Here is a 144,179-nt window from a genome sequence, read left to right on the forward strand (position 1 = left end):
GAGAGTGGGATTTGACCTCACATTCTAGGTGGCTCCAGTTTCTTCACTCCTTGTCCCATTCACATCTTTTTATCTTCTCATCTCTTTCCCCTCCTCCCTTGTTTGGACTCACCCGTAAATGTGGTAGACAACGATATACACCATCGAGATCCCTCTTCGAGGATTTGTTGACCAGTAGTGGGAAGTGCAATCAGCAGACAGCCTCCAGCTATCAGTTACTTCGGTGTCTGTCTCATCTATGGAGTCACTTTGCCTGAGGTCAGATCCATCCCGGGGTAGTCTGCATCTGGTGTCTGAACAAGGGCTGGCCATTTATTTTAGGGATATAAAGTCCCACACATTTGTTTTGAGTCAACTCCGAAGGGCAATATTCACCCTAGAGCTCCCCACTGGGTTGGCCTATGTCACAGTTTGACTTCTCCCTCTGCCCAATTCTGCTTCATCCCTCTTCCTATTACAGGTGTGGATTTCTAATAAATATCTTGCACCCCAAACTCGTTTTGGGATCTGCTTCTGGAGAATCCACCCTGCAACAATCAGCTTAAAATATTATATGCCCAGCATGTGTCAAATATATATGATAAATTGGAAAAGTTAGGCCATTCAAGAATGTACAGCTTGTCTTCTCCATCCCGCCCCTGGCCCCCACTAGCCTCAAGGGACCTAGTCCTGAGTTTATTCCAAGGTCAGTGGTGTCAGTGACAGCAGTAAATTTCTGATTCATGTTGGTAACACCACTGGGAAGCTATCTGGGGCCAGAGAAACCCTGGACAGAAAACACTGGAATTTCTGCTACTAAGTGCACAAAGCATTGTCTTTGGGGCATTACCATTCATGTGACCTCATTTATATCCAAAGATTGGATATAGCCAAAAGCCAGGACATACAGATATATTTATGTTCAGTATTTGGTGGTTGTAGAATTCCTGAGCCCTTGTATTTCCTCTCTAGGTTACTTACACTTACCTGGCTTCCATATTTATTAGGCCAGGTGGGAGGCAGAGAGCCCCATATCCCTCTTTTCTGCCCCCTCTCTGCTCTTCCAGAGTGGCCCCATTTAGAATTACAGTGGCTTAGGGAGTAGTGGTGGGGAGCTTTTGTGGCAGAGGTTGAGGCAACAGGGAATGATAGAATATTTTCCCTGATGGTCCCTAACTCTGTTTGCTCACAACGTTGGACACTGTGAGAGGGCATCATAGAGGGCATACCTTGTGCAGCATTGCAGGCTACCTCCTTCCATGAATGAAACTCACAGAGAACATGTAGGGCGTGCTTATGTGCTCTTGCACCCATACACTCCTGCATGCCCTCCTTAGGAAGTTCATCCTGCCTTCCATCAAATTGTACCTGGAACCTCTTTGCCAGCTTTCTCTCCCAATAAAAATAATATATCCTTCTTTAAAGAGAAATGGAAAAGGTGATTGAGAATTGAGCATCTGTTGGAACCATCTTCTCTCAGTTTCCGTGTTACTTGATCCAGACATAGTGTAAATGATGCAGAGACACTGAAAGAAAGCTCCCTATTTGCTCCATATTGTAGCTCAGGCCTGATGTGGTGTGTGGAGTGTCCTTCTGTTGGAAATTCCTTCTATGTCCTGCTTTAACTGCTGATTCATTTTGTGGAGTTGGAAATTGTTGGGAGATCACTGATTTAACTCAGTGAATTGACAAGAAACTAGGCCAAAGAGACCCAAAGGAATTCAAAGTACAGGCACAGACAAGGAGGTGCTCATGGCAGAAACAGTTGGGGCTCACCAATTGTCCACGTACTTCTCTACACTTCCCAGTCTCCCTCGCAATTAAGTTGGGTCATGTGACTAGTTCTGCCCAACAGACTATGAGGAGAAGTCATGTATGGCACTTCCGGGTTGCAGCAGTTAAGAGCTGGTGGGCCTCCACCATAATCTCTGTTCTCTATTCCAATGAACTTGAAGACCACAGCTTCAAAGTGGTGAAGTAAAAAATGAATAAAGACCACTCGAGTCACAATAGACCTCTTTTCTCTTCCCGTATTCCTTGATTCCTAGATATACGTTCCATGATTCCTTGGTCTTTCTCTTCTCCTTATTCTCCTGCCCCTATTCCTCACATTACATCTTTCCTTGGTAAAAAGGCTAGGAGTAGCACTTGACAGATATGTGAGTAATATGAGACTCAGGGATATACCCACCAATGTGGAATTTGTCCATGAGACAATAGTCTCACGGTCTCCTATGTTGTCTGTGTCTCTGTGAGGCCTATGATGTCACAGAGGAACCCCATCATGCATTTTTATTGTTACTTCCACAACTTATCCCTTAACTAGGAATCACCTAATTTTAATTTTTCTGCAGGATAATGCCCCTCTGGTCATATTTCATACAGTATCAGTCTTTGTTCTCCATTATCTACAATTAATGATAGAAAATATTTACATTTCAACAATTTTAAGAACAATTTATTTACTCTCATTTCTTTCAAGCTAATGAAATTTTATTTCCCTTTTGTGATGTTTATTACAATTGAAAAAATCCTTAGTCCTTTCTAAATCAAGATCAAAATAAACATATAATAAGGTACTACATTATATAGGTCTCTTCAAGAGAGTTATTGTTTAATACACTGATTGTGAAAAATTAGCTTTCTACACTCTTTTTACCTATATCCCAGACCGAGATTCTGCCATAGCCCAGCAGAAGTGGAGACCTTTTCATATGACATTTGAACAAATAGAAGCCTCTGGACCCAGTCACAAATTTTCAGTTTTGTATAAAATATGGATCTAAGTCCTAGCTCTGTTGACTTCACAGCAAGAACATCTAGCCTTTGACTTCACAACAGGAACATCAGGACTCCAAGAACACTGTGTCTCCTGGATTCGTCGAGGGACCCTGCCCTGGCCTGGCTTCCTGATGGCATCCCTATCAGTTATTGTCCTCTCCTCTCATTCCACCCCACCCCCCTTTTCCAGCTTTTCATGGATTAATACTTGCCAGATCCTTGCTATTATTACTCTTTGGGGCCCTTTCAGAATAAGGAGTGGGCAAGTTTACAATTTAAACCTTATGGGTTTGATTTTCAAGTTGTGAACTTAAACCTTTTGGTGATTACTCTTGTCCAAATGCAGCTTCCTGCCTTCATGAAAAAAATCGTCTCCAAAGACATTTGGACATCTAGTAGCTATTGCAAAAGAACATATCAGTGATTTAAGTGTAAAAGAACCAGAAACATATGGATTACATTTTCTTTTAAATGATCATGGTCTTCAAAATGAAGGGAGTGAATGAATTATTTGGCAATATCCAGTTTAGAGGTGGTCAATATTAAAGTATTTGAAAGGTAAAGCAGAGCACCAGGCCTGCTTTCAGGATTCTCCATTGCTGAGTGGCAGGGAGCTGCTATACTTGGTTCTGTTGAGGCCACTCCCCAGCTGTCAGACCTGTCGTGCAATGCAAATACTGGCATGGGTTGGGAGACTACCACGGTCCAAAGGCATTATTGAGTGATGGCTCATCACTCAAATGCATTGAACACTCATTATTAAGTGGTTCATAAATACAGGACATAACAGTAATGGGGTATTAAATGCTTGAAGCCATTGTAATATATCAGTTACCAGCCCAGTCTTTGTAAACAGAAAGATCTGGTTTCAAATCCTAGCTAAGTGACCTTGGGCAAATCCCTTTGCTTTTCTGGGCCTGTTTCCTTATCTGTGTGAGCATTAAATGAGACAATGTACATAAAGTGCCAGGTTTAGACCCTGAATCATTCATTACTGTGCAGATTTATTTGATTCCTCAATAGAGGGAAAAGTGAGTTTTTGTCGCTATAGCAGGACGAATGATTATAGACTTTCTTGTATCAGACCCAATCTGACACAGGTGTGTGTTTCCAAGTTTTACACAGTGTGTAGAGATTGCATTGTGTAAACTGTGTTACATTTTGTAAATCGTGTAAATTACATTGTGTGACACAATGGTCAACGATCTGATTTAACAAACATCTTCAGATCATCAGGTTGGGCTTACCACCTTTCTCTTTAGGTATCATCAGTTATTGGTTTTCCTTGGATATTTGTCACAAAAGAAGGCAAACCAGAAACAAGGAGGCCAGAAATGCCACAAACACTGAAGATGAAGTCATCTAAAACATGTGATGTTGTTCCACAAACACAAATGTCTTAGAATCAACAAGGACAATCTTATAGAGGATGCAGAATCACGAAAAGACAACTGAAATGTCTACGCAGAGTTATGGGGGTACACAGAGGGAGCTGAGTGGATATGGGCTGATGGTATGGACTGTCTTTGTATTTAAAATGTTTAGTAGATTGGTGAAACTGGAAATCTAAATTTGAAATTACTATAGGAATTATTGAGCAGGCCTTAATTGCAGAACAGCAAGCTAGCTGGGGTGCAGAACGCAGATATGGAGACGAGCCAGCCAGGACCTGCAATCAACAGACAGAATTCAAGAAAGTACTGTAATAACAGCAAAATCATATTATGAATAATCAGCCATCTAGCCCTGTGGGGAAAATGAAAATCTTCCTTCTACTTCTAAACTTGTATGGAATTGGCAGCCTTTTTGAAATCTAGTCCCGATGCATTCCTCTGTCATTCTAAAACAAGCCCAGGTCCCCAGGAAGAGGGACCTTAGCTGGCTCAAGAGCATTCTCACATCCTTTGTTTCTTGGTTACTTTAATAACCTACATGGCTCTTAAAGTTTAGTCATTTGAGGAACTGCCAGACTGTTTTCCAAAGAAGCTGCACCATTTTTGATTCCCACCAGCAGTGTACAAGGGTTCCATTTTCTCCACATCCTCTCCAACACTTGTTGTTGTCTGACATTTTGATTCTAGCTATCCTGTTGACGTTTGAACAATTCTTTTTCTCTGAAAAAAGGCAACACCTCCCTTACCTAGACCTTTTGGTCTTGTCCCAATGTCACCACTCTAGTCTAGCACTTCATTACCTCATGCTGAATTCTGGAGTCTAAATTCCTTTTTATTTCTCCCCTTTCCAAATCACACTGCTCAGCCTTGCTGAACTCTGTATGTGAAATGTGTACTCATCTCCATTTAATCTTGCTAAGATCCCTTCAGTGGCTTCTAAGTTCATATCACACCAACTCTGAACTCCTCTTGTTGGCTTTCCAGGTACCCCTGGAAAATCTGGCCCTCCCCATCCACCTCACCACAATCCTCTTTCTCCATGACCAGTTTCAGGCAGCTCTCACCCTCCTCCCAGTAGTTACGCTGCTGCTCAGTTTTGCCTCCTCAGCTTTAGGCTTCTCACTGTGAACGCCCCTTTTTCTCTTCCCCTTGACCAAAAAACACCACAGCTTCCAAGAAGATTTCTCTGACTCTTTACCCTTTCCTTCTCCTGTCTAAGAGGTGGGTGTGGCCAAACATGTGTCCAAGATGTACACAATCTTGTACTATCCCCCTGGGATGTAAATCTGAGCCAAGTGATATTAGGATTGAAAATTGGTGACAGGGGTCTCCTTAAAAGACTCTTCATTCATTCCTATTACAGAAATCCCTGATTCTGTTCCCTTCCATGACCTGATTCTTTAACTCTTTTCTTGAGTCTATAAGCTATCCCTTAAACTACCAATACATTGCTTTTTATTTGTTTATTTGCTTACATAGCTAAAGTCAGCCTTTATTGATTAAACCTGGTAATCCTAACAGATACATCAAGCACAATAACACTAGAATGAATGTTTCTTCAGCGCTTGCTACGGACCAGGCACTGTCCAAAACTCTTCACCTAGATTATTTCAGTTAATCTTCATGATCACCCTCAGAAGTAAGTAGCATTTTGTCTCCCTTTTATACATGAGGAAATTGTATCTTTGAGAAGGCAAGAAACCTGTTCCAGGTAACACAGATGATTAATGGAGGAGCCAGGTTCATGCTCAGTTCCTGAGTATGTGCCCTTAGCTAGTATGCAGTTAGGCCCCCTGGGGCATCTGTCTGGCAGCCAGTGAGGGCTCTTCTCCACTGAGGGCCTTGTCCATTCTCCGGTACTGAGGATAGTTCACATTTCTCTGAAGGCACTTAATCACATTCTACCTTGTATTATAATTATTTGTGTATATGTCTTAACTTCCTTAGCCCAGAATCTAGTATATATATATAAGAGGTAATCAATAAATATTTCTGAATGGATAAATAAACATATAGTTGCATCTAAAGAAGACCAAATGAAATTTCCAATTCTAATCAAAGAAGTAAACTGCTTTAGGAGAGCAAGTAGAGGGACCTCACCCTGGCAAAGATGGTGGCAGCTACCCTTTTCCCATGAACATATTTATAATTTCTTCTTTAAAAAGTTTGTCATATTATTACAAAATACTTATCTCCTTTCCAGTATTTTACACAGAAACCTTTAATAGTGGATTGTGGTTTCAGTGACCAACGCTATTTTAATTAAATTCAGTAGTTAGCAAAGACTTGCGGCAAAAGTTCTACCCAGTTATATCTTTGGCCAGTGAGGCAAACTGCTTTTTACCAGTGTCTCTCTGCTGGGATGTTTTCTTCTTCTTTTTTTTAACATTTTATTTTCCTTCTTTTCATCTTGCTTGTCCTAGACTCTCATTATGGCCAAGCTGAACTAGCTGCCTCTCTCCTTGTAATCTTAACGTTACATCCTGGAAGGAACTGGAGGAGAAACAATTTCCCAAATGGTGACTATTGTGTAAGGGTAAGAATGGAGGGGGGGGGAGCAGCCCTGTTGGGACAGGCTGATGCCAGACTGGCTGGCTGATCCTGGGTAGAATTATGCAAGGTGGCACAGGCCAGCACAAACGATGTCAGTAATAATGTTATAATGTTCCCACAAACTGTATGAGTTGTCTAATTGAGGCAATTTTTTTAAACTTCCACGGAAAAGATGCAAAATCAAACTTTTCCTTTTAAATATCCCCAGCTGCTACCCTTTACTCTCCAGGCTTCGGTGATTTAGGATTTCTGTCCCCCTTACAAGGACCATGGAACACAACATTTGTATGTTTTGTGTCCCCTATAGAACGCTTTAAGCTGCCTCTAGCAGATTAGCTATGTGATAGAAAACAAACTAGAACTCTGCAGCTATGGACAGCAGAGCTGATACTGTAACTGGAGGCAGAGGAGAAAGGCTTTGGCCAACCACAGAATCAGGTAACTTCAAGGAAAGATGATACCAATTAACGAAGAGCAATAAGGAGAATGAAAGAAGTGAAGACAGTAAGACGTTTCCTTCATTTCAAAAAGTGAATATATTCTACACACTTGAAAAGTTTCTTTTTGTTTCATTTAAATGTTCTTTCCCAACATTAATAAGTAAGCAGAATGGTTTTTAAGAGAGGCATGCTGAATAATGAAAATATCATGGACTTCTGGGCACACAGACCTGGATCTAAGAACCAGCTCTGCCACTTCTCAGCTCTGTGTTCTGGAGAAAATTGCTGAAGCTCACTGAGTCTCAGTCTCCACGTTTATACCATGGAGATAAAAACAACTGAGACTCACTTGCTACAGTGAGCTGCATGTAGTAAGTTGCTTGACATATGATAGCAATATACGTGCTCTTCTACCAATGTGCAGACCTGATCACCAGCCTCTTTCCTCATAATCAATGAAGTGAACAGATTCACTATGTCCGATGCAAAGAGAGATGGTAAAGCAAGTTAAAAGATTAGGTAGAAAGGCTTCTATGACAAAGAACGTTTTTTTAAAAAGACAACATATTTCTCTAATGTGAAGTGTTCATGGCACTGCAAAAGTATCTGAACATCTCTTTTGTAAGATATGATGCAACTGTAGCTTGCAAACAGAAGTGCAGACAAAGTCTGTCAAGGACAGTGGAGGCTGCTCTGTTTGTAGGTACACTATGACCTCAATACAATTCTAAAAATTTTGATTTTTGCTAACTCAAGCCTGTCTGAACACTCAGAAAAGCTAACCTGAGGGGCCAGGCCGGTGGCGTAGTGGTTAAGTTCACACGCTCCACTTCTGTGGCCTGGGGTTCACAGGCTTGGATCCCAGGTGTGGACCTACACACTGCTTATCAAGCCATGCTGTGGTGGCATCCCACATATAAAGTAGAGGAGGATGGGCATGGATGTTAGCCTGGGACCAATCTTCCTCAGCAAAAAGAAGAGGATTGGCAACAGATGTTAGCTCAGGGCTAATCTTCCTCACAAAAAAAAAAAAAAGCTAACCTGAGTTCCAGAAATTAAAAAAAATGTTTGAAGAAGTGATGAGTTTATATTATGCTGAAAATAAAAGGGACAGTGTAAATGAACCTTACTATCAAAACCAAAGAGCTTTAATAACCTGTATTATAAGTCAACAATCAGCCTTATAATATGAGTTATAAAGCCACTAGATAATAGTTGAAAAACTGGTTACATAGTCATAGCCAAAAAGCACAGGAAGTCATAGAACTTTGATTTTATCTTGAAAGACAGATTTGATTTGGATATGAGCATTTAAATTATATGCTATAATTTCATCTTCCCCAGCCCCCTAGTTTTTGGAAATGATTCTTGGCCTTAGTAATAACATTCTTGAAGCTGATTCTATGCTAGTGGATGTAACTTCCATGGAAATAAATAGATGGAACATACAGGAAAAAGCAGAACTGTTTAAAATTGTTCATTGAATTTGCAACATTTTTCTTTAAACACTAACTTGTATTTTATCAGGTATTGCCAGAGAATGAGCAGCTCTACTTAAATTTTGTAGGCAAGAACCAAAAAAGTTTTTTTTAATCTTAACTAGTTTTGTGAGGAAATCTGTTACATTTTCAGCTTCCTTAAGCAGAGTAAACAGACTATAACAAAACCTTTGTTGACTTTGACTTGTATGACTCGGGGTAATCATGCTGAATATCTAGATGGCAGAGAAATGACACATTAAAAAAAGCACAAGATCAGGAGATCTAGTCATAACTAATTAACTCTGTAAACTTGGACAAATCACTTCATCTGGATCTCAACTTTCTCATGTTTAAAATTAGGTGTTGATTTTCAAGGTTCTTCAAGAATTGAAATCCTTTATTTCTGAGGTCAATTACGGGATTATGCTCCGAAGCTATATGCTGTAGCTAAATCCATGTCCTCATCTTAACCCTTCAGCAGCATTTAACACAATTGATCACTCTCTCCCCCTCAAACACTTCCTTCACTTGGGTTCCAAGACTCTACAATCATCTGGATTTCCTCTTACTTCACTAGCCTCTTCTTTTCTGTGTCTTTTGTTGAATCCTCTTCATCTTCCCAAAGTCTAAATATTGGAGTGCACCATCTCCTCTCTATGACATCTTCCTATATTATTTCACCCAGTTCTTTGGCTAAAGCCACAAAAATATCCCAACTGTTGATAACTCCCAGATTTCTTTGTGTAGTCCTAACATCTCCCCTGAATTCCAGACAACTTACTCAACATTTTCATTTGAAGATCCAATAGGCATATCAAAATCCACAATCTAAACAGAACTCTTGATTTTTCTCTACATGCCTTGCCAAAAATTTTGGATGTCAATACATGGCACTTCCATTTATCCTGTTTTCTTAGGTCAAAGCTTTGCAGTCAGTCTTGGCTCTTCTTTTTCACTCACATTCCACGTCTTCCATTAGCAGATCCTCTTGACTGTACTTTCAAAATATATCCAAAATCCAACCACTTCTCAACACCTTCACCTGGTGGCCTCCTAACTGGTCTGCATCAGCAGCAGAATGATCCTTTCAAAACAAAACCTAATTATATCCTTCCCCTGACCACAAACTTCCAGTGGCTTCCTGTCACGAAAAGAAGAAAATCCAAAGTCCTTACCTTGCCCTGGATGATCTCTCTCCCCTCTCACCCACTCTAGCCATGCTTGCTTCCTTGCTGTTTCTCAAACTCAGTAAACACAGTCTTGCCTCAGGGGCCTTGCTGTTCCTTCTGCCTGAATGCTTTCCCCTACTTCCATCATTCTCTCCCTTTAGTGACTTCATATTTCTTTAAACCATTTATTTCTACCCAGTATTATTGATTTGTTTGCTTGTTTATTGTCTGTTTCCCCTGACTAGAATGTCATCTTCTTGAGGGCAGGGACTTTGGCTGTTTTGTTCACTGCTACATCCCCAGAAACCACAACAGTGCCTGGCATTTAGTACGAGCTCAGTAAATATTTGTCAGATGAATTATGAAGGTATTGGACTGTTTGCATCTAACTTAATTTGTCCCAGAATGTTTGCAAGCATAACGCTTGATGGCTCTGTAATCTCCTTACTCTCAGTATGCTAGCTTCTACTCCCACTCCCACCTTATACTCTGCTGCTCTTCGTGAACTATAGTTATAAACCTACAAAGAGTTCCAGGGTCTCCAGGGGAAGCTAGATAAGTAAACTTGTTAGGACACTGAGATAATTTTATGTGTAATGCTGCATTAATAGGTTCTGTGTGTGGCAATGTGGAAAAAAGAGACCTGAATGGGAGCCAGAAGCTTGGAGTTCTAGTTATTACTCTTCTGCCATCCAGCTGCGTGACGAGGGCGGGTCACATGGCTTCCCATCCCCTCTTCTGTCCTGCAGTCCTGTAGATATCTTCACATGGTTGCTGAAAAGCAGAGTATGTAAATTTGTGACATCTATTTCTATCAATTCTGGCAAGATATTTTTCTTGCTTTTGGATTTTGGGCTGAGTGATAGATGTATTTGCTTGAGGTTATAGAATAGTTGATTGCAATTCAGGAATTTTATATTCCTTCATTACTTTAATAAAAGATTTATTAGGCAATATACTGTGCCAAGCAGTGTAATAGGAACTGTAAATAAAGTGGTAAGACAGTTCTTATCTCTGCCTTCACGGATAAACAGTCCAGGATAAGATAGGCCTCAAATGAGCAATCACATGCCGGAGACCAGTTAAGAGGCCTTTGCAATGCTCCAGGTCAGAGACGCTGTTAGCCTGGCCTGGGAGGGTATAGAGACATGGAGGAGAGAAAATATTAGAGAGATATCCTAGAGGCAAAACTGATAAAACTTGGCAATTGATTGGATGTGAGGAGTGCAGAAGAACGGAAAACATGAGTAACTCCCCAAATTTGGTGACTGATTGCATGTGAGAAGCGAGGAAGAGGGAGGAAACATGGCTGACTCTCAACTTTCTGGTTTCAGCAAGTGAGAGTGGGAGTGGGGATGCCATTTCCCAAGACAGGAAACCTTGGAAGAGGAGCAGACGTGGAGTTGAGAGGTCAGGAGAAAGAACAAGTCCAGTTCAGGCCGAGGAGCCTGTGAGACAGTCAGCAAAGATGCCAAGGAGCAGGTGGGTACATAGGGTCAAGACACAAATGTAGGATTTGTCAGCATAGGTGATATTTGGACCTGTGGGACAGGGTGACATTACTTGGGGAGACAGAGCACAGTTAGAAGAGAATAGGGCCCCAGACCAGACCCTGAGGAACTCCTGTATTTAATATTCAGGCAGAAGAGAAGGTTGAGCAAAGGTGTCTGAAAAGATGGGCCAGAGAGGAAGGAACCAAGGAGAGCTGGGTCCCAGAGGTCACGCAGAAGGGACTGGTCAGCTGTAATGAATGCTGCAGAGAGGCCAAGTAAGGTCAGCACTTTAGATTCAGCAACACGGACACAATAGTGCAGTTTCAGGAGATGAGAGGGTTGGAATTTCAATTAGAGTAATTGGAAGAGTGAGTGACAGGTAAGAAAAGAGAGACAGTAAAAGCACATAACTTTTAAAAGAAGTTTTACTATAAAGTAGAGGAGATGGAATAATAAATGGAGGGGCACAGGAAGTTAAGGGGAAAAAGAAGTCAAGGCTTTTTTTTTTTTTTTTTTTGGTGAGGAAGAGTGGCCCTGAGCTAACATCTGTTGCCAATCTTCCTTTTTTTTGTATATGGGACGCCACCACAGCACAGCTTGATGAGTGGTATGCATGTCTGTGCCCCAGATCGGAACCCACGAACCCCTGACTGCCGAAGCAGAGCTTGCAAACTTAATCACTATGCCACCGGCTGGCCCCAAGTCTTTCTTTTTTAAAAGTGCAGACTTGAGCATGTTTAAATGGGAAGAAAAAGGACACAGTAGAGAGAGAGAGGAAAGAGAGTGGGAGCAAGAGTGAGAAAGAGTGAGACTAATAGCACAATATTTCCAAGAAAATACAGTAGAATAATATTCAGCGCATAAGTGGATGAACTGACTTTAGATCAGAAGCAAATGTTATTTGTTATGTCCAGAGGGAAGAAGAAAAAATGAATGTGGATGCAGATAAGTCTGGCTGGAATGGAAAGTTGAAGTGGCTCCCGGCTGATGACTTCTATTTTCTCTGTAAAGTAGGAGTTACAGGGGAGGAGGAGGGTTATAAGTAAGGAGAGTGGAGAATGTGTGGAGATAGTTTGGTAGATAGTGAGAAAGCAAGTCAGAGAAAATGGTAGGACTGAGGACTCAGCAGAGGCTGGTCACCATGAACTGACAGTGTTACCAACATGCCCAGTCATGTTACCTTCTCCTGGAGTCCTGGGGCAGGTGTAGACACAGGGAGTATTTGGACTCATGAGGCTTTGTGGACTTGCCAAGTGGTACAAGGAATATACACTGGGAGCTCAGGGGTATAGAGAGGGTGGTGGGCAGTTGAAGAAATACCCCAAAATATTATGGCTGATTTGTATTTGCTTTTTCATACTTTTCTCTGTTACTTTTACAATACAACAAAACAAAACAAAGCAAAAGCTTGTGACAGATATTTGTTGTTTGCATACCAGCATCCATCTCCCCTTGCTCAATGTTGGTTCTCCCCCACCTACTCTCAGTAGGTGTGGTCTGGATGGGGCTTGAGGACACAGAGCAGAGGACCACATGACCCATCCTGGCCTATCAAAGTACCACATCTCCCTGGCCACTGTAACAGGTTCTGGTATTGGCTGATCTCCAAAGCTAGCCCGATCAGAGTGAATATTAGGCTGTATGAGGAGGCCCTGGGAAAGAGGCCCTTCTGGGAAGAGGTCAGGCTGAAACTGCTGCAGTCATCTCGCAACCATGAGGAAGAGCCAACTGAGAACTGACTAAAAGAGCAAATTTGCTGCGGATGGAGAGAGAGAAATTGGATCTTGAAGACATTGAGCCCTGGACCTAGCAATGCCTGAAGTGACACCCTGGGCTTTCCAGTTCTGTGAGCCAGTAAGTTTCCCCCTTTCACCTGAACTAGTTTAGATTGAGTTTTCAAAACGGTTTTTACCTGATGCAAGATTTTAATTTTTAAAAAGGATCCGCCTTCTCCCTCAGTCATCTCTTTTTGGAGATGTCTTTGCTGTCCATGTGAGTAGTCAGAATCAACAGGGATGCAGATCAGAGGAATATTATGCAGCTACTAAAAAGGTTTCCAAAACTGCTTTGGAGTGATGTAAAGTGAAAAAAAAAAGCAGGATTTAAGTTGTATATAAAATATAGTTACAATGCTGTTTTTATAAAAGATGAAGTAAATTCAACAGAATCTTACAGTGATTGTTTTGGGTTATGAAACTATGGTTGATTTCCCAACCTCTCCCCCTTTTTCTGTTATATTCTGCATTTTTTCTTAATAAGCATGCATCACTCATATGCATTTATGTACTTACTTTTGAAATTTATATTTTTACCAAAGTAATGTGAACGTATATTTTTTCTTTTAAATCAAACAATATTGAAAATCTTATAATAAAAAACAGCAATCTCCTACCACATCCCTCTCCACCCACCCCTAAACCTGCTTTAACTGTTTCTTCTGGCTGTACATCCATATTTCTAAATACTATGCATAGACGGCTATTTTTGATTGTCAGTTTTAGAAAGTATCTTTGGACATCGAATTAGGAATTTAGCTCTTCTACAGTATCTTCTTTTAATCCCTTTCTTCCTATCCTCCTCATATGGTTATGCCACTGTTTAAGTTAAATAGGTAATCATTGATGTGCATGTTATGCACTACTAAAGCAATAGTGTAGCCATGAATGTATTTTTGTTCTTAGATAATTTTTTCCTTCTTCCTGGAGTTAATAATTGCCTTGTTTTTTCATTTGCTTGTATCTGTTTATTTTCATGTATACATTGCAATTTTCTTAAAAGGCTCCAATAGATCAGTCAAATTTTTGGTAATAATGTTTGTCGAAAGATAAAACACGTCAGATAATCCCACCATCACTCCCATGCCTCACCTCGGCCTGGAGATAACGCAGCCCTTTCCCCTCCTGCACTGGTTTCTCTCTCGGTCTGCTGCACAGCCCTCCCCACTGGGGATGTTGGATCCATTGCTTCCTGAGTCCCATGTCTTCATCTTTCTTCTTTTTTTTTTTTTTTAATAATTTTATTTATTTTTTTTCCCCCAAAGCCCCAGTAGATAGCTGTATGTCATAGTTGCACATCCTTCTAGTTGCTGTATGTGGGACGCAGCCTCAGCATGGCCAGAGAAGCGGTGCGTTGGTGCGCGCCTGGGATCCGAACCCGGGCCACCAGCAGCGGAGCGCGCGCACTTAACCGCTAAGCCACGGGGCCGGCCCTTCATCTTTCTTCAATGTGTGGGGAAGCACATCTTTCACTGGCTTCCTAAGAAAGTGCATGAAAGGTAAGTCTTTTTAGTCCTCGCATACGTGAAAATTTTAGAAATTTCGTCTACTCTCCTAATTGATAGATACTTTGGCTGGATATAGAATTCTAGGTTGAAAATAACTTTCACTAAGAATTTTGAAGGAACCACCGCATCTTATTCTAGCTTCTAGCAATGTTGTGGGAAGTCTGATGTCATTCTGATTCCTGTTCATTTGTTTTTTTCTCTCTGGAGCCTTTTTAAGACTGTCCCTTTTAGATGCTCTGAAATTCACAATGAAATGCCTTGGTGGGGGTCTTGAGTTTTTGTTTTTGTTATTATTTTCCAATTAATTATGCTGGTCACACAGTGTGCCCTTTCAATCTGGATTTATATTAATTCACCAATAATTTTCTTGTTTTCTCAATTCTTTCTTTCTATTCCTCTAATTTGTTTACCTTTTTTCTCCAGTTTTCCATCTCCTAGGCCATTTTGTTCCTGTTTTAGAAGATTCCGTTGATGTTAATGTCTAAATCTTTACACTGAGTATCTTATTTCAGCTACTATATGTTCAATTTCCAAGAGCTTAATCTTGGCTTTCTATTGTTTCTGTTTTCATTCTTGTTTTATGGTCACAGTATCTTCTTTTATCTCACTAACAATATTAATTGCAGAGTTAAAAAAATAACTTCTGCTTCTTGCATTTTCTGTCTCCTCATAGTTTCTTTTTGATGTTCAATTTTTTTCTTGAAAAAAAAATTTTTTTTTTTTTTAATCTTGGAGGTTTTCCTCAAGTGAGCACTGATCATTAGCTATCCGTTCATATTCAAGCATGAGGCTCTACATTGCCAATTAGAAGTCTTGTGTGTGGTGGAGGGAGGATGTTTTGGAGTGACTGGTTGACTAGTGTCCTTCACTGAAGGATCATCAAGACATGAACTGCCCTTTCTCTCCAATGTCTCCTGCCAGAAGTCTTTTCTGCAGGGCTGTTTAGTTTCTCAAGAGACAACTCCTCATCTCGTGTCTGGGATATTTGCCAGGCTGCTATAATTCTGGGAGCAAGACAGGGTAAGGAGGGGCAGCTCTTCCTTTTAGTGTGTAAAATTTCATTAAGCCACTCATTATTTCATTTAGCAAATATCTGTTGAATACTATTATGTGACAGGCACTATTTTAGGCACTTGGGACTCATCAGTAAACAAAACAGAGAAGGATTCTTGCCTTCATGGAGCTTGCAGTCTAGCAGCCTGGAGATAGACAAAAAACATAGATATGAGAAAAAGGAAATTAAATAGTATCTTGGTAGGTGATAAGTGCTGTAGAAAAAGAAAAATAATAGAGCAGGATAAGGGAGATTAGGAATACTATATGGTTGCCATTTTAAAAAGGTGCAATTTTAAAAAGGCCTTTTTGAGAAGTTGGTTTTTGAACAAAAAAACTTGATGGAAGTGAGGGAGTTAGGCATGTGGGTATCTGGTCTATTTTTACCTACAATACTTCTGATACCAAACGTGTGGGTTTTTTCCCTCACAACTAGTACTTCAACTCTCTCAACACCAACTGGGTGTCCTACAATTTAATTCAATTCTGACACTAACTACTCAGTTAGTGCAGACCCCACAAGTTTAGGGCTTGGTCCCGCTAGACTCCCCTTATTTCAGATGCCAGTGGAAAGTACTGGGCCTTCTGTACTTCTAACCAACCAGCTATAAATCAGGGGTTCCCAGGACCCCCTCCTAAGGTTGGATAATTTGTTAGAACGGCTCACAGAACTCAAGGAAAGCAGTTTACTTACTATTACTGGCTTATTATAATGGATATTATAAAGGATACAAATGAACAGCCACAGGAAGAGGTACTTAGGGCGAAGTCTGGAAGCACAGGAGCTTCTGTCCTTGTAGAGGTGGGATACACCACCTTACTGACATGTAGATGTGGTCACCAACCCGGAAGCTCGCCGAACTCCGTCATTTAGGGGTTTTTGTGGAGGTTCCATTACATAGGCATGATTGATTAAGTCATTGGCCATTGATGATTAACTCAATCTCTAGCTCCTCTACCCTCCCTAGAGGTAGAGGGGAGGGATCAAAACTCCAGCCCTCTAATCACATAGTTGGTGTCCCCGGCAACCAGCCCCTATGCTGAAGCAGTTTGGGGCCCCCAGACGCCAGTCATTGCGTTAGCATATAAAAGATACTTATCACTCGGGAGATTCTGAGAGTTTTAGGAGCTGTGTGCCAGGAACTAGGGACAAAGACCAAATATATATTTATCACAGGATATCTGGGGCGAGGCTGAGTCATGTTAGTTGGAAGCAACAACCAGTGCAAAGGCCCTGAGGTAGAAGCAGGTCTTTCATGTTAGAGGAATAGCAAGGAGGTCAGTATAGCAGCAGGAGAGTGATTGAGGGGGAAATAGGAGGAGAGGAGGTCACAGAGGTAAAAGGAGGGCCTTGCGTGTGATGGAAAGCTTTTGCTGAGTATAGAGGGGTGCCATTATAAGGTTTAAAGCAGAAGAGTGATGGGATTTGACTTCAGATGTCAAAGAATCACTCTGGCGCTTGTGTTGAGAAAAGACTGTAAGGAGCAATATTAGAAGTGAGAAGACGGGTTTGGAAGCTATTCCAGTAATCCAGGAGAGAAATAAGGAGATGATGGCTTGCACTAGGGTGGCTGTAATAAAGATGGTGAAAAGTAGTTGGACTCTGGATTTATTTTAAAAGTAGAGTCAATAGGATTTCCTGATAAAACAGGTGTAAGAGAAAGAGAGGTGTCAAGGAGGAATCCCAGGTTTGCAGATTGTGCAACTGGAAGGAAGAAATCGCCATGTGCTAGAATGGGAGGAATGTCTGGAGTTCAGTCTGGTTGTGTTGTCTTCCTGTGGCTTACCCTGGCCTTCTGCTGGGTGCGGCGTCTCAAGGTCAGAGCCACCTCAGTTTAATTCTTCCAAAGAATAAACCTCCAGTTCCTTACATGTATGTGTGGAGGTGGAGTGGGGACGGAAATGTGAAGTCTTTGGGCCGTAAAAAGTGAGTGAAAGGACATGTGGGGTTTTGAATTGTTCCACATGTGTTCAACCAATCCCCCTGTTTTTATTCTCACATCATATCTCCACCTTCGATGGAAACAGATGCTTCCAAATCCTCAGCCTTCCTGGGGTTCTGTGGAGATGGGTTTCCTTGCTTCTCATTACTATTCCCCTTTGCAGGCACTTAGGTTTTAACTTCCTCAGCTTTTTGAAGTGTTCCAAAAATTTGTTGAAATTTCTTATCCACTCTTACCGTTTCTCATCCTCGTGTGTGTGTGTGTGTTTGTGCATGTGTGTTTGTGTGTGTGTGTGTGTGTGTAGAACAAGAGGGTCTAATGTGTGTGATCAATCTGTGATATTGAAGTGGAAACGTGCAAAAGGGAAAAAAATCCTTTGTTAAAGCCTACATGATTTTGATATCATCTCAGATTCTAGCCTCCAGAACTGTGAGAAACAAATTTCTGTTGTTTAGGCTACCCAGTCTATGGTATTTTGTTGTAGCAGTCTGAGCTGACTAAGACACTAGCCCAATGTCACTTAGCCAGAAAGCCGTAGTTTGACGGTTGAAACTCCTGTCCATCTAACTTCAGAGCCTGCTCTCTTTACTTTGCAATACAGCCTCTCTGATGTATAAATAAAACATGAGGACTCCAATAAATAAATGTGCAAAGGAATGGAATGAAGAGCTAAGTTCTAAAAGAATCCAATGGGTATGAGAAAAAAAAATCTTCAACCTTATTAATAAGGCTGAAGGTTAAACATTAAAATAGGAGTGACAAAAAAAAAGTGAAGGCTCTCTTTCCTTTTCAGTTACAGAAATTTTTAAATATATATAAATAGTAATAATACTGTTAAGGGTACAATTTGGTGGCCCTGTAAATTAGCACAAGCAGGCTAATACAGGATTGGTGTGCCCCAAGTCTCCTTTATAGGTTATTGACGGCAGAAGTCTGTTCTGATTGGCTTGTGTCCATACTAGGTGGTAAATATTTTGAATCCACCCCTAGCTGGAGGACAATTTAGTGACATTTATTTAAAAACATAAAAATGGTCACATTGTAGTACCCTGTAATTCTAAGTATCATTCCAAAGGAAGTAATATAATTTTGGAACTAGAAATATATCTCATTTAACACTTCTTAGCTTTGCTTGTAATAGCAAATATTTAGAAATAATCTAAATGTACAACAGTAGGAGAATGGTGAAGTAAACAAAAAAATCTATTATATAGATATTAAAAATAAAAGAATCGTGAAAATAGTAACACGAGGAAATGCTCATGATATGATTTGAATTAAATAAAAAAGGACTCTATTTTGTGTGTACTATGATTGTGTTCACAGCTGGTTTGTTTTTTAATAGGTAGATAGGAACACAGTTGGAAAGAAGTCGCCCAAAATGTTCATAGTCATCTATGTTAGCATGATAGACATTTCTTTTCCTGTTCTGTTTTCTAATTGTCCACGATGTGGGTATACTTCATTTAACACAGAAAAAATTATGAAAGAAAAATAAGCTATCCTCAAATCAGTTCTTCCCATGCCTCTTCATAGAGATGCAAAATGGCAAGTAAAACATCATTCCCAGGAAACTGCACACTTATTAGAAAATATTTCATTTTATTCTTTTTAAAATATATAATGGAGGTACAAAAGAAGTGTATTACTCTTTACATACATGAGGGGAAGAACGCATGAGTGCTCTCTTCTGTGTCTCCTGTGTCCAGGCACGATCAGTGGGAAATAACACCCCCTTGTGAGGCGCAGTCCAGAACATTGGTTTTCTCCCAGTTAGTTGGTTTGTGATGATCACAGTCTCAGCGAATAACTCTAGTGGTGGTTTATAAGCTGACTTTGGAATCTGTGATGTGATGTTATGCCAGTCTAATGATGTTGAGTTGTGTGTGGCACGGTGTGGCCCCACAACCGTAGACTCCTGGTTCTGAAGAGCAATGACTCATTTTGACATCACCATGGCCTTCAACATGGGCTCCAGGGAAAATTACCTTTCTGCTTCTGGCTCCTCCGTCCTTGGCATGAAGGACACAAAATAGGGAGGAGTAGTAAAGTAGAGCTTCCAGAAGGGACCAGACTCCTGGCCTGCTTACAGCTGGATTTTGTTAATTTTGTTTTAGTTTTTCTTTTTCTATTCTGCTTTATTTTCTTCTTGTATTAAGGACTTATCTGTTGTGTGTCTCAATATCTTAGAACATAGTTCATAATATTAGAGGAATGGATATTCTATCAAGGCACCTGACTATGGATTCAATTTGTGATTTAGTTTCCTCTTCCTCAGAGAGAGAAGTGCCAGAACATCAACCAAGTCACAAAGGTAGCTCTTCTGGAAGGAAGGGGGTGGCATTTTGGAACCAAGCGGGGTGGCCTCCTGTAGAAGACTTGAGGGCTAGCTCCCTGGAGTCACTGATTGTTACTTGACACGGTGTTTCTGGGGCCTGCTTGGTGCATTTAGAGGTACCTTGTGTGGGAACTAAAATTGCTGAACCCTAAGAGTTGCCGTCTTGGCGTCCCCAAGGTGGGATGTGGCTGAGTGAAGGATCTCTGAGAGTGAAGGATCACTCTCAGAGAGCCAGAGTGGCCTGTGCAAGGATCTGGGTAAATAACACAGCATGGGAGAATGGACGGTATATGTATGAGGACCAATTTTTAACAACAATCCCAAGTGACAACAAAAACCCAAAAAGAAAATCAAACAAAAAACCCAAAAAAACAAAAACAAAAACTCTACAGTGGTAGAGTTAATTAGACCTTTGTTCTCTCTCCACTTAAAGTGTGGCCTCCCCAGCCACCTTCCATCATTGTGAATTTTCAGAAAAAGCTGGTTGGAGATATGGTCATTTGAAACAGTTTTTAAAATAAAGTTACCCTTTGATTGGGTAAATGCCAGAAGAATTCCATCATCCTTTGGGAGTGGGGGATGGTTTGGGAGGTGCCAGGTAGGAGCACCTCTATTCCTATTTTAGTTTAGTATCTATCTCTTTAATCTTTGTCTTCCTGCTTCTGCCTTGTTTTCTTTTATTTTTCTATATTTATTATTTATTTCTACTCTTAAAATATTTATAAATTTTTTAATTCTTGTATTCTTAAATCTATTTTCATTTCTGTCTTGCTAATGATTATTTTAAATGTTTATTTCATGATTTTCATTCTTTATTTTATAAAATCCTTTTATTTTTCTAAATTTTTGTCATTAGAAATTTTATCATTTATGTATATATAATTTCTATTATTTTATATTATTCTTAATTTAAACTGGCAGGATTCTTTTCTTTGCTTAAAACTTTATCTTATCTCCTTTTTCTTTTAAATTTCTTTTTATTCTGAATTTTTAGTCAATCACTTCTTAAATGTTTGGCATCTATTAACTTTAGATATTTTTTCTTGTTCCTTATCCTTTAAATTTTGTTTGACTTCATGATTTGTTTTTCTGGAACTTGGATCAAAGCTTGACCACCCAGGAGCTGCATGGACCTTGGAGCTGCCTCTATAACAACCCTTCTGAGTTCCATTTGCCCCTTCATCCCTTCTAAGGAGAGTGCTCCTAAAAACCTTACTCCTGATGACTCCAGATGAGTCTCCCTAGGGCTATACTTACTTTCTATTTGTAGATGAGGGGGCTTGACCCACCAGGAGTTGTGAAGGTAGTTATTTGAGCATAGTGTCTCTAGGATCAAAATATACTGGCAACCAATAAGGTTGTTCCTTGACATCTATTAAAATGAAAAAACAAAAAAACCCCAAAAACAGAAAGCGAGAATGGAAGAGCAGATGCTGAGGGTGGTCATCCCGATAAAAAGTCATGATCCCTTGTTCTGTTCCCATGCTTGAGCCAGTCTTCAGATCTGGAACCCATTGACTGAAGAAGTTACTGGTCTCTAGGAGGAAGGACCTTGCAACACCATGGCTAGTGTTTACTGAGATGATGCCTCCAGTCCTTCCACAAAGAGACCTATAGCCATTTACGTGGGTGACTTTACACTGGGGAAAGGGGAGTAACAAATTTTGAGGAGTATTGGACACAGGATCTGAGCTGATACCGTGAGACCCAAAGCATGCTACCCAGAGACCCAAAGTGTCATCATGGACCCTTATGAGACTGAGGGTTAACAAGGGCCAGGTAATAAATGGAGTCCTGGCTAAAGTCTGGCTGACAGTTCCTGAGCGCACAATTGGAATCGATCTTCTTGGTAGTTGGAGTAACTCCAATATTGAATCCCTTGTCTGTAGAGTAAGAGCATCATAGTGGGGAATACTAAATGGGAACCTTGGAATCCATCCCTCCCTCCCCGGTTAGATAGTAAACCAAAGACATATTGTACTCCAGGGAGGATGGCAGAGACCAATGCCACCATTAAAGACCTAAAAGACGCAGGGCTGGTGGTTCCTATCATATTTCCATTTAATTCCAGACTGACTCCTGCAGAAACCAGATGAATTCTAGAGAATGACTGTAGACTATTACGGATTTGACGAAGTAGCACCAATTGCAATTGTGAATGACTAGTTATTTTGAGAGGGTCAGCGTCCATTCTCACAGGATAGATAACCTATTTGAGGTACAGGTTTGCCTTTGCTGTCCATGAGCCTCAGCAAGCATCATTATCTGGGGGCTTTTGAAATGCTTGATCCATAGACATGGAATCCCACACAGCATAGCATCTGACTTGGGAACCCACTTTGCAGTGAAAAAGTTGTGGGAGAAGGCCTCTGACTATGGGATTCACTGGTTGTAGCACATGCTACACCATCTAGAGGCAGCTGACCTTACACAATGATGGAAAAGCCTTCTAAAGGTGCAACTCAATTGCAGGCTTGAAGGAAATGTTCTGAAAAGATGGGGTGTTGTCCTTCATAATGCAGTGGATTTATTAAATCAGAGACTAATATGCTGTTTCCCCATTTGCAAGGGTACAAGTCTGGAAAACAATGAGTAAAGACAGGAATGGCCCCATCCACTATTCCTTCTAAAGACTCCCTAGGAAATTTTGTATTTCTCATCTCTGCAGTTCTGGGCTCTGTATGGTTGGAAGTTCTGGTACCCTAAGGGAATGCGCTCTTCCTAGGGAACACAGCAAGGGTATCATTGAACTATAAGTTATGGCTGCCATAGGGCACTTTGGACTCCTTGTGCTCAGGGACCAGCAGGAAAATAGAGGAGTTGCCATCCTGACAGGGGTAATTGACCCTGATCAGCAGGAAGAGGTAGGACTGTTTTTACACAATGGGGACAGCAACGTGATCCACTTGGGCACCTTCAGGTACTTCCTTTGCCCTGTTGTAACTGAGTGGACATGTGCACCACCCGTAGACTGAGAAAGGTATGATTATCAGCTGATCAGACCCCTTAGGAATGCAAGTTTGGTTCATACCATCAGATAAGCCAATAGACCTGCTGAGGATAAAGGGAATCTAGAAGATGATGGAAGAGGGAGGGGACGGGTACCAGTTGTGGCCTTGAGATCAACTGTTATGTCAGAGACTGTAGTACATCCCACTAACCTCCTTTTACTGATTTTCCACTCATAAAGAGAGGCCCATAAGAAACAACAGAGGAGCTGCTTCCTGAACCTGTCTGGAAAAATAGATCTGCACGGTGGTCGGTGGAAGCCATGAGAATGTACCGAGCTGACCTCCAGGGCACGTAATTGAAGGAGGGCCCAAGCTACTGGGCTTGAAATCCATGCCTGAAGGAGGCCATGCCTCCTATGGGCTGCTCCTCACTGAGTGAGGTGAGACGTGGGAGACTCTCTGATGGCAGCCTTTGGGCTCAGGGACTCCCCAGCAGCTGTATCAACCCTTCCATTGACTGCAAGGCAGTCTAGAACACTTCCACCCAACCTTCTCTCCTTCTCTCTTTCACTTGAGGTCAGATTTACATTGAGGTCTTGTGACTCTCCCATTCCGCCCTGGCTCCTTGCCTATTTCTTTTCTCACAAGCATTTTCCCTGAAAAAAATCCTTGCACATTTAATCTCATCTTGGCATTTGGTATCTGCTTCTGGGAGGATCCAGACTCCCACAGGGCTGTGACTTTGTTCTGGCAGTAAGCAACTTACTTGTCAATCAGGTTCATGCTTCTGAGGCTTGATTTTAGGCTTTGGTGGGCCAGATCTAAAATAGTCTTTTCTTCTAGGATTAGTTTAGCCCTAAAACTAAGGAGTTTTCTTTCTGGAGTTTCTGATTAAATGCCCTGAAGTTCAACAAGGCCTCTCCACTCTGGCTGGCTGGAACATGAATATCTCCCAGCATTTTGTGAGCTCTAGAATCGTTCAGCTTACAGCTTTCTGGTTATTTTTTTGCCTGGCTTTATGGCATTTTATCCTGCGCACATGCAGCTAAGGATGCAGTAGTTGACTCAACAGACTCCTGTGCAAATTTCTCTGCATAACTCCCTCCTCTCTGGTATTCTGCTCTATTAATACAAGGCATCTCAGTCTCCCCAAACTCCAGTCTAGAAAGCCAGGATAATCATAAATGTTACTTCATTTGTGACCCTTCTCTTAGAGAGGAATCACGATCCTGTACTGATTGTTGTTTAATATCTGAAAACAGTTGCTTCATAAATTTTATCTCGTTTTCTGGCTGGCTACCATAGGAAGGCAGTTATCACAGGAGGGCACATCTGGCTCCAGTTACTTTATCATGGCTGGAAGTGGAACCCCAGCACCAGCACCTCCCTTAGACCTGGGTGAGTGGAGCTCCCGCTCTGGTTGTGCCTCAGAGGGTACTGTGCTTTGGATGACCTTTTTTGAAGTTTTCAAGTCCCCTCTGCCCCTGCTGCCCAAGACCAGCTGGGGCCACCAGCACCATCCTGTTGGGGTGTCCTGAGTCCAGACTGGGACCCACATGGACTCTGATCCCCATTTCTCCCCTTCTGGGTGCTCTCTAACCCAAAGCAGGAGTGTGGCTTGACTAGTGCGTTGCTTCCTGTGCTTGATGTGGTATTTCTTTTGCAAGATTATGTGAGATTGGGCTTCAGAAAGGTGCTGATATCCTGATTTTGGACGACTCCCACTCTCGTGGGACACAGTGCAAGTTCAATTCTCTGGTCTACCACTAGTCTACCACTGACACTTGGGCTTTATTCATGTGTGTGGGCCCATGCATCAGTTCTCACATTCATATTCCAGCTGGTCTACAACACCAAAGAGGGTAAGGGGGGAATGGCACATGTCCTTTATCCTTTGTGTCCCCGTCATGGGCACCCAGGGCAGTCCCCTCACCCCCTCCTCAAGCTCTGTACCATGTGTCAGGTGGTCTTCCGTTGGTGGCTGCACCTATTTCCTCTGAGAGCTTTTGAGAGCATTGCTCTGCAGTGCCAAGGGGTATGTTTAGGAAGTGAAAGAGCAGGTCACACATAATAGATCCATTCCAATATTTCCATAAGCAGGGGCTTTTTGATTCCTTCCACTACAGTGGTTCTCAACATTAGAATAATGTTGGAGAACTTTAAAAATACCAATACTTGGGCCACACCCAAGACTAATTGCAACAAAATTTCTGGGCATGGGGCTTCAGCATCGTTATTTTGAAAACTGAGGTGATTCTAATTTAATTCTGGCATATCAGGCTCATTGACTGTAGGCTACTGCTGAGTTTAGGTTTCAATTAATACTAATCCAGATCTTCAAGCTAACGTATTAAATATGGAGGCTTACATGAGAGCATCCTTATCATAAATTTGTCCTGACTCAATCTTATATTTGGTCTAACACCCTTAGAATCCTTTCCCATATACGTTTCCCAGACTTCTGCTGATACAAAATTGAAGGATTCTAAGAGTGTAGGCTTTCTTCCTGGAGAAGACTTTGCACCTCTTTTTCTAAAATGATATATTAGAACCTCATTTTGAGCCTGGAGGCAATGAGAAGTGCGTGGGTGAGGCCTGAGAATAAGTATTCCTTTTCAAGGCAACTGCTCCAGATGAGGCAGAAAGGTTTTTCTGCAAGGAGAGGTTGTTTCCTCAGACAGAATAGAGAGCTGCTTCCACCAGTAAAGAGGGTTCAGAGCGAACTGATGGTTTGAAATTCTCAGCTTTGTCTATGTCTGTCCAAATATCCCCACCTGAAGTCTCAGCATCCCACTCCTTCCTAAATAGTGCCCTTACCTTAACACTAGAGACCTGGTGAGTTTGCACGTTCAACTGACATTGCAGCTCTGGGCCTAACCCAAACTATGTTGGTCTTGCAGCTAGGTGAGGTAAGGGACTACTTTAAGTAACCATAGAGATTTTCTGACTGTCCGTTTATACCTTGAGATGGGAGTTGAAGCCTTAAATTTATCTTTTTCTTTTTGGCTTTCTCCAGGGCAATCAGAAGAAGCCATAATAATCCACAATCCTCATAATCACCATTGTCATCATAACAGCTAAGCCCTACAGTCATTCAATTCCCAATGCCTTGCTTTCTACCTGTAATCTATCCTATGCCACACTGGTGAGAATTTGAGTAAGCACTGTCCCAGCAAGGAGGATATTCATGTGGTCTTCAAATATGTGAGCTGTCCAATCCCATAATCACGTTTTGAGAGCCTATTTCCTGGGACAATTCCTGATAAAATTATCGTGTCAGGTCCCAACAGAAAATAGATTGCACAATCCATGGGTTTAACTGGAGAGAATTTAACAGAGGGGCTCTTTCTAGAAGTGTGGGCAGGATTAAGGGAAGCAATAAGGAATCTTTACACACCCAGGAACTACCAACAATGAGAAATCATTACCACACTTAAACCCCCAAGGGACAAGAGGAAATGGTTCTACCAGAGCCTGGAGAAAGCTGGACTGTGGAAGAGAGCCACTCAACAGCAGCTGTGGCCATAGATGAACTCAGCCCTTGCCAGAATCATAGTGCTGTGGTACAGAAGGAGCTAAGGAGAAGAAATACCTCAACCTCTCTTTCTTTCTGCCTTTTGATCTCTTGATGATGCCTCCCATTGGTCAAATCCAACTGGACTCAGAGGTCAAGAGAGGCTGGCTAGGGCCGGCCCCGTGGCTTAGCAGTTAAGTGCTCGCGCTCTGCTACTGGCGGCCCGGGTTCAGATCCCAGGCGCGCCCCAACGCACCGCTTCTCTGGCCATGCTGAGGCCGCGTCCCACATACAGCAACTAGTAGGATGTGCAACTATGACATACAACTATCTACTGGGGCTTTGGGGAAAAAAAAAAAAGGAGGAGGATTGGCAATAGATGTTAGCTCAGAGCCGGTCTTCTTCAGCAAAAAGAGGAGGATTAGCATGGGTGTTAGCTCAGGGCTGATCTTCCTCACAAGAAAAAAAACAGAGGCTGGCTAATGCAGTTAGTAGAGATCAGCCTCCCAGAGCAGAGAACAGAGCAAAGATTGGATTGGATGATGGGGAACTGATAATAATTAGCCCAAGATAACCAATTTCTTTACAAAAAGCTGCTACAGGAACAAAACAGACGTTTATGAAATCTCTATTGATCTTAGCCTTTGCTATCTATGAATTTATCTTTGGCCACTGATGGGATGCTCCAAGGATATAGGAATTTAAAAAAAGGTTTTATTATTCTTGATCTTATTTTAATACTATCTAGTCCATGGGAAAGCTTCTTAGTGAGGTGGTAATAGAACCAGGAAGGGAAATAAATTATCCAACTCTTAACTTGCTGTTCAGTTCTCTACCTGAACTCCAGAACTTTCTCTGTTTTGTTTTTGTTTAGTGATCCTGATTTACACAAATGCTGAAGCTTCACTTGATGCTGACTAATGGTCTTTCTGGCCTGTGAGCAGGCTGAGAGAGATGCCGGTTATAGGGCAGTGCTCGGTAAAACTCTTGCCTCCTCACGGCATAGGAAATGGGGTGGAGTGGTAATTTTAGAGAGAACACTGGAGAACTGAAGGTGCAGTTGGCAGGTCTGAGCTTCATTTTTGGGTGAGCTTCATTTCCTATGGCTCATAAACTGTGTGACAAATGATAGCCACATGGAAAGTATTTTCTGTACATCCTTAGATTAAAATAATGTTTGGCACCACACAACATTTCCCTGAGGTTTTGCTTTGTGATAGCTTCCTCTTTGTAAGTATTTTATTTAAATCCTGAGGTAAGAATGACTGTACCAAACTGTTTTCTTGAAGTATGGCAAGACTGCTAATTATCTTCCAATGTCCCTTTGTTCTTTGCTCCTTTTAGTAATACAGATCCCTCCATAGAATTTTAGAGACACATCTAGTTTTCCTTAGAGCTAGACATGGCCATGTGATTTCCTTACCATTGGAATATGAACCAAAAAGACATGTGCAACACACCTGCATTGCTTTCCTAAAAGGCATCACATGCCCTCCGTGTTCTCTCTTTTCTCTTCACGGAGCCAGGCTGCAGATGTGACACTAGTGAGCCAGTGTTGAGCTGGGGGATGGATGATGTCGTGGAAGAGAGCCACCGGCCCATCTTGGATCCTCTCCTTACCTCTGGACTATTACGTGAAAAAAATAAACTGTCTTGCTTGAGCCACTGCTTTTTTGGATGCCTTCGTTACAGCAGCTTAGCCTAAACCTTAGCTAATATATCAGGGCTCATTTGGAAGTAACATATGACAACTGTTTTGTGCAAATTTGAGAAGTTCTCCTGTAATCTCTAACTTCCCATCTAAATAAACAGATGACCAGACAAAATATTTTATTGAAAATCAAGGGGTTTTTCTTTTTGAGGAAGATTGGCCCTGCACTAACATCTGTTGCCAATCTTCCTCTTTTTTTTTTCTCTCCAAAACCCCAGTACATAGTTGCATATCATAGTTGTAGAGTTGTAGCTCTTCTATGTGGGAAGCTCTTCCACGTGGGACGCCGCCTCAGCATGGCTTGAGGAGTGATGAATAGGTCCGGGCCCAGGATCTGAACCCATGAACCCTCAGCCACTGAAGCACAACGCACGAATTTAACCACTATGCCACCAAGCTGGCCCCGAAAATCAAGTTTTTTATTTGATTTTATGTAATTAGATGGATAGCTGGAAAAGAAATGAGCACATATTTTAATATATGTTTTTTAGTGTTATTATCTAGGATAGTTTTAGCCTTCATGTGTTTTTCTTCCTCCTCTTTTTTTAAATGACTGTTTTCCATACTTATGGTTCCCCCAGATTGTGTACAAGATACTACAGAGAAGAAAACACTCACAACTTTATCCTCCTCTTCTTTACAGTTTGTTCTCAATTATTATATGTGAACTGCCAATGTCAGGCAGTGTGTTTTCTAATTTAGGAAAGAGAAATGGTTTACACACAGTTGATCTTCATTTTAAACACGTTAACTTAATGAAAGTGACTCAAGTATTATGTGCAATATGACAGAGTAGGAGAAAAAAAATCCTTGGGAACTAATCATTTGAACCCGTTATTCATTCCACAAACATTTATTGAACATATTATGCTGTAAGGGTGCTGTGCTTGGTGCTTCATTGACACTCAAGCCATGGTTTCTGTGACAAATGCCTTTAATGTATAGAAGGGAAGAGAGCTATTTGCACATGTCTTGTATAAGACTGTAAGTGATGGGATAGAAGCTTCTGTTAAACAGCATCTCGTGAGGTTGTCACTAAAATACCTAATCAGCTTAGAAAATGATAAAATAGCACCACCAAAAATTAGGAGTAACAACTATTGATAGAATTTGAAGGAGTTTCTAGTTACTGCTAGTTTCACGCAGTCAGAAACAAGGCAAATCTGCCAGCCTGAAAGTACATAAGATGCTCCCTACCCTGCCCCTACCTCCAACTGTCCACTCCCTAGATCAGAAACAGAAGCATTGTTCTGACTAGAAACTGATAGGTGTCACCTGCTCTACAAGTGTGGTTTCTGGATGCAGCCAGAGTGTTACTGCTTCCCAATTCTCTTCTTCCCTTCCCCTCTTTTACTACATCCAATAAATAATACAACTCCTAGGAAGTTGAGGAAGGTATTCAGAGAGTGACATTTTGCATCCAAGGTGGTATTATCCCTGCAAAGGAAGCATTTTATGTGGAGACAGAGACAAGAGGTAGCAAAGCCTTTTGGACATTAGAGTTTCCTTATATTCCATCTATTCAGTGTCAGAGAACTGGACAGTGGTAGTGGTGGTCGTGGGGGCAGAGAGTAGAAACTTCATTTCAGCCTCATGGAGCCCTGTATTAGACCCACTTTCCCCATTCACAGGTGTGTAGGACTCTTGATTTCACTCTCTATCTACTTGGTCAAATATCTTTCTCAGTACTAGGCCTGGATACTGTCCTGGCCCAAGTCCCAGTACTGATTAGATTTTTCCTTTTGTGTAACTATATTGTGGGGGGAAACGTGATTAATTCTCCAAGAACTACAGAGAAAAATGACTTAAGATAAAAATAAAGAGAAAGAGCATAATAGACAAAGAAGACAAATGACAGAGATTCTACCCGAGAAGAAACAGAAGAAGCAATAATTGAAAACATAAGTCTAAAAAATTTTCTTAAAAACATTACAAATCTCAAAAAAACTCATGGTGTTCTAATTTTAAAAAATCAATGAAAGAGGCTTGCTCTTGAATACCTCCTAGCAATAATTTTTGAATTATGAGGATAAAGAAAAAAATTTCATATGTATCCTGACACAAGTGTAACAGAATTTTAAACAGGACTTTTTCTATAGTGTGCTAGTTTGAGTCTTCCAAGAAGCAGACTCCAAGATGGGATTAGATATGGAAAGGATTTATTGGGGAAAATGACTGTGAGAGGAAAAGGACAGGGAGCCAGAGGAGGTAGGAGAGCCTTCAGACTGTGATGCTGGTCAGACTTCCATGTAGGAGGGAGGGAAGAGAGGAGGGTTGGATAAGAAGAGTCTCAGACTGCAGTGGAGTGTTAAGAAAGTTTCTGGCAGGCCAATGGGAAGTCTTCCAGCCGGAGTTGCTTGTCAGCTGAGTCCCTCAGAGGACCTTCATTAACATGCCTGCCATGCTCAGTCATTCATTGGCTGGGAGCGGCCCACGGGATGCGGGATGTGTGGCCTCAGTGTGAACACAGTGGTGGACTCAGAGCAGGAGCTGGGGCTGTCAATCAGTTGCACTCACTGCAGCAGAAGATCTGAACCACACATTTTCATGGCCGCTTCATGCAATCAGCCCAAACCCTGAGGATCATGGATGATAAGTATTGACACACACTAAAAGTTTATAGACGCATGTAAGCAGGACTCAGTAAAGGACAGCAGAAGTAGTCTAGAGACTGCCGCTCCAGCCAGGCTCTAGAAGAGAAGGCTACAGTTTGGAATTTCAAAAGAATATATTTGAAAGGAAACTCCTCTCTTCCTGGAAGGCAACTCTTCTCTCTTCAGCTGTCTCTATCCTGCTTTAATATCAGAAAAGGTATTTGCAACATAAATATCCAACAAAGGACTCATATCTAGAAAATATACAAGTCAATAAGAAAAAGACAACCAGTAGAAAAATGTGCAAAACCGTTGAATAAGCACTTCACAAATGAGGAAATCCAAAGACCTAATGATTATGTGAAAAGTCCTTAGACTTATTATAAATTAAGGAAGTGAAAATTAAAACCACACACATACCAAAATGGCTAAAATTTAAAAGTTTTTAAATTTTAATTTAAAAAATTTAAAATTGGCAAAGTTATGGAGCAGTGGGAACTCTTATACACAGCTGGTAGGAGTGTAAATTAGTACTGCTGATAGCTTTGCATCATCTACCTAAGTTGAAGGTACACACATATTCTATGGTTTAATAATTTCATCCCTAGGTATATAGTCAACAAAAATGTAGACCAGAAGACATACATACAAGAGTACCTACAGCAGCACGTTTCATAATAGCCACACATTAAAAACAACTCAAATATCCATTGACAGTAAAATAGATAAATCGTAGAATATGCATACAATGGAATACTATATATTGGCAAGGATAAATCAAAAGTTAAATGCAACATCGTGTGTGAATCTTACAAACATAATGAGCTAAAAAGCCAGATATCATAGAGTACATATTAAGGTTCCTTTTTACACAAACTTCAAAACTAGAAAAAACTAATATATAAGGATTAGGGACACACATATAGGTGGTAAGATAACAAAGAAAATGAAGAAATGAATATCATAAAACTAGAGGACAGGAGTTTTTTGGGGAGGGGAGTTTATTAGACGGGGATGGTAGAGGGGTTTCTGGGGGTGCTGGTAATGATTTCTTTCTTTTTTCTTATTTCTTCTAGTCTTTTACTCCAAGACAATGTTCATTTTTCAAAAGGATTCATATTTTTCCCTTAACAGTTCAATTGTTAAATTTCCAAAGCAACAGGTACAATTATAAACAAACATTCATTGACTAAACATCCAGAGTGACAATAACTTTTAAGCTAATGTTGTTTGCATATTCCAGGGTTTTAATAAGTAACAGCACTTGATCACTATTAATAATAAAACCTTACTATTTGCTTAGGTTTACGGTATGTTGTTCTTATTGTGATGAGATACACATAACATAATCTTTATCATTTTAACCATTTGTAAGTGTTTATTCAGTGGCATTAAACACATTCAGAGTGTTGTGTGACCATCACCACTATCTATACCTAAAACTTGTTTATCCCCAACAAAAACGTTGTACCCATTAAACAATAACTCTCCCTTTCCCCTCACCCCAGCTCCTGGTAACCTCTAATCTACTTTCTGTCTCTGTGTATTTGCCTCTTCTAGGTACCTCATATAACCTCATATCATCATGCAATATTTATCTTTCTGTGTCTGGCTTATTTCACTACGTATAATGTTTTCAAGGTCCATCCATGTTGTTGTAGGATCAAAATTTCAATCCTTTTTATGGCTGAATATTCCATTGTATGTATATACCACATTTTGTTTATACTTTCATCTGTTGATGGACATTTGGGTTGTTTCCACCTTTTGGCTATTGTGAATAATGTTGCTATGAACATTGGTATACAAATATCTTTTTGATTCTCTGTTTTCAATTTTTATAGATATATACATAGGAGTGGAATTTGCTTGGTCATATGGTAGTTCTATTCAATCTTTTGAGAAACTGCCAAACTATTATTCATAGAGGCTGCACCATTTTACATTCCCACCAGCAGTGCATGAGGGTTCCAATTTTTCCACATCCTCTCCAATACTTATTTTCCATTTTTGTTTTTGTTTTTTTTATTATAGCCATCCTAGTAGGTATGAAGTGATATCTCATTGTGGTTTTGATTTGCATTTCCCTGATGACTAATGATGCTAGGTATCTTTTTATGTGCTTATGGCCATCTGTCTGTCTTCTTTGAAGAAATGTCTATTTAAGTCATTTGCCCATTTTTGAATTTGGTTGTTTGGGGTTTTTTTTGTTGTCATAGGAGTTCTTTATATATTCTGGATATTAATTCCTTATCAGATATATAATTAACAAATATTTTCATTTTCTAAGTTGTCTTTTTGATTTCTTGATAGTGTCTTTTTTTTGTGAGGAAGATCAGCCCTATGCTAACATCTGCCAATCCTCCTCTTTTTTTTTTTGCTGAGGAAGAGGTGCCTTGGGCTAACATCCGTGCCCATCTTCCTCCACTTTATATGGGACAAGGGGTGTGTCAGTGCGTGCCCGGGATCCGAACCGGCGAACCCCGGGCCGCCTCAGCGCAGCACGCGCATTTAACCACTTGCGCCACCGGGCTGGCCCCTCTTGGTAGTGTCTTTTGATGCACAAATTACTTAATTTTGATGAAGCCCAATTTATTTTTCTTTTGTTTCCTGTGCTTTTGATGTCATATTCATGAAATCATTGCCAAATCCAATGTCATAAAGTCTTTCTCCCAATCTTCTTTTCTATGAGTTTTTTATTTTTACCTCTTGTGTTTAGATCTTTGATCCATTTTGAGTTTATTTTTGTATATGGTATAAGATAAGGTTTCCATTTCATTCTTTTGCACATGAATATCCAGTTTTGCCAGCACTGTTTGTTGAAAAGACTGTCCTTTCTCCATTGAATAGTCTTGGCACTTTTGTTGAAACTCAATTGACAATATATGGGGGTTTATTTCTGGGATATCTATTCTAGTCTATTGGTCTATATGTCTGTCCTTATGCCAGTACCACACTGTTTTAATTACTTTAGCTTTGCAGTAAGTTTCAAAGTCAAGAAGTGTGAGTCCACCAACTTTCTTTTTCAAGATTATTTTGGCTATTTGGGGCCATTTGCAGTTTCATATGAATCTGAGAGCTGGCTTTTCCATTTCTGTGAAATAGGCTCTTGGAATTTTTATAGGGATTGTGTTGAATCTGTTTATCACTTTGAGCAGCATTGACATCTTAACAATGTTAAGTCTTCCTATTCATGAACGTGGGATGTCTTTCCATTTATTTAGGTCTTTAATTTCTTTCAGCAATGTTTTTAGTTTTCAGCATACAAGTCTTTCACCTCCTTGGTTAGATTTATTCTTAAGAATTTAACTCTTTTACATACGATTGTAAATGGAATTGCTTTCCTAATTTCATTTTCAGATTATTCATTGCTGGTGTATAGAAACACAACTAATTTTTGTGTGTTGGTCTTGTATCCTGCAACTTTGCTAAATTCATTTTTTAGCTGTAGCAGCTTTCTTGTGAATTATTTGGGATTTTCTATATAAAGGATCATGTTTTCTGCAAATATAGATAGTTTTATCTCTTCCTTTTGCATTTGGATTACTTTCATTTTTCTTTTCTTATCTAATAGCTCTAGCTAGAACTTTCAGTACAATGGTGAATAGCAGTGATGAAAGCAAGCATCCTTGGCTTGTTCCTGATTTCAGGGGGGAAAGCTTTCAGTCTTTCATCATTGAATATAATGTTAGCTGTGGGTTTTTCATAAATACTCTTTATCATGTTGAGGAACTTTTCCCTTTATTCTTAGTTTTTTGAGAGTTTTTATCAATAAAAAGTTGGTGGATTCTGTCAGATGCCTTTTCTGCATCAAGATGATCATGCCATTTTTTTCTCTTTTTCTATGAATGCATTGTATTACATAAATGAATTTTCATATGTTGAACCACACTTTCATTCTTGGGATAAATCCCACTTGGTCATGAGGAATAATCCTTTTAATACTCTATTGGATTTTATTTGCTACTATTTTGTTGAGGATTTTACATCTATACTCATAAAGATAGTGGTCTGTAATTTTTTCTTGTGATGTGTTTATCTGGCTTGGTATCAAAGGATTGCTATTATAAAATGTTTCCTCCCCTTCAAGTTTTTGGAAGAGTTAAGAAGGATTAGTTTTAATTACTCTTTAAATGTGTGGTAGAATTCACTGGTGAAGCCATCTGGTCCAGGACTTTTGTTTTGAAGGAGGTTTTTGATTACTTATTCGATTCGATCTCTATTTTCTATTTCCCCTTGAGTCAGTTTAAGTACTTCGTGTGTTTCAGAGAATTTGTCTTTTGGGTTAACTAATTTGTTGGCATGTAATTGTTTACACTATTCTGTTATAATGTTTTTTATCTCTGTAAAGTTGATAGTAATGTCTCCACTTTTATTTCTGATTTTAGTTATTTGCGTCTTCTCTCTCTCTCTTTTCTTTTGTCACTCTAGCTAAAGGGTTGTCAATTTTGTTGATCTTTGCCAAGAACCAACTTTTGGTTTCATTGATTTTCTCTATTGTTTTTCTATTCTCTATTTTGTTCCTCTCCACTCTAATCTTTATTATTTCCTATCTTTGACTTTAGTTTGCTCTTTTTCTAATTCCTTAAGGCGTAAATTTAGGTTATTGATTTTAGATCTTTCTTCTTTTTTAATGTAGGCATTTATAGCTATAAATTTCCCTCTGAGCATTGCTTTCACTGTATCCTGTAAGCTTTGGTATGTTGTGTTTTTGTTTTCATTTGACTCTAAGTGTTCTCTAATTTCTCTTGTGATTTATTTTTTGACCCATTAGTTGTTTGATAGTATGTTGCTAATTTCCGCATATTTGTGCATTTTTCAGTATTCTTTCGGTTATTGATTTCTAACTTCATCCCACTGTGTTCAGAACAGATGCTTTGTATAATATCCATCTTTTAAACCAACTGAGACTTGTTTTCTGGCCTAACATATGGTGTATCTGTGGAGTAGTCTCAGGTGTGCTTGAGAAGAATGTGTATTCTGCTGTCATTTGGATGGAGTGTTGTGTATATGTTTGTTAGGCCTAGTTGGTTTATTGTGTTGTTCAAGTCTTCTGTTTCCTTACTTATCATCTGTCTGGTTGATCTATCCATTATTGAAAGTAGGCTACTGAAGTCTGCAACTATTATTGTAGAACTTTCTAGTTCTCCCTTCAATTCTGTCAATTTTTGCTTCACGTATTTCAAGGTTATGTTATAGATGTGTAAATGGTTATAATTATTATATCTTCTTCCTGTATTGAAACTTTTATTAATATATAATATCCATCTTTGCCTCTTGTAACCTTTTTTGATTTAAAGTTTATTTTATTTGATATTAGTATAGCCACCTCAGCTCTCTTTTGGTCACTATTTGCATGGAATATCTTTTTCCCTCCTTTCACTTTCAACCTGTGTCTTTGGATGTAAAGTGAGTCTCTTGTAGAGAGCAAATAGTTAAATCATGTTTAAAAAAAATCCATTCTGCCAATTTCTGTCTTTTGGATGGAGAGTTTAATTCATTTACATTTAAAGTAAGTACTTATAAAGAGGGATTTACTTCTGACATTTTGCTATTTTGTTTTCTATATGCTTTATTATTTTTTTATTTCCCACATTACTGCCTTTTTTTGTATTTAGTTGATTTTTGTATGGAACGTTTTGAAGCCTTTCTCATTTCTTTATGTGCATTATCTATAGATATATTCTTTGTGGTTTCCATGGGGATTACATTTAACATTCTAAAGTTATAACAATCTAATTTGAATTTATACCAGCTTAACTTCAATAACATATGACTCTGTTCCTGTACAGCTTGATACCCCCTTTCCTGTTTTTGATATCACAGATTACATCTTTATATATTGTGTGCCTAGTACCATAAACTAATAGTTGTTTTTTATGCATTTGTCTTTAAATCACATAGAAAATAAAAAGTGGAGTTACAAACCAAAATTACAATAATACTAGCTTTTATAATTGCCCATGTTTTATTCATTACCAGAGATCTTTATTTCTTTATATGGCCTTGAGTTACTGCTTACTATGCTTGCATTTTAACCTGGACTCCCATTATCATTTCTTGCAGGGCAGATCTAGTGGTAACAAACTCCCTCACCTTTTGTTTATCTGGGAATGTCTTTTTTTTCCCTTATTTTTGAAGGACAGTGTTGCTGGATATAGAATTATAAGCTGACAGTTTTTTTCTTTCAGCATTTTGACTATATCAATCTACTGCCTTCTAGTCTCCACGGTTTCTGATGAGAAGTCAGCTGATAGTCTTATTGGGAATCCCTTGTATGTGACAAATCATTTCTCTCTTGCTGTTTGCAAGATTCTGTCTTTGTCCTTGGCTGTTTATGGTTTGATTATAATGTGTCTTGGTGTGGATTTCTTCGAGTTTATCCTACTTGGAATTTGTGGAGCTTGTCAGATTTATAGATTTCTATCTTGCAAAAAATTTGGGAAAATTTCAGACATTATTTATTCAAATAATGTCTCTACCTCTTTCTCTCTCTTGTCTTTCTGGGACTCCCACAGTCTGTATATTGGTTTGCTTGATGGTGTCCCACAGGTCTCATAGGCCCTGTTTATTTTTCTTCATCCTTGTTTTTCTTTCTGCTACTCAGACTGGATAATCTCATTTGACCTATCTTCAATTTCACTGACTCTTTCTTCTTCCTAATTAAAAATTGCTGTTGAGCCCCTTTAGTGATTTTTTTTATTTCCGTTATTGTACTTTCAACTCCAGAATTTCTATTTGGTTCTTCTTTTAGAATTTCTCTTTATTAATATTCTCTATTTTATGAAATATCATTCCCATACTTTCTTTTAGTTCTTTAGACATGACTACATTTGTTTCTTTTTTTTTTAACTATTTAAAATAGCTAATTTTAAGTCTTTGTCTAGTAAGCCCAATATCTGAAAGTCCTCAGGGACATTTTCTATTGACTACTTTTTTCCCTGTGTATGGGCATACTTTCTTATTTCTTTGCATGTCTCATAATTTTGGGGGGCAAACATGATATTTTAAATTATGTGACAACTCTGAAAAAAAGATTCTCTTTCCTCTTTAGGGTTTGTTGTTGCTGACTGTTGTCATTTGTCTGCTTAGATACTTTTCTAAACTAATTCAGTAAAGTTTGTATTCTTTGTTGTGGTGGTCACTGATATCTCTGCTCAGTTAGCTTAGTGGTCACCTAATGGTTAGACAGGGATTTCCTTCAATACCTAGAACCAATAAGTCTCCTAGTTTTTGCCAAGGGGCCCTGCATGTGTGTTGAAGCATCCTTTCAACACTTGGCTAGGCTGTTGACAACTCTGCCTTAGCCTTCACATCTGGCTTGAGCAATTCCTCAAGATTAGCTAGATGTGAGTGCTCAGGGCCTTCTCAGGTCTTTTCTGAGCATATGTACAGCCTTAGTCATGTGTATAGCCCTATGCATGCATGTGGCCTTACAGATTTTCAGGACCATATTGGAGCTTTTCAAAGCCCCCTGTAGATATCTAATTCCTGAACTTTTACTTTTAAGATTCTAATGATATCTAATTCCTAATTAATCCTAATTAGGAATTATCTAATTCCTAATATCTAATTCCTGATTAGATATCTAATGATATCTAATCAAGATATCTAATTCCTGAGCTTTTACTTAGAGAATGGTCTAAGCGTTTGCCTCAATACTGCCCACCTCAGTCAGTGGTTGCCTGTGGTTGTTTTCAACCAATGACCCTGGTGAAAGGCTGTTTACACTGGATGAACTCTGAATCAGGTCAAATAAAGATAGCCTTGAGAGTAAAGTCTTCCAGAGAATCACCAGATAGATCAAATAATGACAAGTCTCTGAGAATGAGGCTTTGATGGGACTTTTAACACTTTTATGCTCCTTCCAGTAGCTGCTAGGCTGCTGGTTTTCACCATGATAACAGGCTGTTGATTTTTAAGGCTACCGCAGAGCCAAGTAGAAGGAAATGAGAATAAAGCAAATGAAAATGCCATAAAGCTCATTGTTTTTTCTGAGATTGGGCTGTTTTTCTTGAACAAACACTCCCTGTATTGCTGCAAGCTTTTGGTTACTTTCCAGAGTTCTGATTAGTCAATTCTGACAGTTTTTCCAGTGTTCATATTGCTTTCATAGAGGAGAGGATTTTCAGTTGTCCTTACTCTTCCTTACTTCTGGATATCTGGTTTTTGACTCTTGATCAATTTATGATGTGCAATTAAGGTCTGAAATTCTCCCTGGAGGCCACTAGGGTTAGTTTCTTTACTGATGGTTTGCAACTGGATTTATGGGTCTGACAAACCTGGCTTGATTATTTAAAGGGCCTCTCTAAGAGCTTCTCCTTTGAGCTTTTTGTAAACAAGATTCCTGTCACAGACCTTGGTGGTTCAAGATGGTGACACAACATGGTCCATTTATGCAAATAAGGGCCCTTGGGGAGCTTGTATATGGGCTGCCTCTCTGACTTCCAGTGCTTGCCTGTATCCTCTTTCTCTTGCTGCACCATATCCTTTGCTTTTAAATAAAAGCCTATGTGAAGATATTCTGTGGAGTCTGGTGAATCCTTTCAAATAACCAAACTGGGAAAATCTTTGCAAAGGTATATCCATGCCATATAATACTATTCAGCTATAGAAAAGAATGTGAAAGATACTTGTGGACTAATATGGAAAGACATCTGGGATATACTGTTAAATGAAAATGCAAGATGCAGAATTGCATATTTGGTATACTATTTTTTATGTAAGAAAGGGGAGAAATACAAGGGTGCATAATTGTATCTGTTTGATTTGCGTAAGGAAACACTGAAAGGATACACAAAAAAGCTATTAAAAATTATTAACTATGGAAGTGATGGAAGCAAGATATCTCAACAAATAAATTTTCATATTGTTTTGATTTTTGAATCTTACAAATATATTACCCATTCAAAAAATTTAAATTATCAAAGTAGATGAAGAAAAAAAGAAAAGAAAAATTAGGTCATGTGGCCAAAGGGGATAATAAAGTATTATAGAGGTTCATAATAAGTACCAAGAAATAAAGATGGAAAAATAATAGACATGCCAAAGTATAAACATAAACAACAAAAGTAAATAGCGACACAAGATACACAGGTGAAGTTTCACCTGGGTAGCATATAAAAGGCTTGGATTATTTTTTCAGCTTAGGCTATCTGAGCAGCATACATTTTTGGTGGGATATTTCTTTTTGTAAGGTGCTGTCCTGTGCATTGTAGGATGTTTAGCAGGATCCCTGGCCTGTACTCACTAGATACCAGTAACACCACCTCCTGCCCCCAAAGTTGTGACAACCAAAAATGTCTCCAAACCTTGCCAAATGTCCAGGGGAGAGGGGCACCAAAAGCATGCCCAACTGAGAATGACTGCTTCAGCTGATTTGAATAGTAACTAGTTTTTCTGAACAGCTCATTTAAAAAAAAATTTCCTTCTAATTTTCCAGTGAATGTTTTCCTGATAGCTGATCTATGTCCCAGAACTACTCTTTCATTGAGATGTCAAATATTTCATATAATAGTATTTTCCAGTTCTTTTTTTATTATTAACGTAAGCATGGCTCAGCCAATATATTATTTTGCAACTTCTTTTGCTTGACACTAATGATTTATCAGAAATATTTTCCCTTTTAATAAGATATTTAAATTGATGAATCATTTGGTGTGATTTTGTTACTTTGAAACTTTTTGTGTGGTAGCCAATCTCTAATTCTTTAAGGATGTTAGAGAAATGGAATTAAATACTCATGTCCACGTATACACTTTTCAGTAGAGTTTCTTATATAAAATCGAGAAGAGGGCTACCTCTAATACGAATTTGAAGTACTTGTTACTGACTCACTTTTTTTTTTTTTTTATCTTTCCTTGGGAGTCTGGAATCCTTCAAAATCCTTCAAAACATTGTGCAGCGGGTGGTAAGGCCAATGATTAATTAGCTCCATATCTGTGACAATCCCCATCTAACAGTGACGTAAACGCAGAGGCTCTGGCTAGCTCAGCAGCTCACAATTCTGGCAGCCCGACTTGTGGTGGGTTATGTAGAGAGAAACAGAAGGAGCTGCTCCTCCCTCAGCTCTACTCAGGATCTTCTGAGAGTGATGCATGTGGTCATAATTATATTTAAATATGACTGTTCTGTTACTGAAGAAAGCAAATCAAACCTGTAATCCGGAACCTGGGCCACAGACTACAGCACAACCATCTGCGTGAGCTTGGAGACGAGTCTCCTTCCTCTTTGTCTCTTGTTCCGGAGGTTTTTCATGTTGATGTGATTAATTTCAGGTCAAGGAGCGGGGAAGATCACATTTTCCAGGAGAATCATCTTGGTTTACCCCGTCTCTGAACTCAGGTGGAAGGGTTTCTTCAACTGGAAGGGAGATAACAGTTCAAAGCAGGAAAGCGAAGACTGTTTTATGACTGCGACAGAAAATCTCTCTTCGTTCTGAAAAATCTGAAGGAGTCTAAAGACGGGATGCGCTCAAATAAATCTTCAGCCAGCAGCAGGATCTTTAACCAACCTGTCCTCCCTCTTCCCCAGCGCCTCCTAAGTGCTTGCAACCCGGTTCCCAGTCCACTCCAGCGCGTGCGTGCAGACTCGCTCACAGGCGGGGGACGTCTCCCAGGGGCGCCCGCTAAATGGCAAACAGATGCCCGACGTGCCAAAGACCTCGCGGAGGAGGGCACCGCCTGGGAGAGGCGTTCCAGCCCGGTGGTTTCCTAGTGGAAAGTCCGTACTGTCGTATTCTCTTTGCTTGAAAGGGGAGAGTTTTGAAAGCAGGGCGTCCCATTTCCCCAGGCAGGGATGCGGAGAGCCAGACCCGGCTCCAGGACTGGAAACCACTTCCCAGCAGCTGAGGAGCTAAGTGGCGGCTTGCCGCCCGGCCCTTTCCTCTCCTTCACCCGGGGCACGCAGACGCCACGCTCCCTGGCTTTGCCTCGCTGCCTCCTCGAGCCCCAGTTCCCAAGCCCTGAATAGGCCGCGGGACTCCCGACCTTGTTTCCGTCCTCCCACTCGCTGCCTGGGCCCCGTGAGTCCGAGCTTATTCGCGAATTAAAGGCCAAAGATTTGGCTCCGGAAGTTAGCTTTGACAGCACGGCTGTCCCTCTTAGGGTCATTTCAGAGCGCGCCCCCAAAAATCCCGGTACTTGAGCCCTCCCCACCCCCTAACCCATGAATCCCCGAGTGGTGCCCAGCAGGTGTGCTGCCGGCAGCTCCACTGCAGTCAAGGAGCTGCGGGGGCTCTGTACCTGTCTCTTTTCCCACAACACCTGAAACCGCACCGGGGCACACCCAACAAACCCCGTGAATCCAAATATCCCGACAGAGGTGTCCAAATTCGAGTTTGGTCCGACCGTTCCCCTCCCGCGGCCACTCTGAAAGCCTCTTCTGCGAGGTCTTTTCCTTCGGACTCGAAGAGGCGCGCGCTTCGGTGCGCTGGGTCCACCTCTGCCCTAGGCTCTGGCGGGGGCGGGGGTGGGTAGGCAGGGACCTGGATCTGATTAGCTAGGAGGGAGAGAGCCGTGGGCCTGACTGCTCTCTCCTGTCTCTCGGGCTCCTCGAGGAGGAGGAGGGACGGTACAAAAGAGGAGGGGCGGGGGTCCCATCTCTGAGCACCCGAGCCTGTGGTTTGAGCCGCCGCAGCCGGGACCCGGCTCTCACCTCGCCCCCGCCCCGGGCCCCAGCCATGGGGCCCCCTTCCAGCTCTGGCTTCTACATGAGCCGCGCCGTAGCCCTGCTGCTGGCGGGGCTGGCCGCCGCGCTCCTGCTGGCGCTGGCCGTGCTGGCAGCTCTGTACGGCCACTGCGCGCGTGTCCCGCCGTCGGAGATTCAGCACCGCGCGGTCCCGGACGCCGCGCCCGTCCCGCCCCGCAAGCAGAAGGAGCCGCCGCCAACGCCGAAGTCCGGCCCCGCTCGTGAGCCGGAGGTGGCGGCCACTCCGAGCGACTGGCGACCCCCAGGGCCCTGGGACCAACTGCGCCTGCCTCCCTGGCTCGTGCCGCTGCACTATGAGCTAGAGCTGTGGCCCCGGCTGCGGCCAGACGAGCACTCGGGGCCAGCATTGCGCTTCACTGGCCGCGTGAACATCACGGTGCGCTGCACAGTGTCCACCGCGCGGCTGCTGCTGCACAGCCTCTTCCTGGACTGTGCCAGCGCCGAGGTGCGGGGCCCTCTGTCCCCGGGCACCGGAGACGCCACCGTCGGCCGCGTGCCCGTGAACGACGTGTGGTTCGCGTTGGACATGGAGTACATGGTGCTGGAGCTCGCCGAGGCCCTGCAGCCCGGGAGCAGCTACGAGCTGCAGCTCAGCTTCTCGGGCCCAGTGTACCAGGACACCTGGGAGGGACTCTTCCTCAACCTCTACACGGACCAGGGTGAGCGCAGGTAAGGGCAGGCCGACCCGGGCCTCCTCGGCCCCCGCGCGGGCTGCGGGTCCACCTGCTTACATGCGTCCAGGTGCGCATCTCCCGCCCTTCCCAGAAGCCCCCAGGCCGTCCCTTGCGACGTTTTCTTCTTGAACCACAGGGCGAGCGCCTCTTTCCTCCCCTTCCCTCCAGATAGTCTGCTCGGAATAAAGGCTTCGAGACCGTGGTCCTTCCTCTGGCCAGTTTTCGGCCCCATCCCTGCCTATCCAGTTTGTTTCTATCGTTGCCCCTTTTAAGGTCACTCTACCCTGGAAGTTTATCGTCCTTTTCAGAAAGCCCCTTTCTTCTCTACCCCGGAATTTCTTCACCGCAGTGAACAAATCCCTTGCTACTCCAAGTTTGGTCCACGGGCCAGCAATAGCTGTAATATCTGGAGCTTGTTAGAAAATGCAGACTCTTAGGCCCCACTCTCGACCAAGGGGATCGTAATATGCCTTTTAACGACATCCTCGGGTGATTCACGGGCGTTCAAGTTGGAGAAGAGCCGGGCGGTAGCACCCTTGCCCGCTCCGCCGTTCCCTCCTGGAGCGCCGCTCGGCGCGCAGGTCCCTGCTCTGCCTCTTTTCCTCAGAACTCTGTAACCGCCGCTCTTGCAACAAACAGACCCTCTTTGGTGCCGTTTGTTCTCGTGTTTTTTCTTTTTGCTAAAGTTTTCCAAAACTTCGGAATCCCCTTTAATTCGTCCCCTCCCACCCCTCGCCTGCGGCCCGCGTCTCTTGCCTGCGGTGAGCATCCTCTACCCCGCCCGACTCTGAACGGCTCTGCCGCGCGTCGAGGGCGGCGCTTTCGGGATTCCTCCGCTGGAAAAAAAAAAAAAAAAAAAAAAAAAAAGAAGCGACAAGAGACCTCCCCTCCGAGCTGGCAAGCTCGCTTAGTGTACATGTGTTCTCTTTACATTCGTTTGAGATAATGTCTCCCACACGGAATGCTTCCAGCTCAAAAATTGCCTCTTTCCACGCTCTGTGACCACATTACTGACCTCCGGCGAGCTGGCCAAATGGTTTATGTGGACGATACCAAAAGGGTCTTTTTTCAAACTGGCGATCTCCTCCTTCACTCACGCACTGGTGGAGCATTTGCGGTTTACACAACTGTATGTACTTTGCCCTTTAATATTAAAGAAAATGTTCTCAGATGTTCTATGAGGGGAAAACCCCCCCACTAAATTACCCCCTAAATCATCTCCTGCACTATTTTCAAACCTTCAGGGATTTTAAAATAAGTTTAATGAACTGCCTTAGTAGATGTGTAATCTGTAACTTTTGTTTTTAAGGACAGTATGTCTGGTTTTTCTCTTTCAAAAATGTATTAATGCTTGAAAAATAGTTTTGAAAAGTTTCTCATTAGGATGATGTGTTACCGGATTTATGGGCACTGTGTGTGGAAATCTTTTGAAATAACTCTATGTGGTTCAGGGTGCAGGATTTTTCGGAGGAAAAAAATGGACTTTCCACACATATCGAGCAGTGTTTTCTGCTGTCAGTCAGTAAATCTGCAACTGTTCACCCATCTCTTCCTTCTTCCTGTCTTAATGCAGCTATGGCCCAGACAAACTGCTCTAGCAAACATGGGAAAGCAAAGTTTCTTTCCATTTTTCTGTTGAGCCGCCAACTCTAGTGGTGACTAGAAACCATGTTTTGAGAACATTAAAATTCAAACAAGCAGAAATCTTAATAAGTCCTACAGATGTTCGTAGACCCAAGTAGAGCTCCAGAACTGTGGCATCTTAGAGGAGTGGTTGCCTCTAAGTTGTTTTCTGGGTCTCTGCTTGTGAAACCACAAGACAAAGAAGCCTGTCACTGAGCTTGAAGCCAAGGTCACACAGAACCTGGACAAAATGATGACTTGTGAGGCAGATTTTGGAAGCCCCACAGGCCTGAGTTTGAACCTGAGCTGTGTGACTTGAGCCAGTGTCTTCATCATGTCTCAGTTTGTTGTCTCATTCATGAAATAGACATAATAAGTGCCAACTTTCAGAGCATTGTGAGAATTAAATGAGAAAGAGGGGACAGTGACTGGTACACAACCTGTGCAGTGAAAGCTACTATCATTAGCTCAGGGTATAATTGTTAGGAGCAGCCTCCTGTTATCTAAACATGGAACCTTCTACGTTCCTGGTAGATAACGAGTCTAAGACTATTCCCAGATGGGAAGCAAGTGCCTATTGATTTCACATTTTTCTTGGGATGTCTAATTCCAGCTGCAAGGGTTGGAACATGTTTACCTCTCTTCTTGGTGACCCCTCTCCCAGTGGGGACAGGCTAATGTTTTAAAATAATTTTACTCAACATTAAGGGAAAAGAAAAAGAAAATCATTCCAGAAAATACAAAGAGCATCACTATCTGACACTTCTAAGGTTTGGGTTATGATTTTCTAGCTTTAGAAGTTGTTGTGGATGCTACCCACCTATGTTTGCCCTTTCTCTGCTTGGCAGGTGCCATCGCATTTCTGCCGTATAGGAGCCATCTACTGGATGCCTTGAACATGTGCTTCTGTATATCAGAGTTTGGTTCCCTCCTTTCATGTATAGAAAGTCAAGAGCAAGATCCAAATGTTAATGTCCCTCAGAGCAGTATTTTCTTCATTCCTTGGCATATCACCATTTAAGGTTTTACAGTATTCACCTATCTCCAGCTATGTTATTTGCTAAAAAAAGTTACTTGACTCAAAAATATTAAGTAGATTTATTGAAAAGCACCTCTATACCATTGTCATGGATGGAAAACCACTTGCAGTTTATACAAAGTAATGGCACTGACTAGTTCACTAAAACAAAACAATGTTAATAAGTTCTGCCCATTATTACTGCCTGCTGAAGGATCGGAAGGCTCTGAATCTGAAGGCTGCTCTCTCTTTGTTAAAAAAAGAGAAATTAAAACTAGATGTTCAAAATAAATAACACCAAACTAAGACTTTCTATTGACCTAATCAGAATGATTCATAAAATTGGAAAAGGACTGGCTTTCTCATGTGTGAGTCAGATCTATATAACAGTGTGTCTGGGGGCTACCAAAAATCTTTCTCCATCTATACTTTGGGAAATCCCAAATTAGAGTAGTGGTTCACAAACTTTAATGTGCATCAGAATCACCAGAGGAGCATATCAAACATGCAGATTCCTGGGGCACACCCTCAAAAATTCCAGACAAGTACACCCATGTTCATAGCAACATTATTCACAACAAGGTGGAAGCAACCCAAGTGTCCACTGATGGATGAATGGATAAACAAATGTGGTATCTACATACATGAGAATATTATTCAGCCCTAAAGAGGAAAGAAACTCTGACATATGCTACTACATGGATAAATCTTGAGGACTTTATATAAGGTGTCTAGAGTAGTCAAATTCATAGAGACAGAGAGTAGAATGGTGATTGCTAGGGGCTGGGGGAGTGGGGAGTTGTTGTTTAATGAATATTGAGTTTTAGTTTTACAATATGAAATGAGTTCTGGAGATTGGTTGCACAACAATGTGAATGTACTTAACACTACTCAACTGTACATTTTAAAATGGTTAAGATGGTAAATTTTATGTTACGTGTATTTTACTACAATTTAAAATTTAAAAAGAGAAAAAAAGTTCTAGATCATTGAGTTTTGAGTGGGGTTTGGAAATTTATATATTTCAATTGCTTCAGATAATTCTGATGCCCACAATCAGTGCCCCATACTTTTTTCTAACTGTTGTTTTGAAATCATTATAGATTTATGTAAAGTTGCAAAGATAGTACAGAGAGGTCTCATGTACCCTTCATCCAGTTTCCCCAAATGGTTATATGTTACATAATTATAGTACAATATCAAAAGCAGGAATTTGATACTGGTACTATGTATGTATATTATTTTATGTCATTTATCACATGGGTAGATTTGTGAAACCACTACTACAATCAAACCACTACTACAATCAAGATACAGAACTGTTCCATCACCTCAGAGATCATGCTCATACTTTCCCTTTATACTTACACCACCTCTTCCCCCACCATCCCTAACCCCTGGCAGCCACTAACCTGTTCTCCATCTCTATAATTTTGTCATTTTGAGAATATTATATAAATGGAATCATATAGTATGTGACCTTTAGAGACTGGCTATTCTCACTCAGCATAATGGCCTTGGGATCCACCCAAGTTGCGTGTGTCCATAGTTTGATCTTTTTAATTGCTGATTAGTATTCCATGGTACGGATGTAAAGTTTGTTTAACTCGTCACCTATTGAGGGACATTTTGGTTGTTTCCAGTTTTTGGCTATTACAAATAAAGTTTCTGTGAGCATTTGTGTATAGATTTTTGTGTGAATGTGAGTTTTTATTTTTCTAAGACAAACGCCCAGGAGTACAATCTCTGGGTGGTATGGTAGTTGCATGTTTAGTTTTTAAGAAACTGCCAAACTGTGTCCCAAAGTGTCTGCACCATTTTACATTCCCACCAGCAATGTATGAGTGAGACAGTTTCTCTGCATCCTGGCCACCATTTGGTGTTGTCACTGTTTTTCATGCTAACTGTCCTGATAGGTGTATAGTGATATCTCATTGTGGTTTTAATTTGCATTTCTCTAGTGGCTAATGATGTTGAACATGTTTGCATGCTTATTTGCCATCTGTATATCACTTCAATGAAATGTCTCTTCAAGTCTTTTTCCCATTTTCTAATTGAATTGTTTGATTTTTACTGTTGAGTTCTGGGAGTTCTTTATATATTCTAGATCTGAATTTGTTATGAGATACATGGCTTACAAATATGTTCTCCCAGTCTGTAGCTTGTCTTTTCATCTTCTTAATAAGGTCTTTCAGAGAGCAAAAGTTTTTAATTTTAATGAAGTCCAATTTATCAATTTTTTTTATAGGTCATGCTTTTGTTGTCATTTCTAAGAATGATTTTTTTAAGGATTTATTTTTTTAAGAGCAATTTGGAGTCTACAACAAAATTGAGAGGGAGATACAGAGATTTCTCATATATCCGCATCCCTACACGTGCATAGCCTCCCCCATTATAAACATCACTCATCAGAATGGTACATTTTTTTTTTAACAAGGATGAACCTATATTGACATATCGTAATCCCCCAAAGTCCATAGTTTACTTTAGGATTCACTGTTGATGTTGTATATTCTATAAGTTTGGACAAATGTATAATGACGTATATCCATCATTATAATAAAATACGGAATATTTTCACTGCCCTAAAAATCCTGTTATCTGCCTATTCATCTCCCTTCTCCCTCCAACCATTGATCTTTTTATTGCCTCTGTAGTTTTGCCTTTTCTATAATGTCACATAGTCTGAATCATATAGTATGTGGCCTTTTCAGATTGGCTTCTTTCACTTAGTAAAATGCATTTAAGATTCATCTATGGTTTTTCATGGCTTGATAACTCATATTTCTTAGTGCTGAATAGTATTCCATTGTCTGTATGTACCGCAGTTTATTTATCCATTCACTTACTGAAGGACATCTTGGTTGCTTCCAAATTTGGGGAATTATGGTAAAAGCTGCTATAAACTCTATGTTCAGGTTGAAATAAATTTTCAACTTCTTTAGATAAATATCAAGGAGCATAATTGCTGGATTGTATGGTAAATGTGTGTTTAGTTTTATAAGAAACCACCAAACTGTCTTCCAAAGTGGCTGTACCATTTTGCATTCCCACCAGCAATGAATGAGAGTTCCTGTGGTTCCATATCCTTGCCAGCATTTGGTGTTGTCAGTTTTCTAGATTCTGGCTATTCTGGTGTGTGTTTAGTGATATCTCATTGTTGTTTTAATTTGCATTTCCCTGATGACATATGATGTGGAGCATCTTTTCATATGCTTATTTGCCATCTGTATAATTTCTTTGGTGTGGTGTTTGTTGAAGTCTTTGCACATTTTTTTTTTTTTGTGAGGAAGATCAGCTCTGCCAATTCTCCTCTTTTTGCTGAGGGAGACTGGCCCTGGGCTAACATCTGTGCCCATCTTCCTCCACTTGATATGGGATGCTGCCACAGCACAGCCCGACAAGCAGTGTGTCGGTGCATGCCCAGGATCTGAACCCAGGCTGCCACAGTGGAGCGAGTGCACTCAACCGCCATGCCATGGGGCCGGTTCCCTTTTGCCCATTTTTTAAATCAAGTTGTTTGTTTTCTTATTGTTGAGTTTTAAGAGTTCTTTATATATTTTGGATAACAGTCCTTTATCAGATATGTCTTTTGCAAATATTTTCTCCCAGTCTGTGGCTTCTCTTCTCATTCTATTTATATTTTCTTTTACAGAGCAGAAGTTTTTAATTTTAATGAAGTCCAGTTTATCAGTTATTTCTTTCATGGATCCTGTCTTTGCTGTAGTATCTAAAAAGACGTCACCATACCCAAAGTCATTTAGGTTTTATCCTATGTTATCTTCTGGGAGTTTTATAGTTTGTCATTTTACATTTAGTGGTCTATGATTCATTATGAGTTAATTTTTTGTGAAGGTTGTAAGGTCTGGGTCTATATTCATTTTTTTGCATGTGGATGTCCAGTAGTTCCAGCAACATTTGTTGAAGAGACTATCTTTGTTCCATTGTATTGCCTTTGCTCCTTTGTCGAAGATCAGATGACTGTACTTATGTAGGTCTATTTCTGGGCTCTCTATTCTATTCCATTGATCTATTTATCTATTCTTTTCCCAATACCACACTGTCTTGATTACTGTAGCGTTATAGTGAGTCTTGAAGTCAGGTAGTATTAATTTTCCAACTTTGTTCTTCTCCTTCAATATTGTGTTGGCTATTCTGGGTCTTTTGCCTATCACTATGAACCTTAGAAGCAGTTTGTCAATATCCACAAACTTAACTTGCTGGGATTTTAAAATTGGGATAGCTTTGAATCTATAGATCAAGTTGGGGAGAACTGACATCTTGATAATATTGAGTCTTCCTATCCATGAACATGGGATATCTCTCCATTTATTTAATTCTTCTTTGATTTCATTCATCAGAGTTTTCTATTTTTTCTCACATAGATCTTACATATATTTTGTTAGATTTATATCTAAGTATTTCATTTTGGGCATTGCTAATGTAAATGGTATTGTGTTTTTGATTCCAAATTCCACTTAGTCATTATTGGTATAGGAAATCAATTGACTTTTGTATATTAACCTTGTATCCTGCAACCTTGCTATAGTCACTTATTAGTTCCAGGAGTTTTTTTTGTCAATTCTTTTGGATTTTCTACATAGACAATCAGGTTGTCTGTGAGTAAAGAGTGTTTTATTTCTTCCTTCCTAATCTATACACCTTGTATTTCCTTTTCTTTACTTATTGCCTTAGGAAGAACTTCCAGTACAATGTGGAAAAAGAGTGGTGAGAAGGGACGTCCTTGCCTTGTACCTGATCTTAGTGGGAAGGATTCAAGTTCTTACCATTGGGTATGATGTTAGCTATAGATTTTTTGTAGATGGTCTTTATCAAGATGAAGAAGTTCCCCTCTATTCCTAGTTTACTGAGAGTTTTTATCATGAATGGGTGTTAGATTATGTAAAATGCTTTTTCTGCATCTATTAACAGATGATCATGTGATTTTTCTTATCTAGTCTGTTCATGTGATGGATTACATTAATTGATTTTCGAATGTTGAACCAGGCTTGCATACCTGGGATAAATCCAACTTGGTTATGGTGTATAATTCTTTTTATACATTGTTGGATTTGATTTGCTACTGTATATATTATTTTTGGTGAGGAAGATTAGCCCTGAGCTAACATCTGTTGCCAATTCTCCTCTTTTTGCTGAGGAAGATTGGGCCCTGAGCTAACATCTGTGCCCATCTTCTTCTACTTTATATGTGGGATGCCTGCCACAGCATGGGTTGATAAGTGGTGCATAGGTCCACGCCCGGAATCCAAACCTGTGAACCCTGTACCACCAAAGCAGCAGAGCGTGCGAACTTAACCACTTCCCTGCTGGGCTGGCCCCTGACTTGCTAATATTTTGTTGAGAGTGTTTTCATCTCTGTTCATGAGAGATATTGGTCTGTACTTTTCTTTTCCTGTAATGTTTTGGTCTGATTTTGATATTAGGTTAATGCTGTCTGCATTGAATGAGTTAGGATGTATTCCTTCTGTTTCTATCCTCTGAAAGAGATTACAGAGAATTGATATAATTTCCTCCTTAAAAGTTTGGTAGAATTCACCAGTGAACCCATCTGTGCCTGGTGATTTCTGTTTTGGAAGGTTATTAATTATTGAATCAATTTCTTTAATAGATATAGGCTTATTCAGATTGTCTATTTCTTCTTATGTGAGTTTTGGCAGATTGTGTCTTTCAAGGAATTGGTCCATTTTCTCTAGATTATCAAATTTGTGGGCATAGAGTAGTTCATAATATTTCTTATTATCCTTTTAATGTCCATGGGATCTGTAGTGATGTCCCCTCTTTCATTTCTGATATTGGTACTGATATAGTTGGATTAATTTGTTGTTGTTGTTGTTGTTAGTGCTGTCACTAGATTTCGACTTCTAGCAACCCTGTGTACAGCAGAACAGAACTCTGCCTGGTCTTTTCACACCATCCTATCACTTCCAGTGCTGTATCAGACAATGCTCCACTGCTATTCATAGGGTTTTCATGGCCAATTTTTCAATTTTTCCAAAGTCAGTGGCCAGAACCTTCTTCCTAGTCTGTCTTAATCTGGAAGCTCTGCTTAAACCTGTCCACCATGGGTGACCCTGCTGATATTTGAAATACTTGGTGGCATAGCTTTCAGCATCACGGCAACATGCAGCCACCACAGTATGACAACCAATAGACTAGTGGTGTGGTTCGCTGACTGGGAAATGAATCTAGGCTATGGAGATGAGAGCAATGAATCCTAACCACTAGACTGCCAGGGCTGGCTAGTTGGATTATTATTTACCATATTTGTTACTGTTTTCTATTTGTTGCCCTTGTTCTTTTTTCCTATCTTTGTCTTCCACTTTTCTTCTGCCTTTCTTTACTATGTTGTATCTTCCAGTCCATGAATACAGAATGTCTGTTCATTTATTTAGATCTTTGCTTTATTTCATCAGCATTTTATCATTTTCAGCATATAAGTCCCATACCCGTTTTGTTAGCTTTGCACCTAAATATTTAATTTTACTTGAGCAATTGTAAATGGTACTGTATTTTTAATTTTTGTGTGTTTGTTGCTATTATGTAGACATACTGAGTTTTGTATGTCTATCTTGTATTTTGGGACTTGCTGATCTCACTTACTAGATCTAGGAGGGTTTTTTTTTTGTAGATTCCTTGGGATTTTCTATGTAGATAATCATGTCCTCTGCAAACAGAGACATTTGACTTCTTCCATTCCAATCCATATGCAATTTCTTTTCTTTTCTTGCCTTATTTTGCTGGCTAAAACTTCTAGTACTGTGTTGAATAAGAGTGATAAAAGTAGACATTCTTTTTTTTTTTTAATTTATCTATTTATTTATTTTTTTCCCCCAAAGCCCCAGTAGATAGTTGTATGTCATAGGTGCACATCCTTCTAGTTGCTATATGTGGGACGCGGCCTCAGCATGGCCGGGAAGCGGTGTGTCGGTGCGCGCCCAGGATCCAAACCTGGGCCGCCAGCAGTGGAGCGTGAGCACTTAACCGCTAAGCCACAGGGCCGGCCCAAAAGTAGACATTCTTGACTTCTTGATCTTAGGGAAAAGTTTTTAGCCTTTTACCATTAAGTATGATGTTATGTGTAGGTTTTTTTTGTATATATTTTCTATCAAGTTGAGGAAGTTCCCCTCTATTCATGTTATTTGTGAGAGTTTTTTTTTTTCTTATCATGAATGGATGTTGGATTTTGTCAAACACTTTTTCTGCATCAGTTGATATGATCATGTGATTTTTCTTCTTTAGACTGTTAATATGGTGTATTATATTGATGGATTTTTGAATATTGAACCAGCCTTAGTGTCCCCTGACTTTGATAAGAGCAGCTGCTGTATAGTAAGGGAGAGTAGTGGAAAGCCCTTCCAATGTGGAGAGGAAGGCTGGGAAGAGAGAGAGAAGCACAAGTGGAGATAATAAGTGTTTTTTCTTTTCACCCTCCTCCTTCTGACAGGGTATGACACTGAGACGAATTTTCCTGTGAAAGTAATTTCTTAGGAAGTGTTCCCAAGAAAAACCAACTGGAGAACGAGGAAGTGTGACTGGGAAGGGAAGCAGGCCAAGCCAGGGTATGAGATCAATCGAAGTCCCATGGAGGAGAGTTCTGGAGAGAGTGTGAGCCATACCTCAAAATTGTCCCCATCGGGAGCAAGGGAGCAGGAGCATTTGTACCCCCGATATCTGTAAGTCGTTGGTTACAGACTGGCCCTTGGGCCAAGTTAATTCTCAGGCAGTCTCCTCCTTAGTGGTGCAGGCAGTGCAGTTCCACAAGGAGACACAGGTGCTGACTGTTGGATGAGAGAGCAAAAATGATATCGAGATCCGAGAAGATATCACAGAGTGCTGACATTACCTGTAGCAGGGTAGAACATAATGAAGGGTGGAGGATGCAGCAAAAATACCCAAAGAGTACCTAAGGAAGATCTCAGAGCAGGAGCCTTGTTCTTTCTTTTGTGGTCAGCATGGCTCTGCAGCCAGTGTGGCTTCTAATTCGTAGAATAGAAATGGCTTAGGCCATTGGGTCTAGATAGTTCAAGAGGTTCCCGTGATTTATCTGAGGCCTCATGGGGTGTAGAATTTCACACATGGCCTGAGGATATTGACGAGGGAGCTATAGATGGGCCACCATGCTAGGGATCAAAGTAACTGTGTTGCAGTGAATGCTGTTGAGTGCTTGCCCAAGGTGTGGTTCTGAAGGGAGTTGCAGCCAGGACTGGCCATGTGAGCTAGAGCCCAGGTAAGGGCCATGTCATCAATGGGGACCACTGAGCCTTGACCGTTATGAAGGAATGGTTCACAAGTCATACTAGTCAAGAGTATGCAGTCACACTAGTCTAGTGAATCCAAGAATTTCTCTCCGTTCAAAAGGTCTCCATCTTCTCTCCTCTTCCCCAATCTGGCATCTGGTATAAAGGAAGCCTCTTAGTTCTCATGTCCTAAGGAAATAAAGGAGCCCTGAAAGGGAATTTGGACTTTGAATTGACTATCCCCCCAAATAAGACTGTTTTAAACTCAGTAACAATAAATAACCTTTAATTGGTAAGCTTTCGTTTTTTTCCCTCTACCATCAGTGAGAACATGAGTTCCAGAGTATAAAGAGTTAATTATAAGACAGTTTGCTTTACACATCTGACTTTCAGTAAGTAACTTTTAACAAATAATCCCCTACATGTAAAATAAATGTCTCATCCAACACGAATGACTGGAGTTTATAACATTCTAATTCATCCAAGGTTTCCAAACAATTATTATCAAGGACTCCACGAAACATTGTACTACAAAAGCATATTTTGTGTCAGTTGCTTCTGACCTTTGGACGCTACTGCAGAGGATGCTTATGCTAACTGCCAGTTACTCAGCTTGTTGAGGGTTGCTCAGTTATCTGATAACAGATGCACTGGGAAAGTAAAAAAAAAAAAAAAAAAAAAGTTGTGTTTTTTCTTGTAAGTACAAGTCACTCAAATGGCCCTGGACAACAGAATGGCTAACAAGTTGTCTTTGGCCATTTTAAAAGCATTAGGAGGCTTTTTCTGAAATATCTTCCCAGGGATAAAATTAGTTACACCAGTACTGAGAATGTTAGAGGACCATGTTTCACTTGTACCCCTTGAAGATAAGCTTGATCTTCCATGAGATCCTTGTTCATAACACTAATCTCAATTAATAAATAGCCCTTGGAATCTCTTTCATTAGGGTGATACTGTACCATTACGAGTTATGAGAATTTTTTTTTTTATTTTCACCTCTTCATTAACTGTGTGCAAGACTCACATAAGGTATGGATAGATGTGGGAAGCATGGGATCTAACTCCATGAAAAACAATACAAAAACAATACAAAGTACTAGGGCCATCTCCTTTTCTTATTGACATAAGTAGATTGAGAAGGTTTAGAATGAGATCTTTTTAAGTTTACTGTGAAGAAAATGCCTTCCTTTTGTTTGAAAAATCTGAAGTTCAGATGGACATTAGAAATGCCAAGCCCTGCCTAACCTGCACACAACACTTTTGAAAGAATATGCCCTATGCAAGGACCATGCTCTACACAAGCGATCTTTTCCCCACCTTCCTGTTCCAGCTTTCTTATGATTACTATTTATATGATATATCTTTTTTTATTCTTTTATTTTTAACCTATATGTGTCTTGATTTTAAAAGTGAATTTCTTACCAAAAACATAGTGTTAGGTCTTACAGTCTGACAATCTATGCCCTTTAATTGGGATGTTTAGATTATTTACGTTTGATCTAATTATTGATTTGGTTGGGCTTAAATCTACTGTCTTGCTGTTTGCTATTGTCCCATGTGTTCTTTGTTCTATTTTTCTCTTTCTTTGCCTTTTTTGGATTGAGTAGTTTTTAATATTCCATTTAATTTTAACTCAGCTAATTAGCTATATCTTTTTGTGTGTGGTGGGGGGAGTAGAGCAGGAGGATTGCTCTAAGATTTACAATATGCATCTCTAACTTACCATAGACTACAGTTAAATGATATTATACCACTTCACATATTATATATGAATCTTAGAACCATATCCTTCCATTTTCCCTCTCCTTTGTGCTGTGGTTGCTACACACTTTACTTCTACATTGGTTATAAACCCTATAATATATTGTTGTTTTTGCTTTAAACATTCTAAATAAATTTTTACAAGATAAAAATTGTTTTTATTTACCTATGTAAATACCATCTCCAGTATTCTTCATTCCTTTGTGTACATCTAAGTTTCAATGTTGTATTATTTTGCTTCTGCCTGAAAGACTTTAGTATTTCTTCAAGTTCACGTCTACTGGTGATAAATTCTGTCAGCTTTTTTTTGTCTGAAAAAATTTCACTTTTCCTTCATTTTGGAAAGATATTTTGTTGGGTATAGAATTTGGTTCTAGGTAGATTTCCCATAAGCATCTTTGCCATAAACATGTTTGCTGCAAGAATTTTTGCCACAAACATTTTCACCATACAATTAGCCATAAGGCAATTTTGCTGTAAAAGATGAAATAACTGGTTGACACTTTTTGGTTTCATTTCTCCATTGACAAATCAATCAACTGCCTTTGGCAGACTTAATGTATTTAAGCTAATTGTCAGTTTGGTTTTATTTGCTTTCCATTGACCAAGTTCTTACAGTACTCCCATTTTTATATTTCCTACATTTCCTGAAGAACTTTGGAACGTCTGTCAATGGACATGTGACACTATTGCATTTCACAATGCAATACAAAGCTCAGTTACAAATATGCATCCTAGTATTTGAAAACTGATACCTCTCTTAATGAAGGAAGAAGTTTTAGTGAAAAAGAAAAGTGTGATGGATGCCAAATGAGGAGAACAAATCATGGTGTAGATTCATGGCAGTACTGCACACGTAACTGTTTTTATTTTGTGGATTGTACCTAAGCACTTGTCTTCCAAGTCTTTCATTCATAATATTATACAATTTTTTTGTCTCCTTGTTGATTTTTATCCTTGTAAGATATATATGTATACATTTATTTATTTATTTATTTATTTATTTATGGCAAAGATATATGTGTATCTTTTACAGCAAAATTGCTATAAAATTCAATAAATTTGATGTTACAAAAATTACCAAAAGATGGAAATGAAAACATACTGTCAACCATTTATTTTATCTTTTATAGTAAAATTGCATTATGGTCAATTAGTTAGGCTGTGAAAATGTTTTCAGCAAAAATGCTTGTGGCAAACGTGTTTGTGGTGAAGATGCTTAGGGTGAAAATACCAGACAATCAAATTCTAGATTGGCAGGTTTGTTTCTGTTGTTGTTTTTAAGGTCAGCAGTTCAAAGATGTTATTTTATTGTCTTCTGGCTTGCATAGTTTCTGAAAAGAAGTCTATGGATTTTAATTTTTGTTCCTCTATATGTAATTTGCCTTTTTTCTCTGTTTTTGAGTTTCTCTTTATTACTTGTTTTCAGTGATTTGATTATGATTTACTTACCTCAGTATGGTTATCATCAGTTTATCCTGTTTGAGGTTTAAGGAGCTTCTTGTATCTGTGGATTTATAGTGTTCATCAAATTTGAAAAAACTTTCAGCCATTATTTCTTAAATTATTTTTTCTGTCCCCTACATCTTCTCCTTTTATTCTGGGACTCTAATTACCTATTAGGCTACCTGACATTATCTAACAGATCACTGAAGTTCTTTTCATAATTTTTCAATATTTTTTCATTGTGTATTTTATTTCAGGTAGTTTCTATTGTTTTGTCTTCAATTCCATCTTTTTTTCTTCTGCAGTGTCTAGTCTGCTTTTAATCCCATCCAGTAAAATTTTTAAGATATTACATTTTTTATCTCTAAAATTTCTACGTTTTTGTATCTTTCATTTTATGCCTCATTATGTTCATGTTTTCCTTTATGTCCTAGAGCATATTAAGCATATTTATAACTGTTTTAACATCCTTGTCTGCTAATTTCATCATCTCTGTCAATTTTCATTTTGTTTCTAACTTCTTTTTCTCCAGGTTATAGTGCACATTTTCTTGCTTCTTTGTATTTATAGTAATTTTTAAACAGCTTTTTGGAAGTATAATTGACATACAATATACTGTACAAATTTAAAGTGTAAAACTCAATAAGTTTTGGCTTATGTATACATATGTTGTGGTGAAACCATCACCACAATCAAGATAATAAACATATCCATCAACTCCAAAATTTCTTGTGCCTGTTTATAGTCCTTCCTTTCTACACCACCATGACACCCTCATCCCCAGGAAACCATGGATCTGCTTTCTATAACTATAGATTAATTTGCATTTCATAATGTTTTATATAAATGGAATAATACAGTATGTACTTGTTCATGTCTGACTCTTTCCACTCAGGAGAATTAATCTGAGGTTCATCCTTGTGTTCAAGGATGTTCATCAATTCCTTTTTATTGCTAGTAGCATTCCATTGTATGGCTATACCACAATTTGTTGATCCATGCACCTGTTAATGGACATTTGGTTGTTTCCAGGTTTGGGCTATTATAAACAAAGCTTCTAGAAATATTCATGTACAAGACTTTGTATGAATTCATTTCTCTTGAGTAAACAATTAGGAGTGGAATGGCTGGATCATATGGTAGGTGAATGTTTAATTTTTTTAAGAAACTGAAAAACCGTTTTCCAAAGAGTTGGACAATTTCACATTTTTGTCAACAGTATAAGAGAATTCTAATTGCTTCACATCCTCACCAACACTTGGTATTGCCAGGCTTTTTCATTTTAGCCATTCTAATAGGCGGTTTTCATTGCAGTTTTTTGTGTTTTTTTTTTCTTTTTTCTTTTTTTTTGTAGAGGAAGATTAGCCCTGAGCTAACATTTGTTGCCAATCCTCCTCTTTTTGCTGAGGAAGATTGGCCCTGGGCTAACATCTGTGTCCATTTTCCTCTATTTTATATGTGGGATGCCTGCCACAGCATGGCTTGATAAATGGTGCGTAGGTCCGTGCCTGGGATCTGAACCTGCAAACCCCAGGCCACCAAAGTGGAGCATGTGAACTTAACCACTATGCCACTGGGCTCGCCCCTTATTGCAGTTTTAATTTTTATTTTCCTAATTACTAATAATGTTGTGTATCATTTCCTATATTTATTTGCCATGTATCTTCATAAATTGTCTGTTAAAACCTTTTGCCCATTATTTCATGTTTGTTTTCTTATTGTTGAATTTTGAGAGGGTCTTTTTTCAAATATGTAATTTGCAAATATTTTCTCAGTCTGTGGCTTGTCTTTTTATCCTCTTAACGGTGTCTTTCAAAGAGCATAAGTTTTTCATTTTGATGAAATCCAGTTCATCAATTTTTCCTTTTATGTATCAGCCGTATAGTGTTGTTATCTAAGAAAACATTGCCTATGCCAAACTCACAAAAAATTTCTCCTATCTCTTTTTCTAGAAGTTTTATAATTTTAGGTTTTGTAATTAGATTTATGATCCATTTTGAGTTAATTTTTGTATATGGTGTGAGGTAGGGATTGAAGTTCAATTTTTTTTGCATATGGAAATTGAACTGTTCTGACACCATTTGTTGAAAAGTCTATTCTTTCTCCATTGAATTGTCTTTGTACCTTTGTAAAAAATCAGGTGTTCATATATGAGGGTACATTTTTGCATTGCCTATTCTCTTCCATCGATCTATTTGCGTATCTTTATGCCAATTCCACGCTGTCTTGATTACTATAGTTTCATAACTAGTCTTGAAATCAGGGAGTATTCATCCACTGACTTTGTTTTCTTTTTCAAAGTTTTTTAGGCTATTCTAGGTCCTTTGCATTTTCATATGAATTTTTAGAATTAGCTTGTAAATTTCTACCCAAAAACCAAGTCTGCTGAGATTTTGATTGGGATTGTGTTGAATCTGTAGAACAATTGGGAGAGAATTCAAGTTTTAAAAATATTGAATTTTCCAACCTATGGATGTGGTATATCTCTCTATTTATTTATGTCTTCTTTAATTTCTCTCAGTGAGGTTTTATAGTTTTAACTGTGCATATTTTGCCTGTTGTGTCAGATTTATCCCTATTTCATTTTTAAAATCTGTTATAAATGGTATTTTTTTAAATTCCAATTTCCAATTGTTTGTTGCTGGTTAATTTTTGTATGTTGCTCTTGTATGCTATAACTTTACTAAATTCACTTCTGTCTTTTAGTAGCTTTTTTGTTGATACTTGTTGTGACTTTGTTAAATTGACATTTGTTAAGGAGACCACCCAGGTGTTAGATGGTGAGCCATGGTTCAACAAAAGACCACAAGGGAATTGAAATAGAGAAGTTTATTATTCACAGGTCCTGGAAGAAGTACATGGCACGACTTGAGGGGTCACATGGGGAGGTCAAAACAGGGTACAGGCTGAGATCAATAGGACCTGGGGCACATGCCTTTATTAGGGCCCATGGTTGGAGTGCTTTGGGTTTCCTGGGCTAAGGCCAGATTGGGCAATTGGAAGTATTCCTTTTGCTTTAATTTTCTGGAAGGATTTGTGTAGAATTGGCATTATTTCTTCCTTAAATGCTTGGTTGAATTTTACCGATGAAGTAAATGCTTGGGCCTGGAACTCCTTTGTGGGATGTTTTTTAACTACAAATTATGTTTCTTTAATAGATATAGGGCTATCTATTAGCTTATCTATTTCTTCATGAGTGGGCTTTGGTAGTTTGAGTCTTCCAAGGGACTTGTTTATTTAATCAGAGTTATCAAATTTATAAGTATAAGGTTGTTTAAAATATTCTTTTATTATTATTTTAATATCTGTAGAATCTGTAGTGATGTCACCTCTCTCAACCCTGACATTGGTCATTTGTATCTTCTCTCTTTGGGGAGCTGGAGCCCTGGTTCTGGTACCACCCCTGCCACTTACTAGTTGTTTAACTAGTTGCATAAACTCCCAGGGCCTCAGATTTTACATCTGTAAATTAAGAGGCTGGGGCTCTCCAAGGTCTCTTCCACTTCTAATAGCCAATAAGTTTGATCAGTCTGCCTAGAGATTTATCTACTTTATTAATCTTTTTATAGAACTAATTATTTGTTTCATTGACTTTTTCTATTGTTTTTGTTTTTTATTTCAATGATTTATGCATTATTCTTTATTATTTCCTTTCTTCTTCTTACTTTGGGTGTTCATTTCTTTTTCTTTTTCTATTTTCTTAAGGCGGGTGCAAGGTCACTGATTCAAGATCTTTCTTCTCTAATACAGGCGTTTAGTGCTACTGCTTTAGTGGCATTCCACAAATGATGTTATGTTGTTTTTTTATTTTCATTCAGTTCAAAATACTTTCTAATTTCCCTTTTGATTTCTTCTTTGATTCATGGGTTATTTAGAACTGTGCAATTTAGTTTCCAAGTATTTGGGCATTTTCTCATTTTTTATTGAGTGCCTGACCTTTTGTATTTTATGTTGCAGGTGCTGTATTTTGTTCTATTGCTTTAATGAATGCTGGCTTTTTTTGGATAGGCATGTAAGTTACTTGGTGATCCTCTTGATCCTTATATGATCTCTTGAGGCTTGTGTTTAAGCCCTTTGAGAGTGGATCTAAAATTGCCTTTAATCTAGGGCTACTTTAGCTTGCTACTCAGGCTTTGCCCTTCTGTTCTCTGTTGAAAAAGCCATATATTCTGGATATTTCTGTACTCTGGCTTGTGGAAATTTGAACAATTCCTAGCGCTATGTGAGCTCTGGGGATTGTTCAGCTTTGCCCGCCCTGGTAGCTATTCTTTCCCCAACAACTTTTCTTTGCTTGACCTCATGAAGTGCGGCTTAATATTTGACCAAAGCCTCAAAGGAGATTCTATGCAGATTTCCGAGTGTCTTCCTCTGCATAACTATACTCCTCTCTTATACTCTGCCCTGCAAATTCTAGCTATCCTGGTCTCCCTGAGCTCCTGTCACTGTCACCTTAACTCAGTGAGGCCACTGAACTCTTTGTCAGTTCCCTTTCCCTGTGCTGCGGTTCAGAAATTGCTTCCAAGTAGAAAAACAGGGTGATCATAATGTTCACCTTGTTTGTTTCCCTTCTCTTGGGAATCATAGGCCTATGCTTCCTGTTATCTAATGTCTGAAAACAGTTTGGTTTATATATTTTGTCAGGTTTTTTAGTTGTTTTCAGCAGAATGCTAATTCTAGCCCATGGTAGAAAACAGAAGTCTCATAATTTCTAGATTTGGTAATGCTAATAATTATAAAGTTAATTCTCAGTCATCTCTATGATATCTAAGTTTTCTTTTAGTATTTGTTATATTATGTACTTCAAAGTAGGCAGTGCACTGGAAAGGACCCCAGATTAGGGAGCTGGAACCCTGCATCCCTGCCACTTACTAGTTATCTAGTCAGTTGCATAATCTCCCAGGGTATCAGCTTTTACATCTGTAAATTAAGATGGTGGGAGTCTCCAAGGTCTCTTCCACTTTTGAAATTCAATGAAAGAGAGAATATATAATCCCATTCTTGTTCAAAGTGGCCTTTAGGAATACTTCTTGCATTTCTGATCATACCATTTTCTTTATAAAAGGTAAGATAGAATATGGAGGTATTTAGAGAAATGAAAATAGAAAAATCAAGAGAAGGGAGTGGCTTGCTAGTGTGAAATGGCTGGAGAAAATTAGGACCTTTACTTGGGTCAAATTAAGGTGAGAGCAGCACGATCAAAATCAATCAGTTTGTGCAGGTGTAGAAAGAGTGAACAGAGAATTGAAAAAGACTTCCTTCCAGTCGCTGTTTATGCTGGGAAATCTGGCACAGTCCTGGCGGTGTGACACACAAGAGAGAAATTTGAGTAATATTAGGAAAGAATTTAGAAGTCTCAAAACAAGGTCAGTGAACTCAAGTGCCAGGCACATGATGTTGTTGGTGTCACAGAGAAAAGAGGTCATTTCATTATCCTAAAGAGGTGGCGAACCCACATATTTCATGTGGCTGAGCAGTTTTCTCTGAGTCATGGTTTTGCTTGTCAAAGATTTAAATTTTGTATCTTTTAAAAACAAGTGTAACTAGTATATTGAAAAAGCATACCTCATAGTTCAGTGAAAAAGCAACCATGTTTCTCCCACTGTCCTTTCACAATTTAGTCTCTGGGGTCATCTTTCCTGCTCCAGCACGAATACTCTAGCAGCCTACAATTTCCTGCTCATTCTTAGGTGAGAGATGATCTGTGGTCACTAAGTCACAAACACTGTCCAAATGCAAAAATTAGAAAATTCAGTCCTGTGTGATACTCAAAACTTTAAACTTAATTTACTGTCAAATCTCCCTTGCTCTTCCTCCACCCTCACTTCCCCACGCTTGGGCTGGCTTCAGGAGAGAAGCCTGCAGTAAGAGAAAGGGTAGTGGTCCTTTCCTTTCTCCACCTCATGTTTCTAGTCCTCCACTTCCATTTGAGAGCTGCTGTTTCAGCCCCACCAGGTCCAGTGGGACTGGAGGAGACAGGGAGAGGTGACACATAGAGCAGTTCTTACTTGAACCGGTATTCTCATCATTTGGTCTCACTCCGGTCTAGCAGATGTCTTTTTACCTTGAGATGTCATTTTTCTGGACTCCTCAGAGTTTTCTCACTATTTCTCTTTCTCCTACAATCCCCTTAACACTGCAGGATGCTTCTCCTGTTTTTCTGTTCTGATGGTCAGTTGTGACGCTTTCCTCAGCCCCTAGACATCGAGTAGTGCATCTCCAAACTCCTCTAGCCTCCTCCAGGTGGCTCTATTGGACAGAACCCAAGATAGTCCTCATACTGGCTCATTCTGTGTCTCAGGGCCCACAGCTCTTCCAAGGAACACTCATATATCCCTGGCCTGGGACTGACGTGGGTCCCAAGGCAGCAGCACTCTTCTTGTGCTGTCTCCAAAGCACTCAGTTCTCTTGCCTTTCACTTCCCACTTGGCAGGAGTTAGACTCCGGCCAATGTCAGTGTCAGCTTTCTCAAGAGTGAATTGAGCACCAGCCTCTGTCTCTCATCTTCCGGAAACACTTCTACTGCTCTCCAGGGATCTTCTCCCTCTAGCTCAGGGTTAGAAGCTTGTAGCTCCTCCCAACTCCCTGAGAGCTTGAGGGCTCGGCAAAACAATGCTCCTCTCCCACCAAGAAATCTCTTCTCTGATCTCTTTTCTCTCTGTTCCTTGACCCTTCTTCTATGACCTTGATGTAGCTGAGAAGCCCAAGAGGGGCCCATGGGTTCTCAAGGCCATTTACTTTGAAAATCTTCATGACATGGTCTGGCACCTTTCTTTGGAAGTTTACTTCTGCTATGTTTTGTTGCCTGGTGGAAACGTCAGCTTTAAGATCCTATTACACAAGTCATAAACAAACATGATTCATGGGCCAATCCTTAAACCACAGTTGAGTGGTGTAACATCTGTCATTACTATAAACATTTTGATTTCTGAGCGTGTTATTGTATAAAAAAAAATTGGGGGGACAACTCTCCAAAGAGTCTTATTTAATTCTTGACCAGCTATGTTATTCAGCACTTGCTAACTAGAACTATAGGCATACGGAGTTCATAAAATAATTTGGAAAGAAATACCTTACTGAGTGGATATCTTTATACGGTAGTAGATGGACTCCCAAGGACATCATGTGGTCTTGACTGCTAAAACCTCTTCCAGCACAAGAAAGTAGTGAGTCCATGATTCTCTGGCTGTTCAAGAGGGCAGGAAAGGTGGCTTTTCAATACGGAGCCACTAGGAGACAAAGTCTCCCAAAATAACTCCCTCCGCAGCTGACCCCTCTAAACCCAGACTTCATAGGCACCATAATAGCGTGTTTCAGTGAGGTTTGAAGGGAGGAGAGGGCATGGATGGTTCTATTTTCTGAAGTCAGGATATTTTTACAGGGCTGCTTGAGTCCAAAGCAGAGAGAGAAGGGAAATAAATACCAGCCTTTGGTCTCCAGATGTGGCACAACCAGATCGTGTGTGCTGCTGGCTGGCCCAGACCTTTGCAGTTAAGATTGAGTCCAGAAAGGCTGTGTCTTGTAGAGATTTTTCCCTTTTTATTTGTTTGTATAAAACCAGGGAGGGAAATAGTTGAGTAAAATCCAAGAGAGTTTCTTTTGTTTTTCTCTGGAGACCTGAGTCATGGTATTGGAAGCACTTGCTTGAAATTTGATTTGGTAGAGTGGTGACTCTCTAAGCTGGTGTCTCCTAGACTTTTTGAACCTGTAGTCCCTTTTGATGAGCGTAAAAGTTTCCCCCTTCCATGCAGAGTCTGATTTTCCCCCTCCTCCCCACCTTGCAAAGTCCTTGAGATTCATATGCTTTGTGCAGTCATAGCAGTGGAGAAGATATTATCAAGCTTTACTTTCTACAGTTTCTGTTACAAAAACAATAGCATTTGTTGGCTTTCCAAATATATAAGGATGTATTATATAATTAGATGTGCTTTTTCATGCTGATATCCTGCCATTTGTACAAAATGTTCTTCTGGACCTCCATGAGCCCTCTGAAATTGTAGGACATTTTGTACAAATGGCAATATATTAGCATGAAAAAGTGATGTCCTGAAGGCCATGTGTGAACTTCCAGGGGGACGGTTTCTCCCAACCCTAGATGACTCAGTCATGGCCACTTTCTTCCATCTTGTTGGATATCTTCATCCCTGTTAGAATCGTTTTTATAGCTTTAAGAGGATTTAGAGATCGTCTAGTCCCATCCCTGTATTTTACAGAAATGGATGTCCAGAGGGTTTAAGCAATTTTCCCAAAGTTGCACCACTCTATTTACACTGCAGATCCTGAACAGGAACCCAGGTCACTGATCTCGCTGCTCAATATTCTTTCCACTATATTGTCAATTACTTGATTCTTCTCTACTTTATCCCATACATTTTAAAGATAGCCACCAATACTACAAAACAAACAAATGCCAGTGTAACAAACTCTGCAAAAATACTTTGTATTCTTTTGAATATACTAATATCAATCTGCCTTTATTTTATAGTACCTCCAAGGCTGAGAAAATACTTATTCAATTATTATGAACTCATATTTTTGCCAAGTATTATAAATGGTACAGAAAAAAAATACATAACCCCTAACTTCTGGTAGTTTAAAATTTGTTAAGGAGACAAACGTGGTTCATATTCAGCTTGAGGTCAACTGTGACCTTTGGGACCTTTTAAGATGCATTGGTAATTAGTGATTACCAACCCTCCACCCCTCCTCTGTAACTTATCCCTCCTTGAATTCTTCTATAGTTCATCTATTCCACGAACAATTTGTGAGATTGGAAGGAATACAGGAGAATTCAAAGGTCATTTATTGGTAAATTTAGTTACTAATAATATGAAAGCTCAAACAGCTGATGAATAAATGTAAAACAATAGGATATGTTGGAGTACATGAGGAAGCCATTTGGTTTAAAACTAACTTGGCCTGACCTTGTTTTTCCAGAAAGGCCTGACGTGGCCTGCTGAGCATGCATTGTACATCTGCTTCAAACATTTACAATCTCCCAAAGCCAAGAATGATGCCCTTAAAGATAGGGATGTTGTCTCCCCACAAATCAGCATTTCTTTAAGGATAAGCATTTCTTCCCAGAAACTAAGGATTAATTACTGACCTGTTTTAACTCATCTCGTGACCACTGACCTGCTGACCACCCACTTGCTGTGCTCACCTTGTGACCACTGACCTGCTGTGCTAGCTAAGCATCTTGTGATAGTAGTAAAAGAGATATTCTGTCGTATGTGTCATATTCCTGTCTTTGTTCCAAGACAGTATGTAACCACTCTGTACACCCCACTTCTTCGGAGAGCTTCCTCCTTTGATGGAAAACTTCTCCCTGGCTATCATCCTCAAATTGGCTAATAATAAACGTACCCCAATTTTGATTTATAGATTGATTATGGATTATTTGCATTGACACAGCAATAAGAGGCTGATAGTGTCATTATTTTCTAGATGGGGAAACTGAGGCTCAGCAAGAATGTGTCACTTGTTCAGGATTGCTCATTTGGTAGTAGACTAAGCAGAGTCTTGCAGCCAAAGTGGCTGGTGTCAGAGTCTACAGGCCTCCATGCAAGCAAGAGTATAATAAAGTGGAAAAAAGCAAATAAGACAAAATTGGCTTGTTGAAAATTATAGTTTGTTACACTGAAGTTATGACTGCCTCTAATGAGCTGACTGTCAGAGGCTTTTGAATGTGCTGACAGTTCTGTGTGTCCTTCCTAAAGCTATGTGAACTTTTATGTGAGCAGGGGCCCTATCCTGGTGGAGGAAGAATTCACAGAGGCGGGGTGGGCCATACTCTCTCAAGAGATCTTTATTGAGTTTGCCTTTTATTTATCTAAGAATTGGGCCTGGGACTGGCCCAGTGGTGTAGTGGTTAAGTTCGCATTCTCTGCTTCAGAGGCCCGGGGTTCGCGGGTTTGAATCCTGGGTGCGGACCTCCACAGTGCTCATCAAGCCATGCTGTGGCGGGGTCCCACATACAAAGTGGAGGAAGATTGGCACAGATGTTAGCTCAGGGCCCATCTTTCTCACCAAAAAAGAAAAAAGAATTGGGCCTGAAACAAGAATAAATGCATCAGAGACAGAGCATTAAGTCTCAGGACCTTAGAAGGGAACAGGAATTTATCATCCACAAGTGTCATCTAAAAATGGTTCCCAGGTCATAGAGTCTAGGAAAAATGGGATAATGAGACTACAGATTTATTTTGGGGAAAAAGTTGTCTTTTAGGATACAAGCTCTTGTCAAACTCTGGCAGTGTTTACAGAGGGTGGACCTGAGAATCTCCTTGTTTGTTCAAGGTACTCTTATCCCTAAGCCTTCCCCTATAAATCACCAGCACACGGTGGGATAATGTCACTTTTCATATTTTTCCATGCAGATGGGGGAAGGAGCAGTAGGGACTTGATAAATCTACCCATATGTAAATGAAAGTTGTTTCGTTCAGTTGGCATGTACCCATGTTGTTTACTCCCAGGGGTGTGCAAAATAAAACTTTTTGCAAGTTTTCAACCAGGAAGAAGAGAGAACATGTGAGGAAAAGATAAAAGTGTGGACATTCTTCAGCTGACTTGTACTTTGGTGGAGGATGAAAGTAATAGACCATTCCCAAAGAAGTAATCCTAGCTTGAAAGATACTTGGTTCTCAAAAGCCTGGTGATGCATATTTGTTATAGTTGTTCCCATTTTGTTTGTAAAAGGTTTTAAAGGTATATGATGTAATGAAGTAAATATTATTTTGTGATTGAAAATTAAATAGTTCTTTTGTATTTTAGGTCTTACAAGAATTCTAACGGGCAGTGAGAATTGAAGTGTGTGAGTTATGAGAGGACAGTGAGCAAGATGAGGAGAAAACATTCTAGCTCCTTCCTGCATATAATTATGAGCCATAATCCCTCAATCTATTTTTTTTTCACTTCCACTGGTTTGAGATATAAATAAATAGATTTTTCCCCAAAATGTATTTCAGGGCGCTGTTAGCATCTCATATGGAACCAACATTTGCCAGGTATGTTTTCCCTTGTTTTGATGAGCCAGCTCTGAAGACAACTTTTAATATTACAATTATTCATCACCCAAGTTATGTGGCCCTTTCCAACATGCCAAAGCTAGGTAAGTAATGTTTCCTGTCATCTCACATATATATATTTTTATATGTTAATTATATATATACGTAGCCAGCCCTGGTGATCTAGTGGTTAAGACTCGGCACTCTCACTGCTGTGACCTTGGTTCAATTCCAGGTCAGGGAACCATACCACCCATCTGTTGGTTTTCATACTTTGGTGGCTGCATGTTGCTGTGATGCTGAAGCTATACCACTGGTATTTCAAATACCAGTAGGGTCACCCATGGTGGGCAGGTTTCAGGAGAGCTTCCAGATGAAGACAGACTAGGAAGAAGGTCCTGGCCACCCACTTCTAAAAACTTCCCCATGAAAACCCTACAATAGCAGTGAAGCATTGTCTGATACAGCGCCAGAAGGTGAGAGAATGGCACAAAAGGACTGGGCAGGGTTCTGCTCTGCTGTACACCGAGTCGCTAGGAGTCAGAATCAACATGACAGCACTAACCACAACAGCAAAAGTAGCTTTTATAGCATTAGCTTTTCTAGGCGCTGTGTTTGTAGTGTATTATAATTAGGGAGAATAGTCACATGGGGTATGTGTCAGCACCCACATCTTGGAGATGGTAAATCCTCATCTTTTTGTACTAGAAGCTGGAGACATTATACTGCTCCTATACATTGGCAGCCTCTGCCCATTAGTTTTGGCTTCAGCTATTGATCATTAGTGATAACGAGCTAGTGGGCTTAGTCTGAATCTGGTGCACAGATGTGTTTTATTTGGTTCACGTGACTTTTTTCTTTTGATTGAATTAATATCCAACTTTTAAAAAGTCAGAGATTTCTCATAAAAGTCAAAATTCTTACTTCCTTGGAAACTGAGAACATCTAACAACACTGGGCCTGCAGCTCCTACATAACAGCGATAGTTACAGCTAAGAAGAGGTGACAATCGACTTGACAAGTTATTTCAAAGGTAGATATTATTGCTTAAGTTTACAGTGATTTGGACTAAAATCAATTTCTCTAGGTCAGTCTGAAAAAGAAGACGTGAATGGAAGCAAATGGACTGTTACCACCTTTTATACCACTCCCCTCATGCCAACTTATTTAGTAGCATTTGCTATATGTGACTGTGACCATGTCAACAGAACCGAAAGGGGCCAGGAGGTGAGTAAGGAAGATTCTCCAGGTAAGGGTACTATTTGTATGGCTGCACGTTGTTCATCCATGCTTTCTGCATCCAGGGGTTATGCCTACATATCCCACTACCTCCTGGTTCTTGCTCATACTTTTTTCAAGCCCTGTTAAAGTTCTTAGTGTGGCTTTGCAGAAAGGGACACAACAATTCCCACTGCAGCTCTGTGGAGGGGTCTCTATGGAAAGGCTGCACATTAAGCTGACTCAAGACAGGTTCTGAGCCCCTCCTCCCAGGCTGTTGCTGCCTCTCAGAGGACAGGAGAGAGTAGGGACAGCTGCCACACTAACACCTCGAAGCTCAGGTTTCCCTGCTGTTTACCAGCCTACACTGTTAATGCAGCCTTGAAGCTGGGTTGATACTCAAAATGTCAGCAACGAGTATGGCACGGGCCCCAAACAACCAAAGCAGACACCAGCTGGGACAACTGCTATGGCTGAAATGGCGCACGTGGGTTAAATGTCACCCCCATCTAGAAGCAGGCCTGCTGGGGTCCTCAACTCTGGGCACGCAGCACTTCCCCAGAGTTGTATAAAGTAGGTGATCTGTCCTGAAATACCTAGTTTTCACCCAATTGTACCCTCATTACATAATCATCCTTTAGGAAAATATCAAGGTTATTGTGTCGGTACTTTATGTACTGGTTCACTCCCTGTACCGCAGTGTGGAGGTAAGTAAGGCCAGTGCCTTAGGCCCAGTTCCTTCTAGTCAGATCAGCCTCACGGAGCTGAGGAAAATCAGGCCATACAGCTGCCTGAGGCCCGAGATCTTCCAGGCTCATGCCATTGACTTGTGGGGACAAGGAAGCTGTGGATAAGCCAAGTCTATCACCAGAGAGAGAATCACTCAAAGCTACTCCTCCTAATGAATTAATAAAACTGTGTTAGATGCAAACAACAGCTTGTTATCATCCTTAGCTGTTGGCTTCAGCCTGATTTTCCTTATTGAATAATCACTGGTAGATCCTTGGTATTCACAGAAAGAACATTGGCCAAGTCACACGTTCATGACATAGATTGATAAATCTTCTCAGGCATGATTTGGAAGCACATACTTTATAACTGGCATGAAGGAGTGGGCCCCAGAGCTAATGAGTGACCCAAGGTGGTCCGTCAGCATCCACATCTCAAGTGGCTTGTTGCTCTCAATGCTGCTTCACAGTAAACAATTCTTGTAAAAGGGTCAAATCTGTTTCTTCCTGAAAGATCACCCTGAAAAGAAAGCCAATTGCCACAGAAGCAAAGAGGAAATGGAGCATGCCTGAGAAAGTAATGTTCTTAGCCAGAAAATTGAAATTTGGGATGAGTTTATCAGTGGAATGTTGCATTTGGCTATGGCTCAGCTCTACAAAGTGAAGGAGTCCACCATATACTCTACAGGGGAACCAGAACGTACTCTTGGAATAGAGTCCAGACTATACAAAAATTGCTCATTAAGTAAGAGATAAAAATTTAGTGAAATTGAACATGCGGTTAATGTATAGCATGAGGATAAACATAGGAAACACATAACAAGGCTGGAAATAACGTATCTTGAGTAGAATTTAGCACACATGGGCATGTGTAAAGATATTCCTCTCTTAGATGGTGAGGTCTGCTGTGTCTCAGGTGTCCCCAAGAACACACTGGTGGACTAGGTGTGATTTCAAAGGAACTTTGTGGCTGCATCTCCAAAATGTTCCTCACCGGTTTGTGTTCCTTGCTGCCCTGCCAGGGGCCACCTGTTCTCCTACCCAGCTTGAAATCTCCATTATTTGCTTCCCTTTTGTCTTATAGAATGGTAGTTTATGGGAGGAGTTTTATAAACTGAAAATTAACATACAAACGTTAAATGTTATTACCATTATTTTCCAAAAGGCTACAGTTAAAAAGCAGAAATTCTCTTGAATGTGGGGAGAGGTGACTGTTCCTTCCACTCAGTAGTGTGGGCTTTGGTTTAGCCTCCGAAGTTAGAACTGAAGTTGGGAGGGTAAGTGTAGTGTAGGGGCAGGGCTGAGTCCTGGGCCCCTCTTTCCCAGGAGAATGAGGCCTTTGCAGCATGTTGGGGGCCGCCCACAGGAATGAGGGGATCAAGGCGGGAGGCTTCAAAAACACGTGGTTGCATTTTGTGAAAGGGGAGCATTCCTGAAGACCTCACGTAATTCAAGACAAATTTTCTACCAAAAATAAAAGCAAAGTAAGGTGAATGTGTTCTTGGTGTGCAACAGTCTGCAAGTATTGTTGTGCTGCTTTTTTTTTCTTAGCATTTTCTCTAATGCTTTGCGGAGAGCTCTTTCTCAAATTAAGTGTACTCACATCAGGACAATTATTTTAATTCCCTCATCTCTAACTTTCGTTCCAGGGTTAATGAGTTTCATTCATGTTCTTTAGCATTAACGCCAGCAACTCCATTTATAAGTGCTTATATGGTGTTGTTGTAGGGGATAAATGATTTCCTATTAAAATAATAATAAATGTTAAAACAATAACAAGTTAGTCACCAAAGTCTCACATGTAAGTTCCCAAGTGCCCAAACAATAGCACGGTTACCTTAAACTAACAAAACACGGAAGGGATTTCTTTTTACCTAGTAAAGTGAAAGTGTCATAAACAGGGAATGTAGTTCGCTTACTTCAACAACTGTAAAATCATAAGACTTCTGACGAACTTTTTAAAATTAGGGAAATTAACCTTATTTCAAATTTTGAAAATAAGATGGGACTATTAATGTTTTCGGTAACGAACCATTTTCAACTTGCATGATTCAAATTTGTTTAATATGTGACATACTGTATAACCCCACTCATTGCACAAATCTATTTTGGATCATTGGAGATATGTCTTGAAGAGGGAACCAGGGGTCCAAGGTGCCCTTTTACTGTGATATAGAGTCTGCGTTTTCTGTGGGGGTAGATACGACTCCGAGAATTGTTTTTGAATTGCAGAAGTTCTACGTGTTACTCTAAACGAGAGAGAGAACACAATTTCAGGGGAACCACTGTTCACAACCTACTGAATAGCCTTTTGGGCTTTTCTCAATACATGTACACATTTAAACCTTGTATTATGTAGCTTCTTCTGAAAAGGTAAGGCTTTGGCTCTAGAGCATCACGGAATTGAAGCAGGGAGGCTGCCACTTTCGAAAATCACTACTGCTTTTCCTAATCACTGCTTAATTGTTTTGATTTAGATACGCATCTGGGCCCGGAAAGATGCTATCGTGAATGGATATGCAGACTTTGCTTTGAACATCACAGGTCCCATCTTCTCTTTTATGGAAGATTTATATAATATTAGTTACCCTCTTCCAAAAACAGGTGAGGTGTCTTCCCTTCCAATGCAATTGATTTCCTATTATGGGGGCCCTGGGTTGAGGTCAAAAGATATGCAAATGAGCCTCCAAGGACCATTGTCACCCTTTAGCTGCTATTTTGGAGTTAGCCCCACTGGCCTCCCATCATTATGTCCCCCACCTTCCTGAACACATAGAGGCCCATCTGCTCTTTCTCTGTATGGTGCCATGTGCCCAGCACATGCTCAGAGAGCTCTCAGCCTTTAATTTTATTTATTTTATTTTTTCCCCCAAAGCCCCAGTAGATAGTTGTATGCCATAGTTGCACATCCTTCTAGTTGCTGTATGTGGGACGTGGCCTCAGCATGGCCGGAGAAGCCGTGCGTCGGTGCACGCCCGGGATCCGAACCCGGGCCGCCAGCAGTGGAGCGTGTGCACTTAACCGCTAAGCCACTGGGCCGGCCCCGCTCTCAGCCTCTAGATCCCTTCTGGGTACTCACTGACAGCCTCACATCCTCCAGACCCTGGCTTCTCTCTTGCATTCTGTCCTTCACTTTCATAACACAAGTGTGCAATGCAATGTTCTGGATCCTTTTAGCAAGCCCGTGTGAGTTACTCCTGTTGCTTTTAGTTTTGTTGGTTTCTTAAAAAATATTCTTTAGCCATGAGTCATTGGATTAGGACTAGGGGGTCCCATCTGTGAATTTTTGTTGTATAAAATTGGAATCATGTGTGAACATAATATGATCCTCGAGGAAATATGTAAACATCTTATCTCTCATAGATCTGTACAGTATGTCCTTAAAATTGTGTGAGTCACTCAGTTCAGAAAGTTGTTCAATGTTTTTTCTCTCTAAATTGAGGGTATCATGTAAATGTATTTTGTTTCTCTGACATGTTAGTCGAAGTCTTGGAAAAAGGATGCTCTGCCTATACTGGCAGATGGTGGAAGAAGGTGGGGAGTAAATATGTGGGAGCTCAAGCCTCCTGAACCCCAGGAAGCCAGGGGCTCTGCAGCTCAATCCTTCTGGCTAAGGAGGAATGGGGAGTGAAGGAATGGGAGCCTTGGCCCACTCAGGGATCCTGGAGGTAATAGCTGTCATTTTGGGAGTTGGAGGCAGCCTGAACCTGGGCATGGAGACCAAGCTTCTGGCACGTCTGTGGCTGGAGGATCTCAAGATGACCCTTGTCTAGGCAAGAAAAGTTCCATTTATCTTTATTTAGATAAAGAGAAGTCCAGAGTTGTTCTTGATACCCTGTTCATCAAAGCATCTCCTCCATCCAATTAGTCACCTCCTTATTACGTCTACCTCCATCCACTTCTTCCCATCCCCCTGTGTGCTCCCTAGTTTGCATCACTAACATCTCTACCATAACAGCTCTCGTCTGGTTCCACCACTTTTCCTCTTGCTCCCTCCAATCCATTTTCCACACTGAAGCCAGAGGGATCTTTCCAAAGCAAAATCCGATCATGTTACTGTCCTCTTTAAAACCTCTCTGTGGCTTCTATTGCCCTGAGGATAAAGGTCGAACTTCATACCCTGTCTTTACAACAGTGCGTCTCTTGCCAACCTCTTGGGGCTTTTGGCAGTTCCTCAGAGTGGGAAGGATGCTCTGGTACTGTCTCTGACCTCTCCTACACCCTCATCTTCCTCTCCTCTTCTTCAGGCTCTTGCACATGCAGTTTGCACATCCTGCAATGCCTTTCACCCAACTGGTTGATTCTTACATTTCTCAACTCAGTGCTGCCTCGTCCAGGAAGCTTTCCCTGACTCCCTTTCTTATGCTTCCACAGCATCCCGTGTACCCCTGCATTCAAGCCCTTGATCTCCTAGATCCTAATTGTTTTCCTATTAGGTCAAGGGTAACTTGGGATCAGGATCGGGATTGTCTTTTCCTTTGTACCCTCGGAGCCTATGACAGTGCTTCTCTCAGAGTGGTAAATAGTGAACTTTTTTTTTTGGTGAGAGGAATAAATACATTCAATTAATTCAGTAGTTCCATGTAAATTCTGACTAGATTATCAACTCCTGGAAGTCAGGGGTATATTTAGCACTTTATTTTTTTTGATGAGGAAGATTCCCCCTGAGCTAACATCTGTGCCAATCTTCCTCTATTTTGTATGTGGGATGTGGCCATAGCATGGCTTGACGAGCAGTGTGTATGTCTGGACCTAGGATCCGAACCGGTGAACCCCAGGCTGCCAGAGTGAAGCATGCAAACTTAACTACTACGCTACTGGGTCAGCCTGTATTTGGCATTTTTTTGGTGTCCTTCATAGCATCTCAACCAATGTTACTCTATGAGCACACATAGGAGGTGTTCAATCAAAATTGCATTTTGATAGAGAGATGATTAAAATAAGGAGTTTATTTATTATGGGATCTTTAAGAAAAAGATAAACTAATATTTCCTATTTTGCTTTAACTCTTGGTAGAATCACTTAAAAAAACCAGAAAACAAAAAACAAACCAAACTTTCCCTACCAGCATTTCCCACGGATGCCGAACTCTCACTCTCAGTGAGTCAGGTGAAAAGCCACTGTGTTTATTTCTCTCTTATTGCTCTTGTAGCTTGTCAATGAATTCTGAGCCTTGGAATCTAAACCATGTTCATGTATCTATTGTATAGAAGAGACTTTTTCTGATGGTACTTTCATTTTAATTCACTCGGTTTAAAGTCAAAAGTGGACTGAAATATCAAAATATTACAGAGACTGGTAGAATTGGCTGTTTGGGTTGTTATATGTTTTGAGAGAAAAAGTGGCATGATGCTTTTAGGAATAAATGTGGGCATGTAAGATTTGCAAACTTTTAAAATGTCAACTTCCCTAAAGTTTTTATTATGCTGTTAATTTGTATCAATAGTGACTAACTATATGTATTATACGTCCCAGCATGATTTGTATTTTTGTAGCAATAAAACTCAAGTGCAATATAAGTCATAAAGCAGTGAAATAATGACCATAATCAATGAGAATCTACTGAGTAAATACTATTACCTATTACTTTTCTAGGTGCTCTGTGAATGCAAAAGAAGTAGTTGGCTGAGGCTCTGTTCAAGCAGCTGAGTTAGGGAGATAGCTTCTAAATGTTAGAAACGAAAGCAACAGATTACTAAGCAGGAGAAAATGTACTAGCTAAGTAAAAGTCTTAAAAGAAAGAGGATTCAGAAGTGGTGATTGGAATATCCCAAATACATAAAGAACATCTACAAATAAATAAGAAAAATACAATAGAAAAACAAGTAAAAGATATCTGAATAGATATTTTACAGAAAAGCAGACACATGGCTAATAAACTTAAGAGATATTTAACCTCATTAAGTAACCTGAGAAATGAATATCCAAGGCCACAAGGAGACACCATTTTATACCTATTCAATTGTCAAAAAGTAGGCATTCTGACAAATGCCAAGTGTTAGAAAGTGACATTGTTGAAGGAAGTATCAATTGTTACAACCCTGAAATACATTTATTATCTTGCAGTGTTGATCATTAGAATACCTTAAAACCCAGTAGTTCCATTCCTAGATACATCCCCAAGAGGCATTTGAGCACATATGTACAGAAGACATGAGCAAGAATGTTCATAGCTACACTTTTCATGATAGCCCCAAAATGAAAGCAACCAAAGGGGTTATTGATAGGAGAATGGATGGATAAATTGTGGTTCATTCACACAATGGAAAACTATATAGCAATGAAAATGAAACACTCTTTCTAAAGTTAAAAAAAGTAACTAAACAGGGCCGACCCAGTGGCACAGTGATTAAGTTCACACGCTCTGCATCAGCGGCCTGGGGTTCGCCGGTTTGGATCCTGGGCGTGGACTTACGCACCGCGTATCAAGCTATGCTGTTGCAGGCATCACGTATATAAAGTGGAGGAAGATGGGCACGGATGTTAGCCCAGGGCCAATCTTCCTAGCGAAAAGAGGAGGACTGGCAACAGATGTTAGCTCAGGGCTAATCTTCCTCACCAAAAAAAAACAAACAAGTACCTAAACAGTACAATATTTAAGCATGTATGTATATATATTTTTAAAGCAAGGGGATGATAAATACAAAAGGTAGGATAGTAGTGAAGCCCTGGAAGAGTAGGCTAAAGGATGAGTTGAGAAGGAGCACAGAGAAAGATGTTAAGTCAGCTGCTCTCAAACTTGAGCATGCATTGGAATCCCCTGGAAGGCTTGTTAAAACACAGATTGCTGCTCCTGACCCCAGAGTTTCTGATTCATTAGGTGTGGTGTTGGTTCCAGAATTTTCATTTCTAATAAGTTCCTAGGAGGTGCTGATGCTGCTGGTCTGCATATCACAATGTGAGTTATTAGTAATATTCTAAATTAGGGATTGGTGAACTATCAAATCCAGCCCATTGCCCATTTTTATGTGGCCCATGAGCTAAGAATGGTTTTTACATTTTTAAGTGGTTGAAAAAAATCAAAAGAATAATAATATTTTGTGACACATGGAAATTATATGAAATTCAAATTTCAGGGTCCATAAATTGTTTTATTGGAACACAGCATGCTCCTTTGCTCACATATTGTTTCTGGCATACGTAGTATCTAGCTTTTGCACTGTGATGCTAGAGTTCAATATGCGACAGAAAACACAGCCTGCAAAACCAAAAATATTTACTCTCTGGCCCTTTACAGAAAAAGTTTGCCGACTCCTGTTGTAAAGGATAAGTGTGGCAGATTTATGGGTATTTGTATTATTATTTTAAAATAATGAGTTAATCATTAAAATAAAACTGGGTCGTGTGTGAACCAATGATGATAGTTTATCAAGAAACAAGAATTTTGTTTACTCCAATTCTATGCATCTGAAGTAAAAAAAAAATTTTTTTTAAATAGTTATCAGAGTTAGAAAGAAATGGCTTCTTAGAGTTGGTGAGATTAGACCACAAGTATTGGTGGCATTCATAGATTGAGCAGGGGGTATCCTGGGAGAGCAACCAGCTTGAGCAGAGAAAGGCTCAGTGGTTGCAGAGAACAACAGAGCTTGTCTTGAGTGGAGCAGAGCAGTTTTTTGTGAGAAAAGTGGGTGGCTTTGGGGGTAGGATGGATGTGGATGGAGGAAAAGGAAGCTTAGAAGAATGGGAAACCTAGGCTGAGGCAACTAAGTATGCCCAAAGATAATAGGGCATTGACTGGTGGAGGCCACTTAATAATCTGGGTACACTTTACTATACACTGTCAACTTCAACCACGTGTAAAGTCAACTTAAATTATTAAACATAGCACAGTGTAGAACATTCATTAGGCAAATGTAGCATGGATTATAAGAACGATATTTGTTCCATTAGCAAAAGAAAATAAAAACGTTTATTGTTCCTCTAGTTATAAAAGTAATAAATGATCACACTGTAGAAAAGTGTGGAAAAATAAGGAAAAGCAAAAAAAAAAAAAAAGAGAAAAATCTCCTGAAATGCTGCCACGCAGAGATTACCACGGCTAACATTTGGCTTTATTGTCCCAATGTCTGCTTTAGTCTCAATCTCTGCCTTTCTCTGTATTTCCTTCTTTGTTTTTAACAAAGATGGTACCATAGAGTCAACACGGTTCTTTGAATAGCTTTTTTTATTTAAGTTAACAGTATGTAGCAACATGATCCAGATAACTAAATATTCTTTTTTGTTGTCATTTTTAAGACATAGAATACCTACATATCAATTTGACAAAATATTTAATCCTCAGTGGTTGAACATTTGGACTGATTCTACCATTTTGGGGGGCCACTTTTAAAACACTAAAGAAAACCCTTGTAAAGAAATGTTTATAAATATCCATGCCATTTGTCTTAGTATAATTCCAAAAGTCAAAGAGTGGGAACATTTTTAAAGATTATGAAGCATTTTGCTGGATTGCTACAGAAAGATTGTACAAGTTCACACCCTCACCAACTGGCTATATGTCAGTTTTCCTATACCTAATTATAATATTAATTATTGACACTAATACTAACCAATACTAATTATTAATCTCAAACGTTTGAAAGAGTAAGTTATAACATTGTTTTAATTTTTGTTTTTGATAACTGATGAAGTTGACCATTTCTTTTTTACTTTTTTTTTTGTGTGTGAGGAGGACTAGCCCTGAGCTAACATCCGATGCCAATCCTAGCCTTTTTTCTTGAGGAAGATTGGCCCTGGGCTAACATCCATGCCCATCTTCCTCTGCATTATATGGGATGCCGCCACAGCATGGCTTGACAAGCGGTGCATCGGTGCGTGCTGGGGATCCTAAACTGCGAACCCTGGGCCACCGCAGTGGAGCGCACACACACAACCTCTTCACCATTGGGCCGGCCCCATCTTTTTTACTTTTTTTACTGTGGTAACATTGATTTATAACAGTGTATAAATTTCAGGTGTACATCATTATATTTAGATTTCTGTATAGACTACATCATGTTCACCATACAAGGCTAATTACCATCCATCACCACACACATGTGCCCTATGACTCCTTTCGTCCTCCTCCTTCCCCCTTTACCTTCTGGTAACCACCAGTCTAATCTCTGTGTCTATGTGTTTGTTGTTGTTGTTTTTATCTTCCACTTATAAGTGAAATCATACAGTTCTTGACTTTCTCCGTCTGACTTATTTCGCTTAGCATAATACCTTCAAGGTCCATCCCTGTTGTCGCAAATGGCAAGGTTTCATCTTTTTTTATAGCTGAGTGGTATTCCACTGTGTATATACACCACACCTTTGTCCATTTATCCCTTGATGGGCACTTAGGTTGTTTCTATGTCTTGGCTATTGTGAATAATGCTGCAATGAACATAGGGATGCATAAATCTCTTTGAATTGTTGTTTACATGTTTTTGGATAAATATCCAGTAGTGGGATAGCTGGATCATGTGGTATTTCTATTTTTAATTTTTTGAGAAATCTCCATACTGTTTTCCATAGTGGCTGCACCAGTTTGCATTCCCACCAGCAGGGTATGAGGGTTCTCTTTTCTCCACATCTCTCCAAACACTTTTTATTTCTTGTCTTGTTAGTTATAGCCATTCTGACGGGTGTGAGGTGATATCTCATTGTAGTTCTGATTTGCATTTCCCTAATAATTAGTGATGTTGAACATCTTTTCGTGTGCCTGTTGGCCATCTGTATATCTTCTTTGGAAAAATGTCTGTTCATATCCTCTGCCCATTTTTTGATCGGGTTGTTTGTTTTTGTGTTGTTGAGTTGTATGAGTTTTTTATATATTTTGGAAATTAACCCCTTACCGGATATATGATTTGCAAATGTTTTCTCCCAGTTAGTGGGTTGTCTTTTCATTTTGTTGATGGTTTCCTTTGCTGTAGAGAAGCTTTTTAGTCTGATGTCCCATTTGTTTGTTTTCTTTTGTTTCACTTGCCTGAGTAGACATGACATTTGAAAAGATACTGCTAACTGATGTCAAAGAGTGTACTGCCTATATTTTATTCTAGGAGTTTTATGGTTGCAGGTCTTACATTCAAGTCTTTAATCCATTTTGAGTTAATTTTTGTGTAAGGTAGTGGTCTACTTTCACTCTTTTGCATGTGGCTGTCCAGTTTTCCCACCATCGTCTATTGAAGAGACTTTCCTTTCTCCATTGTGTTTTCTTGCCTCCCTTGTCAAAGATTAGCTGTCCATAGATGTGTGGGTTTATTTCTGGCTGTCTATTCTATTCCATTGATCTATGTGTCTGTTTTTGTGCTATTTTGATTACTATAGCTTTGTAGTATATTTTTAAATCAGGAAGTATGATACCTCCAACTTTGTTCTTTTTTCTCGGAATCTCTTTTGCTATTTGGGCTCTTTCATTATTCTATATAAATTTTAGGATTCTTTGTTCTTTTTCTGTGAAAAATGTTGTTGGGGCTTTGATAGGGATTGCATTGAATCTGTAGATTGCTTTAGGAAGTATGGACATTTTAACTATGTTAATTCTTCCAGTGCATGAGCACAGAATATCTTCCCATTTCTTTGAGTTTTCTTTGATTTCTTTCAACAATGTTTTATAGTTTTCAGTGTAGAAGTCTTTCACCTCTTTGGTTAAATTTATTCCTACGTATTTTATTCTTTTTGTTCCAATCATAAATGGAATTGTATTCTTTTTATTTTCTGAGGAAGATTGGCTCTGAGCTAACATCTGTGCCAATTTTCCTCTATTTTGTATGTGGGTCACCACCACAGCATGGCCACTGGCAAGTGGTGTAGGTCTACGCCTGGGAACCAAACCCGAGCTGCCAAAGTGGAATGCACTGAACTTAACCACTAGATCATGAGATGGCCCTGGAATTGTATTCTTAATTTCTCTTTCTGCTATTTTATTGTTAGGGTATAGAAACACAACTGATTTTTGTATGTTTATTTTGTATCATGCAACTTTACTGTATTCCTTTATTATTTCTAATAGTTTTTTGGTGGATTCTTTCGGATTTTCTATATATAAAATCATGTCATCTGCAAACAGTGACAGTTTTACTTCTTCCTTTCCACTCTGGATTCTTTTTATCTCTTTTTCTTGCCTGATTGCTCTGGCTAGGACTTCCAATACTATGTTAAATAGGAGTGGTGAAAGTGGACATCCTTGTCTGGTTCCTCTTCTTAAAGGGTTAGCTTTCAGTTTTTCACCATTGAGAATGATATTAGCTGTGAGTTTGTCATATATGGCCTTTATTATGTTGAGATACTTTCCTTCTATACCCATTTTATTCAGAGTTTTTATCGTAAATGGATGCTGTGTCTTGTCGAATGCTTTCTCTGCATCTATTGAGATGATCATGCGATTTTTATTCTTCATTTTGTTGATGTGGTGTATCATGTTGATTGATTTGTCAATGTTGAACCATCCCTGCATCCCTGGAATAAATCTCACTTTATCACGGTGTATGATATTTTTACTGTATTGTTGTGTTCAATTTGCTAGTATCTTGTTGAGGATTTTTTGCATCTATGTTCATTAGCGATATTGGCCTGTAATTTTCTTTTTTGTGTGTTGTTTTTGTCTGGTCTCAGTATCAGGGTAATGTTGACCTCATAGACTGAGTTAGGAAACTTCCCCTCCTCTTCAGTATTTTGGAAGAGTTTGAGAAGGGCAGGTATTAAGACTTCTCTGAATGTTTGGTAGAATTCACTGGGGGAAGCCGTCTGGTCCTGGGCTTTTATTTTTGGGGAGGTTTTTGATTACTGTTTCAATCTCCTTACTGGTGATTTGTCTCCTCAAATTTTCTTCTCTTCTCTATCACAAATTTCTTCTTGATTCAGTTTTGGAAGATTGCATGATTCTAAGAATTTCTCCATTTCTTCTAGATTATCCAATTTGTTCTCATACAGCTTTTCATACTATTGTCTTATAATCCTTTGTATTTCTGAGGTGTCTGTTATAATTTCTCCTCTTTCACTTCTGATTTTGTTTATTTGAGCCTTCTCTCTTTATTTCTTTGTGAGTCTAGCTAAAGGTTTGTCATTTTGTTTATCTTTTCAAAGAACTGGCTCTTAGTTTCATTGATTTTTTTCCATTCTTTTTTTCAGTCTCTATTTCATTTATTTCTGCTCTGATTTTTATTATTTCCTTCCTTCTACTGATTTTGGGCTTTGTTTGTTCTTCTTTCTCTGGTTTCTTTAGGTTCACTGTTAGATTGTTTATTTGAAATTTTTCATATTTGTTGAGGTAAGCCTGTATTGCTATGAACTTCTCTCAGTACTGCTTGTGCTGTGTCCCATAAATTTTGGCATGTTGTATTTTCATTTGTCTTCAGGTATTTTTTGATTTCTCCTTTGATTTCTTCATTGACCCAATAGGTGTTCAGTAGCATTTTGTTTAATCTTGACATATTTGTAGCTTTTCCAGCTTTCTTCTTGTAGTTGATTTCTAGTTTCATAGTGTTGTGGTCAGAAGCGATGCTTAGTATTATTTCAATCTTCTTAAATTTATTGAGACTTGTTTTGTGTCCTAATATGTGATCTATCCTGGAGAATTTGAAAAGAATGTGTATTTGGGATTTTTGGATGGAATGTTCTGTATATCTCTGCTAACTCCATCTATTCTAATGTGTCATTTAAAGCCAATGGTTCCTTATTGATCTTCTGTATGGATGATCCATCCATTGATGTAAGTGGAGTATTGAAGTTCCCTACTATTATTGTGTTACTGTCTATTTCTCCTTTTCTGTCTGTTAATAATTGCTTTATATATTTAGGTGCTCCTCTGTTGGGTGCATAGATATTTACAAGTGTTATGTCCTCTTGTTGGATTGTTCCCTTTATCTTTGTGTAGTGCACTCCTTTGTCTCTTGTTACAGTTTTTGTTTTAAGGTCTATTTTGTCTGATGTAAATATTGCTACCACAGCTTTCTTTTCATTGCCATTTGCATGGAGCGTCTTTTTCCATCCCTTCACTTTCAGTTTGTGAGTGTCTTCAGGCCTAAATGTGTCTTTTTTATCCATTCAGCCACGCTTTGTCTTTTGATTGGAGCATTTAGTCCATTGACATTTAAAGTAGCTGTTGACAACTATGTACTTATTGCCATTTTGTTACTTTTTTAATGGGTGTTTTAGTAGTTCTTCTCTGTTCCTTTCTTCTTCTCTTGCTCTCTTCCTTTGTGATTTGATGGCTTTCTTTAGTATTATGTTTTGGTTCCTTTCTCTTAATTTTTTATGTATTTATAATAGGTTTCTGGTTTGTGATTACCATGAGGTTCATATATAATAACCCATGTAAATAGCAATCTATATTAAGTTGATGATCTCTTAAGTTTGACCTCTTACTAAAAGCCCTACACTTTTACTCCCCTCTTCCCACGTTTTATGTTTTTGATATCATATTTAACCTTTTTTTGTATGCATGTATCCCTTACCCGCTCATCTTCGAGATAGATATTTTTAGTACTTTTGTCTTTTGACCTTCATATTAGCTTATAAGTGGTTGATCTGCTACCTTTACTGTATATTTGTTTTTACCAGTGATTTTTTTTTCTTTGATAATTTTCTTACTTCTATTTGTGGGCCTTTCTTTTCCACTTAAATAAGTCCCTTTAATATTTCTTGTAAGGCTGGTTTATTGGTGATAAACTCCTTTAGTTTTTGCTTGTCTGGAAAACTCTTTATATCTCGTTCCATTCTGAATGATAACCTTGCCTGGTCCAGTATTCCTGGCTCTAGGTTTATTCCTTTCAGCACTTTCAATATATCTTGCCACTCCCTTCTAGCCTGCAAAGTTTCTGCTAAGAAGTCAGCTGATAGCTTTATGGGGTTTCCTTTGTATGTAACTTGTTGCCTTTCTCTTGCAGCTTTTAGGATTCTCTCTTCATCTTTAATTCTTGACATTTTAATTATAATGTGTCTTGATGTGGACCTCTTTGGATTCATCTTGTTTAGTGCTCTTTGTGCTTCCTGTACCTGGATGTCTGTTTCCTTCCTTAGGTTAGGAAAGTTTTCAGCTATTATTTCTTCAAATGGGTTCTCTGCCCCTTTGTCTCTCTCTTCTCCTTCTGGGACACCTACAATATGGATGTTAGTGTGCTTGATGTTGTCCCAGAGGTCCCTTAGACTGTCCTCGTTCTTTTTAGTTCTTTTTTCTTTTTTCTGTTCAGTTTGAGTGATTTCCTCTACTGTTTAGTCCAGTTCACTGATCTGTTCTGTGTCATCTACTCTGCTGTTGATTCCCTCTGGTGAATTTTTCATTTTCATTACTGTATTCTTCTGTTCTGATTGGTTCTTTTTTTCTTTTGTTTTGTTTTGTTTTGTTTTGTGAGGGGGATCAGCCCTGAGCTAACACATATGCCAATCCTCCTCTTTTTGCTCAGGAAGACTGGCCCTGGGCTAACATCTGTGCCCATCTTCCTCCACTTTTTTTTATATGGGATACCACCACAGCATGGCCTGACAAGCGGTGCATTGGTGCACACCCGGGATCTGAACCCAGGCCGCCAGCAGTGGAGCGCGTGCACTTAACCGCTACGCCATGGGGCCAGCCCCCTGATTGGTTCTTTTTTAATTTTCCAGTTCTTTGTTGAATTTCTCACTGTGTTCATTTCTTCTTCTCCCAAGATCAGTGAGCATCTTTATGACTATTAGTTTGTACTCTTTGTCAGGTATTGTTTATCTCTGTTTCGTTTAGTTCTTTTTCTGAGAATTTATCCTGTTCCCTTATTTGGAATATATTCCTTTGTCTCCTCATTTTGCCTACTTCTCTGTGCTTGTATCTATGTATTAGGTTAATCAGCTATGTCTCCCGATCTTGGAGATGTGGGTTTATGTAAGAGATGCCTTGTGGTGCCCAGCAATGTGCTTCCTTCTCATCACCAGTTCTAAATGTTCCATGAATGTCCTCTGTGTGGGCTACATTTGCCCTTCTGTTGTGGGAGTAGGCTAGGCTGGCCCCCTTGGCCAGCTGGTTTTAATGCTCAGCCATGTGCAGCTGCTACAGTCACTGTAGTCACTTTATTGGGTGGGCCAAGCCTCAGCACAGCTGGCTACAAGGTCTAATAGCATACACCCGCTGCTGTTTTGCTGTTAAGTGAGTCAGGCCTCCAGCAGGCTGGTTGGTAGGCTCAGGAGCTCACAATTGCTGTAGGCCTCTGGCCTGCAAGGCTGTTGTCAGCTCTCTAATGAGCGCCACTGGCTGGGACCAGCCCCAGGCGTGGAGGCACACAATTGTTTCAGGCATTGGAAGGTGGGGCAGATCCCCTGAATGGCTATTTGAGATGGCCAGTGGCATAAGTCTGTTGCAGCTGACCCACGCCACTGCTCACAGGCCCACACACCCTGCCAACACTGTCCCCCATGGGCTTGCTGGTGGGCGGGGCCAGTCCCGAGGGTGGGCTGCCTGCCCTGGCTGAGCTGGATTAAATTGGTGCTCTAGTGGGCAGGGCAAAGCCCTGTGCTAACAGGCCAGAGGAAGAAATCCAATGGTGTCTGCCAGCATCTGTGTCAGCACACCTATACTAGGTCACAATAATGCCTGCTACCAGTGTCTCTTCCCTGGGGAGGTGGGCCCAGCCACCTCCTGCCTCTCTGAGATGCACTCAGAGCTTATCAAGTGAGTCTGTTTTACCAAAAGACTATGCACCTTTCTTTCTGGTGATTTTGTGCTGGTTTCCAGAACAGGTGAATCTATGTGCAGGCCCTTTAAGAGCAGGCTTTTCTTTCTCTTATGTTCAATAGCTTTTCTGGGAGTATTCCTCATTGGTTTTAATAGCCAGCAAAGTCAGATATTAAGGCACTCATCTTGGTTGTGCTGAATTCAAAGGCTGCTTATTGTGGCATAGCTTTCCCACTCAGATCTCTGCTTCTGCAGGAAAAGCTTACCATCTTAAGATTGCTCTTGGCTGTGAAGTGCCACAGCTAGAATGTGTTTTTTTCCTCAGCAGATGGTATTTCTGCCTCGTCTACCTCTGTCAGTGTTGTCCCTTGTTGTTGGGGTTCTTTTTATCCAGTTTCCAGATCTCTCTCAGAGGTAATTGTTCCACAGGTAGTTGTAGATTTGTTGTGTCTGTGGGAGGAGGTGGGTTCAGAGTCCTTCTACACCGCCATCTTCCCAACAATCCCTGAAGTTGAACATTTTAAATAAGAGTTTTGACTGTTTGAATTATTTATTTAGTGAATTGCTCACATTTTTGTTCTTTCTTTTTGATTTGTCAGAGTTCTTTAAATATTGAAAAAATATTGTCTAGTTGTGACATATGCTGCAAATATTTTTCCCAGTTTGTAGTTTGCCTTTCAAATTTGTTTATGATGTCTTTTGGTGAACTAAAATATTTAATTTTAAATAGACTTTATTTTTTAGAGCAGTTTTAGGTTTACAGAAAAATTGGCAGAAAGTGTGGAGAGTTCCCACATACCTTCTCTCCCTTCCCCCCAACTCCATCCCTCCCTCCAGTTTCTGCTATTGTTAACATCTTGCATTGGTATGGTACATTTGTTACAATTAATGAACCAATATTGATACATTATTATTAACTAAAGTCCATAGTTTACTTTAGAGTTCACTCTTTGTGTTGTACAGTTCTTTGAGTTTTGACAAATGTATAATACATGTATCCGCCATTACAGTATCATACAGAATAGTTTCACTATCATAAAAATTCCCTGTGCTCCACCTATTCATCCTCCTCCTTTCCCCAAAGTCCCTGAAAACCACTGATCTTTTTATTATCTGTATAGTTTTGCCTTTTCCATAATGAGATATAGTTGGAATAATACCATGTGTAGCTTTTCTATACTGGCTTCTTTCACTTAGTAATTATGCATTTAAGGTTTCTCCATGACTTTTCATAGCTTGATAGCTTATTTTTTCTCATCACTGAATAATACTCTATTGTACGGATGTACCATGACTTGTTTATCCATTCACCTATTGAAGGATGTCTTGATTGCTTCCCATTTTGGGCAATTATCAATAAAGATGTTATAAACATTTGTGTGCAAGTTTTTGTATGGACATAAGGTTTCAACTCATTTGGGTAAATACTAGGAGCTCAGTTGCTAGACTGTATGGTCAGCCTGTATTTAGCTTTATAAGAAACTGCTAAACTGTCTTCCAAAGTGGCTATACCATTTTGCATTCCCACCAGCAATGAATGAGAGTTCCTGTTGTTCCACATCTTCTCCAGCATTTGGTGTTGTGTTTTGAATTTTAGCCATCCTAACAGAGGTGTAGTGGTATCTCATTGTTGTTTTAATTCACAATTTCCTGGGGCCGGCCCTGTGGCGTAGTGGTTAAGTGCGCAGAGCTGGCGAACCCAGGTTCGGATCCCGGGCGCGCACCGACACACCGCTTGTCAGGCCATGCTGTGGCAGCGTCCCATATAAAGTGGAGGAAGATGGGCATGGATGTTAGCTCAGGGCCAGTCTTCCTCAGCAAAAAGAGGAGGATTGGTATGGATGTTAGCTCAGGACTGATCTTCCTCACACACACGCAAACACACTAAAATAAATTAATTAGTTAAATTTAAAAAATTTGCAATTTCCTAATGACATATGATTTTGAGCATCTTTGCATATGCTTATTTTGCCATTTGTATATCTTCTTTAGTGAAGTATCTGTTTAGATCTTTTGCCAATTTTGTAGAGTTGTTTATTTTATTGTTGAGTTTTAAGAGTTCGTATATTTTGCATACAAGTCCTTTATCAGAAGTGTTTGATTTTTATATAGTCAAAACAATTTATTTTCTGGCTTTTGTCTCTGGTATTAGTATATAAAGCCTTCTCTCCCCTCAGATTATAAATAGTCACTTGTATTTTCTTTCAGTAGTTTTATAATTTCATTTTGAAATATTTATATCTGGAAATTTCAAATTTTTTAGAAGAGATGATTTCATTTTTCCTTACATTTAAATCCACTTAGATATAATTGCCTTGCCTACTTTTGACAAACGTGCAATGGAAAATTGGGGACTACTGGTGTTCGATGAGTCATTATTGTTGCTACAACCAGAGGATCAGCTAACAGAAAAGAAGACTGTGATCTTCTCCATTGTCTCCCATGAGATCGGACATCAGGCATGTGGTAAAATGTTCTTTCTTATTTACATGAAGATATTTTCCAGCTGTTCTACCAAAAATAGCAAAACCAAAAAACCCTGCTGTATACCAAATTTTAAAAAATTGTTCTAAAAGTGGGAGTGAGTAAAAGCAAGGAAGGATCTGTGTAATCAGATTCCGGGTGGATTTGAACTATTGGTGGTGGGTCATATTGATGAGACCTTACAGTCCATTTGAGGGTCCACTATTTACATCCAAAGATTAACTGTGCTCCACAAAATCCTCTTCAGAAAAAGTAAGCCAAGCAGAGCGCTGATGATTTGTTTTCATTCCATCTTAAGATAAGGGATATTGTAAAATGTCACTGAAAGATATCCACATTTCATCAGGAGATTGTGATAAACTTGGATTTTTTTTTTTTGGTGTTTTAGAGAGAGGTTAACGGGATGTAGGCATTATTGGTGTCAGTGAGATAAGCAGTAATTATTTGTCAAGCTGCATCCCCAAAGGCACTGTAAACAAGAATTTATTTCATTAGATCTATATGCTTTCACGTTGTGATTTAAGTTTAGTTTTTTGATCTGATGGAGAGTCTCACATCTACATTTTCAACTCAACTCTATTAATACAGGTGTGTCAGGAAAGAAATCATCTAAACTATGAAATTGTTATCTTCTTGTTGTGTGGGTCCATAAGAAGTTTTAAGAAAGAGTGATTTACTGGGATTGAATAACACCCTGTTACACAGTCAACATACACTTTCACAAATTTTGATCAGTCACCCAAAGTGTCATTTTTTTTATTAGAGCCTAAATGACGTGTTGTTTTGGAATATAGGCTGCTAACTATTAGTAAATCACAGCTGTTATAAGAATTTGGTTAAATACCAGGGGGTGGATTTGTTGGTTTTGGAAATTATTGTGTTTTTCTTTCCTGATTCTATTCATCATCCATTTACACTTTCTTTTTGTTAAGCTCAAATAGAAAATAATTATAGCTGGACCACTTTACAGAACATATGGTTATTTGAGTGATTTGTACATAGTGCAGATCCAATCATGTTCTTAGAACATAATAACTTCATACAGTGAAATCCTGATATAGTCTATTTAGAGTATAAGATGCTGTAGTTGGTAGGTGTTAAATGAACATACGGGACTTCTGCTCTATTTAATTTAACATAACTTTTGGGCAAAGTGGACAGTTTAAGAAATGCTATTTTAGCTTACCTTATTTTTGAACATCACAATTTTAAAACAAAAATTGTTTTCAATAATTGGATGTGAAATAATTATTTCAGAGAGATGCATGATTGATATCTCTTCATGTTAAAACAACACTGTGCTTTTTGGAGTCTTGTTTTCAAGTTTTATTATTGATGGCAAATAAAGTTTAATTATATCTTTGATCTTATGTTTATTTAACACGCAATTACAGTAAATATTACTTAAATTAAATTTAAGAAAGCTCTTTTTTTCCCCATCTCCAAAAGTGGTTTGGAAACCTGGTTACCATGGATTGGTGGAACAATCTCTGGCTCAATGAGGGTTTTGCATCTTATTTTGAGTTTGAAGTAATTAACCACTTCTATCCTAAATTCCCAAGAGTAAGTATGTCTGTTAAATTTATTTATAAATTTTTCTCCTAATTATAAAAGTAATGCATATTCATTGTTGAAAATATGTGAAATACAGAAAAAATACAAGGAATATTAAATTATCTGTAATATCAGAGATGATCAGTGTTATCTTTTTGATGTGTTTTCTTTTTCCACACTTTTACTTATTGTAAATATTCATAAAAGTGGGACTTATACAGAAATATGTAATGCCTGTTCTACTTCGTATTATATCACGGCATTTCCACAAATCATTAAATGATTTTTGAAAACAAGATTTTTAAGGGTTGCCTAATATTTTATTATATCATCTTATAAGATGTATGTATATAATCTTTCCCTATTGTTAGATTTTAGGTTATTTTAACTTATTGCTACCTAAACTAAATTTTAAAGCAGTTGTAATCAGTAGTCTATGACTTGAATGATAAATAATATGCTATCATATATTATAAGTATTATATATTTTATTTTATATAATATAGCTGATCTTATATAGAGTATTAATAGCTGATGTTATAGTTGCTATTGTATTTTCCCCGCTGAAGTTCCTGCTGCCCACCATGTCTCTGTGCTTGGAACTACTCTTCGTGCTGCTCTTTGCAGGACCCTACCTCATCTCTCCCCCCAAGTGTTTCCAAGGCTCGATTCTTGGCCTCTTTTCTCCTCTCCCTACACTCACTCATTCAACGAGTGTATTGATGTTTGAAATGCTGATCTCTACTGGCCAGATCTTTCTTACAGGCTAAATTTATTCACTTGGAAGGAGATTCTACGATTATGTTCTTTCTATTACATTGCTAGTAAAATTTCCCTTCTTTTATGAAAGGTTGGAGATGGTAGATAGATGATATTTGTCTTGGCCCCACAGAAACTTTAAAAAAAAAAAATTCTTTTTCACCTGTTCGTGAAGTCGCAGTTTCTGGGAAGCACTGATATAGCAGCCTCTTACTGCCCCAGTTGCATACCGCCCACCCTACCCTTTGCAGGCATTGTGTAAAATGCCCATCACCCTGCCGTCCAGCTGCTCTACGGTGCCTCTGCTCTTCCTCCCCTGGATTGGACATCATTATATAGATCAGGAGAATGAAGTATTGACAGGTTAAGTGACTTGCCCGAGATCATTTGCCTGATTGGGTCAGGACAGTGACTATAAGCCAGTTGTCTGGGTCTAGTCTGATGTGGAGGATCATGATGATGACAACAATAATACTGTATTGGTAACAACAATTTACCGTTCACTGAACACTGAGGACTTAAGTGCCAGGTGGTATGAGTTCTATACCTACATCATCTTATTCAATCCTGAAAACAATCATGTGAGTGTAGTTGTTATTTTTTCCATTTTATAGTTGAGAAACTGAGGCATAGAAGCGTTAAGTAAGTTGTTCAAGGTCTCACAGTTATTATATGTCAGAGATGAGATTCAATTCCAGGTTTCTCTGTCTGCAAAGCCCATGCCTTTAACCACTGTGCTCTGCAGAGAAAACACATGGGCATGTTCTTGTTCTCAAGGAGCTAATGGGGTATGTGTGTGTGTTCATTGTGTGACTCTTTTCATATACATAAACTTTATATACATACAGTAAATCTTAGTTGTCTTCAAAAGTCATTTCTGTATACTCTGTACGTACAAAATTGTTTATATCTCTCTTTTATAAAATAGAACTACACATGGTCGGTGTCATTTATAACTGTTTTTGAATGCATTTGGTTGTATCCCAAATTAACTCTGTGCTTAGAATCAATAAGGAAAAATTTTCTTTCCCATAAAACAATTAGAGTCACCCTCTATGTTCTTAAGTGAATAAATATATTATTAACATCAATCAGTTACCTGTTAATGCAACTAAAATGGCTAAGATATTGTCATATCTTGGAAATCTGGGTGAAAACATATTTCTAGTCTTTCTGAAGCTAAAATGGTAAGATTAGCCTTTTTTTGTACCGTTTAGTTATTTCTTTTTTATCACTGGTTTCTTAATCACTCTTTTCTGAGTCTACATTTCTCAATAACTTGTGGAACTGAGTGAATATAACCTTTGCCAGAAGAGTATCAGATCCTGGCACTTGAGAAAAGCCGAGGCCTTGTTTCAATGATCTTCGAGAGATCAAGAATTTTGGCTTCTTTTTAATCTATTCTAGATTGAAATTGAGTAAGGGAATCACAGAACCATATGCAGAAACAGATTTCCGTTTTTCTATTTCTTGGTCTAATTTCAGCATAAAGTTATTTAAACATGAGATGAATGGGTCATGGTCAAGGATTCAGAACGTTAAGGACCAATTGGTTTCTTGATCCCTGAAGCTCCAGCTCTGACACAGCCACTGACTGACTCTTCTCTATCCCTCTTCTGACTGTTCTAGGGAAGCAGCAGAGTTGGTCGAGGGAACAGGCACATATGGGCCTTGCAGGCAGTCAGATCTTGTTCTGTTTTTACGGTCATTGTAAGTGGAGGCAAGCAGTTGAATGCTTCTGAACTTTAGTTCCTCATCTGTGAAATAAGTTTAATGCAGTCATTCAACAGATTATTGAGTATCTGCTAGGTACTGTTGTGACAACTACCATTTACTAAGCACTCATTGTGTGCCTGTAGAGTATTATATACATTATCTGATTCAACTCTCATAAGAAGGAGGAGGAGGAGGGAGAGGGAGAAGGAGAGGGAAGGGAAGAGGGAGAGAGGGAGACAAAGAGGTAATTACAGTAGTGGTTAACCCTTATTGAGCATGTCCTATTTGCCAGGCACTGTGCTAAGAATTTTATGTACATTAATTTAGTCCTGATAATAATCCAGTGAGGACGGTGTTCTTTCCCCTATTATCAGATGATGAAACTGAGTTTCAGAGAGATAAAGTTGCCTTTTATGGGTCACACAACTCCTAAGAGGAGGACTCAGTCAGGCAGCTTGACTCCAAAGTTTGTGCTTTTAACCACAGTGATTTCCACACAAATTTATTATAATCAATACTGTTCTATTTCTTAGGATAATAATAGATTTAGTAGAACTAGGTCTTGTTCTCTGGGCTCTCACAGCTTGCAGGAAGAAAGTGATGGTGAGTGTACAGTCTCACTTTATCCAGTCACTATATGCAGTGGCTACATATGTTTTTTAGAAAAGCTGACATCACTTTTTGATGTAGTGTTTCTCTCTGGCAGGACTGGAACAGGTTGGGACAAGCATCACCTTATGGGAAGTCCAGGATAGAAAAACCTCAGGGATGTTGAGTAAGAGGTGTTTGCCCATTCGTCACAGTTACCTTGTGTGATTCCAATGATACGTAGATGATTACACAAAACCTTATACCAGGCAGGCAGAAGAGAGACAGACAATCCATTCTGAGGGAGAAAAGACCCACAAAATATGGAAAAGGCTATGTGGAGAAAAGTGTTCATTAAAACATTGTTTACAACAGCAAAAAACTGGAAGCAACTTAAATGCCTAACTAATAGGGAAATGATTAAGTCAATTATGGTGCATTGACCTGATGGGGTACTACGCAGCCATGCATTTTTTTATTTTAATGTTTTCTTTTGCAAAAGTTACATCTGCTGTACTTTAAAAAGAAGAAAATCAATCTGTGATTTGACCACCTTGTGATAATCACTATTAAGTTTTTGTTTATTTCCTTCCAATTTATATTTGTTTTATTTATAATGCAGCAGCAATTGTTAAGGATAGTTATGAAGATGAGATAGCAAAATTTTAATATGAATGCTATAATAAGTAAATAAGCAGGTGTAGGGGAGGAAGAACTATTTCTCTACCCTCTAGGTTCTTGTGGCTGGTCTAAGAATTAAATTGACATGAGACAGAATAACAGGAGAAAATCAAAAAAATTTAATCACCTGTATACATGGGAGAAACTCAGAAAAACTGAGTAACTTGCCAAAATGGCTGAAGCCACTACCTTAAATACCATCTGTAGCTAAGGACAAAGGAGGATGTTGGGGGTAGTGGTTTGGAACTTCAAAGAGGAGGAAGGCAATTCACGTGGAGACAGAAGAGCAAAGGTTTGGTAACAAGTGTTTGCTGGGCCATGGCCTTGCTAGGTGCCTTCCTATCTACCACACCTACAATTGTCTATGGTGATACCTCCTTCCTGGTACATGCCTTCTATTTTAAATTCTTTTAGGCAGTTAGGGGGAAGGTCAAAGGTTTTTTGTTTTGTTTTGGTTTTCTTTTTGAGTTCTTTTGTTCTCAAAAATAATCAAGCCCAAGAAACACATTTCAGGGTGGCAAATTCTGATCCCCTACACAGGATAAAAAGGTTTTACAACTGTGAGAATAAATAAATACAGAGGAAAAAAGATTGGAAAGAACTGTACTGACATTCTAATGTGGTTATTGGAGGGTGTATTTTCTCTTTTTTCTTCGTTGTGCTTATATGACACATGGGTTAACAGTGAGGCACTCTCAAGAACTCTTGAGTGTTAAACTAATAAAAGCCATACTTAGTGAATAAGATCAGACTTATGCAGATGTCTCCTCTAAATCTTTGCTACTCAAAGTGTGATTCTCAAACTAGCAATGTCAGCATCATCTGGTGGTTTATTAGAAATATAAACCTTAACCCAGACCAACTGAATTAGAATATGAGTTTGACAAAATCCCCAGGCAACCCTTATTCACATTAAAGTTTGACATGCATTGCTTTAAATGACAGGCTTTCTCATTTTTGGAAGAGCAGAGTTTGATAGTAGCCTAATCAATGGCATTAATAAATCTAAAAATAATGTGCTAATAGGAGAGAGCTGATTGGAACATTGACAAATGGAGGCGGGGCAGAATTTGAGAGTTTATCTGACACTGTTGAGAGGTGAGAGAGTCACTTGGGGACCCCAGAGAGAATCACTAGGGAGTTGAGGCTTCATGTGGATGATCGGGGGCTCGCCCAGCTCTGCAGGGTATGAGGGAGCTGTCCCTGCAGCTACTCCACTGCCCTTTCTTTGGCTCTGTCATCCCAGGCACCTCTTGGCTATCCTTTGGTTTTCCTTCTAGCATCCCTTCAGAAAGAAATGGCCCTTGTCATGTGTCTGAGAGGGATCTAGTCTTTTGGAGAGTCCTGTACTTCTCATTAAAATGTAATAAATTGCCTTCTCTTAATGCATGAGCTATAAACTCTAGTATCCAGTCTGTGGATTTATTTCCAATTACAAATTATTTTATCAGCATCCTTGTGAATTTGTAAATCTGGCATGCTTTTGGTTCGTACATGTCCGTGTAAGAGAGACTGATAAATTTTAAGGGGTTACTAATAAAATTACCAATAAAATTCTAGAAGATTAAAATGATCTTGAGATGCTATTTCTTGGGGGGCTCTGTCTGTGTAGACAGGGACCTCCTTAGGGGAAATGTAGATGGCTCTCTTGGAAACCACATTAACTTTTGCAATTGATTTTTGTAAATTGAAATAAAAAACGATACCAAATGGGAGGGAAAGTATTCTAGAATTTTGTTATTCAAAGAATCTTGACTTATTAAGCATATTGCAGTTCACACAGCACTGCTCCATTACTGTTTGTCCCCTCTTCAGTGTCAGTTTTTGAAAGTTATTTTAGGAACATTGAATTTTGTGTTTCTATGACACCTCAGAAGTTAATGTGGCTGAATCTTTTCCTTTTAGAATGAGGTCTTTTTTACTAACATTTTGTATGGTGTCCTCAAAGAAGATCATGCCCTGGTATTTAGAGCTGTATCCATGAAGGCGGAAAATTTCACAGAAACAGATGAAATAAATGAGGTGTTTGACTTATTTACTTACAGCAAGGTAAAATCACTTATATATTTCCTTTTGTTCTACACTCTTGAAGAAAGTTGCATCAAATAGATTTTAAGAGTCATAGGCTAATATGCTACTATACAACTTTTGATACAAATAATCTTAATTTTATTCAGTAGATGGATTTCAGAAAATGTGGTTAAGTCGATTTTTATCTAGCAAATATTAGTCGAGACCATATTAGGTGCTTGGTACCATCTACCATTATAAAGAGACTTAGACAGATTGCTACTTTGAAGACAAACTCTTCTGTTTGGTGGAAATTTATTCTTGCCATGTAAATATCTCAATTTAAAAATTTTGTGTACCCTGAACTCTTTATATGTAGGACATTGGCTCACCTTTTACCTATTAATTAGTGACAGTCTACTATTTTATTAGCATATTTTGGGATAACATAACCGTTCAACTAAAGTGCACAATGCGATCAGGGGCATAGCCCAAAATATTGCATATCAAAATGAAATCTGTCTGTATTTAGATATTGAATTTTGTTCAGATAACGGACAGCTTCTTATGTCTTAGGGAGCGTCTATGGTCCGGATGCTTTCCAGTTTCCTGAATGAGAATTTATTTATCAGCGCACTTAAGGTGAGTTTACAAAGTCATTATTACCTGAAAGACAGTAAACATAAATTGCTTTGGCATGTTATTTATCTTAACCTTAACTGTTCTATTTTTACAGTCCTATTTGGAGACATTTTCTTACTCAAATGCTGAGCAAGATGATCTATGGAGGCATTTTCAGATGGTAATTGTCCTTCTTCCTGACATGTTTTTGCTGAGTTGTTTTGTGTACAACAAAATCGGGAGGCCAGGCATATATGGCAATGCCACAGGAAAACAATGTTGCCTTGTTTGTGAAGCTCCCTTAGGTCAGGGGTTGTTTCTTTAGTCTTCACCACTGTATTCCCAGTGCCCAGAACAGAGCCTGTGCATATTAGATCCATAAATGTGTGTTCAGTGAATGAATGAATGAACTAAGAAACTTTCATATATTGAGTTGAACAGAGTTCTGAATTTGGCCTAGAGTATCACCCACTGGAAATTGCTATATAAATGAGGACTAGAATAGCTATATGGTTTTTTTTAGGAGATAGCTACCTCAAAAGATTTCGATGATAAATAACTGCTTTTGTGATGATTTCTTAAAACAGGCCATAGATGACCAGAGTAAAATTCTTTTGCCAGCAACAGTAAAAAGCATAATGGACAGTTGGACACACCAGAGTGGTTTTCCAGTTATCACCTTAAATGTATCTACTGGCGTCATGAAACAGGAGCCATTTTACCTTGGAAAGGTTAAAAACCAGACTCTTCTAAGCCACAAGTAGGTAGAATTGCTCCTCTGTCTTCTCCTTCCTTGAGATTGAGCTCTGATCAATGGAAACCAGCCTGTGGTTGAGGAGCATAACCCCTACTGGCTACACACCCTTCTGCAGAGTGACTCTGGGAGGGCGACTTAGTGCTCCATGCAGCACGTTACTGGGCTGCCAGGATGAGGTACAGCCCCTGATGTCCTGAGCAAGGCCAGAGACCTGCAGTTAGGCATTCAAGGCAATGCTCCTCCCCTGGGATTTAGGGTTACACTAGTAACCAAAGCTTTGAGTGTTATGTATTCCTTTTTGTCCTTCAGACAGAGGTAATGAATTACTCAGGATTCTGGGTGAGAGACAAAAAGATAGAGCCATGAATGGCCTCATGTTACTTAAGAGAAAAGGTGGTCTTGTTGCAAGGTAGTCTTCTCTTCCCTAGAAACAGACCTGAAAGGTAACTGTATCCTTGAGGAATAGTTCTGTGCATGTCTGCACATGCACATATGTGTGTATTTATAGCCATACTTATTATAATTATGGCTTTTAGATTCTGTTAGACCTGGGTTTAAGTATTGACTTCACTGAAATCCAAACCTTAGGTAAGTCTTATTTAGGTCTCTGAGTTTCAGTTGCCTTATCTATAAAGTAAACGTAATAACATGTATCCCAGAGGATTGTTGTAAAAATGAAATGAAATAACAGGTGTAAAGTGGCTTAGCATTCATCACTTTCTCCTTCCTTTCTCTTCTCTTTATTAACTTGTTAGATAATTTTCAACTATTTTTGATCCTCATATCTCATTGTAGTAAGTATCAGCACAAATGAGTAATTAATCTTCAAATACCACCACCAAAATCTTCTGGTCCTCCTACTCTTTCTTTAAAATCCTAGGGGACAGGAACAGGAGACCTGGATGTCCCTTGTCACTATGACATTCTGTGAATTTTGAGAAGTGTGCCTTAGCTATCAGATAAACACAGACCCTCAGTTCAAAGTCTTTGAGAAATCAGACTTGTGAGCATTTGAGCAAGATTGGAAATACTGCCCAAACTCCATGTAGCGTGTCTCTTCAGACGACTAACATCCTCCCTGTGGTCGGCTACTTCATCCAGGTCACATCTACTGATGTGGGAAGAATGTTGGCATTCAGTAAATATGAATAATCTGTCTGATTTGTGCTGAACGCTTTTCAGATGGGGAGAAAGCTTGAGGTGGAAAAGCATTTTGAAATATTTGAAGCTTTTTCTTCTTAAAGTACACTTCACCTCTCTTGGCACGGATAGATTTGTGTCTGTCTGCAGCATTTGAACAATCCCTGAGTAAGCCTATGTGGCTAAAATTTAATAAAATAGGTCTTGAAAGTTTCAGATACAAGATAGTCTTAATAGCTACTTTAGGTTATAAGAAGAAGTAAATCTGTAAGACACAAGAAGAGAGAGTAAACAAATAGCCACAGTAAAACTGGCTTATAAAAATAACAGTGAATAATCCTAAGAGCAAATTGCTGAATATCCAGAGGGAATGACCAAAGAATTCGAGTTCTGTTGTTTTATCATCTTGTTTAATATTGGCTCAGAGTTTATATTCTTGTGTGTGAAAATTAACTGAATTTTCAATTTTTTTCCAATAAGTGACACATGGATTATACCTATTCTTTGGATAAAAAATGGAACTACACAGTCTTTAGTCTGGCTAGATAATAGCAGCAGTAAGTAACAAATTTAAAAAATATCTTCACATATATACATAAATATATATTATATGTATATGTACAGGCAGAGAATAAAATGTTGAAATGTCTAGCTTTTAAAAAGCTATCTTGTTTAAAACTAAAATATTATATCATTCTTGTTGAACATAAAGTTTTAATGAAAAGTTATAAATCAAAAGCCATTATATGTGAAAAAATATAATTATATGGTAGGATCGGTATACATTTTAGAATTCATTTACTTTTTGTTTTCTTGGGTTTATTGTTTAGAATTAAGAGGATATAGTATAAACATGTATTGAAATATTTTAAAAATATACCATTTCAAACTTTTCACATATTCCTTTGTAGAAGTATTTCCTGAAATGCAAGTTTCAGATTCTGATCATGACTGGGTGATTTTAAATTTGAATATGTCTGGATATTATAGAGTTAACTATGATAAATTAGGTTGGAAGAAATTAAATCAACAGCTTGAAAAAGATCCTAAGGTAAGGCTATTTTTTATATCTTTCTTCAAATATCATTAATAATGTGCTCTCTAGTCTTTTAAAGGTTGAACTTTCAACTTAAACTTGATGGTTTATAGTCTGGTGGGAAGAGACTCCACCCCCATTACCACCTCTCACCCCAAGGCATACTGGATGTTTTTCTTTCTCTTAGAAGAGGGAGATTTTGTTTGAATGTATTGTGTGTTTTTTTGCTGAGGAAGATTGGCCCTGAGCTAACATCTGTGCCCATCTTCCTCTATTTTGTATGTGGGTGCCACCACAGCATGGCTTGATGAGCGGTGTGTAGGTCCACACCCGGGATTCAAATCTGTGAACCCTGGGCAGCTGAAGCAGAGCACGTGAACTTAGCCACTACGCCACTCGGCCAGCCCCGAATGTATTGTGTTTTTGAACACTAATCTTGCTTTTCCACAATGATTTTACCTTTCTAAGTAAAAATCAGAACACAAATTAACCATTAGTTTTATGATCTTAGGCAAGTTACTTAAATATTTTGCTTCCATGTCTTCACGTTAAAATGAGAATATCATATTTTTCTTATTCTTTATGCAAATTAAAGACAATGTAGGTAAACATATACTTAAAATTTCTAAGCCCCTAGTAGGTGCACTGTATATGCTAGAAAATGTTAATTTTCTAAGAATTATATTCTCACTCTCCCTCATAGGAGAGAATTTAATTCACAAAATATCACTAATAATCCAATATCACTTTAAAGTGTAAAACAACTGTAAATCATTATGCAATATTTAAATATTAAAATTTTAGCTAGCTCTAATGAGTCAGATTTTAATTGGTTGAATTAAACTAAATCTCCATTGGTGGAAATGGATGCTGGTTTAGAAGTCTATAGAGTTGACTCTGCTGTGAAACCTTGGGAAGTTCATTGAGAGTCCATTCGTAAAAGTAGAGTGTTGAACTAAAAGATATCTTAGGTGTCTCTCTCTTCGAAAGTTCTTGGAGACACGCGGCAGACTCTCTAGCAGAAGAGGCAGTACCGCATGTTGGTCCAGAGCTTGGGGTCTGGGTGAGGTAGACTTGTGTTCATATTTTTGTTCATCATTTACTAGATATATGACCTTGGGCCTCTTATTTGACCATTCATGCCTCAATTTCCTTATCTGTATAATAATGAGTATAATAGACCAACCTTAAAGAGTTGTTGTGAAGATTAAATGAGGTTATGTGTGTATCATGTTTAACAGATGCCTGACATAATTCAGGCTTTCAGAACATGTTTGATAATTTAAAAAAATTATTATTGGGCTTTTGAATAAAGCCTCAAAAACCACTAATAATAATATTTTCTTTTAAAATCTTTTTCAGATTAGCTAAATTCTTGTTAATTTCTAAGAGTACTCTTAGTTACGGAAGTATTAGGTCACGCCATTATAGTAATGATTTCTTGAAACCATTGTAGATTTACTATTGAAAAACTGAGGTCAGTTATTCCTACAACATAATTGGTGAGCAAATAGAACAGCATTTCCATTATTAATATTAATGTAGCAAATGTAAGTGTTATTACTGCCAGAAAAGAAATGAGACTACTACCAAGGAAAGAGTTGAGCTTGGCTTGTTCAGATGCTTAAGGGGATGTTGTGAAGATAAATTTTCTGGGACCATATATGTGAACATGCTGGAAGGTGTTGAAGAAATGCTCTAGGAGACTTTGGGCACCCTTAGGGCACAAACTGAGACAGAGTCCTGAGGTCTGGCAATGCTGAGCTCAAACAGAAGCCTAAGGAGTTAGGTTGGCAATTAACCCCTGCCTTTCCATGATTCAAAGGGCTCTGTTGGTGGTTATTGTGTCAAATTAGTAAAATCTTGAGAAGAAACATACCATTTAAAAGAGTACCTCAATATTGCCAAAATAGTGCTAAATAATATTTATTTAAGGCTTCCTATGCCCAAAATTCCCTGACAATAATTTGGACATTGTAATACAATTTAATATATACTTTCTGTTTGGAGAGGCCTTTTAAACTTGGCTTCCTGTTTTATTTTTTAACATACTGTTTTTCAGGAAGTATTTTGGCAAAACTCTCTGCCATATTTAATCCTTATGATTGATGTTCTGAGGGATCATTTATCAAAAACAGATTTATAATAAATAAATTATGGGACCTATCCCTAGAAATTATTATTTCTTTGCACATGGTATAATTCACATGAAAGTGCTTTGTAAGCAGCAATGATCTCTTTAAATGTCATTATTTTGAAAATTATTTTTTTACTAAGAAAGTCCTCATCTTTTCCTGAACATATTTGGATCTAATTTGCAGGCTATTCCCGTTATTCACAGACTGCAGTTGATTGTTGATGCCTTTTCCTTGGCGAAGTGAGTATATTTTCTTCACTCATGGTTTTAGAGTGTACCTGAAGAAATTTATAAAAATAATAGCCTCATCACATGAAGATGGTTCTTTAGTATATATGGGCCCTAACTTATTTAGATTAAGATCAAATTCTGTGGTTATAGTGAATTTTATAATATATAAGTTGCTGAAATATGCAGCAACCTGGATGAACCTTGAGGACATTATGCTAAGTGAAATAAGGCAGTCACGAAAAGACAAATGCTGTATGATTCCACTTATATGAGATACTTAGAGTAGTCAAAATCATAAGGACAGAAAGTAGAATGGTGGTTGCCAAGGGGCTGGAGGGGAGGGGGAATGGAGAGATATTGTTTTATAGGTGTAGAGTTTCAGTTTTACAAGATGAAAAGACTTATGGAGATGGATAGTGGTGATGGTCACATAACATTATGAATGTGTTTAATACCACTGAACAGTACACTTAAAAAATGATTATGACAGGGGCCGGCCCGGTGGCGCAAGCGGTTAAGTGCGCGCGCTCCGCTGCAGCGGCCCGGGGTTCGCTGGTTCGGATCCCGGGCGTGCACCGACGCACTGCTTGGTAAGCCATGCTGTGGCGGCGTCCCATATAAAGTGGAGGAAGATAGGCACAGATGTTAGCCCAGGGCCGTCTTCCTCAGCAAAAAAAGAGGAGGATTGGCGGATGTTAGCTCAGGGCTGATCTCCTCACAAAAAAAAAAAAAAAAAATGATTATGACAGTAAGTTTTATGTTTTGTGTATTTTGCCACAATAAAAAAAATTGAAAAAAGCTAATTCAAAAAAAATCATATCAGGAAAGAGCAATAATATCTACTATGATTAGAAATGAAAGCCACAGAAGGTAATGTTTTTTACAACAAGTTGAGAAGAAAGAGTATGTTCTTTCTCAAGTCAAAACTTGGTGGTCAATTATATCAAAGTCTTACATATTTTCAATCAAATTAATTTTGGTATAATAAGATTGAAACTCATTATGGAGGATTTTAAAAGAACAGCAAAGATAATTCAATGTTTTAAAAGGAAGCCCTTAGAAGAAAACTTTTAAAAGGATGAAGTAGAGAAGATGTGAATAGAAAAAGATAACAGTGTTTAAATATTTAAAGAATTATTTCAAGAAGTATAAGAATCATTATTTTTAAAATCTCAATGAAAAATAAAAACTTAGATAAAGTACAAGTGATTCAGGCTTTCATTTGTAAAGGCTATTAAATATTAAAATGGATAAATTTATAAAGATTATAGAAGATGTATTCATATTTTCTTGTAACATTGGAAGTTAAGGAAATAAAGTAGCTGATGTATCAAAAAAATGTTTCTAGAAATAAATAGATTATCAGTTAAGATTTTAAAGTGATTTTTGCTATCCAAAGGTGATGGCTGTAGGTATAATTTTAATGAGCCTGTATTTTAGTATATTACAGAATTATTGATTTTATTTATATTGAATTTACTCAACATAAGCTGTGCTGCCAAGTATTTAACCAGATAAATTAATATATGTTCAGAATTTAAATTTTCAGACAATAAAATTATGGAGTATAAATAATAAATTATCCAGTGTATTCTCTCTTTCTTTGGCCTGCCATATTTCTTGAATGAATATCTTTTTATTTTATCCTTCTGTTCTCCACTACTTTTTCCCTCTGTGACCTGTGGCACATTTCTTTGCCCACTACTTTGCTGAATCCTCTCTATGGTTAACATGACTTTGATACTGTTGACCACGTCCTCCTGGAAACTTCTTTTTTTGGCTTCCTGAGACTCCAGTATGCAAACCTGGCTCTCCTAATGTATCTGACTTCTCTTCTTCCTGCTGCTGTGAGCATCCTTAAGACCAATCGTGGTTATGTTATTTTCTGCTGTCTTTCCTTTGGATAACTCATGCATTCTTATGGTTTCAGTGATCATTTTATTGCAGACATGTACAGTGCCCAGCAGATATAAGTTACTCAATAAATGTTTGTGGAAGGGTATGTTGATAACTTCTAAATCTACATCTCTCTTTGTCTGCTCTTGTCTTCTGTTTATTCTGCGGTCATTTAAATTCAGTACTTTAAACGCTGAATGTTATTTCTGTCTCTAAATTGCTCCTGCTATCAATTGCTTCCTCTCTGTCAAAGGTACCACTATTCTTCCCATCACCCAAACTTGAAACATCAGAGATATCCTTGACTCCTTCCTCTCTCTCCATCTCCCGAATAGTCACCACGTCGTATCTTTTCATTCTTGGGAATGTCTTTTGGATTCTCACCTTACTTACTACCTTCACTGCTTTCATACTAAGCCAAACTTTCGTCATCCTTTGCCTGGCCTATTGCGTTAGCTTGCAGCCTTTAGTTTCTTTGAATTCCCTTCTGTCTTGTTCAGCACAATTGCAATGAAATTTTAAGGCATCAATTACATGATGTTACCCCCAGTTGTTTAAACACCTTCCCACCAAATGTAAACTCTTGATCCTGATATTCAAGGCTCTCCACAGTTTTGAACCCCCCTACCTATTAGCCCCTATCTCTTGCTATACACAAGAGAAACCCCCTGCCTTGGTGAGCATGGTCTGCCCATCACACTAATTCCCATTTTATCTTCTTTCCCCTAAGCTGCCTTCCTCTTTCTCTCTACCCATTCCAATCCTACCCATCCTTCATTGCCCTTAAGTTTCTCCTCCAGGAGGCCTTCCCTGACTTTTTCATCACATGTGTATGTTTTCCTTCTTTGCTGCTTTATTGTATTCATTGCCTTTTCTAGGACCTTTCATTAACAGATTCTTCTGCATAAGCTTCAGCTCCTCACTGAAGTAATAAGCTCCTCAATGGTAGGCAAGAGTAGTACCTTATATACTAGTTTTTGTTCCCACTAGTAGCTGGCAGAGTATTAGATAAAGAATGACTTTAAATTAATACTTGTTGAATGGAAATTAAGAATCATACTAAATGCACAAATATTCTATTGCCTGATAATCAGTCCAAAGTTTGGCCTGGATTTTCTATAGCCTCCAAGAATTTGTGCACTTGAACGTACCAAATTGAAATGGAGGGTCTGTCAACATTGCTTGGGTTCCATCTTAGAGGGCCCTTTACCCTCTAGCTTCTTGATTTCACATACCTTATTCAAATCAAGCACTGAAGCACGGAACGAATACGGAAAGTGCGCAAACCATTTAGCAAGTAAAGGTTTTTTGAGTGTACGTTTTTTTAAAACCAAACAGAAACAATTATATCGAGATTGAAACAGCACTTGATTTAACCAAGTACCTTGCAGACGAAGATGAAATCATAGTGTGGCATGCAGTTTTGTTGAACCTGGTAACCAAGGATCTTATTTCCAATGTGAACAACTATGATTTATTCCCATTATTAAAGGTAATTTCATTCTTTTTTATGCGGTTTAAAAAAACAATCCTCTCTTCCTCTTTCCATATTCTAGACAGCATCTGTGAGACAGGTCTTTCCCAAAGTAATAGTCTATTAGTTCTGTATATATTCATTTTCTTCAGAATGGCTGATTATTGTTGGAAGAAAATACCTTAGTCATAGACTGTCTAGGAGATGAGTATGAGTGAAATTTGGAAAAGTACTTAATTCTTGGTGAAGTAGCAATGTGTCCTATCAGACGTAGATGGAAATGGTATTCTTTTTTTCTTATAGAAAAAGATAGTATCTATTAGCAACTATTTCCCTAAAAGATTGTGAGTCAAACAGAATGACTTTTAACAACTCTATATTTATAATTGAAATACTCTGATTTACAGGGCCAGCACTTAAGACCAGAGAGTATATTCCAGAAAAAGTAAAAGTTTTGAAGCTGCTTTTGATGTTGGGAAGAGAGAAGGGAAATTAGAATTAATGAATGAAGAAATGACATGCCATCATGTCATTATAAAAGGGGAAAATAACATATATAAAACAGTATAAAAGGGGAAAAGTTCTATTGTTATATCTTATATCATAAAACAAATGGCACAGGTGAATTCAAAGTAGAAGTTCAAGAGCAACCCTTCAGAGAGTTAGGGGCCACAGACAAACCAGCCAGTATGTTAGCTGAGGATTCTAAGTGAGTTTCTGGGGCACTCTGAGGGCGAGACCACAAATACCTTGGGTTCCAGACTTTCTCTGTTCTAGTGTCCTAAGTGCTGATGGGCGCTTACTTGAATGTGGGGATGATGACCAACAGAAGAAGGCACTTAAATGTTTGTGAGATCAAGGTGGCTCATTGATAATATCTGATGACTGGTTCTGAGTAAAGAAGTAAAAACTAATATTTGTTTTTAAAGAATTTCAATGAATTGCATCTAGTTTATTCTTAGGAATGTGATGGTAATTGTATAACTTTTATAATCTTATTATTTACCAATTCTTATTATTTAGTTCAATTGAAGAAACTTTATTTCAGACTCAGGGCTTAAATTTGTCCAAGGCATAAATCAGTTCTCTTTATTTTCTTGGAGGTAGATATACTAAGCATGGAAGTTTTAAGGTAGAAAGTTTAATAGTTTTATATTTTTACATTTTTTTCTCTATTTTGAGGGCAACTGCAAACATTTGCAGTGATAGTGAATGATAATAATAGCTAATATTTACTGAGCTCTTCTTATGTGTCAGGCAGTGTGCTTATACACATTGTATTGTTTACGAGTTACTTAATATAAGGAAACTGAATCTAGAGAGGTTAAAAAATAAACCAGTTACACATTTAGTAACAAATAAAGATCATTTCTGAGGAAATATCTGTCACTTCTCTACTAATGTCTTTTCAGGCAAGGAGAAATCCAGTGTTGTGAGCCAGAACTAACAGTATATTTTCTTTATTGTTTATAGAAGTATCTATTAAAGAGACTTATGTCAATATGGAATATTTATTCAACTATAATTCATGAAAATGTGACAACATTGCAAGATGACTATTTAGCTCTGTAAGTATTTTTTGAGCAGTGATAATTGAATAAAATGATTCATATTAATAGATAGGCTTCCAGATTCATAAAATAAGATCTTAATACCTCCGATTTACTGAGAGATTTTTGTATGCTACTTGAGAACAGTAGCTTTGGGATTGGTGAGCTAATGTATCCTAATGGGAAGTAATAGTTTGGGATCTTCATTTACCTACAAAGCACATATATGTACGGACAGGAATTTATAGCTCTATATTCTCAAATCTTAGGCTACTGGTTGAAATTGTAAGTTTATCCTACTATTGTTGAAAGGTTGTTCTAAGCAAAGCTAGCTATAGCAATGAATGGAAGGGCATGGGAAAGCAATATACAGGGGAAAAAAGACTCCCCTGTATATTGTTGGTGACAGAAATGCTACCATTATGAAATATGATGGAGGTTGACAGTGAAATACATCAGTCATTTGTGTGTGAGCATGAGTAAGTATTGCAAACGATTTTCACATCATTGGTTTGGTGAGGGGAGTAAGTATGTTGTCGTGATGGTCTGGGAAGGGGGTGAAAGGCAAAATAGGGCTGTGGTACCGCTGACCTCTCTGTGACCCAAGGTTTGTGTGTATAGTCTGGGCTTCTAGATTTAGGGAGGGAATTTGTAACCAACAATGAATAGTACAGGGATTATATTTACAGCTCTAGTCAACATCAAGCTGAAATCAATTAGACCAAGCAAGAAATACCAAATATACAAAATGTGATTATTTTCTCTCAAGAGTATCCTTCTAAGAAGGGAGAAATTTTAGTGCTAGGGTATGACTGGAAGGACAAAGAGTTGAATGGACAAATAAGTGGAAGATGGTGAATAGGAAGTGGTTAGGCAAGTTGTGTGAATGAAAAGGAAGGCAAAAGTGTACTCAATCAGGCAGCACATATGTTAACCGGTCATATCCTTGGCTCTCCTAAATTGGACTGAAGTGACCTGCTTTTTTGTAGCATCCTGGGGCCAGTTCTTCTCTTCAGAGCAACCTTGCGGAATTGGACTGTACTGCTAGAGAACTCCATCTTGCTGCAGCCAACTTGAGATGGGTGGGGAGAGGGAGTGGATATGTAAAGAATGCCTAGAAGTGTCTCTCAGAGGGCTTCCACCCTTGGACATTCCACTTCTGCTTATCAAAAGGTCAAGCCAGGCTGGGTTGAAACTGGAGGGTGGAGCAATGGAGATTTGGCTCTGGCATTTTCTGGAAGTTTGTGGCCGCTTTCAATTTCTTTACCTCTGACTCCAAACTTGGAGAGTGTAGGGAGACACACCTCAAGGCGCTGCTTATCTGAATTTATTATTGTTCCTCACTGTATTCTTTTTGAACTTATTTTGTTTGGAACTATAATGTGTACCCCTACCCAGCTATAAAAACAAAATGAAACAAAAACCTCTGTTCTTTTTCTGGACATAATTATAAAAGTCAGGAGGAGCAGAGGAAGAAACAGAAGCTTAATCAATGAAGGCATGTTGTCAAAGAAAAGAAATAAACCATCCCCTCTTGTTTTCATATATGGAGAAAGAACTTTAAGTGTATTAGATCAGATACTCTGGTCACTTTTTTTTTTAATCCATAAGGCAATTATCGTAAAACAGAGGAAAAATAAATTGATAACAGATGTGGAGTGTGTGTACACCCATGTGTGTTGGAGGGAGATGCAGGATGGCAGTAATTTATTTCTAACTTTCAAAAAATACCTGTCTTAGAGATTATTGGTGCCCGAGATCCTCTTAACAAGTATTTCTCTAAATCTTAAATACATTTGCCATCCACAAAAGCTACTTTTTAACAAAACTGATGGGGTTATTGGAAGGATGTTTTAAAATAGCCATCCCTTTATGAAACACTTATTCTTGCAGGCAGAAAAAATAAACAACGTAATGCAAAATAAAATGTTTTTATTTGACTTTTTCTTCAAGAACATCACTGGAAGAACTTTTTAGAACAGCATGTTGGTTGGGTCTTGAAGACTGTCTTCAACTGTCAAGAGAACTCTTCAGAAACTGGATGAACCATCCAGAGAATGAGTAAGAGTAACATTGTAATTGCCCTTGTTTTTGTCCTATTTCAGCACCAAAAATTTCTCTACCTTTTTGCTGCTCTCAGTCTGGGAGTGATGGTTTTGTTTTCACTTGCTTAATCTCTCTCTCCTACTATTGTTTTTAAAATACCCTTTTTTAAAAACAATTGTCTAATGTAGTTCTGTGTATAACAACAGATTAGAATTAATACACTGAATTGTCAACCAAGACCTCTCATTGCCAGTGCTTTCCCTAATAAGCACTTATGCTTGTTTTGAGTCTTTTTTAGGTTGTTCTTTATGCTTATTTTTGTTATATATATAAATATGTGCATCAGAGTATCTCTTTCCCTGAGTTTGCACTCTAACTGAGAGCTGAGACTAAGACTCTGTCATTTACCTTGAATATATCACCTTAGATGGACAGATGGACTTTTAGGAAATGTGATAATAAGATATGAGACCAAACTGATTTATCAACATACACTGTTTGCACTATTCTAATTTACTACTCCCTTAAAACTCCTTAGTTTCTAAATTAATCTGATGATCTCTTCTCATGATATTAATGCGAATGACGGTTTCCACAATTGCCTTTCTACTTTTGATCTTTATATCTGAGATCTCAAACATTTTTTCTAGATTTACACTTCTAAATATATGACAACCTACATAAACATATAACTTAACTACTGCGAGAAATATCGCATGTTGTACCTTACAGAATACCTTATCCGATTAGAAGTGTGATTTTATGTTATGGCATTGCCTTGGGAAATGAAAAAGAATGGGACTTTTTGTTAAATATCTACAATAATAAAACAAAAGAAGAAGAAAGGATGCAACTTGCCTTTGCAATGAGCTGCAGTAAAGATCCATGGATACTTAACAGGTGATTATTGTTAACTTACCTTGAAAGTTCCTGGTGAAGGAAGGCAATTAATAAACTAAAGGGATAAAAATAAAAATGAGCTCATATAAGAATTAATACTATACATATTTGTGCATCACCAGCTTAGAGCCATGTGGGGTTTTAATTCCATGTATTTAAACTAACTCTTTCTATTGGATAATTGCTACATATTTATTTCCCACAAATGCACTTTTGCAGATATTTGGAGTATGCCATCACTACATCTCCATCCACCTTTAACGAAACAAATATAATCGAAGTTGTGGCAGAATCTGAAGTTGGTCGGTACATCGCAAAAGACTTTTTGGTCAACAATTGGCAAGCTGTGAGCGAAAGGTAGGAAGGAAATGTGGGACCCCTCTTTCCTCTAGGTCATTGGTTTGGTGCCAGTAGCTCAGCTTTAGTCTAGCTAGGTCACAAAAGTCCTTTACATTCAGTAGAGAAGTGATCATTTTTCCTGCATTTAGTCTCACCACAAACTGGTTGTGTTATGGAAGAGAAGGACACTTACCTCCAGTTTTGGCTGTCTGTATGAAATGGATTTGCATGGATACTTACCTACCTCAGTTTCCTCATTGTGCCCCCTAAGAATCTTTTCTTCAGAGACACAGATTAGAGCTAGTCATATTTTTTAGTGTGAGTGTACATCATCCGTTCATTTATTTTGCGAAATACGTCACCATATCTTCAAGAAACAACAGTGCTCATATCAGCATGGATGTTGCTTATGTCTTTTATTTGTCAGATTCCCTTTATGTATCTGGGTTCCATATTTTTGAACTTTTTTTATATTTCTCACCTTTTAAAATTAAATCTGCTTGCTTCTTAGCTCCTCTGTTGGGTAAAATCTACATTGACATGCAAAAATCAGACAGCGTGCCTTTGCTGGTTGCTCTTTCTTAGAACATTACCTAACCATACATTCTTAAAAGCCTAGAATCATATGTCCTACAAGTACTCACATACTGTAGAGTTAGCAGATACAAAGTAGCCAACAGTTCCGTCCGTATACCTGTAGAGTTGCAAGATACTTTTTGTAAATAAGTTTATCCCTTTGGGACAGAAAGTATATTTAGAATATAAACGTTTAAGAATGTGAATATGGTTCTCTTACAAGGCAAAATAATGGAATCTTTTTCTTTTGTAGACATTTACTGAACACCTTTACAACAACAAAACTGTGTCTTTAAATTAGAAATTAAAAACATGTAGATAAAAGTTCATTTGTACAGTACCATTTTTTTTCTAGCTCATCAGTTGAACACACATAGCTACTTACATATTAAGAAAATTGTTCTTATCTCCTGTTTTAAATTATCTATCATTCTAGGTTCATTGCTTCAGAGAGCCTTATGAATTCCTTAAATTTCCTGGGATCCCTAAAACCTTAAGGGTAAATGGTGTCTTCCGTTTTTGCTAAAGTCATTAAAAAGAATCCCCTCCTTCCTAGGTCCTACTTCTCAGTGGGAATTTGGGAGTTTGGATTTAGTAAGTCAGAATTACTTACCCAGGTCCCCTTGTTCCATGAAGTTTCAGAGATTCCAACCTCATAGAGTTGTCTGTTAGTTTCTGTTCTCTCTCCTTAGAGCTTATAATAAAAAGCTCTGTCCCCATGCCCATTCTAGGTCTGACATGCCTGGCTTTGCCTGGTCTGTGAGGCCATCTGCCCTCTTGCTGCCATGGTCATTTTGCCCAAGGTCATTCACTTCAGCTACAGTCCTTAACTGTTTTCTTCCAGAGTATCTTGCTGAACAATCTAGTCGCAATTTTGGAATTAAAATGTTGAGAGAACAGCCACTTTAAGAAATTTGTCATGATTTGCCTGAGGACCCAACTTGTAATCACCACAGGCTGTCACATTCTCCATTCCTTCTGATGCACTCCTGGGCCCTGAGGAAGACACAGATTCACAATTACTTCCCAGACTTAGTATTTGGTGGTGCCTGGCACTTGGTATGTGCTTGTAAGTGTTAAGGGTTGTACATGTTGTTGTGGCTCAAGGTGACATGGTGTCTGTCAGCCCTGGGCTGTATCCACACTCAGACAGGTAAGCCTAAGCACAAACCAGACACATCCTCATGTAGCAGAGCTTCGGAATCACCTGGAGTGGCTAATAAACCTAAAGACTTCCAAGCCCCCTTTAAAATCAGAATCTACCAGAATAGGACGGGGAATCTGTACCTTTCACTAGCTCCCCAGGTGACCCCAGGGTAGTTTAACATAGAACCAGTTGATACTGGATTTAAAAATTATCTAAGGCTGTGTTGCTCAATATGATAGCCACTAGCTAACATGTAGATATTTAAATTTAAATTTAATAAAATTTAAAATTCATTTTCTCAGTTGCACTAAACCCATTTTAAGTGTTCAGTGTGGCCAGTAGCTACCTACCATATTGGACAGCTCAGATGCAGAACATTTCCATCATTGCAGAGTTCAGCTGGACAGCACTGCTCTAAGGGGTAAACCAGCCGCTCAATTCATTTTTTCCTCTCTTCTTATACTATACACAGCACGTGTGCCAATAAGCCCCTCAAGTGGCTTTGAGCAACCGTGGGTAAGATTGCTCTTAGTTTAAGTGACTCTAAGTGTGTTTTAATTTTTTTCCTTAGAAGAACTTTTTTCTCCATTTAGAGAACAGGAACATGTTAGCAACACTCTCTGAAAAGTCTACTATCTAGCAATTTATGTAAATGATCTACAAAACTGTATTAAATAAGAGTATATAAGAAATTCCTTTTTTAAAAAAACTCTAAATGAATATTATCATTATCCCCAAGAAGTTCCTAGTATTATAAATGTGTGAATTTATAACCATGGCTTGACCTATGGTTATAAATTCTTTTATCCACAAAATGCCCTGCTCATGAAATAGGTGCCTATCCTATGTATGACAAATTCATCTCAGTTCACCCCTCTTGCACATTCTGCTGCAAAAAGTCTTTCAGACTCAAATAAATTTGCTTTCTACATCTAATACATTTATTTTTCGGCTTCAATTTATATTCGCCAGTCTTGCTGAATTTTGCAAATGATTTTGTTTGAATAGTCTTAATATTCATGGATTGTTAGAAGGAAATAAGCATTCAAATTAATAATCAAAATGTTACATACGCTAAAAATGGCATAGGAATGCTCACTTAATTCTTTGTACATCAGAATGTTGAATTATCACTTATTAAAGAGTTATATTTGACATGAATATTTGCATGACACCAGTCTTCATGTAATGATAAAGATAATATCAAAGTGTAAGTAAACAAATGCTTGTGACAAATTAAACTTTATATTAATTATGTGGAAAGGATTTATTCTGAATTGCTAAGATGTGGCTGATCGCTATCAAGTTAGTGCTGTAATTAGTGTCTCTCCAGTGTGTTCCACTGAGCATTATTCATGGAAAATGTTGATAAGCCTTCTTTAACAAAGGACACAATAGGCTAATGTTTGGAAACTGTTTTAACCTCCACTTTTGCAAATTCACAGTATATGTTAGCATTATAAAGCCTCCAAGAGCCCTGAAAAAGGAAATCTAGATTTTCCACACGCTTTATCCAGCATCTTATAGGTGTAATCCTGCTATGTACCATATATGGTAACGTAAACAAAGCGTCATTTTGCCAGTAGATCAGTTGTCCTGGGAGAAAGACAGATGAGAAACTAAATTCTCCAACCCTCTCATCTGGAACTGTAACTAGAACGTCTATTTATTGTTTGCTTATTAGTGAACATTTAGGCCTTGGTTTCCTCTTCTATAAAATGAAAGACATAGTATGTGATCAATTCTAAGGTTCTTTCCAGTAATAACAAGTTTTGGTTTTTCTATGCCAAGGCACAGTTATGTCAAGCTATTGTTGGGGATATAAAATGATTAGGACGTGTTGTCTGATAAATGCCATAGAGAAGAAATAGAGAGGGCTTCAGAGGTTCAAAGGGAAGAAAGGAATTTGAATAGGCGGAGTTGGAAAAAATCACCTTCTACATGGAAGGACTGAGAAGCTGACTTGGGACTGGTCACGGTAACAGGCTGGAGCTTAGGACACTGGAAAGGAGGAGATAGGGCTGGTCAAGTGTTAGAGTTGAGTACACTGCCAGTAGTAGTTCAGGAATGTCTACTCCCCTCAACCAGGCCTAGAATTCTTCTCAGGAAGCCTAATCCGAAAATATATTTTGGGATATTTGATTGAGTAAAACAACTTTGGCTTGGTCCTGCCCCTCATTCCCATGTGCAGGGCACTGTACTGGTTGTTGTAGAATAATTAGTTCATTGTTGAACCAAAGATGATCTTTTGAGTAGTGATCCCAAAGAGGGAACCTCCACTGGCCGTAAAGACATCTTTCAGGTTACAGAAAAACCAGTATGTACATATAGCTGTGGATAGATCCTGTAGATAGAATGTGTGAAAAGAGATGAAGCACTTTTTATCTGACTTTTTATCGTATCTGGTAGAAATTATATTTGTTCCCTTATGATCCTTGTTAAGTTGCTTCCGGCTTTCTTAAAACAACATAGGCTTCACAGCCTACAGGAAAACCCTAGGTATATTTGAATATAGAATACAAGGTATAATCAATTTCAAACTCAGCTGGTCCAAAATGAATCCTACCCTCTTCTTCACCAAATACTTGATTTCTTCTCCAAATACAGTTATATTGACTAAACTCCCTTAAGCTTGAAAACTTGCTCTCATTTTCATTTCCACTCTGTTGTATTTCATGATGGGGAACACAGAGTTGAAAGGGTTAAATAGGAGCACAAGGGAGCCAAGAGAGCTGATAAGTTATTGGAAGGGTGTGCCCAAGCACCGGAGGGCCCTTTCTCACGGCCTGTCACTGGACCACTGGACGGGGCTGGATGCCTGGGTGCCCCCATTGCCTAGTGGCCATGCTCGCCACAGGAAGTCAGATGTGGCAGGAGAAGGGACAGGAGGGGAGGGGAAATGGAAGAAAGGAGAGAGGCAGAAGGCAAGCCAGACTAGAGTACGAAAATCACTGTGCCATACTAGCTTCAAATATTACCAATTTTTTAAAAGGGTAACTCTCCTGATGCACGTTAGCTCTTGTCTTTATATTAATTAGAATGTACTTGAATACTGGTAGGATAAACTATTTATAATGTATATATTTTTGTTCAGTAATATTTCAAAGAGATTGCTCTCTCAACAAGAGTGGCAAGTCGTCTCTGTCTCAAATATTTCCTTTTGAAGCTTGCAAGAACAGGAAGGAATGAAGTGTGCCGGCTACTCGATAGGGGCTTCAACATCCATTATCTCATTTAATCGCCAGAACAATGCTTCTAACTATGTGTTATTCCCCATTTTTACAGTTTATAAAGTCGCCCAAGGTAACTTCAAACCCAGCCCTGCCTCTCAGGGAAACTTTCTTCTGTATCTGGTTGAAAATCACACAGTTAGCAGCGTAGGTAGTTTTCCACCTCTCATTTTAAGGTTGGAACTCCGTTTCTTTGCAAATTTTGCCAAATCTTTTGCGTCATCACACAGGCTTTTTATACCTGGCCAATAAAACTGGAGAACTAAGAAATATTTCCTCTTTCCCCATAGAAACAGGTTTGCTTGCCTGGATTGTATGTAGACTGTCTCTTGTCCTCCACTTTGCTCAAGTATACACAGCTTAAGTTACAGCTGGAAACTTTAAAAGAACAACAAGTGCTGTTTTCTCTTGCCTCTGCGTGTTATGACAACGTTAACTCTTACAATTTTTGTTTGTTTGTTTTTTGTGAAGAAGATCAGCCCTGAGCTAACATCCGTGCTAATCCTCCTCTTTTTTTTTTTGCTGAGGAAGACCGGCTCTGAGCTAACATCTATTGCCGATCCTCTTCCTTTCTTTTTCCCAAAGCCCCAGTAGATAGTTGTATGTCATAGTTGCACATCCTTCTAGTTGCTGTATGTGGGACGTGGCCCCAGCATGGCAGGAGAAGTGGTGCGTCGGTGGGCGCCTGGGATCTGAACCTGGGCCGCCAGTAATGGAGCGCACGCACTTAACCACTAAGCCACGGGCCGGCCCCAACTCTTACAATTTTTAATTTCAAGTAAATCAATTGTGTGTATTAACTATCAAGGCAGTTCAACCATTTCTTATTCAGTCCATTATATGAACCCTATTTTAATTTTTCTCTCTTTTTTAATGCATCCAAAAGTCTTTGTTTACTTTTTTAATGACGGCAATGCTTTGAGCAGGTATGTATTTGCTGTCTCTTCGTAGCAATGCTTCATGGATTTTTAAAAAATGATGATTCTTCTTGGGTATTCAAGGACACTAAACTAAAGGGGAAGTTTCAACTACCATGTGTTTTTGAGGGACCGTAAGTAGAGCCAGGTTACTAGCCTTCAGTGATCACCAACATTTTGAGAATCGCAGAAGATACGGATTTTCTCTTCAAAAAGCATATACAACATACAAAATTTTAAATAAGCTTTCAGGGTATTTTAGTCAGAGTTTCTGAAATTGATCTCATATTAACTACTGTGTTTTAAGGGGCATAATTTGCATATTTACTTGCTCTCATAAATTTTCTTAATTTGAGGTATATGATATCTATTCTAACCACCTCATTTAAAATGATAAAAACAGTTGTTTTTTTTTAAGAAGAGCTTTTTACATTTAAACAAAACTTTAAAAACTATGTGTTACACAAATCAGTATTTAACTATAAATATTTCTTTAGTGCTAATATAATAAATTTTCTATTAAAAGATGAAGCTAAACTAGTTCATATATGTTTTCACTTAGATTTGGGAGACAGGAATTACCAGGGGCTATGTACTTAGCATTGATCTGCTCTATAAAATATGGCTTTATCTTGCAAAACATTTTGCACTCCTGATTAGCATCTTGTTGCTTTGTAGGTATGGAGCGCCGTCATTGGTTACTCTAATAGATATCATAGGGAGAACCATAAGTACAGATTCACAGATCATGGAGGTAAGTACTTTAGATAGTGTGAATTATAATGGTAATTTGGAAGCCACTTTTTATGTAATTTGGAGTTGCTAAATTTAAAAATAACATGCTTGTCTGAATTATTACATTCTGTGCTGCCATTGGTGCTGTTATCACTGTGTAGGAAATGTTTTTAATTATCTCTTGCTCCTGAAATAGAGACCATCCATGTTCATGGAGGACTGGACTTCATCCTTTCTCACCTGAGTTACTGGAGTAGACTCTGGCCTGGGCTCCCTGGCCCAGGCTGGTCTTCCCTCCATCCATCCTCCACATTGCTGCCAGTCACCGCCCTGCTCCCAAAGCTTCAGTAGCTCATCATAGTTTTTAGAAGAAATTTTAAAATCTTTTCATTTGCATGTGAGCCTCTTCATAATTAGCCCATGCCTTGCTCTCTAGCCTCATTTTTGCCCACCTCACCACCAAGTATCAGAGAACAAGAGAGGCAGACACCCCCAAACACTTTTCCTGTAGTTATACTGTACCACTTACAGCTTTTCTTAAATTAGCATGCTGTTTCACATTTTCCAGGTTTTGGAAACACTCTACCATCTGCTGGGGTGCCCTCCCCATGCCTGTCCTTGGCTGGATAATTCCTAATCATCTTTTAAGGCTTTGTGTCTAAGAATTTTTTAATTAACTGATTTACACCCCCTCCTCCTTCTTGCTCCCAAATCATCCTGTGGATATCTTTATCATAGCACTTACCGCATCATACTGTAATGAGTGTGTGAATGTGTCTACCCCCTGAGGCTATCTCATGAGCTCCTCTAGGACTGAGACCCTATTTTAGTCATATCTGTATCTAGAACCTAACATGGGGCTTGCCATTTCTAGGCTCTGCTTTCCTCTGGGCTGACTTTCTTCTTAGATGGGCTTTCTCCACATGCGGGCAAGAACAGCTGCAGGCATACGTGAGCCTTAGCACCCTCAGCTGCAGAAAAAGGAATCCTTTCTCACTGGGCTTCAAGGTCAAGGACCAACTCTGGTTGGTCCCACTTGGGTCGCAGTCACCAACCAGTGTGTCCAGGGGGAATGAAATACTCTGGCCTCGCCTGGGTCACATGCCCACACTTGGAGCCAGCCCCACCCAAACCACAGGCACTGGGACAGCAAAGGGGTAGTTCTGGAAAGAAAAGGGGAGCCTATAACCAGAATGTAAACTGAAGGGCAAAAGCAAATGTCTACAAAAGAGGCACACACACACAAAGGAAACCAAGAATAAAATATAAATACAACCTCTGCACACCCAGTGGCATAGGTAAAATTAGGAAGATTTATAATATCAGATGTTGGCAAAGATGTGAGGCAACGGGAACTCTCTTATCCTGCTGGTGGAAATGTAACATGGTACAACTACTTTGGAAAACAGAAAGTTTTCTAAACTTAGTTAGACACATATGACCTAATAATGCCACTTTTAGGTTTTTACTCAAGAGAAATGAAAACCTATGCCCACACAAAGACTTGTACATGAATGTTCATAGCAGCTTTATTCACGTCAGCCAAAAACTGGAAACCATTCAAATGCCCATCAATAGGTGACTGGGTAAGGAAGATGTAATTATCCACACAATGAAATACTAGCCCCCAATAAAAAAAAGGAGCAAGTTTGTGTAGCAACATGGATGAATCGCAAGATGATTATGCTGAGTAAAAGAAACCAGACACATTCTAGGAAATGCAAACCAATGTGTGGTGACAAAGGGCAGATCACTGGTTGCCTGGGACAGAGAAAGGGATGGATACAGAAAGGCCTGAAGAAACTTCTGTGGGCAGTGGAAATGTACCGTATCTTGACTGTGGCTGTGGCTTCACAGGTGTGTACAGTGGCCGAAACTCATGGACTTGTACACTTTAAATGGATACAGTTTATTGTGTATATAAATTATGTCTCAATAAAGTTGATTAAAAATGTTAAAAAATGACTTGAGTGCAAATTAAACACTAGGGCCTGGAACTATATTAATAAGAACAGAAAAAGCCTGTGTAAATAAGAAAGGAAAATCGACTCCCCTGCCCCAGCAAATAAACAAATAAATGTGTAGTCATAAAGGCCTGAAATTTGATCCTGAGCAAAAGAAGGAGAAGCAGTCAGTTACATAGCTGTTATTATGAGAGAGAGAGGGGAAGGGCCGCTAATTCCCGATGGAATCATCTTTGTTTGGGTTTTGGCCCGCCTGAGGCTGAGCTGTCAGGAACTGATTTATGAGGGCTTCCCTGGATAGGAGAGAGCAGGGCACACCCAGAAATGCTGGAACAAAGCTCTGCGAACCACGACTGGGTTTGTGTTGGTATCTTCTGAAGTGCATCAGTTCATTTTTGTCTCTACAGAACCCAGTAAAGTTTTGTTGTTGTTTAATGAACGAATGAAGTTTGTATAAATTTAGCTATCCTCAAAGTCCCAAAACTCTATAGTCACTGATAGTTTATTTAAAAAATACAAAAATGGATTTAGCAGTGTTTAAATTATTGCAATTTTGAAAACAAGTAAATTAGGTATTATGAATATCCTTGTCAAAAAAGTATTAATGCCCAACAGTCCTACTATAATGTATCAGTTCACATGATAACATTGAAAATAATTACTCCTAAAAAGGAAAATGAAAGTCACGTGAATCCCTTCTCCCTCCATACCAGCGCAGTTTCTATACTTTGTCCGAATCTCTTGCCCTGGTCTTTATACTCCCTTCTGCTGGGACCTGGCCTCCTGCTCTCAAGCGCTCATGAAGCCCCACCTGCAATCCCACAGACCCCACTCCCCTCCCACTCACTGCAGGCACACAGTGGTGGACACACGACCAGTAGTATGGGGTGTGGGCACATGGTTCCACTGCCCGGCAGGAGTGGGCAGCTGTGGGAGTGAGCAGAGGTTTGTTTCTGGTTCCTTAACCTACTTCCTCCTGGAACCTTACTTTTCTATTACGTTGTAATTAGGCTTGATAGCCCTATTACTACTTAATTTCAAGTGCATTAGGGCTTAAGTGACCTTTTGTGAGCTAGTGTGTGTACACTATCATCTTATGGTAAGATATGTTCTGAGTTCTAATCCACTGACACAGAAATAAACTTTTTGAATATAACTTCTTAGTCAATTGGGGTCTGGCTTATATGTAATATTGCAGCAAATGTTCCCATAACTGATGTTCGCCTTGACTCAATGAAGGAATTTAGCCAATAGATGAATCCACTATAAATATTCTTAAATAAGAGATAATATTTGTAAAGACACAGGTGTTACGTATCAGTTTTGAGCTTTGGAAGTTGCAAAGTTTCTTTTGAGATAAGAAAAGGTCTCCCTGTATCTGTCTCCACGAAACTTGTATGATATCCGATATGCATTCAGGAAGTCTTTGTTGAGCACCTACTATGCACTTGGGGACTAGAGCAGTGAATAAAACAGATGAAGTTCTCACTTCTTGGAGCTTCCAGTCTGCATCTGATTCTTCAGGGCAGAGGTGGTCTTCAGCACACGTTCTCAGTCACAGTCTCCCCAGGGACACACAACCTGGGGGTACACATTTCTACGCGTTCCAACCATCCTTGTCCATTTGCAAACTCACGTTGCCACTGAACATGCACTTGCCTCGTTGTGTCTCCATGAGAAAGTTAGGTTCTGCTGACCCATGAGCTCTTTCTCCTTTCAGATGCAGCAGTTTTGCAGTAACATGTTGGAGGAGCACCAGAGGCTCACGGTTCATGCCAAATTACAGACAATAAAGAACGAAAATCTGGAGAATAAGAAGCGAAATGCCAGGATAGCTGCATGGCTACGGGAAAACACATAATCTGGTGGCTCCTTTCGGCTCACCGCTTGCATATTATAATGTAGCTTGCTCACAGTTTTGTCTTCCAACGCTTTGTGAGTCTGGCAAACCACATGTTTTGTTGTTTGTAGTTCAGCACACTTATGGCTCAGAGTCGTGTTCTTCCCATATTGTCACGTTTGGCCCCGAGGCTCAGTGATTGCCAAGGATTTTGCCAACACTGCTGTATTTCTGGGGAAAATTTTACTTCATGTTGGGCTATCAAACCACAGAATTTATTTTAAATGCCTTGTAAAAACAAATTTACCTTAGAAAGTCTTGCTCATTCTGTTATGAAGGCCAGTGGAATATGAGATAATTGGCTAAATGAGCACATTCCTTTCTGAGGGAAATACAGATTTGCAATACTCTAGGGCTTATTTAGTTGAATATTTAAAAGAGCAATGAGCAAATAACACAACCATGTAAAGCAAATAACACAACCATGTAAAGCAACAGAAACCAGAAAAATAATACTCAGTAGAAGTCAGAAAAGCCAAAGAAAAGCAAGTTTTAAAAAGGGACAGACAATTTTATGAGCCATGTTAAGTGCCCTAAGGGCAAGAAGTGTGTCTTTTCCTGCCCATTTCTCTCTCCCCACGGTGCCTACTGCGTTGCACCACACTTTACTGGCCTCTGAACTTTATGGAGTCACAAAAAGACACAGGATTGTAGGATCCGTGAAGTGCCCTTAGGATCGCTGCTGTGGAGGCCGGAAGGGAGAGGAAGGCTCTGCCCTGAAGCTCTTGACTGTGTTTTCACCTGTGGGATGGACACTCTTTCAGCCAAAGTTTATGAGCCAAAAGAATGATGTCAACAGATCGTAGCAATTATTGGCTAATCTTCAGCGCAAAGGGAAATTGTCAAATAAAGAGAAATAGAACTAAAAGGCTAACCAGAGCATAATCTTTACAGCTTTGCACTCAGGGGATTAAGTTTGAAACTTGGTTTCATTTGGCCAAATTGAACCTGCTTGTAGTCTGGAAAACTTTAAACATTTTCACCCGTCACAATGTGTGGAATTAGCTTGGTTTTGTTACACCTGATTAAATCAGGACAGTTAAGGCACATCATCCTACCCTAGACTTTGTGTGTATATGATTTAATTCTGTGTTTTAATTTTGATTTTGTTTTTGTAGAATGGGGGTAAAACTACAGATCTCCTATCTACCTCAGAGCGATATTGTAAAGATTAAGGAATACGTCAATTAAAAGCCTTTAAATGTGTTATATAAACTCACGGCAATGTGATCTAAGGTTTTTTCCCCTATTTCTTGTATAAGTTAATGCAGCCACAAATTAAAGTGCAATACAAAAGTTCACTTTCGTATTCGCTTCACAAGAAGATGCTCCGAGTATGAGGGGGAAGCTATGGGACTTGGCCATGCGGAAAAACCAAAGCACAGTCTACTCAGACTTGACCATGGGTCATAGGTCAGAGAGTTTTTTCTTTAAATTTAGGAATTTAACATTTAAGCAATAAAATATCTCCATGTCTTCAATTTGTTATGTGTGAGATAGCTCCTGCACTTTTTTAAACATTCGTTCTCTATTTCCTATATTTTCTCTGATCATCAGTCTGATCTTTTGATAAGCATGTCACATGTCCTTTCAACTTCTTTTCTCTTCCTCCTCTCCATCTCCTCCACTTCCACTCCGTCCTTCTCCTTGGGCTCCCCGTCTTCCTTCTCCTTTCCTTCTCTGCCTTCCTTCTGCCTGGTTGGCCCTGTCCTCTCTCCTTGGTCTTCCTACACTGCTGTGCTCCAGTCCACCAAGTGCACGTGGAGGCTGACGGTGGGCGCCCAGCGGGCTCTGAGATCTGTTATCAGGTGATGCCAAACACTGCCTGGTCCTACCAAAAGAGCAAGTAGGCAGGGCTCTCCAGACCATTTCCTGAAAAGTAAAGTCCTGTTATATCTTAGATTCTGTAGTAATTAAACAGCACTGAAAGTATTTATCCAAAATCAATGCCCAAATATTTAGTTAATAATCCTTCCTCGATATGAAAAAGAATTTTGAGTAATGTACATTTTTTTCTTACACGGATAAAGCCAGTTAATCCAGATAAGCCTTACATTTTATTATACCATACCTTATTCTTAGCATTAAAAGAAGTAATTGTTGATTGACTACTGTGATAGCAATAAGTCAGGGAGTGATATTGAGGCAGATTTGTCTAAAAGGTGTAAACACTTTATTAACCAATAAACCAGCTTATCTATTAGTACCCCCACTATGAAACAATTTCTCTGACCCAGCCAGTTTACATTATACTGTTCATCCTAAAAAATGTTAAACAAATGTACAATGTATTCATGATTTTTTTTCCATCTGGTGATTAGAAATTAAAGTTTTCTCCACAATCTTATGCTTCTTTCCTGCTCAACCCCATTCAATGACTTTCCATTGTTGACTTTAAGTGAAAGAACAAATGCCTTAGTTTGGAAGACTCAAGATCCTCTGTAATTTAGAGCTCTTGGGCCCAGCTGTACAGCAATTTATTCTGAGGAACAAATGAAAAAGCAAAATGAAATGAGATTTAAAGGGAACTCTACTTGATTAGTTTTCTTGTTTATGCCAATAAATGCTGTCTTTTTCCATCCAAACTGCAGCAGGATTAGTATGTCCAAAGCAAAGCCCTAAGGGGAGCTTACAAGTAAATATAACACAAAGAATTATGTGTTCCCCCCACACACAAAGAATCATGTAGCACAGCCAGCAGCATCTGAAACCATACCTATATTGTCTCCAACTCGATCTTCTCTCTAATTCAACCACATTCAGCAAAGGTATTCTTTACAGCACACATGTTAGGAGTTATTTGGACTCCTCCTCTTCCCTTCCTGTCATAAACAGGTCAGTCCTAAAGATGAGGCAGAGCAAGGTAGGCTTCTACACCAGTGGGAGCCGAGGGGGAGCTGTGGTGGCCTGTGACCTGGAATGGGGTGTAAGAGCTGGAGTGGGGCAAAGAGGGGGTCTACACAGTGGGGAGCAGCTGGTGCAGGATGTCAGAGCCAAAGAAAGGTGACTAGGGTGACCACACAGTGCAGAGAGCGGCTTATGAGATGGAGAGTCAGAGCCAAACAGGGTAAGGAGGACGTCTATGCAGGGGGCTGCCTCACATGGGCAGTCAGAGCCCAGACAGGGTGGGAATGGGGAGTCTAAGTCCTAGTGGGGTGAAGAGGAGGTCCAGACTGGGGTGGAGGGGCCCAGCGTGAGATATCAGAGCCTGAGGAGGGTGAGGAAAGAGTCCACATGGGGTGGGGGAGAGCAGTGATGGGAGTTTGGTTACCACAGGGATATGGATCAGATAAGAAAATACACAAATGATAATAGGATCCAGGATTCTCACTTTTGGAGAAGAGAGTTGCAGACATTCAAAGGGAAAAAACTAGAATAAACTCTTTGTGGTTGGATTGGAATTGGAGGTATTGATGTGAAACGTTCTCACAGATCTCAACATGTAGATAGATTTATACATACAGATGTAAATGTGTGTTTGTAGAGCTATCTTGCTCTTTCTTTCTCTCTATATATAGCTATAGCTATAGCTATATAGACATAGATATAGACATATAGATATGGATACGAATACAGATATAGATACAGATAGAGACACAGATATAGATGTAGACATAGATCCTGGCTTTTCAACTGAGAGCGCCTGGGAGCAGCAACATGGTAATAACCTTGAGCACAGCTAGTGCCCAGGTCGTAGCTTCTACATGCCATGCTCTGCTAAAAGAACCAGGGCTCCTTGGAGAAATAGCTGACTTCAGGGCTGGGGCAGGAAAGGGACCATTTGAGATGGAACATCTTTTTGTACCAAAAAACAAGGAAATGTTCGAAGAATGATGGGGACATATCAAAAGGCACAAAAGCCAGCTCGAAGGGGCCCCCACTAGTCAAATCCGGAAAAACTTAAGCCTCATAACAAATAAAGACAGTAATGGAATAAACCTGGGACTCATGAATCTATACTTATACGTCTAAATAATGAATAAATTGAAATCTTGATGAGGAAAAGAATACACACATAAGTTTAAAGTAACTTCTCTTAAAATACTGATAAATTGCAAAGGGAAGGTGAGTAATTTACAGTGGAAAAGCCTGGCAGACATCACCTTACTCAATCAATGTGAATATTGTCACAGTGGGATAAATAAAAAATTTTGTTCCACTTAATAAGATGAAATGACAAAAATACAGTATCACTTTTGTTATATCCCTGAAAAATCTGCATAACATGAATCTAATCACTGGGAAACCTTAGACAAACTGAAATCGAGGCACATGCCACCAAGAATTCTTCAGAAGTGTCAAAGTCATGAAAGTCAGGGAAAGATGGAGGACCATTTAAGACTGAAGGAGATTAAAGATACATGACAACAAACTGTAACGTGTGATTTTGAACTGGATCCTTTTGCTATAAAGGACGTTATTGGGACAATTGGAAAAATTTGAATGAAGTCTGAGAATTAGTTACCAGAAATGTGTTAATGTTAATTTTCTGACGTTGATGGTCAGAAAATTAACCCTGAATATGCCTGGTTGTAGGAAATACACATCAAGGAGTGAATGGGGCATCAGGTGACCACTTACCCTTAATGATTCAGAAAGAAATTATTTCTACTGTAATTCCAACTTTTCTATAAATTTGTGATTAAATTTAAAAATAAATAAAAGAGTCATTTTTTATTAGAACTGCAAAGCATTTTTCTTTCAAACCATTTTTTCTTTCGAATGTGGCCATGGCCACAGCCACAGCCCTGAAGTTATCTATTAAACATTTCAATACGCACAAAGTGAAGACACAAGTTGTCCCAAACGACTTAATTTTTTGTTTCAGCCAATATTTTCCATCTTAAACCAGAGGGACTAAAAACTTAAAATAAAAAATTATTACTCAAAACGAACAAAGGTATATAGATGTAAAATAAATGTAAATCATTCAACTTTCAAGTAAAGTTTATTTGAAACATATGTAGGTTTGTAGCATTTATGCTTCTGAAAGTTATTAAAACTTAAAACTGAGCTAAATCTTTTGGAAAAACTTTATATGGATGAATGTAACCTTGAAGTCACTATGGTAACAACTTGACTTAATCTATGCCACAGTAATGCCTAAATAATATATTGCCATTACACACAACTAGTGATAAATGGTGTATAAGTCTAAAGTTGTGTAGTATACAACACCTGCTATGTAGCTATGTATTCTTTAGTATTACTATCTTGATTTAATTAAAAACTCTGCTAGGTGCATATACCAGCTCCTTTCATTATTTTCTTCATTGGAGAAAACCTAACTAGATGAATAAAAATTATTTTGACTTGGGTGCTATAACACGACTTCAGAATTCTAAATGGGATTTAGAGGTATCGAATGAAAAATACAGATAGGGACTTCTACTCTATTTAAAATATTAATATCCTTGGACAAGATTTTCAAAATAATAAATTACAGACTTTTTTATAGAAAATTTTCCTACCCAAGCTATATCCTTAAAAGTATGTCATTTTGTTTGCTAAAAATTTATTTTGTGAAAAAAGCTATTTGTGCATGTGTGTCTATCTAACCCTGTATGTGTACGTGTGAGTATAAATAGTACGTGTGTGAACACCTGCCTGTGCTAGGCTGAACTGTATGTTGATTCTTTTGATTCCCATGGAAAAGAAATAGCAGGCTATTACCTGAGACAAGTCAAAGCCCTCCTCTCTCTGTACTTTCTCTCAGAAACAAGGGCAAGCTGCTGAAAGAGGGTTATTTTAATGACTTGGCGAATCCTGGACCCTGGGGTTCATAGATACATATCCGAGGAGTAAAACGGTGCCGAGCGTGGGGTTGCAGGAGTTTCTTCTTTTCTGTCCCCAGGGTGATGATCACCCTATCATTCAGAATGGCTCCTCCATCTCAGCATATCTTACTTGGGATCAACAGAGTCTGTTAGTCCCATCAGTTCCTATGAACCTGAAGAACCCTTAGTGATGCCAGGGGTCTCATTTAGGAGATTGTCCTAAGATTGCCCCGTAACAGAGATTGCTTCCTTTCAGCAAGTGTTTCTTAGACTTATCAACAGTGAGCAGAAGGCCTTCCTAACCACTAGCAGCAGATGGTGGCTTCAGTATTTACGAGCTGTGAGAGGTAAGCAGGATGAGAGTACTATTTCTCCATAAGGTTGATGTTCTCCCTCATCTTTTCCCCACCAACACATACCCCAAATTTTAGAGGAAATATACTCATGTTATAATTAAGTTCAGAGAGAACTTATGACTGACCCAACTCAAAGTAGCACAATATAGTAGAGAAAGATGTGGTGAGCAGGAAAACACTACCGCCTGTGGAGTGCCCTCTGCGTATGACAGACTGAACTATGTGCTATCTACACTTGGTCTCATCCTCAAAAGAACTCTATGAGGCCGTGTGTCCTTAGGATCCGGTCAGAAAAACGGAAACCAGACCAGCTGCTTTTTTGTTTGTTTTACCAAAGAGGTTTTAACGTTAGGGATTTATTAAACAGGTTAGAGAAGTTAAAAAGCAAAAGAAGACCCCCAAGTTGTAGCACAGGAAGTAGCTCTCCTCTTGAGGGCTGGGGTTACTAGAAAGTAGAGCTTGGACCAGGGAGTACACACTTTTCTGTTTTATTTGGATGCCCTCATTCCAAATCTCCGGGCCTCACTCCTTCCCAGTCAACGCCCGAACCGTACAGTAGAGACTTGGGAAGTCTGTGAATTCAGCTCGCATTGTGATGATGCATCCTGCAGAGAAGCTACAAGAATTAAGAGGTTCTTTTAGATCTGCCTTTGAAGTTCTCTGGTCGTATGACCACAACTTGAGGTGGTCATTTTCTTCCAGTAAGCGCTCCAGCACACTCAGATATAGCCATGCCATCCCACATCCTTGCAGTCACAGTGGTTAAACACAGCAGCCACTGGGGCCTCGAAGGTACTTGCTTCAGTAGGTACTTCACTGCAATCACCAAGTGATGACCTGATTAATTGTGGTGGCACTAGGGGTCTGGGCAGTGTTCAAGGCCAAGGGCATGATCAAGGCTCATCTCAGAATCCCACCTTGAGTCTATTTCCTGGGAGTCTGCTGGCATCAGTCAGTCAGGGGCCTGGCAGGAAAACAGAAACTAGATCAGATTTTTTTGACTGAGAGAACGTATTATAAAGAATTGGTATATAAGAAACTGAAAAGGCAAAAGAGTGACACTGATATAACACCAAGACAGGAACTGCAAGAAACAGCCAGCTTTCCTGGGGTGGGGACAACAAAGGGAAGGGTGGGTTATTAGAACTTAGAAGCTGGTGCTGCTGCCTCAGAGGCTTAGCAGAAGGGCCAGGCAGAGCTGGGGTCCAGACCCTGAGGCGGGGGTCTGGCTTGACTCGTGCTGATGCCTCAGGAACTCAGAGGAGGGCGCCTTGGAGCTGGACCTAGACCTCTGAGAGGGGGTTCTGGCTAGGAGCCGGTAATTCTGAGGGGACACACTAGGCTAGGTCTGGAAGAGTGCCAGGGGTAGGGGGGAAGGTGGGCAACCCCAGAACTGGAATCCAACAGCCACTGTCAAGAGGAAGAATCATTGCTGAGGTGATGCTTGTAGAAACAGGAAGCAAACAGGAAGGAGGAAGCCCCTTCTCTCTCCTCCAGCCTCCCCACGTCCCTCAGCGCCTCCTGTTGGCAGAGCTAGCAAAGCCAAAATGTGCTTTGCAGAGTCCCAATCCTAACATCACACAGTAGAGAATAAAAAGATGGATTTGGAACTGAGAGACAATGGCTTACAAACCAACTCAGGTCAGTATAATTGTTCTGATTTTAACACATGAGGAAACAGAGGCTTTAAGGCCACAGTGCTAGCAGAGTCAGAAGCCAGAATTTCAGACCCACTCTACTGTCAAACCCCGTTTACTTTGGATTTGTCTTTTACTTGTAAACTTAGGACATTGTTAAGATAGTATTATATCCTGAGAAACCTCATCTGACAGCTTTTAATCCACACACGTCTACTGTGGACCAGAAGTATAGGGTCTCAAGTAGGCAGCTCTTGGAAATAACAGGCATTGCTTTCCTGTAAACTTGCCATTCAAAACAACAGAAAACTTTCTAAGAATGATTTTTAAAAGAGAGTTAAATTTGAACTTGTATTAAAAGGAAACTTTGGGCAAATGCATTTAAATATGTTGTTGCATCTACTTTGCAAACATCATTTAGACAGATTTTTATGGGACTGTAAAAGTTCTAAAATAGCTTAATGCTGTCAACTCACTCTTGGTTACGATTTATAATTGCATTTAAAAATTATAGCATATCCACGAAGTACAGCCTAAGGATACTTTATTGATATAAATAAACTTTATTGATACACATAGACCACAAGAATATGCTTATATTACTCATAGAAGCTAGCTTTAGCTGAAATGCTGAGTTCCTACAGTTTTCATAAACCATATACAACCATAAAAAGGATTTGAGTGAATCCTAAGTTAAAAATATTAGAAATTTAATTCAATATAAATTCTAAATGCAGATGTCACATTTGTGAAAAATATTAGTGTTGAATTTATTGATGCATTTCGAATGTCCTAAATTGACTTTTTCCTTTAATAACAATTAATGATATATATAGTTTTGCTTTTTAAATATTTTTCCATTTCATATCGGAAACTCTCCTCTTTTGAGCATCCCTTTTCTCAGTAGGAAACTGAAAGTATTGCACTGCATTACTGGTTTTTTCTAGGGCTTCTTGAAAGTTTATAGATTCCATAGATATTGATTAAGTAGCCAATTCTTGATTATGTTAGCCACCAGGGAGTTGGGGGTGGAGGGCTTTGGCAAAGAGAAGACCTAGCATGGCTCTTACCCCCAGCCCCCACTTCAAGCAGCATAGCTCCAGTGCTGTTGGTTTCATATACCATATGATTTCAAATATGAAATCATAAAATTTCATATTTAGAGAAAAAAATCTAAAAAAAGTGTTTGAAAATTGGTGGACTCTATGATCTCCAAAGCCCTTTCCAGGTACGACATCACGTTGGTATCTAGCTTGTCCATTCCTCAAGTATCTTCTACACAAATCTTCTTGCTTTGCAGCCTCTGTCAGTCCCACCCATCCCCTCTTCAGAGGCCCCTTACTTACCTCTGAAATGACTCACCTTTGACTATAGAAGAGGTCAAGAAATTATATTTAATGGATATGAAAATTCTGGAGCCAGTGTCCATTCTGACTGATCCTTGGTCACTAAGAAACATGCCCTCCACATGGTATTTTTGAAGCAGTAAGGGTTATTTTTTAATCTCTTGTAATTCTGGGTTGGGTTTTGGCGCCACCTGCTGGGCATACTTATTTTGCGCATATTAGGAGAACTACCTTTATTCTCAGAAGTATCTTTTAAAATATTTTTTAATACTTCAAAAAACGTAAAATATATATCTATCACAGGAAATGTGTAAGTGTAGGAAATAATAATGGATAAAACAAAAATCCAGAGATACCTACTATTAAGATCTATCAGTATTTCCTTCTATACACACAAGAATATGTTATCTTTTGGTTTGGGTTTGTGTTATTTTACACACAAATTTGAGATCCATGCTATGGTGATTCAGGTTATGGAAGTAGTAAAAGGAAAGGACACATTGAAGATTAAGATTCATGGGGAGGGACTGCTCTCAGCCCCTGTGTGTGTGAACCTTAAGGTTGGCTTTGCCTACTCTGCAAGGTGGGAATCTTACATTCCAATTTAACAGGGCAGGGTGGGATAGAGGTAGCTTTGAGAGAGTGGGTTAAACCCTGGAAAAAGTGCCTTATATTGCTCAGGTTCACAGGAAACATATCCCCAGGTTACTGTTTCCTGTGTTAAATGTGGCATTGCTCCTTTCTGTTAGCAGATATATATTGAGCACTAACAAGCTAGTGGCTGTGACTATAAAATGAAGTCTTACAGATGCTGCTTCGAAGTGAGAGAAGTCCTAGAAAGGAGACAACTATGTAAATAACTACAATACAAGCTTTGAAACATAGACGCAGGGGTGCTTTTCCTAACTGGGCAACAGGACTGTGAGGAAAGCATATGTGGGTGCTGAAGATGGGAACATCCCTGGCATTTAGTGCGAGGTCAATGGAAGGATGTGGGACAATGAGGCTGGGAAAGTAAACTCAGGTCATGTCACAGAAGGCCTGGAATATCATGCTGAGGATCACGAAGCACCACCAAGGTGATGGAGGAGGAAAGTGACACAATGTAACAGGATTTGAGGAGGATATAGCTGTGGTAGTGATGTAGCAAGATGTGACTGACTGAAGGCAGAGAAACAAGGCTAGGGCTGAAGCTGGCCTGGTGAATATGGGTTGAGGGTGAAACAGAGATGAAAATTAATTATTCAATGCACCTAGGAAACAGCACAATCTGAAAACCACAGTTGTGAGTAATTACTGCTAAATAAAGTAAAATTTGGACCCAATTGTAGAGAAATCTGAGAGCAAACATATGGTTCTGTGGATCTTTAACAATATGCAGAGCCTCCCAAAATTAAGTAGCACACCCTGAGGAGAACTGGAAGCACTTTCCTTGGAATTTCAGGCCTCAGACAGGCTTTCAGCACGTCCTGGGGCCTGAGACACATCATAGAGCAACAGAGAAAATGGAACAGAATGTGTAAATGCACAGACAAGCCACCTTTACTATTGGAGTGGTAGGGTAGGGAAACAGGGTGGGTGGCAATCAGCCCTACAGGTACTAGTCTTGATCAGTAAAATGACCAGGGCCGTTCCAGGCTTAATTGTAATCTAGGAGCACATGTGGAGACTTGGGTGGAGGCTTATGCCCAGAGCAGGGGACTTGTGGGAAAATTTCCTAGTCAACATACCTCTACTTGCTCTCCCAGTTCATTCCCTCAGTCCTTTTCCCACTATCCTTCAACAAATAGAAAGAATGGCCTCCATGCAAAGATCACAGATAGTCAGAAAGGATCAGAATGGGACTTCTGCAAAGGCACTGAAAAAAAAAAAAAACTGATAAAGAATGCTTAGCAGAACAAATGTACCATAAAGCAGAAGAAAATATGAACAAACTTCTTTATGGAATAAAAAAAAATTAGAAAATATTTGTTCTTAAAACAAGAGATCAAATCAGAGATAGGACTCAAAAGAGATATGATAAAAGGGGAAAAGAAGATAAAAAGTAAACTAAGCTGGCAGAGACAGCCCTAATGAGATTTACATCCACAAATGCTTATATTAGAAAAAAAAAGAAATGAAAAATAATGAGCTAAGCATACATCTTAAGACAATAGAAAAACAACATAAAAATATACCCAGAATAGAAAGGCATGAAATAGAAAAGAAAAATACAAGAAAGAAAGAAAGGGGAGGGGGGCAGGGAGGGAGGGAGGGAGAGAGAACTAGAGGGATGGAGGGAGGGAGGGAGAGAGGGAGGGAAAAAAAAAAGAAAGAAGAAATAAAGATAGGAAGGAAGGGAGGGAGGGAGGGAGGAAGGAAGGAAGGGAGAGAGAGGAAGGAAGGAAGGAAGGAAGGAAGGAAGGAAGGAAGGAAGGAAGGAAGGAAGGAAGGAAGGAAGGAAGGAAGGAAGGAAGGAAGTTTTCTCTGATGAGAAATTGAAAAGAGAAGGCACAAATAGTATCAGGAATGAAAAGGGAGACATAACTATAGATGCTACAGACACAAAAGAAAACATGATGATATTATGAACAAATTTATGTCAATAAGTTTGAAAACTTGGAAGAAATGGTTAAGGTACTAGAAAAACGTGATTTACCCAGACTGTCTCAAGAAGAAAAAAAAAATCCTCTAGATTCTCATTTGGAATCTGCTTTCTTACAATAAAGTGCATATATCTTTCTTCTTGATAAAATGATAATTCCACAATATCATTTTAATGCCTACATTGTACTATATAATTTTGTTTGATAATTAAGTTGTTAAATTTTTAGTCTCCCAACCTAGCAACTGTATAATCTAGCAATTAATACAAGATACTAAATTTGTGCAAAGAGTTTTATCTTTCCTTAGAAGAAATTCCCCAAAGAGGAATTGCTGGTTCAAAGATGCCTATTTTAAAGCATTTGTTACACACCAAATGTCTATAATTTTTTTAATACTGTGATGGGAAGCCATTCCTGGAAGAGAGAATAACAGGAACGGAACAAATTTAGGTACAGCAAATACAAAATGTGTCCTGAGAGTGGGAAGTAGTCTATGGAGTAATAAGTGTACTATGACGTTAGTAAATCAAATTAGTAGAGCAATATTAGTATAATAGTTATGCTAGTAGTAATAGCGAATAATAGTCAATATACTATAGTAATAGTAGCAAATAAAATAGCAATAATAGTAAAACAATTCATTCCTTCAAAAAAGAAACCTGTTCACCTGCACGCTGTATACACTTATACTGATCTCTGTTCAGGTTAGAAATTGTGTAAAATTATCTTCATGGTTTTCCAAAATGGAGCAACTGGAGTTCCTGAAATTGCATAACTCTGTGTACTGTCCTCCCCCTTGCCTGATTATTTCATCTGCCCACCAGCCACTCCATTGTTTTCATTGGGAATGACATTCATTAGAGTCTATATAAATACACAGATGCCATTACAGTGCACTGGGGTTCAGCCTTATCATAGCCTGGACAGCCCCTCCCACCTCCCACTGGACCCTTCCAAAATGTGTAGACTCTCCCCATGTAAAGCTCTTGCTCAGCGCAGCTCCATCTGCCTAGAACGCCCTTCCCACTCCCACTCTGCCTGGGCTTTCCCTGTTTATTTTTCAAGACTAACTCAATTGCCACCTCTTTTTGGAAGCCTTTCTTGACACTTCCCTTCCCAGGGAAAGCCACCCCTCTGTCCACTCTCTCCACTGGCCCTGGCAGTGTCCTGAGCACTTGGAATTTACATCTTCTATTTATTTAATTACATATCTCCTACTAGACTTGTGAGCTCTTTAAAGAGAGGAACTATGTCCTATTTGTCTTTTTATTTCTTCACGCAGTTCCTGGCCAATAAGAGGTATTTAATCAATGCTTGCTGAGTGAATGATTTGAAGAGTAGTGGTAATGGGTACCCTCAGCAGTTCCAGTGATGGAGCCACTGCTTCTGGCTCAGGTGAACAACTCCATTCACTTCTAGATCCCCAAGGTGATTCCCACTGGGAAGTCTGCCTTTCAAAAGTACAACTCATCACAGTTTCACAGTAACACAGTTAAAAAAATAACCCAGTGAACCTGCAGTAATAGTCCCCAAACAATAAGGATTATTCTTATTCGGATCTTTCCATTGGAGGATCAAGCCCAGTGAATGCTTGTTCAGTAGCTGCTGAGAAGGATGCTAATATATTAAGGAAGATAAACTAGAGTTTTCTTACTGTAGCCCCTCCCTAGATGCTCATGACTCCCAAAGCCAGTGACTTTTTGTTTTGTAAGCCACACCCTACATCACATTGAATCTATTAAAATTATCTGGCTGCAAGTAACACATTTTCTTATATCTTCTTCTTTCTTATATGAAGGGTAGTACTTTTTCTTACTTGAAGGGTAAATACTTTTTTGTACTCTGTTATTTTAATTTAATAATATATTCTAGAAATCACTATCGCTCCATAGAGATCTTCATTCTTTTTTCACAGCTGCATAGTACTCTGTGTTTATGGTACATGTGGCTGTATGACAGTTTATTCAACCACTCCCCTGTATGTGGGCATTCCAACATTTTGTAATTATAAACAATATCACAATAAATAAGCTTATGAGTTGTGTTGCTTTTAAGGTACAGTGTATACTACAAGTTAATATACAGATAGCTACAAACTAATAAAATAAGTTAATAAAACTCAGAAACATAAAGATTTTTACTCTCCAGGAATTAATAGGTAAACTGAGGAGTGTTTTAGTATATGAATCTTTCATTTGAAAAAGCAACCGATTTTAATGTACATCAACTTATTCTCTAGGAAACCTGAGAACATCTGAAGAGAAAGAAATAAATTTTCTAAGTAAAAGTGCTATAAAATCTGGACTAGTAAATTTAGTGAGGTATTAATAACTTTGGAAAATACTCTTCCATCTTTTAAGTTATCTTTTTAAAAAATGATGTAAAGTTCTTGTGAAGATTTGCAAGTTAAACCATTAGTTTGAAAAGCTATTAGACTTTGCTTGAGAAACTTGGAAATAATACAGGATAATTATTTTGTATGATTTATCTCCTGTTTTAAATTGAAGAAATGAGGGGAAGTAGCATCTTTCAACTCTGTAGTGCCCTGTTATTTCTTAACACTTTAATTTTTCAAAAAGTTTATGGTTGGGACTTTTCTTAGTTGAGCACAATCCTTATCCTTTAGAAGACTTCCTTCAGTCTAGGTTTAAGGGGATTACTGCCCTTGCCCTTGGCCCCTGATACGCGTTTGTTCTTTCTGTCGCATCTTGTGTGGTAAGATCAGTGAAGAGCACCTTCTCCTGTTGATTGTATAAGAACAAAGGCAAACATTGGCCAAAGAGTGTATTTATGTGAGGTGTGATTGACCGTGGAAAAGTCTGGTAGGATTTTTACCTTTGAGGTTTGTCGCTCTTTAATTGGCAAGATGCAACTGATAACCCTTAAATGGCAAGATGGTAAATTTTTAATACGCAAAATTTACTGTGTAATCTCAAAAATATAACAGTTGCCTAGTGGATATAAAGTTCAGGTCAATATACTTACTTCTGGCACCACCTGAAGGGTTTGCATCATTGCCAGATGGGTTGCAAGCTCTTACAACTGAAGAGTTTGTTTCCTTTCCTTGTTCTTTGCAGCAAAAGTAATTAAGATTGAAATGGTGGTTTTTACCCCATAATTCGCAAATGAAAGGGGTGGGTATTAATCTGCAGTGAAGTGATTTTAATGACTCACAGCACAATATCTGAGCCCTAGTGGCAGAGGACAATGGTTTGAGGGTTATAATTTAGTGATTAGTAAATGTCTTAGACACAGCTTATAAACCTGGTTTGGTTTTCTCTTGGGACAACACAGTTTTTTCTTAAACGGTTTTGAGTTATATTAAATATATATTAATGTATATATATATATATATTGTGTGTGTGTGCTATTTACACTAAAGTATAAAAGTAGCCAGGGGCAATTTGGTGTTAATACTAATTGAACATTTGAAGTCCAGCTATGAGACTGAGCAGTAGAGTCAAAACTTGAACTCTAGATTCATTGCTTGTTGCAAATAGAAGATGGGTGAGCAGATGAATTATCATTCCCTGATTTCGTATGATTTTAGAATGGAAACGTGGTGGAAGAGAGAGTTAATGATTACATCCATCCTCCCACCCCTCTGGTTTTCCACCTCTCCTCCTCCCAGCCATTATTATAAAAGGGTAAATTATAAGAACACCTTAGAGGCCTTATGACGTTTTCCCTAGAGAGTTCTATGGTTTCTCAGCAAAACAAAGGAAACAAGGCAGTACAGTTTCTCTTTTTCCCCAGTATTCTTTTCTTCTTTCATCCAACTTAAAGGTATGTGTACTTTCTCTTTACCACCTACTGCTTCAGCTTGACAAGGCAACTCGCATTAAGCAGCAGCAGTAACAGACAGTGGAAGGTCATCATTGGAAAGGTGCTCCTTCTCTGGTGATCTTTCACACTTGATTCCCTTTGAGGCTGGTACAGGGAGAAGAGGCAAAAGCAAGCCACTTGATGCTAACTCTGAATATGTATTGCCATATTAATGTGTTGTAGTTAAGAGTGGAAGAAAATTGGGACTCTTTTGCTGCAGTGTGGCCTGAAATAAAAATGAAAGCTCAGAAATGAGCATAAAAGGGCTTTAGGGATCTGGAAAAAAGAACCTCCACACTTAAAATTTGGGATGAGTGGTTTTGAAGTATATTTATCAGCATAATGTTGAATGTATTTACCAGCAAAACGCTGACAATGGCCCAGTATTTTCGTCTCAAAGAAGAGTTTTTTTTCTTCTCTTCTTTCCATTGATGGGGCAGAGTAAACAGGTTTCTCCTTTTTTATAGTCCTTAAAATTGCAAGGAAGAATTAAAGTGTATTATTCAAGAGATCCGGATTATAAATACCGTGCAAGTAGAGAGGCCCTCGTGGCTGTTGATCTGTAACTAACCCAGATGGGCCCTTCAAGGGGTTTGGTTTCAGAGTGAGGCCAGATTGTAGCCTTCCCAGCATTAGCAATAACTACTACGTGGTGGCATTGTGTTCCACAGCTTATCAAATTCTCTGCTGAGTGCACTTTCAAATTACTTTACATATGTGATATTTATTTTCACGTTATTTTATATTGAGCCACAGAAGGATGTGTGTGTGTGTGGTGTGTGTTGGAAAATACAGCAATAAATGTATCCCAAGGATATATGTTTATATATTGTAAATAAACTTGTTTCTAAAGCATTAACATTGTTTATTTAAAACACTCTCGAAGGCTTAGATCAAAATGACTTTGAATTCTTATGGACAAATGGCAATGGAGATTTTGTTAGAGGTTGTTGAACAGCTTTGTGGCTTTAAAAACAGCTGCATCAGCTGGGAGGGAGCAGTAAGGGAATGACTTAATTGATCACCCACCCAGCAGTTGTTTCTCTTTACCAAATGTGTCCCTGCTGGGATCTGACTCACCTGCCAATGTTTCAGTGACTTGTCATTTTTAGCAAGTCTAGGAACTAAGGCTGGAGACAGAAGGAGATTAAAAGAGCTTGACTCTCTCCTGCGATTGCTTTTAATGGAAATATTTTGATTAAATCACTGCTACATTATCTGTTTGAATGTTCTCTGTGGATGTTTACGTGTGTATCTTTCACTTCTAAACATTTTCTGAGAAGTGTCTTACAGATGGTGTCTCTGAATAAACTGCTTTATCTGCTATTGAATAAAAGTAGAGACCAACCTTTGAGCTGGAGTTTAAACTGAACACGTTTCTTGCTTTGATAATTTGCTAGTGTCCTTAGGGATAAAAGTAGAAAAAAAATTGCATATTATACTTTATGCAAGACACAATCAGCTTACATAAATTCAACTATATAGTACTTTAGGGCATCCTAAAGATAAGTACAAGTGGTTAAAGTGTGAGTCATTTCGCCTGCATGCCCTGCGATGACCTGTGCCTCAGAGTGAGTGGGAAGTCGGAGATCTGAATCTGGTGCTGTTTCTAGAGTGACCTAGTTCCTGAGGCCTCCATAGCCAGGGTGTGTGACTCTGAGCTTTAAAGGGAAACATAATTTAAGGCTGATGGTTCCTATGTGTTGGCCAACTACTTCATCTTACGCTCAACCTAAGAAACCAGAATCTATTTCAGTGCTGGAGAAATGCCTGGCTGTATAGGGCTATTCCCATGCAGCATTTTCTGAAGGGATTTTTTTTGTGTGTGTGAGGAAGATCAGCCCTGAGCTAACATCCGTGCTAATCATCCTCTTTTTGCTGAGGAAGACCAACTCTGAGCTAACATCTATTGCCAGTCCTCCCCCTTTTTCTCCCCAAGGCCCCAGTAGATAGTTGTATGTCATAGTTGCACATCCTTCTAGTTGCTGTATGTGGGACGTGGCCTCAGCATGGCTGGAGAAGCGGTGCGTCGGTGCACGCCTGGGATCCGAACCCCGCCGCCAGTAGCGGAGCGCCCGCACTTAACCGCTAAGCCACGGGGCCGGCCCTGAAGGGATTTTTAAGGGTAATTTTGCCTATACATGACTTTTTTCTTTTATGCTGACTTCCGAATCCAATCCTGAGGTCAGATGTGGCTCACGTGCCTGAGACGGGAGCCTTTTCCAGCATACCCTTTGAGATGTGTGCTCTGACAGATGAGCTGGAGGAGGCAAACTCAAGATTATCTGAAGTGCATCCCCACCTCTTCCTTCTTCAGGCCTCTTCTTGAAAAGGCTCTGTGTGGCTGGCATCAATTACATCCAGTCCCTCAACAATATCCTGTATAGAGATAGTGGTCATCATTAAAGCAAACCTTGAAGCAGTGTAACATCCTGAAAAGGGCTTAGTTGTTGGGGTCAGACAAATCTGGGCTTCAAACTCATGCAGCATACTAGTAACTGTGAGGCCTAAATGACCTTTCTGGGCCTCAGTTTTCTCTTCTGTAAAACAGAGATAACAATATCTAGTTAAGAGTGTTGTGGAATTAAGGAAGTAATATATGTAGAATCTTTAGCAAAGTGTTTGGCACATAGTATTAGTGTTTAATAATTGGCATCTATTAGGATAATATTCATGAGCTATTTATTGAGCACTAACTAGGTACTAACTCTAGGCTTGCTGGGGGTAAAGGCACCTGTAAGACTGCTTCAAGAGCTAAAGACCTAGTAGAAATAGGAGGTTGCCTGTGACAATTGAACTAACTACAGAAGGAAGATGAGTGTTATAGCCAACGTGTACTCCAGGGCTACTCGAGGTTCCCGTTCGAGGTGAATCAAGGAGCTTGTGCCAGAATGTAAATCAGAGACCGCCTCCTCCAGCAAGACAGCCTTGCTGTGAAGAACAATGTCAGCTGAACCACCCAGTGTACTTAATGAAGCCCAAGTCTGGTCCTAAACAGTTGCCCCATCCTTGGGCCACGCTTTGAGAATCCCTGCTCTTGGAGTCTGTGTTACATCTGCCACTTGGCGGATCCTCTTCTCTTTGGGCTAGATGATATTTTGGATCTTTCCTAGACAATCTGACCTAATGTTAGGACAAAATAGAGAGTTTTTTAAATTTATGTCAGACAGTTTGTGTTCCATTAAATGTAGTAAACCAGGATATAACATCATTGCTTCCAGCCGTGTGTTTGAAGATGAGCATCCTCTATAGCTAGAAGCTGTTGTTTCTCATCACCATGATCAGTGGCAGTGGTGGCAGTGGGTTCTCCTGCCTCTTTGCAAGGGTCCTTAATCCTACTTTTTGTGTCATGGAACCCTTTGGCCAACTGTTATATCTATAGACCATTTCTCAGAGTGATGTTTTTAATTATATAAAATAAATCTGTAAGGTTACAAAGGAAACCAATTATTTTGAAATATACTTATCAAAATGTTAAAAACAGTTCATGGTAGTAATATATATATTTCATTATTCACATAACAAATAACAAGATCTAGCAGCAGGTCTAAGAACTACCGTCATTTTGAAGAAGTGATGAGTGTAAATAACATTTTGACTTATCTACAAGTGTAATGGGTCATGAAAACATCTGTGTTTTCATAGGCAACGAAGTCACAAGTACTGCTAACACTATGTGGTTTGTTGGTTGCATTATAATAGAAGGAAATGCCAAAATTTCAGTTAGAGTTTAGTGAAAATACATATGTATTCTTTACTCACAAAGTTCAAGGGCTCCTATATTTGTTCTCTGGTTAAGAACCCCTGCCTTAGGAATACCAAGCAGGGAAAAGGGGAGTTCTGAACCTTTTTATTACTTTTCCTGCGGCAGATATGTTGAGCTCATAGTAAAATCCAATTACAATTTTAGTCCCTGGTGAAATTCTATTATAATTTCCTTTTGCTTTATTTGAAATACAAAGGAGCAACGTTTTCCCCTAATCTATTTGTGGAGACCTACATTTCATAAGGACTTAAAGGCATCTCAGGCAGAGGATTTGCATAAAATATTCATTTCTCCCAATGCAGTTAAATGGATGCCTTTTCAGGAAAAGTTCTTGCTTGCAAAGAAGATCATAAGGTCATATCTATTCCCATGAGGAGGGAAATTTGTTACACAAAAAAGCTAGAGGGCCCCTTTGGGGGGAATTTTCTTGAGGAAACTCCAAACCGAGCCCAAGAAAGAAAGGGAACTTCAAGGAGTAGAGTGATCAGAGGAGGCTTCTCAGAGCCGAGAAACAGACCAGAGTTCAAAGGGGACGCCTGGGAGGTGTGTTAATGGGAGTGGTGAGATCAGGCAGCTTTGGCCCAAGTGAAGGTGTGCAGGGAGGTGAGTTTGGACAGGAAAGTTGGAGATGGTTGTGATGGACCTTCACTGATATGACAGGGATGTGGGATGTTATTGGCAGAGGGGAGTCATTGAAGTCTTTTAATAGGAATGAGATAAAGAAATTTTTGATTTGGGAATATCAACATGGCCACAATGTTTTGGATGAATTGGGGGTGAGAAGAAAATATGGACAACAGTTTAGGATCAGATGGCAAGACTGGATGGAGAAAATTATACCTACTTTTCCTATCCCTATGTCTCCCATAATTGTCTAAGGATAGGATTCACCTGGAGAGCTTATTAATTATACAGGTTACCAAGATTCTCCTCTACATTTTATAACCCCAGTAGGCCTGGGATTTGGGAGGGAATTTATTATTTTTAAAACAGCTCCATGTGATTTTATCTTCAGACAAGTTGGAAAACACTCCACAGGACTGTGTGGCAGATCAGTTGTGAAATGGCATGTGAGGGAGGGTGTCAAAGCAAAAATTGCACTGGACACAGTGAAACAGGCAAAGAAGACTTTATTTGAGGCTATCGTAACAGGGGAGAGAAACCAGAACTCAGTCTGAACTCAACTCCGCGGGAAGAAAAGGCAGGAAGAAAATCCTAGAGACTTGAGGGGGGAGATTGATCCACGGGATGTGTTGAGCCCATTGAGTTCTTCCCAAGTCTGCAACTGTTTTTCTCTGTGATTAGGCCACCTGTGTTTGCTAATTGGCGCCCACCAATTAGCATGTTAGGCTTCTACCTTCCCAGAGAGACTGGAAAACAGGGGCACTATCTTTCTGGCTGATTACGTTTCAAAGAGATGGCTCCTAATCCTTGAGAAAGACATTCCTGGTTGTAAAACTGGCAAGAGGCTGGGAGAAGATTTACGTCTCAGTGGGGCAGAGAAAGAATTTACAATTACAAGTTTTCTGAAGTAAATGCTCTTAGAAAAGGGGGTTCAGGGGCCTATCATCAGGAAGAAGCCTGTGTAAAGTTTAGTCAAGCTGACAGGAATGTTCAGGCCATCTTGGTCAAGGGTAAGTTACTATTACTGCTACCACTACTATCTTGAGGGTGGATTCTACCTGATAGAGAATGGAAAGAAAGAATGAATGTTAGGAATATTAGGAAAGAAAAATCAACATGACTTCTAACCTAATGTTGGGAATTGGAGAGGGGGATATGGAGGAGGAGCAGTCAATGTCTAGTGACCCTAGACATGGGAGAATTGAAGGTTCATTGATAGAAATGGAATTTCCAGTTGGCAGGCAGAGTGGTGGTGCCGGAGGACCCAGGCCAACTTGGTAAAGCATAACTCTTAGGATCCTTGGATAGAAACAGCGCCCTACAGTCAGCTCTAGTAGTTGAAGAGTGAGGGGGAAAGCAGCAGGGCTGTGGAAGCCTCTGCTGGAGCGTGGTCCTTTCTGACAGAAACTGCAGAGCAGCCTGGACTGTGCATTGGTGGTTAGCACCCAGTGTCAGCCTCACCTAAGTCACACACACACACATAATGACACCTTGTATACATACTAAAGTATTTCAAAGTAAATTACAGGCATTTTAGCAGCTGAGTTTTATGGAAGACTGATGACTTCCATTTGTCACCAAGTTGTATTCGAAATTTTTCAGAAAACTCGAGTGAGGAGGTCAGGGCTTTTAGAGACAGCCTGGGGAATGATCTCTGCAGAGCTGACAGTGGAAACCATGGGAGTGGATAAGATTTCCACAAAGGTACTGGGGATGTGTGACATTAACATGTCTTACTTTTTTTCAAGGGAGTAAGTGTAAAGGGAGAAACGGAGGTCTAAGAATTCACAGTCCTCTAAGCAGGAGCGAGTGGTCCCTGCTTCAGCGAGGGCTATGATGCTAAGAGCTGTAAAAGGTACAATTGATTTGCTCATGGAACACCCAGTAGAGAAGAGCATCTATAAAGTAGACTGGGGGAGTCAAATGCAGGTTGTAAGAGTGAGTGGTGAAAAAGGAGCCAGGAGTCAGGAAGTCTGGCTTTGAATGAAAGTAAGATGTAGGGAGAGAGAGCAGGAAAGTCACAGGATTAAGTTTCCTGGGGATGTATGTGTTTTACTGTTTTCCAATTGCTTTTTTTAGTGATCAGATATGAGTGAACAGTCAGAAAAACACAATTCCACTCAAGAGGGACACACAGGTCGAAGTTCTCCTGAGAAAAACTGTCAAATCGGACAGAAGCAACTGGTATGGTATATGGATATTATGATTCCATGGTGTTTGGGGAGTTCCCACATTGGGGATCTCTGAGATGCCCTGGACTTGGGTGGGAAGGTGGGCTCAGTCAGGACTCTGAGGAAGGATCTCTGCTTCCCCTATCTCCCTCTCTTGTTAACTCTGCTCACCACTAGGCTGGTCTCCCCTCACTTATCTCCTCTGTGCCTCTCAGTCCCCTCGTTTTTAGCCCAGTGTACTGTGCAATAAAATCCTGCCCTTGGAGCAGAATATTTGTAGAGAATATGGTCGTGTTTCTATTTAACAAACCCTTGGTTTTTTCCCTATGATGTGCTAGTCATGGTTCTAAAAGTTTGTATACAGTCCTGCACCGCATAATGACGTTTCAGTCAACGATGGACTGCATATACGATGGTGGTCCCGTAAGATTAGTGCCACATAGCCTAGGTGTGTAGTAGGCTATACCATCTAGATTTGTGTAAGTACACTCTACGATATTCGCACAGTGATGAAATCCCCTAATGACGAATTTCTCAGAATGTATCCCTATTGTTAAGCGACGCGTGACTGTATATTAATTTACCTAATCCTTATCACAAGATACTATTGTTAACCCCATTTCACAAAAGGAGAAACTGAGGTTTAGAGAAGTAGGAGCTTGCTCAAGGCACACCATTAACAAATGGCAGAGCCAAGATTTGAACACAGTAGGCTTACTATGGTGTCCATGTCCTTAAAATCTTGCTATGCTACTGAGAATAGTAATAGATGGTACTAAGTTGTACTTATTTTACAGCTATACCTAAACATGGAATTGTTTCATAAGGTTAAGTTTGTAAAACAAACCCATACACATACACCAAAATGAAATTTTAAAGAAACATATTTATGTTATTTTAGACCAACTACTATTAAACTAAATAGACTATAGAAAACCTGAGATTCTGTTATTAATTTTTTGCATTGAAATTCATACATTGAAAGTTCCCCTTGTTTCCAGGTGTAGTATTTCATGTATATGTTAGCCTGTATGTTTTGGGGACACACAGATTATTTTCTTCTAAAATCCTTCAAAAGAGCATTCTCTTCCCTCGTGACGTACGTGCCTCATGTTCAAAATAAGTCTTCAGGATTGATTGAAGCACCTTTGTTACTTGTCTTCCTGATTAGGCCCCATTTAATTTCAAATTATAAACATCCCCAAACAGGGACTTTTGAGAATTTCCACTAACACTCTAGAAAGTCATTCTAGCAAGATTTTCTTCTTCAAATCTGGCTTTGACTGAGAGTGGATCCTTCAGGTAGCTGTGTTCTGCATCAGAGCCCTGATGGAGTCCACACTTTCAGGTAATGAGTAGTTCTGAAATCTGTCCCAGAGCGCTGAAGGGGAGGGCTGTGTATACTTTGGGTTCTAACTGTGGTTTGAGACACTTTACCTGGGCTTCTTCAGCTGACAACTGTGGAATGGCCTTTATTCCCTGTCCTTCTCTGCCACAAAATGCTAATTATGACTTCCATCCCCAACAGATTTTAGACGCCAACTGGTGTTTTGCAGGTATAAAAGGAATTCTGTTCCTGATTGGTTGTTTTTCACATTTGAATGAGGAAGATTGTCCCTGAGCAAACAGCTATGCCAGTCTTCCTCTATTTTGTATGTAGGACACTGCCACAGCATGGCTTGATGAGCGGCGTGTAGGTTCATACTGGGGATCTGAACCCTGGGCCTCTGAAACAGAGTGCAGGAACCCAACCACTACACCACTGGGTCGGCCCTCACATTTTTATTATATGAGTTTTATACTATGTATTTCTTTATTCAGAAAGAATGACATAATTTGGGGAAATTTACAGCATCTTTTGAAGCTTAATCAGATTAAACTGTTTAGTTCTCTAGATAAAATATTTATACTTACATGCCATTTATGGTAAAAGTTATAGAAAGTTCATTTTGATACAATGTAAAATCTAGTTCTTACACTAATAC

The 144,179-nt window shown here is 39.2% G+C and overlaps 2 protein-coding genes across 2 annotated transcripts in view; both read left to right on the forward strand.

The window, feature by feature from the left end:
• The first annotated feature begins 42,357 nt into the window (after positions 1 to 42,357).
• LVRN (laeverin) lies at positions 42,358 to 120,501 on the forward strand. The gene is made up of 20 exons (XM_058538862.1): positions 42,358 to 43,055; positions 68,128 to 68,270; positions 69,254 to 69,393; positions 72,590 to 72,716; positions 88,024 to 88,178; positions 89,653 to 89,766; positions 95,407 to 95,550; positions 96,088 to 96,153; positions 96,248 to 96,313; positions 96,720 to 96,892; positions 98,510 to 98,586; positions 98,941 to 99,080; positions 101,387 to 101,442; positions 104,668 to 104,821; positions 106,277 to 106,371; positions 108,307 to 108,414; positions 109,132 to 109,299; positions 109,519 to 109,656; positions 116,187 to 116,262; positions 119,928 to 120,501. Exons 1-20 carry the CDS (start codon positions 42,358 to 42,360, stop codon positions 120,066 to 120,068), a joined length of 2,979 nt encoding a protein of 992 aa, XP_058394845.1. The 3' UTR covers positions 120,069 to 120,501.
• Positions 120,502 to 137,377: 16,876 nt separating this feature from the next.
• The window catches only part of ARL14EPL (ADP ribosylation factor like GTPase 14 effector protein like), a 10,276-nt gene continuing 3,474 nt past the window's right edge, over positions 137,378 to 144,179 (forward strand). Inside the window, exons 1-2 of the mRNA XM_058538984.1 lie at positions 137,378 to 137,458; positions 142,103 to 142,207. Coding sequence (XP_058394967.1) covers positions 142,112 to 142,207 — 96 coding nt within the window. The 5' untranslated portion in view covers positions 137,378 to 137,458; positions 142,103 to 142,111. The remainder of the gene's footprint in view (positions 137,459 to 142,102; positions 142,208 to 144,179) is intronic.

This window comes from Diceros bicornis, chromosome 1, assembly GCF_020826845.1.
Source record: "Diceros bicornis minor isolate mBicDic1 chromosome 1, mDicBic1.mat.cur, whole genome shotgun sequence".
Classification (NCBI taxonomy): Eukaryota; Metazoa; Chordata; class Mammalia; order Perissodactyla; family Rhinocerotidae; genus Diceros; species Diceros bicornis.

What these genes read in the sequence shown, in the direction of transcription:
- LVRN (XM_058538862.1), top strand. Translation starts at nt 42,358, where the DNA reads ATGGGGCCCCCTTCCAGCTCTGGCTTCTACATGAGCCGCGCCGTAGCC. An exon ending in TTCCAACATGCCAAAGCTAG is followed by an intron (nt 68,271 to 69,253) that starts GTAAGTAATGTT and finishes CAATTTCTCTAG; the next exon opens with GTCAGTCTGAAAAAGAAGAC. An exon ending in TTACCCTCTTCCAAAAACAG is followed by an intron (nt 72,717 to 88,023) that starts GTGAGGTGTCTT and finishes AAATCCACTTAG; the next exon opens with ATATAATTGCCTTGCCTACT.